General features: G+C 40.3%; 3 protein-coding genes across 8 annotated transcripts; all 3 read right to left on the bottom strand.

Moving 5' to 3' along the window:
- Nucleotides 1-303: 303 nt before the first annotated feature.
- afg3l1 (AFG3-like AAA ATPase 1) lies at nucleotides 304-16,218 on the bottom strand. The gene is made up of 16 exons (XM_087844160.1): nucleotides 15,959-16,218; nucleotides 13,692-13,776; nucleotides 12,023-12,102; nucleotides 11,601-11,750; nucleotides 8,914-8,985; nucleotides 8,127-8,251; nucleotides 6,790-7,057; nucleotides 5,881-6,018; nucleotides 5,647-5,800; nucleotides 5,457-5,564; nucleotides 5,055-5,180; nucleotides 2,472-2,582; nucleotides 2,253-2,368; nucleotides 1,942-2,142; nucleotides 1,652-1,846; nucleotides 304-1,520 (listed from the first exon to the last, which is right to left on the bottom strand). Exons 1-16 carry the CDS (start codon nucleotides 16,088-16,090, stop codon nucleotides 1,293-1,295), a joined length of 2,289 nt encoding a protein of 762 aa, XP_087700286.1. The 5' UTR covers nucleotides 16,091-16,218; the 3' UTR covers nucleotides 304-1,292.
- Nucleotides 16,219-18,291: 2,073 nt separating this feature from the next.
- Nucleotides 18,292-22,047, bottom strand: LOC102795234 (5-hydroxyisourate hydrolase-like). Of its 5 annotated transcripts, none has more exons than XM_035914151.2 (5): nucleotides 21,965-21,984; nucleotides 19,959-20,196; nucleotides 19,397-19,530; nucleotides 19,079-19,214; nucleotides 18,292-18,607 (listed from the first exon to the last, which is right to left on the bottom strand). In XM_035914151.2, the coding sequence occupies exons 3-5, from the start codon at nucleotides 19,522-19,524 to the stop codon at nucleotides 18,518-18,520; spliced, it is 354 nt and encodes a 117-aa protein (XP_035770044.1). In that variant the 5' UTR covers nucleotides 19,525-19,530; nucleotides 19,959-20,196; nucleotides 21,965-21,984; the 3' UTR covers nucleotides 18,292-18,517. The 5 variants fall into 5 exon arrangements, with proteins under 5 accessions (XP_035770044.1, XP_035770045.1, XP_035770043.1 ...); XM_035914152.2 differs by having other exon boundaries at nucleotides 19,397-19,527; XM_035914150.2 differs by lacking the exon at nucleotides 19,959-20,196 and having other exon boundaries at nucleotides 21,965-22,047.
- Nucleotides 22,048-27,415: 5,368 nt separating this feature from the next.
- LOC102794949 (RNA-binding protein Raly-like) lies at nucleotides 27,416-114,983 on the bottom strand. Of its 2 annotated transcripts, none has more exons than XM_087844563.1 (8): nucleotides 114,869-114,983; nucleotides 103,247-103,319; nucleotides 68,304-68,354; nucleotides 43,355-43,536; nucleotides 38,060-38,173; nucleotides 31,756-31,907; nucleotides 29,647-29,692; nucleotides 27,416-27,621 (listed from the first exon to the last, which is right to left on the bottom strand). In XM_087844563.1, the coding sequence occupies exons 1-7, from the start codon at nucleotides 114,903-114,905 to the stop codon at nucleotides 29,660-29,662; spliced, it is 642 nt and encodes a 213-aa protein (XP_087700689.1). In that variant the 5' UTR covers nucleotides 114,906-114,983; the 3' UTR covers nucleotides 27,416-27,621; nucleotides 29,647-29,659. The 2 variants fall into 2 exon arrangements, with proteins under 2 accessions (XP_087700689.1, XP_087700688.1); XM_087844562.1 differs by having other exon boundaries at nucleotides 27,416-27,572.
- Between the last annotated feature and the right edge of the window lie 6,913 nt (nucleotides 114,984-121,896).

The following is a 121,896-nucleotide window of genomic DNA, read 5'->3' as shown; positions in this document are numbered from 1 at the left end:
TGAAAAATCAGTTTACACAAATCAGGACATGAAGTATCTCCTGTGCTGGGAGACTTCCAGGAGGCGCTCGTCTCATTTGGATGCTAACAGGCTTCAAAGTATTCGTTAGCGAGATAAGTTTAATTAGTTTGAGTCCCTTCAGGGATGCTGCTGATGAAAATTTAAAACATAAAATAAGACGAGCCTTTAACTCTGAGGGGAACGGCTCGCGTTGGGGCTGAAATGCGACGCCTGCAGCCATCACTGACGGTCTGTTTCAGTGTTTTAGGGCGATTTTTACTTTAAATCAGCAGAACTTACTCGAAATGTTTCATTTTTTATTTTCTGTTAACATCACACAAAAATCAACATGATCAAAACGTTTGTACAAAAAGAAATCCGAAGCGACGGATGCTGCTGAGGTGTTTCCGTCCGACGACTCTGAAACTCTTCGTGTCAGGATGAAGAGTAACTGCTGTGCACGAAAAGAAGATTTAAAAACGATCCAGTGTTTTTAGTCTGGACACAGAAAATAATCTTCCTCATTATCAGCAAGGCATCAGTCAGGGAGGGGTCTCCCCTTTAGAAGAATAAATAAAGGAAGAGTCAGTCTGTATGCACCGTTTAAATGCGCATCGTGTACATTCGAGCCGCCTGTTCGAGTCTTAAAGGCATTCTGGAGCAAATTCCTGCCCAGATGTTGGAAAGAAGAAACCTCTGGACAAATTCTACAAGCAGCGACTGACCAGAGACTGGTGGATCTGAGGAGGAGGTATCTGAGGTGCTCCCAACATTGCCCGTCACTTTATTTTAGCATCTAATTAAAATCAAAGCCGCGTGGACGTGATGCCAGAGCAGAATATCAATGCAGTTATATATTAAAATACAATTTTTAATACGTAGTAGGAAATTATAACCACCAACCTTCATTTTTCTTCATTGCAGTTATACAGGTCACCAACTATTTACATTTTAAAGACAGAGCACTAACGAGCAGTGCAGCTGTCTCAGATTGTGCGTATAGATCCTCTGCAGGACGGACAAGTAAAGTTAAAGTTGACTGAATAAAAAGTATAATTTTATTGAAATCTGTGAGATCACCTGGTGAAATCTTTTTATGTTTAAGTTCATGAACGTGCACGTGTTAATTTCACCTTATCTTAAACGTGTTAAACTAGAAAGTTTCTTGAAGGTAGAACAAATCGGGGTGAATGGCCGCGTGCTCTTCCTAAACCCAGCACCTCCCCCAGACCTCCAGACTCTGTCAGACCTTTTTTTTTTGCAGCTGGTACGTGTCGGGTGTTTTTTGGACTCTACATGGCCTGCCGTTTGTCCTGAGTTGAATTTTTGTCCTCCGCCTCCCCTCCTCTCTCCTGGTTCCAGTCTCGGAGGCCCTGCGGCAGGCTCGTGTCCTCCTCGAAGCTGCCGGTCCCCTCCACAAACTCCTCATACGTCGACTTCTCCTCAAACGGCCGAGGGCCCAGCAGCTCCAGCATGTCAGCCTTGTTCAACACCTCCCTTTCTAACAGGCGCTTCCCCACCTGAGGATCACAGCAGAGGTGGAGCTGAACTGGTTTGTTTCAGACAGAGGATGAACTGAAGCCCAGATGTGGGGCTTCAGTTCATCCAGCGTTTATCCGAGGTTGTGTTTTTGCGTATTAGACCGTCTCACCAGCTCCACCAGGTCCTTCTTGTCCTGGATGAGCAGCAGGGTGCGCTCGTACGCTCGATTTACCAGCTCTCTGACCTCCTCGTCAATGATCTCCGCTGTCGCCTCACTGTACGGCTTCTCCATGACTACCTCGCCCTGTCGGGGGAGGTCAAACGACACCTGTCCCACCTTCTCGCTCATCCCAAACTGCACCACCTGCAAATCAGGGTGCAGAGCGATGCATCATAAAACAGCACTCTTCTGCTGGTGGGAATCAAACAGGAAGTGTGTTTTTAGTCACGTGTGCGTACCTGAGCGTAGGCAGACTGCGTGACCTTCTTCAGGTCGTCCTGAGCTCCGGTGGTGATCCGTCCGAAGAAAACCTGCTCAGCCACACGCCCCCCCAGCATCATGCACATCCTGTCGAACAGCTGCTCTTTGGTGTACAGGTACTGTTCTCTGGGCAGGTACTGAGCGTAACCCAGACCCTTCCCCCGCGGGATGATCGACACCTGGATACAAACCACGTGTGGTTAACCCACAGCTTCCATCTACACCTGTAACAGGTGGAGATGGAGTCATAACAGAAACGACACAGCCCGAGCACGGACAGAGCTCCTACCTTGAGCAGAGGGTCAGCGTGCTGCAGGAACCACCCGACGATGGCGTGACCGGCCTCGTGATAGGCGACGGTCTTCTTTTCCGTGGGCTGCAGGACTTGAGTCTTCTTCTCCAGACCTGAAAACAAACGTCAGATACAAACGGTCCTGTTTACCACACAAAGACCATCACAAGAAACAACCGTACACAGCCGTCACGTTCTAGGTGATGTCACGCTCACCTCCAATGACCCGGTCGATGGCTTGTTCAAAGTGTTTGCTGTTGACGGATGAGTTCAGGTGCCTGGCTGCGATCAGAGCTGCTTCGTTGCAGACATTAGCGATGTCAGCTCCTGATTCATTCAAACGGGAAAAAAGATTTTTTCATATCACAATGTTTTTTTTTCACTTCAGGCGATAACGATATATATCACAATATAAGCCAAATAACTATATTTGTAAGATTTAAATGTGCCTCACAAGTAAAATGTGAAATAATCAGCAGCTTGTTTTGATTTAAATATTTATTTCCCATAATAAGTTCAACAGGGTAGATGTACTTAACCCTTTAAGACCTACCATAGAACCAAGTCCACCAGAGCTTATATTATATGTTTACATGCTGTGGAGCCATTTTTGGGAGCATTTCAAGTTGCTATACATCAATACAACCATTACAGCCTAAATTTTAATAATATGTCTGCATTAAGTGCATAGTAATTACATAAATTGCAAAAAAGTGCAATAAACTACAAAAAAATTGAAAATCGTTTTTGTTTTTTTAAACATATATTTCTAGTTAGAGAAATTTAAGAGGCTTATCCCTCAAAACTGTAAATACAAAAAAGTTGCACAAAATAGTTTCCCACCACAGGAAATTTATTTTGAGTGTCTTCATAGTTTTATTTTTGAAATACACCAATTTTTATACACTGCAGGAAAAACGAAAATAAATATTATAATGCAAATTTGCAAAAAAGCAGCATATGCATCAAAATAAACTATTTCCAGCAGTGCAATATGAGTCCTAAGCATCCCAGAAACGACACAGAAAGTCATAAAGTCAAAGATAACTTTTAAAAACACCAGTATAGGCTCATGAGGTCCTGACGGTAAAAAACTACATTTCCCGCGAAAATGACGTCACTTCTGGTTTCGGGCAGGTCATGGCGGACATGCGATAGTTCGCGCTGACGTCTAATCCAACGTAGGAAGTGTTATGAACAGCTGATCGGATCGACAAAGCGTGTTTCTGGAATATTATGTTTTTGTTGCTGCAAGTGCTTTTTATGCAGTTTTTGCAAAGCTATATGTGGAAGGAAACTGTGACCGAGGACAAGCTGATGGCATAAGATGTAAGTACAACTCCTCCGGTTTCATATGCAAAAAAAATTTATTGTGCTAGCTTACGTGGTTGCAGATCTACCGGGATTTAAAAATAGTTACGCAAAACAGAGCGTGCTGCTCTGACCGGTTTTATAGGGTTAAGGAACATGAGACTTTTTCAGATAAATAAAGACAAATATTGCAAACTACACAAAAGGCAGCCGCTAAAGCGTTTAAGTTTCAAAATAGAACAAACAAAACAGACTAAATTGTCAATTCCACTTAGAAACAAAATATTAATTCTAAAAATAAATCTTAGTTTGTTTTACAGAAGAACAGACAAAATTGACTAACTTTTGTCAATATCAAATAAACTGAGAACTAAAGGGAAATTCTCAATCTCTCCTTGTTGTACAGCTCAGCTTTTCAAACAGTTTAACAGTTACTTTAGTCTGACAAAAGCCGAATGACGAATTAGCGCTTCCAGTTAGAGATTGAGCATGCACCGCTTTATTGTATTTCCAGACTTGCTTTCGGCACATTTACAGTGCGCGCTACTCTGTTTTTGTCAGACTTGAAATAGCCGAAATACCTTCACACTACAGAACTTCTCTGGCTCTTCCGTTCGACAATCTCTCCGGCATTGGAACCATCATCTGTTTTCTCTTCGGTAACCTTCGGTCACGCTCTCGGTTGATTTTTCTCTAGTCGGCACACTCATTTCCTCCATTACCCGGCGGCACGGCGGCTGGCTGCTTCCCAAACAAATACTGTAGGAGCCATAATTGAATGTATTGAATTTTTTGATGATCACTGGGTTTTCATTTGTATTGGTTGCTATGGTGATGTGTAATGGGAGTCACGTGGGTGCTAGCGGTGACATTAAGAGGGCGTTGTCAGTCTGTCATTCACTGGTTTTGATTTTGACAGAGAGGAGGGCTGGGTAGCCGTAGTTTTTGTCGACCGCTGCACAACATGTTTCGTCTTGTTATATTAGAGCCTGTGACGTTGTAAGAGTCCAAATCGCAGATGACATTACTCTGTAAACACTTTAATAAACAAGCAAACAAAGCAAACAATTCCACCTCTCGCATTATTGCTCTCACTTTTTTCTCACATATTTGCTATCACTCATTTCCTCCATTACACGGGCGGCACGGCGGCTGGCTGCTTCCCAAACAAATACACATGTGCGGCTTGGCACTTGTGCTGTACGTAACAAGTCACGTGACGCGACGCTGCGGCTGTGATTGGTTCGGCTCTGCGCTACTTCATTTGGATTGGCTGTTCTTCTTTTTTTTTTTTTTTTTTTTAAGAGGACAAGGGCGGTGAGGCCTACCGCAATAGTTTAACTTTTCTATCGAGAAAAAGTTATTTCGCAATACATATCGTTATCGTTCTATCGCCCAGCTCTACATCAAATATAATGATTCAAATTAAAAGAAAATTTTTGCTTTAGGGGCGTTACATTGTTGTTATTCGATCCAACTGTTACAAACCAGTGAATCCCGGTGTGGAAGCTGCCATCTTCCTTGAAAGACCGTCTTTGTCCAGATTGGGATCCAGTTTGATTGGTCGCAGGTGGACTTTAAAGATGGACGCCCTGCCTTTGATGTCCGGCGGACCTGACAGGAGACAGGAGAGAATTCTTCCTCTGCATTACAACGAAAACTTATTCTGCAGAGCTTCAACATGAGCATGATTTTACACGGCACAGCATGCGTCCTCCAGCAGGCACATTTCGCTGCCATGTTTACACTTAATCAGGTTTCTAAATGGCATTTAATAGCAAATCAACACCTCACACCAACTGGCAGCGCTGTGGTTAGCGGGAGAATGATTTGGGCACATTCCAACACTTTAAGATGTGGAGACTGCAGTAAGGCAGTAAAGACTCTTACCTATGTAGATCTGTCTGTCGAAGCGTCCTGGCCTCAGCAGCGCAGGATCCAGGATGTCCGGTCTGTTCGTTCCAGCCAGGACCACCACATTCGTGGCGGTGTTAAAACCTGTACACAAAGATGAAGACACTTAAATCTAATGGGGGGCTGGGGGATAGTATGTTCCACTGCAAAAATGCAGATTGCCTACCATCCATCTCCACCAGCAGCTGGTTCAGGGTGTTCTCCTGCTCACTCTGACCCCCAAAGTTCCCCCCTCCTCTCTTCCTCCCCACTGCGTCGATCTCATCAATGAAGAGGATGCAGGGGGCGTTCTTCCTCGCCATGGCAAACATGTCCCTCACCTTCATGAGGAGAGAGAACAGTCAGTGTCTGAACAGTCATCTCAGATGGTCCACGATCTGCTCCGGGTTCGTTCGCTTACTCGGGCCGGACCGACGCCCACAAACATCTCGAGGAACTCGGAGCCGTTGACAGTGATGAAGGGGACGTTGGCCTCTCCAGCTGTAGCTTTGGCCAGCAGAGTCTTTCCTGTACCAGGAGGTCCGGACAGCACGGCTCCCTGAGATAAAAGTGATTGAGAGCAGTTCACATCCAAGACAAACCGTCCCTCAAAAAACGTCTTTAGCCTGTATCTTTACGAATAACGACTGATTTCATTTCAGGTTTTGTTTTTGGATCCTACTACAGGATTAAAACTGTTAGAGTCCAGAATTTCCAACACACAGCTCAGTGTTTTTACACTAATAATGTGCTCAAATAAAAGGTACTTTATCTTCAGAATGGAACAAAACTCTGAAAAATGGATGGTTTTATTAATAAAATGTGCAGCAGGGACTCATCAATGTGAAATAAACTCTTCATAAGCATTTCTACACGTATCTGAGCAAAGCAATGCAGACACAAACAAGATTGTAAGCAAAGACATAAATAAAACAGATGATCAAATGCAGTCAAAGTTATTGGTATCGCAGAAACTAGGGGAGGAGATCTATTGCATATACTTGATGTATCGAGAGGTTAAAACGACTTTATTGTAACCATCAAATAAAGGCTGCCATGGAAATATTAAGTTGTACGTTGTTACGCTGCAAATGCATCATTAATCGCCCCTCCCAACCGGAAAATTTCCTACCCAGCACACTGCGCTGAGCATGCATGTTTATATATTACAAGATAGGGGAAAATATGGCAATAGTGGGAGTTTCACAGGGAGGATGTCAAACAAATATTTTCCAAAACATGCTGTAAAACTCGTGCTGCAAAAGGCAGCAGTACCACAAAATTATTCCACCAGATGAAAAGTCCTCGTCTGCAAAACTCGGATTTTTACCTTGGGGATCTTAGCTCCGAGGTCCTGGTACTGCTGCGGGTTCTTCAGGAAGTTCACAAACTCCATTATCTCCAGCTTGGCCTCCTCACAACCAGCCACATCCTTGAACTTCACCTCGATGTTGTCCTTCATCATCTTGGCTGTTGACTCGCTCATGCTAAATGGATTCCTGCCACCTCCGGCGCCTCCTCCCATTGGTCCCCGCCGCAGCGTGACGAGCAGGAAGCCAATCAGCAGCAGGGTCGGGATCATGCTCAACAGGAAAGAGCTGAAGGAAGAAAAAGCAGCATTAGCAAAGCTACTTTTTCACAAATGTTATTATAGAAACTGATGTTGTTAGGCCCTTTTTAATAAAGATTTTACCCCTGATTAACCCTTTAAGACCTACCATAGAACCAAGTCCGCCAGAGCTTATATTATATTTTTACATGCTGTGGAGCCATTTTTGGGAGCATTTCAAGTTGATATACATCAATACAACCATTACAGCCTAGATTTTAATAATATGTCTGCATTAAGTGCATAGTAATTACATAAATTGCAAAAAAGTGCAATAAACTACAAAAAAATTGAAAATCGTTTTTGTTTTTTAACATATATTTCTAGTTAGAGAAATTTAAGAGGCTTATCCCTCAAAACTGTAAATACAAAAAAGCTGCACAAAATAGTTTCCCACCACAGGAAATTTATTTTGAGTGTCTTCATAGTTTTATTTTTGAAATACACCAATTTTTATATACTGCAGGAAAAACGAAAATAAATATTATAGTGCAAATTTGCAAAAAAGCAGCATATGCATCAAAATAAACTATTTCCAGCAGTGCAATATGAGTCCTAAGCATCCCAGAAACGACACAGAAAGTCATAAAGTCAAACATAACTTTTAAAAACACCAGTATAGGCTCATGAGGCCCTGATGGTAAAAAAAACTACATTTCCGTGAAAATGACATCACTTCAGGTTTCGGGCAGGTCGTGGCGGACATGCGATAGTTCACGCTGATGGACGTAGGAAGTGTTACAAACAGCTGATCGGATTGGCAAAGCGTGTTTCTGGAATATTATGTTTTTGTTGCTGCAAGTGCTTTTTATGCAGTTTTTGCAAAGCTATATGTGGAAGGAAACTGTGACCGAGGACAAGCTGATGGCATAAGATGTAAGTACAACTCCTCCGGTTTCATATGCAAAAAAACACTATTGCACTAGCTCACGTGGTTGCAGAGCTACCGGGATTTAAAAATAGTTACACAAAACAGAGCGTGCCCGCTCCGACCGGCTTTAAAGGGTTAAAGCCTCTGGCTGACATAATGCATGCTGCGTTTGTGTGTCCAAACCCACCCATCACTCTCAGAGCTGTAGATGACGGCAGGTCGGTGCGTCGGCTCCATTCCGAGTTCCAGAACTGCCGTCTCGAGGTTTCTCTCAAATGAGTCGACGCTGCCGATGTTGAACCAGACGTAACTCTGAGGGGCAAAAAAAATCATGCATCATTCAACTAGAGAAAGGTAGCCTGAACTGTGCAACTTACCTGTTCCTAGACCATTTGTGTTTTTAATCTATGCAAAATAAAAATAGTCTTTGTGCAACTTTGAGTAAAAAACCTCAGGGAATGTCTGAGAGTAATTAATATAGACTTGAACTGTATGTAGCAGCACCTCACTGTGACACTTTAAGCTCAAATCATCAGCCTTTCCACTGTGCTGTCAGTTAGTGTGAGGCTTTTGTGTGAATATGCTGTTCAGTTTTCTCCAAATGTGCCAAACATCTCCACTTTAGTCTACACAGGACGGTCGGATGATGGGGTGAATTTGATGGTTGTTTTCACATGACTACTAGTGGTCAATGGTTACATTTGTTTTACTTTTTAAACTTCTCTAGCTGCCCAAACTCTGTCGGCTTTCTCTAAACATACATAACACCCAGATTGTGCCTTAAAAAAAAAAAATCCTTAAATAAAAAAAAACTTTCAGTTTTTTAATGTAAACATGGAAAGAAATTTAACTGAATTTGGTTAATTAAACAAATTAAATAACTGACCACAAGCAATACTTTGAAGAGCCACTAGGGGTTGTGACAGTTGGATCTATTTCAAAATCAGTTTGAGCATTGGTTTGCTTTGCCTTACCACATCAGTGTCGGCTCCCGGCACCAGAATGACTCTGACGTACTGCTTGTTGACGACCTCCAGTCGATCCACCTGGAAAGAGCATGAAACTGTTAACCTGCAGAAACAGTACAGGGCTCTAGAGTGCGACCAATTTGACCACATTTTTCAATGGTGCGACCAAAATAAGAACTCTGAAACTCTAAAAGTCTCCGTGGTCAACAACAGACACACATTATGCCCATATCGTGGTCTAAACCAATCAGAGATAGTCAGGGGCGGGAAATCTGATTGGCCGTGGTCCAGATATTACTGTGGTTCTTCGTGTGTACGTTTGAAAGTGCAGGCAGATAGAGGGAGGCGAGTAGCTTGAATAAAGCGATATCGATTCATTAAATCCTGAATCGACTTTTAAATATAAACTCAGGTTAAAGCTCACAAAACTATTTCAACAACTACCAAACAGTAAATGAGAGCAGGTAACGGACTCCACACAAAGACGTAAACGCAGAGCGGACCGACGCATCAGAATCAGCTTTCTTTTTCTCGGCTTTCTCACCCGACGGCCCGTAGACTGACACGCCGTCGTGGCTGAAAGCCGACAGCTCACCGATTCTGATGCGTCGAGTCCGCGCTTTGTGTTTACGTCTTTTTTGCGCTAGATTCGGAGCTGCAGGGTTTGTCTCTCTCCAACCAAAATTCACTGAACCAGCAGCAAAAGAAGATCAAAACTATGCTTCACATTTGATAAATGTCATCATTAATTCCCCTCTTACTTTGCTGTTTTTTTCCCACCATGATAAAAATCCCAATTCATGCACAGCTCTCTCTCTCTGTACTTCAAGAACAGTTTCCCGTCTCAAATCTCTGTTTTCTGCATTATTCACTTGCTTATTACCCACCAGTCTACCGTTGTTTACAGCGCTGTCGGCCAATGTCTTTCTTTCTTTTCTTTTTTACTTAAAGGACCTCTGACAAGAAAGCCTAATTTCTGCTGTTCAACACCAAGGTTATTATCGTTAACGAAAACTAACGAAATAACGAAAACTAGAAGTGAAAAAACATTTTCGTTAACGGAAATAAAAATAAAAACAAAAAAGGGAAAACTAACTAAAACTATAATGAGTGTTCACAAAACTAACTAAAATTAACTGAATTTATAGCAAAAATGTGTTTAGTTTTCATTGATGTGTGCGTGTCATACAATAGTCAAGGGTGAAAATGAAGTTTAGTTTCCAGATTTTTTTCTTGCTGTGTCTCATTATGCCAGCAGGTGGCAGCACGTTAGTCGAGTCGTCTGTGTTGCTGCTCCGTCCACGCGCAGAATCATGTCAGGAAAAGTCGGGAGCCAGAGTCCAATTTGGGATTACTTTGAATATGACTGTGTTTTGGATAAAGCAAGTGTCTTGTAGTGGAAACAGACAAATTATGAGGGACATTTCTAAAGGGAAAAAATCCCACAAACCTTAAAGTGCACTTGAAAAGCTCACACAAGAAGGCTAACCTAGCTTACCTTGAGAAGGTAAGGGAGCACACTCAACCTTCATCCCCAGAAAACAGAAGCTAACCCCAGGCAAGGCAGCGTGATGCATCCTGAGACAACAGGACGGGGATATCTACACAACTGTGTGAGTCAATTACCTTCAAAAAGTTTATCAATTCACTTGAACCAAAATTACGAACACCCGGTGCTGCGAGAGTTAATAGTCTCATTGGGGCCAAGATATACATTTTATAGTTGCCTGGTATCAATGGTTGTTCATCTGCCTTTATTTATTTATTTAAAGAACCCATAGGTGGGAATGTGAGTTGTCTGTCTCTGCGTGTTAGCCCTGCGACAGACAGGCGACCTGTCCAGGGTGCAGTATGGTAGCTGGAATAGCAACATACCCAAGGATGAGCAGAATGACTGATATGATGAAACTGGGATTTTGTTACACTTAATTATTGCAAACACAACTAAAACTATAACTGAAACTAATCTAAACTAAACTGAAACTAAGGATTTTCAAAAAAATAAAAACTAAACTAAACTAGCAAACAATTGGTAAAAACTAATTAAAACTGATATAAAATTGAAAATCGGAAGTCAAAACTAAATAAAAATAAAAACTAATGAAAATTGCAAAACTATTAAAACCCTGTTCAACACTAAAGAAATTTAAACTTTTTAAAATGATGCAGAATATTTTTAAGGTCATCTGCTATAAAAAGCCCAGCCAGGAAAATCTCCTTCATGTTTTTCTGTTTTATCCTCAGTTACTTTGTCACAAAGGCATCTGCTGTGATGCTCACACCTCTGATGAAGTCTCACAAGTGTCAGTACTGATAAATGATCAGAATTATAATATTTCTGATATTAAGCCACCTTTTCATTTCATCACACAGACAGAGGATTGGAGGCAATGTTTGAGTTTGAGCGCTGAGTCACCTTACAAAGATGCACTCTGATAATAGGGGTTCACCAAATTCAACTTGACTCTCAAACTTAACTTAAACTCTCTGCTTTGGATTGAACGGGCCAGTGTTTACTGAAATGTAATGTTGTCTGTGTGAACACTTGGTTAAAGGGACGCGAGTAAAAACAGCTTCCTTCATGTTGGTGGCTGGTTAGAGCCACTCTGTGACTGACTGATACCATGTCATCTGTCAGCAACCACTACAATCAGGACTAAATATCCCTGCAGTCTGGGAGCAAACATCCTCACCTTGCCTCTGCCCAGGTAGTGGTGGACAAAGTCCTTCCAGCTGATCTCTCTGCCGGTGTCTCTGAAGTAGAAATACAGCAGGGCCGAGCTCACTCCGGCCACCATGATCGCCACGTAACGGAAATCCTTCTCATCCCAGGGGATGTCGCCCTGCAGACCAACACAGGCACAGGAGGAAAGTTACCTGCAGGTTATTATCTGTTAATGCGATGGCACGCTAATGACACAGGAAAGGATGATGCTGATGTGAGGAAAAATTGGTCAGCTGCAAGAAATAAGAGATGAGTAAGAACAGCGTTGGGCTGCTCACCCCTTACATAAAATAAATATATTGAAAAACTGAGGCTGTATTCATAATTCTGTTACACTTATGTTGTAAAATAAAAACCGAATGGTTGTTTCAATGTTTACATACAACATACCTTCTGCATTCGCCTCCACCAGTCCTTTCCTCCTCCTCCTCTCTTCCCCCCTCCTCCTCCGGTTGGTCCGTTTTTTCCATCTGAAATTCAGAAATGTCATTTTAGCTACAGTTCCTTTTCTAGTTTCTCAGTTTTTATCCATGAAATATCAGGATATTATTATATTTCTAAACCGGATTACTTATTTCAGTTTGACATGCATTTGATCTGAAGCTACAGCCCCATCCCTGCTCCTGTGATCCCCGCTCACTGGCTCAAGTTGAGGACGCTACTCAGGTAAATTTTTAGGGTTTTTTCATATCAAAAACAAAAATTCTGATGACCACCAAACACATTTTGGCCTTGCAAAGAAGGATGACCAGCAGGGGGTACACCTGTACAGTAGGGGTGCAACAATACTCGTATTGATATTGAACCGTTCGATACAGTGCTTTCGGTTCGGTACGCATATGTATCGAACAATACAAAATTTTTAATTTATTTTATCAACTTTCCTTCTGACGGTGCTGTCTGTGTTGAGCGCTCAGTGGATCTGCGCTCGACAGTGCAGCCTAGGCGGAGTAGTCGAACACAGATTCACTGAGCGCAGGGGAAGCTAGCGAGACAGAAGCTAAGCTCTCGTTGCAACATGGCAAATTGAACCTCCCCCACCCTCATTCAGATCTGGCGTTTGGAACTATTTTGGTTTTCATGTGACGTATGACCCTGAAGGTAAGCGTGTTATGGACAAAAGTAAAACAGTATGTTGGATGTGCCACGAAATGCTCAATTACATTGGTGGGAACTAGTGCGTTAGCGCAGTTAGCTCGTTAATGTGTTGGCCGTCCAGCCCCACACACGGGGCGATCCGCCATAGCTCGTTAACGGAGATTTGCCGTGTTGTGGCGTTAACGTCATTTCAACGAGATTTACGCTGACAGCACTAGTGGGAACACAACGAATATGACTGCACATTTACTCCGACATCATCCTAGTGCAAAGACAAGTGGAAGCAGACAAAAACAACAAGCACGCATGCTACAAACTTTACCCGAGTCATTTAGACAGCCGTTAGCACATGATTCTCCTTATGGGGACCTGATATGTTTAATATGCTGCTGAGAATATAGCCCAGAAGAAGCTATAGTATAGCTTTTATTTAGGAAAGAGACATTTCTCTGTAATAAACTCTCTTTTCCAAAGATGAGGGATTTCTCCATCAGATAGATTTATTTTTTATTACTTTGTTGTTTCAGCAACATTAAATTTAAAAACTGTATTTTTGAGTTAAAATATATATTTATAATTTTAATAAATGACAAATTAAAAAGGCATGAACATTTTTTTGTATCGAAAAAATATCGAACCGTGACACCAAAGTATCGAACCGAACCGTGAATTTTGTGTATCATTGCACCCCTACTGTACAGGTCATCAACCTGTCACAGGGCTGACACAGGTTTGCGTGAGTCTCGAGAAGCTGATTCCTCATACTGAACATCAGCATTTGAAATGTCTAATTTAAAATGCGTTATACCACTAGTGAATTTAGCCATTTAGTTTAGTTTTTCACATTCTTGGTAAAAAACATTTGTGAATAACTATTCACAATAATATCAAATGAAACAAACTTTGTGATTTTTTTTAAATAGTTATTGATGTTTGAGAAAAACAGAAAAGCAAATCTCACCTTTGGGCTCTGTGGCGTAGAGTCGTCGCTGAGCTAACTGGAATCTGCGACAGGACAGGAAGTTAGCTGGAGTCCGAGTTATGTTCTGAAAAAGACCACACAGTCACCGCTGGTACACTGGACACCATCTACAAACAACAACCTGCTGAAGAATGGCTTTTAGCAACTATAAACTAGGGCTGCCACAAACGATTATTTTGATAGTCGACTAGACACCGATTATTTTTGCAATTAGTCGACTAATCAGATCATCATCCATTGGACATACAGCTTATTGCAACAGAAGCATCTGCTCTTATATAACTATCATTAGCTTACAGCTTTAAGTGTTTAAGGTATGTGCTAACTAAAAATAAAGACAAGATGATAGTTTATTAAATTTTAATGACATTTGCAGATTTTTCCGGTGAAGTTTAATAAACTCCTTGCTATCTAAAATATAACAGGACACCGGAGTATATTCTCGAGCATCTCACACTTCTGATAATCAGTTGTCTGCTTGACGTTTATTCAGCTGTGTAAAAACTATAACTTTAATCTCAGCCAAACCGATTTACTCAGGAACAAATAAAATACTAAAAAAAAAAAGCCAAACAATAATATTTTTAAGTTATCTAAGTGACTTATATATGTTTAACCTGAATAGCGAAAGACGGAGGTGGGTTTGAAAACGATTTGCCCGTGTCCGGTGTTCTCACGGCTCTAGTGAGCCTAGCCCCCGGCTAGCTGTCGAGCTAGTGGGTAACAGACGTCTCCGAAAACGGAGGAGGGCTTTTGAAAATACGTCGTGTCTTGATAAACTGAGCCGATATTTGAGGTTTACACAGCTACATTCTCGCCTGAAAATATATTAAACGTTTATTTTGTGACCCAGAAAGAATAATAGGAGTAATATTAAAACTAACTAGCTGCCGCCATTGTTGGAAACTGAGCTGGGCTGCGCTATGAATTCTGGGACACAGCTTCTTCTTCTTCGGGGTTTAACGGCAGCTGGCATCCTTGTACATGCAGTGCTGCCATCTTCTGTTTCAGTCCGTTATTACACTCTTAAATCCTACTACTTATTCCTGCGTCTTTTGTGATCTTACAAAGTTTCAAAAGACACGTTGACTATTAAATCAGTCGTCGACGATTTTGATAGTCGACGTAATCGTGACTAGTCGACTAATCGTGGCAGCCCTACTATAAACCTCTAATCAGTGGAGGTCACATTCATTCAGTGGGTCCATCCCTGACTCATTAGGGAATGAGTCAAGGACAAATACTATATATTTGTATTATATATCATAGCTAACTAATACATTCCTGGTTCTTGATGAGAAAATGTAACAGTAACTCAAATAACCACTCTTTACAACCAACATTCAGTATGCAGAAGGGTATCTCTGAACGCACAACATGTTGAAGCCGCAGCAACAGAAGACCACACCAGGTGCCACTCCTGTCATCTAACAATAGGAAACTAAGGCTGTAATTCGGGATTTACGGGGTAGGGCCAGAATCTAATTCAAACAACATGAAAACTTGGATCTATCCTCGCTTGTATCAATGACTCAGGCTGCTGGTGGAGTAACAGAGTGGAGAATATGTTGTTGGCAGACTTTGGGTACCAACTGATAACAACTTTGCCTGAGTATTGCTGCTGACCATATCATCGCTTTATGACCACCGTGTACTCATCTTCTCACGGCTGTTTCCAAGCACCACGTCACGAAACTCAAACCATCTCATGCTAATTTCTTAAGCTCACCCGGGAGGTCTAACCCAGTGGCAGCAAGATGTACCGAATGAAGTGCCTGTGAGCGAATAAAATGTTTAACTCATGAGGTTTTTCTTTTCTTTACTCTCTCCTGCATAGTAAGGCAATTGAGCTCACAAGCGCTGATTGTTGCCCCTCCACAGGCTTCCAGAAGTTGGCCAATTAGAAGACAGTGAGCTCATATGACGTTTAGCTGCTGAAATGGCTTTTCTCAGGGACTAACAAAAAATGTACAAGTATAAGATAAATATGACTTCACGATCAAAGCTTGAACTAATTTTCTTTTAAGCAAAAAAAGAAAAACTTTAAACAATCGTTTCAACTAAACTTGGCAGGCAGTCGTCCTCGCTAGTAGCTACTCATGTCTCGTGTTTATTTAGTTAATTAAATTTCTAAAACACACAGAAAGGAAACTTGCGTTGACTAAGTTTCTGGTGGATTTTTATATTTCTGTAAAAAAAAAATGATAATTTTAAAAACTCTTTCGCAGACACCTGCCGTCACTTACCGGGCCGGTGGAGTTTCTGTATCCGGCTCTGAAGAGCTGTCCTGCGGTCACAGCTGAGAGCCTGGCCCGGGCTCCTCCAGCACGGCAGAGAGGCAGAGCGGCCGCCGAGAGAAGCCTCAGTAGCTGAGACATCCCGGCTGTGCCGCGTCCCCAGATTTTCAGGCCACAAAACAAAACTTTTTTATTTAGTTCTGTCCCTAGGATCCTTCATGTAACGCCTGCAAGTTTTATTGAGTAACAGCGTGAGATGTCAACTGGAGGATGATGTAAAGGCCCTTGAGGCGTCCCATAAAATGCCTGTCAGAAATTGTTACGGAAGGAAATATATTTAGCAATAATGAAATAGTGATATTCCTCATTTTCAAATGTATTACAGCAATATTACTATTTTGAATTTATTCAACAAAATCACATTTATTTATGTTAAATATAAATTTATTACAATCAGGCATCATACAGGTCCTCAAAGCACAGCCTGTCACTTATTGGCTTAGAGAGAAAGCCTGGCTCGAGTGCTGTTACCAAAACATGCAATGACTTCGCTTCTTTCCTCATGACATTCATTAATACAGTCCCGATCAAAGGTTTAGGACCACATGCCTTTAAAAAGCCAAAATGTGGATTCATTTTGTGTCAGGTAGTCACACTGTCATGAGTCATGACTGATGGCAAAGGAGAAAGAAACGTTCCCTTTTTGAATGTGGTCGGCTTGTTGAACTGCATAAGCGGGGTCTTTTGCAGCGCGCTTTAGCTGCTGAGGTGGGACGCAGTAAGACAGTCATTCGCAATTTCTTAAATGATCCTGAGGGTTATGGAACAAAAAAAATCAAGTGGAAGACCCAAAATTTCACCAGCACTGAGCAAGGATCCAATTGGCTGTCCGTGAAGACAGTGGACGATCCTCGATCCAAATTAAGGCCGTTACTGATGCTGACTGCATCCCCATAACCATCAGACGGCATCTGAGACTGAAGGGCTTCAAAAGCAAAAACGTCTTCAAAGGTGTCGTCTCCTTGAACGCCACGTTTGGACTTTGCAAGAGAGCACCAAATATGGGACACTGAAAAGTGGAAGAAAGTTTTATTCACTGATAAGAAGAAATTTAACCTTGATGGTCCTGATGGCAGATGTTTTCTATGCGCAGCGGTGGAGGGGGCACCGTAGTGGTCTGGGGTGCTTTTACTTTCAGTGGAATAATGAAGCTTCAGGAGATGCAGGGGCGTCAAACGGCCGCTGGGTATGTCCAGATGTTGCAGAGACCATTCCTCATGACTGAGGGCCCTCGTCTGTGTGGTAACGATTTGGTTTTTTCTACTGGACAATGCGCAAGTACAAAATGCCCGCAGAACAAGGGACACTGCTAGGAGAATAACATCACTGTTTTGGACCATCCTGCTTGTTCCCCTGATCTAAATCCAGCTGAGAACATTTGGGGAAAGATGGCAAGGGAAGTTCACAAAGATGGACAACAGTTCCAGACAGTAGATGCCCTTCGTGTGGCCGTCATCACCACTTGGAAAAATGTTCCCAATCACCTCATGGAAATGCTTGCAACAAGCATGCCGCAATGAATTATTGAAGTGATCAACAACAACAGTGGCGCTACTTATTACTGAGTTCATGTTTGGAACCCGTTTACAGGGTTTTTTTGGTGGTGTGGTCCTAAACTTTTGATCAGCTATAAAACAGCCTGTTTCAGTTTAAGCATTGTTTTCAATAAATTGCAGGCTCAAAAAATGTTTTGTCTCTCTCCATTTCTTCTTATTGCATGTTGAAGCTCTACTTGGAACCTTGTTAAGAACCAGCCATGCAAAATAAGATTTATTTGCCATTTTCCAAGTTGTCTTAGACTTTTGATCGAGACTGTGTTAACAATATTCTGTTCAATTTAACATAAATTATATATATTTTAATTTTAAATCAATCTAAATAAAATGTTTGGTCACTTTAATCAAAAAGCTGTGCTTCTGTTAATTTGAAAAAAGTGTTAAGTTTCAGTTGCAACTAACTATTAATTGATCTTGTTATTCAAAGTGTTAATAAGTTACTGTTTGGTATATTAAATATTAGAATAAGGGAAACATATTGCTCTTTAGCCACTAATTTTAAGAAAAGCAGCAAATACAAAGAAAAAACTAAAACCAGCAAATGTTTTGTTTGCCTTCTTTTAAAATAATTTCAAATTATTGCCTTAACGAAATGGACTTTTCGCTATACTAAAGGAACACTTAAAGAATAATAATAAATAGAGCAAGTGTGTGTGTGTATTGCTTTAAACATTATTCATGGAGATATTAAAGATAAAGAAAAATTTAATTCATTCATGTCACACAATAAGAAGAAGCGGGACACCCGCAGAGAATCATCAGGTATTTGTACAGAGTGGCAAGGGACCTATAATGCAGACTGTAATGGAGGTTTTAATGTTGTTTTTGATTGGTGTAAATACACTCATGAAGTGAAACTCAACAAATAACAAATGTAGCACACAAAAACACCTGAGTAAAATATACATAAACCTAAGTCATGAATCTATAAAACAGCATCTCTCTGCAGCTTTCAGCTTCCTCTGTAAGTGCTGTAGGAGAAGCGACTCATCAGTAGAGGGATGTGAAACCTCTGCTCTGGCTCACTGATGGTGAACACAACCTGGAAACACACAAACGCACACACAAATGATTACAGCAAGATGAAAAATGCCTTTTAATGTTTGATACAAAAATGATTTCAACAAAAACGTTGTTTGTTGTAAACCCCACTGTCTTTGATGTCACAGTTTTTATTGGACATGAAGATGTGAATAATGCTGTGACATTATTACAAACACTTTGTTGAAGTAAGTATAAGTAAGTAAGAATGTTTTTAAAATTTCATTTAAATTTTCCTGTTGCTCATTTGTTGATAATGACATTTGTGTGTTTTAGGAGATTTGGCGACCCCTTGTGGTGAACAAACTAACTGCTACCAAACTGTTTCAGTTCCCAAATAAATGTGTTGTCTCTACATCTTGTCCTACCCGTGATACTTATAAGGATCTTTTCACATGTGTGGGTTACTATATACCTAAATCAGACCAGTTTATTTCGTTCAGATATAGGATAGTGACACCTCATGACTCACCTCCACATAGGGGTAGAAAGAGGGCTGACCAAGGCCCTCCCAGTATGAACCCGTCTCAAAGCGGAGCTTGTACATGCCAGGAGTGAACGTTTCTTGGTTGATGAGTCCTGGGCAGCGGCCATCTTGGTTTGTTGTCCTGAAAATTAATAATTAATAAATTATTAATTAGTTCTGAGTGCAGGTTTTCATCAGCTCACCCGAAAGAAAGGCCCCACATTTTTGGCCTTTTCAGTTTTTGATTTTATCAGGCTTCAGGCTTTGAATAATAAACACATTAACAGGGGATTAAGCTATGTGTACGAATGTATGAAAGCCTACCCGACACTCAGCATGGCCCAGATCATCAGCTTGGAGTCCAGTCGGTGCAGGCTGAGGGCCATCCTGGCTGCCGGGACGCCGTCGGTAGCGTTCAGCACGTGAGTGGTCAGAGGGCTGGACTCCGCCATGATCTGCTGGATGGCAGGGGAACAGGTCAGATTTAAATGTGGGACCTTTAGTTACAGTAATCGACGTCATGACACCACCGTATGGAAGAATGTTCAATCTGTGAGGCTGTTCTGAAGGCAAAAGGGGATTCAAGCCAGTACCCAGTAGCAAATTGTGACCAGTGAAGGTATAGAAACAATGATTTCCCTCTTAATACCAGTCTATGGTGGTCATCTGATGCTCATCTACTTCTAACACCTCCATGTAAAGCAATCACAGTCCTCTCGGCACCAAACAGGACAAAAAAAAAGAGCAATGCAACAATAACCTTAATATGGTCAATGATATTATGTCTGCTAACTAAAAAAAGAAAACTATCAGGAATCCTCCTCTGTCTAACAGAACTGTTTGTGTCTTTTGTTTTTTAGATTAATAAAAGTACAAGGATAAAAACCTTTTTGTCTCTTCAGAGGTGCTTTCATGATCGCTGCCCACCACTTATGCAATAGTTTGCAACTGGTCACAGAGTGAAAGAGCAGGATTGTTAGCAGTGAGTCTGCACTTAGTGATCTGTCCGAGAGGGATCTCTGTTCAGAGACAGGTTGGCTCCCACCAGGCAATGCGCACAATCGGCTTGCGATCAGAAGCAGCTACCTCGGTCAGCCTCTGCGTGTGCAGTGATTACCAAAATTCTTTTCAAAAAAGAAAAAAGAAACCAATCACCCAGCAATGCTCCCATCTTATTTTTATAGTGTGGCTGGAGCACAAAGCAGCGTTTTCTATACTGCAGCCAGACACCAAAGGGAGATGACGATGCTTCAGCTTCACTTTTGAGAAGCTGTGACATTCTCATCTTTATTTACAGTGATTCAGACTGAATTTACGCTTCAGCTATTCGAAATCAGAGTGTTTAATGTAGCAGTCCAACGTTTGAGTGTCACACCTACACTTTCTCAATATTTCCCATCTTAGCAAATGATCATAAGGACAGATTTGGCCATAGACTCTGGTCTGACACCTGCAGATTACAGCTCTGTGCTCCAAGTTTAATAAACTACTCAGAAGACAAGGATTATGATGTCATGACATTACCTGTCAGCAGTGTTGGGGAGTAACGGAATACATGTACCGCCGTTACATATTTAAAATACAAAATATGAGTAACTGTATTCCGTTACAGTTACCGTTTAAAAAGGTGGTATTTAGAATACAGTTACTTTGATGAAATAAATGGATTACACGGCGGTACTTCCCTGTTTCATATTGTGGCGGGTCAGGACTGTTTGGGTTTTGTTTGACAGCTACGTTCTGTTGTTCCAGGCGGCAACGTTACGGTTGCCATGGTTACAGGGTGACGCTCTCTCTCTGCGTGTTTCCTGGGTGAGAGAGCACCTGTTGTTATTGTGCTAAGCTAATAGGCAGAATGCTACAGGTATAGCTCTAAAGAATGTAGCATCATAGGCAGTGTAGTCCGTGCTGCAGGGAGAATGGACTGCCATACACGTTATGTGTCTGTGAGCGAGGGAGGGAGAAAAAGGAAAAGTACGAGCTGTCATCGAGCAGAAACGGGAGCTGGAAGCATGTAAATATAATAATAACCACTGCAGCCAAGAAGAGAGCCTGACGAGCCCAGTTGTAAGTAAGCTATTAAGACTCGACTGTACACCGTGTTCGTGTTTTCCTCCAAAAACAATAAGTTCTGTTGGAGCAGCCTTTCAACGCCTCTCTCTGTCTCTGCTAGCAAAGTTGACCCAGACAACAAAGTAAAGCTAGTTTTCGGCTACGAGCCGACACAGAACCCACCGTATTAGCCAGAGGTCCCTTTACTACGGTTCGGAGCCGCGGACCTTCAGTAACAGTAATAAATCACAGCAATAGTACATTCATGTAGTTGTAAACAGCATGATAATATATTAAGTAATCCAAAGTATTCAGAATACGTTACTCTCATTGAGTAACGTAACGGAATACGTTACAGAATACATTTTGGGGCATGTAATCTGTAATCTGTAATGGAATACATTTTAAAAGTAACTTTGCCAACACTGGCTGTCAGTCATGTGACCATGTACCTCGTGTTTATTTTCCTCAGCGATCACTTTAATGTAAACAAAAATGACTAATATATAAGTCCCTGAAGTTTCATGTGACACCTTCTGTGTGTTAAGACACTGAGTCCATATCAAGAGGTCTCAACACAAACAATTATTGGAAACTTTCTTGAGGAATTAACGATAAATATGCTTCAAAATAGGAATAAAGAAAATTATAAGCCTAAAGAGTTCACGTATGAAGCTTACATATCATTATAAGATGACCAGAGGACACATACCACTTCTAAGTGGAGACAAGAGCAGCACATACATGCACTGGTGACACTTTAAAACACTGAAGTGCATCAGTGTGAAACAGAAACACCTCAGGCCTCATTGCTGTAGTCTATAATAAGAGAAGCCTTACCTGTGTGAGAGCTCTACCCTCTGCTGCAGCCGGGTCATTCAGTATTCCAAACTCCTCCAACCAGCTGTGGTATCACTGCACACTCCTCCCTCATACACCTACCCAGCATGCACTTTAAACAGACCCAGTCTCAAAGGTTGTCCTGATTCTAATAAATCATTAAAACCAGCCAAGAGAGTGCAGCTTTCCTTCAGTCAACAACATGTGATTCATTTAATCACTGGGATTGTTTTGCATGATTAGGCTCATTGTAATGTCAGACATCCCCTACTGTGCACCTCTGACTACGTTTTCTTCTGATACCATTTGACTGGAAGAGACTGGAACAATCCCCACTGCCAGCTAGCATGTTAGTTCACAGGCAGAGATTAAATGCAGAAGCTTTAGTTGCTATTGTTACTGGCAGGTTAGGAATAACAGCTACTGGGTGAGGCATGGGTAAATTCACAAGTTTGAATACAGTGTTTACCCACATGCAACATAAAAGATGGATGTAAAGCAGGCTTTTGCAAGTGCTGTTCAATGCTGCTGGTTTTGGTATCGATCAAATGCTAATCACATACAGAGCAATATCGATGCCGATATCAATTCTTTTAGCCTATAAAGGAAAATCATGTTAGAGCAGAGCTTCCCAAAGTGTGGGGCCCGCCCCCTAGAGGGGGTTCAGAGCCATTGCAGGGGGAGCGCAGCATGAAAAGGGGGGGAAAAAACCAAAACGCTTGGACACTGCTAGCACGGGGTGCCCACACAAACGCAAAGCAGGAGATGAAGCATCGCTGAATATGTTTCCAAACAAACTTTATTCTAAGCCAAAGACTAGAAAATACGGTGAAGCAAATCTTCCCTTTGGCTTCACAAGTGCTGAGGTAGGTCTCCCCTGCAGAATTGGTTTTCCCTTCGTTGGGAGCAGCGCTGGACTCTCCAGATCACGGACACGAACATTTTTCTTGTAAAACAAAGGGGGGCCCAGCAAAAAAAGTTTGGGAACCACTGTGTTATTTCAATGATCAAAAAATCACTCTGAGATTTTTACTCTCCACAATCTTAAGTTAATACAACAAATCATAGCTTTCAACTTTCCGCGTGTTTTCAAACTGTCCTCTAAGTTCAGTACGAGCTACGATCGTCCAGGATATGCTCGCTAGCTAGCAACTTGTCAGACCCAGTTTCAATATGATATCGGTATTGTTCAATATGACCTCTAAGGTCATACTGAACTTAGAGGACAGAAACCGAGTATTGATCCTTTTGCACTAGTTTCAGCCCGATACCAATACCAGCATTGGTATTAATGCTATCGACATTTGGATCAATCCGCCCACCTCTAGCTTTTGCTTCTTTTGTTTTGAAACTGGATCTGACAAGTTGCTAGCTAGCGAGCATGTCACTACCCGATCCATACCGGAAACCCGATCGGTACCCCGCATACGCGAAAGGTGTCTACTTTCGGTCGAAGCGTTTTACAATAGTTACAGGTCAGAGTATCTGTTAAGATGTTAAGAATAATAAGTATCTCTTAAAATGTTTCCGATAATGAAACATTTAATATAATGTAGACAAAAACAAAAACAAAAAAAAAAAGATAATGACAGATCAGGACTCCCCGATCCGTACCGCGCATGTGCAGGGGTTTTCTTCTTCTTCTGTTGATTTAATGGCAGTTTACTGCCCAGTGTACGAGGATACTGCCACCTGCTGACTGAGCGAATGAACCCTATTGTAAACTGAATTAGCGTCATTACAAACGTGTGTTAAATTTGATTTAGTGATAGTCGAGTGTGTTTATGCTTGTCTGTGTGGAGAGGATTGACTGGAATAGTGATGATGATGTCCGCTATCACTGTCAATTGTCAGTAAACACTTAATCTGGCTGCTGAATCTTCACGTGACATATTACAAAGTCTGTATTATTAACTCTGTAATTAGGCGCCATTCTTCTGATTTTACGGCGCTGTTGTTCAATCGGGGAACGCTCTCTTGTTGAGGAGAAAAGCATGAATTTGTTTGTATACGGATTATCCATTGTTTAAATGTCCCGGTAGTTGAAAAGGAGGCAGAGCTGTTGAGAAATGCTAGGAGCTAACTGGGCGCTAACCGTATCATTGAATGTCGCAATGTTGGCAAAGAGAGGAAGTGACGTAAGATTCGTGCATGCGGGGTACCGATCGGGTTTCCGGTACGGATCGGGTAGCGACAGAGCATATCCTGCACAATCATAGCTCCTTTCACAACCACCAGAGTCTCCCCCTGCAGGACACGAAGAAGAATGCAGGTTTAAATTCCACTTCCATGATGGTTTTACCTTTCAGACCTGTCTTTGTGTCTAACATGGATGAAGGATTCATTTTTTACATTGCTGCAGTGACTCGTCCAATGATATATGGTATATCCTTTCATCCAACTCTGCCAAAGGTTTGGATTATTCCCTATGGATAAAATGTGGGAGGTGCTTACCTTTGATTCTTGTTGTTTTTATTTTAATGTCATTCAAAACGATTGTCTTTTCTTAAGAGTTCCTGTAGGTGGCGCTTAATGTTTCTGCCTCTACTTATGCAGTTACCCTCGTTTTTCTGAAAATTTTCCATGAAGCTCATTTTTCTCATGTTTATTAGCAGCATCAGATTCAGAGAGCAACTGGTTTTGTCCAGCTATGTTGAACTGTTTCTGATTTTAGCTGGCTAAATGGTAAAACTGATCTCCAAATGATTTGATATGTTGAATTACTACAGATAAAATTCATAAACTCATAAAAAAAAGAATCACACCAGGTCCAAACACACCTCGTTTATGAAAAATACCTTTATTACACTCACAGTTAAATAGGTTACATTCAGCACTGAACAAACACAAAAGCACTGACAGGAGAAGCTACAGCGACGTCAAATCAAGGATTTCCAAAATGAGTCTGCGTCCTAACTCGCTGGATTTCTTATTAAAACATTTAGTGTCACTTTGCTTTTAAAGTCTGAAATAAGGTTTCAGTATAAAGAGCTACTACTGTACACATGAATATGTTCAAGTGTCACTTTTTAAACTGACAAATATTTAGAGCGTATTTACACTGACGGTTGTTCCTTTTAAAAGGTTCAGCAACTGTTTGGTGTCTGTGCTCGCCATTAAACCAATGATAAACATTATTTCATAAAATGAAAGCCACAACAGAAACCAGCAACACTGTAGTGGGAACAACAGTAATGTGTTATATATTGAATATTTTATGTGTAACTGGTCTGTCTTATTTGGCAGTGGTGTATCAAATTGTAAAAATGGACCATCAAATGTTCAGTAGCATGTCTTTTCAGTAGGGTCATCTATTTTTTTCTATTACCAGTTGAGTCTTTTAAAAATTCTTATTAGCATCAAAAGTACAGTTTCTGTAGCTGTAGGTGTGTCTGCCACTTCTTAGGTTTCATGTATCAATCTGGTCCTTATCAGGTCTTAAAATGACTTAAACACACCAACATATGACATATTACACTGTGTCATTATTTACTGATAAAAATTGAAGCCAAACTGCAAAACCAGTGTGTGTACCCTACTAAGTTGCTTTTAGGACCTAATTTAGGAGCAAAATGTTGCAGCAATGGTTTTCTGGGCAACTCGTGTCTCACATCATTGTGGAGGAACTCGTCTTTACAGCGCTGCTGTTGTTCATTCATGCACAGCTCTCTTAAACCAACCACAGCGTTTGAGTTGAGTTGAGGTCTAGACTTTGGGCCACTGCAGTACCTTGATTTTATTTTGCTTCTTCAGCCAATCTGTTGGCAATTTGCTGCTGTGTGTGGGATCATCGTCCAGTTACATGACCCAGTTTGGGCAAAGCTTTAGCTGCGGGACACACGGCCGCATGTTTGACTCTAGAGCAGTTTGGTGTACAGAGGATTTCATGGTCGACTCAGTGACTGCAAGCTTCCCAAATCATGGTCCCTCCACCACCGTGCTGACAGTTGGTTTAAGGTGTTTGTGCTGATGTGCTGTTTGGTTTTCTCCAAATGTGCTGCTGCATATTATGACTAAACAAAGCAACTTAGAGGGAAGAAGTAGCCTCCTAGGAACCCTTCATAGTCGCACTTGTTCAGTCTTTTTTAATTGATCTGACTTTGGGGTAAATTTGCTGGAATATTTCCTCCTGAGAAGTCTGGCAGCTGTCTTGAATGTTTTCCACTTTCTCGCTGTGGAATGATGTTGTGCTTTCTTTTTACCAGGACTGTAAGTTAAACTTAACTTTTTCAATCAGCTAGATATCTTAGCAAACATGAACCCAACAGTTTTAGTTCACGTGAAGCATATTGTTACCCACACCTGCCAAACTAATCCATGAAATAAACTGAACTCGAACTGTTTGTCAGTTTATTTAACCCAAGCTAAACTGAAACAAGCACATGAAACCAACCATCACTCATGATCATAGAAAAAGTACATTTCCCTATTCGTATCTACTACATGGAGTTATTACTCAAAGCTAATGCTCATTTCAGGAAATTGTCTGGGCCGATATATAACTTTATAAGTGATTTCCTGAGTGGACTGAACAGTGAAATTTACCCAGAAAGTCATAAAGCCGTGCTCACTGAGCCTGTAGCGCAGAAGCATTATGTGGTCACACAGCTGGTTACACATAATGAAAACAGGCCTGATGAAAATAAACTGTGCGATAAGGAGCCGCCAGCTGGTGCCACACAGACTTTAATAACAGTGATGAGTCTGACATGAGAAGCAAGGTTAGGGTGATGAAACAGGCTCAAACGTTAAGGAAATAATCCAACAGGCTCATGAGTCTGCTCTTGCCTGTGTAGCCCACTAATGCTTTCTGGCGGTGCAGAGGTGTCGGCCCAGAGGCCAAAATAAAATAATCTGCTGTGAGGAGGTATTTAGCTGCAGAACCATCAGTATGTTTTATTAAACTTTTCTATGATGTTCAGATATTGTCTAATGTGTCAATGTTGATTTTACCGGCATTCTATGCTGGAAAACATAGGTGAGGGCAGTGCAACATACGGTGGCCCCGAGAGGTCAAACGGATTGCAACTTAAGAAAACACCATCAATTAGAAAAACGCTGCAAAAGCACACAAAACACAACGGAAATAGGAAAAAACAGATTTCCAAAAGCACAAGGGAAGTGTTTCTGGGGAGACAATAACACGTTGAAGGAACCAAAATATGCTAAGAATTGCACTGGGAGACACTTAAAAGAAGTTGAGGATCTATTGGTTTTATGATGAAAGAAAAGATGAGAGGTAAGTGTGTTAGCCTAACTATTAGCCTAAAAATCCAGCAAAAAAAGTGTGTTAGGTTATTGTCTCCCCAGAAACTTCCCTTGGCTTTTTTCCTATTTCTGTTTCCTTTTTCCTATTTATATTTTGTTTTTTCCTGTTTCCGTTGTGTTTTGTTTGCTTTTGCAGCGTTTTTCTTATTGCTGGTGTTTTCTTAAGTTGCAGTTCGTTTGGCCGCTCAGGGCCACCGCAGCAACATAATAAAAATGTCAAAGATATGTGAAAAACTCAAAAATCAGGGGTGGAGGAGAGTCAGTCCAAATGCAGGTCGTGTTGCCAGCGTCGTCTTGAAGCTTCGTCCATCCCAGCTGTTACAGATCTGAGCGTCTGCTTCTGGAAGGAAGTGAACATGAGAGGAATCTGAAGCAAGACTTCACAGGATCTTCAGGACACAAAGAGAGAGTAAAACATGCAAAAAAACTCATAAGTTGGCATGAAATACACTTTAAGGTCAATATCAGTGGAGCCTGATGATTTTAAAGATTTGGTTTAAACTACAATAAGGTTTATGTGTCCTTCTTATCCACCAAAATGACTAATCATGAAGTGACATAAATCTAAATGACCAGCAGGGGGCGACTCCTCTTGCTGCAAAAATATGGCTGTTCCATAGAAGTACAAGGAAATAGTGCAATCTGTTCCCAGGATTTGTACCTTGGTGAAACACTTTGCTGTTGAGTTTACAGTCGTAATATTTGATTTGAAGTCTTACTAAAAACAATATGATGTTAATTTTGGCCACCATTAATATTCTTGTTGCTATTTTTTGAGTGTTAACTGTCCCTCAATTTCTCAGCTCCACCCACCACCGTCTTGTTTCGAAAAATTAAGATGGTGAGAAAAGTCAGCACGAGGCTTCAAAAATAAGATTTGTCAAATTGATGGGTGAGATTACTGTGTCTACAATTATTTTATTATTTTTTATAGTCCATTAACTATGTGCTGTAGGTATTGGGCAGTAAAGGAAAGAGAAAGCAGATCTATCTTCATTATAGGGTTGGATACTTAATGCGCAAATGTCCAACTTCCCATTACTGCTGACCACTACCAAATGTGTTTCCATGTCATTGGCTTTAGTTTGTTTCACAGAGGATAAACTTACAAAGACTCAGAAACACACAGGAAACAGTCCGTTTTTTGCATTCTTTGAGCAAACACACGTTAACTGCAAAAATCAACTGATGTAAAAGCTAGTTGAAGTCTTCCACAGCAAAGTAAGTGCTACGTTACGGTAGAGGAAAGATCTGGAAATAGTTTAAATGATTCTAAAATAAAAGAATATTTAAAGTTATGTCATATCATATTATTATTACGTCATACTGCTCTTCCTTCTGAGCTCCATTTTTGTCCAAAACCTATTAAAGAGGACGTATTCTGTTCATTTCCAGCTCCATCTCACGCTCTAAAGATCTTAGTGTATTTATATTTGTACGTCCCCTATCGCCTCCTAAGCCAGTGAACAAATCTTGATAAAAACTTCTAGAAACATGGCTTAATGCACAGCGAGTGCAAACATCTGTATGTTTATATGCACATGTACACATGGCACTTATTCTTTATTGACCTAACATTAAAGTGTAGGTTTGCACATTTTTATTAATGGACTCTACCAGAGTAGCTCTGCATGATTTTTTTTTAACCCATCTTCCTTCAGATTGGCTGCTCCTTGGAAACAGAAGGTTTAAACTGTATGTAGGCGGGGCTTCTGTGCTCACAGCTAGAGCTGTGTGCCTGAGATGACCGATATTATGGATAATCTCTATCTTTGACATGATGCAGCTCAAAGAGTGGAAAAATGTCCAAAATTAAGTCTCATAAGGAATACTCGTACAAATGCTGGATCCTTTATTTGAAAGTTTGGCCCTGCTTAATAAAAAGACAATTGTTACAGAACACATTACTTTTGGACTGAGTGCATTAGCATTATTGAGCCTGAAGTGGTTAACAAGCTGTATTCATAAAGCCTGGTTCGAGCCTGGTTCTTCCGGAGGTTTCTTCCTGTTAAAAGGGAGTTTTTCCTTCCCGCTGTCGCCAAAGTGCTGCTCATAGGGGGTCATATGATTGTTGGGTTTTTCTCTGTATCTATGAAGCGCCTTGAGGCGACTTTTGTTGTGATTTGGCGCTATATAAATAAAACTGAATTGAATTGAATTGAATAAACTGTAAGGGTGTAATCCTTCACAGTTATTATTTCCTAAATAATTTCAATGAAGATGCTCAAAAATGCACAGACAGCTCAGTTATGTCTACAGCCATAAATTAAAGCACAACGCCCTCCAAACCCAAACCCAATTTTCAGTTTGTGTTTAATTTGAGCATCCACCATTAGATAGACACACCTGAAAGAAAACAAAGAAAAGCAAAACAGGTTCATTTCAAAGGAACAGGCAGCTTGCCACCTTCACACCTGAACTGCAGCATCACAGGTTCTCCTCCTGATCAGACGGCTTTATCTGAAAACAGAAAGAGAAAGTTACTCTTAACAGGACAGTGGGTTAATTAAAACACTGCTTTAGCCTCTATTTGCACATCGCCTCATGTTCACTGCAGCCGGAAGTCCTTTATCCTCGGAGTCCACGTAAATGCTCATTTCCTGTTCATAATAACACATTGTGTTTCACACAAACACACACACACACACAAAGAGAGAGGTAAATGGTAATTAGCCTGCTAAAACACTCTTTTATTCATGTACACTCGGCTTCTTCCTGTCAGAGGAACAATGCGACAGATTAAGGGCCGGTCTGTTCTCTGCCTTCTCTCAGATTAATGAGGCAGCTTCGCTCTGTCAGGCAGGTATAGGAAGCCTGCAGGCTAATTCTATGTCATTATGTTTCCCTGTAAAGAAACAGAAACACTGAAAGCATCGCTCCTCCGCTCGGCCGATCTGCTCCACTCCGGTGAGATCCTGAATCAAAAGACCTGCGAGGCGACTGGTAAACACATCTTCCACCAGGAATTATACAGATGGTCTCTCTGCAGTGTGGGTGAGTCACAGATTTACTGCTGGTAAGTCTATATGACTGAGAGATTTATGAAAACAGGTGAAGGGATGGACTGGGACAGATGAACTGTTTGTTTTTTCAAACTCTAACTGGATATATGGAAATCGTGGCGGGCATTATTTTTTACTTCTTACTTTCTCTTTGGCAAAAGAAATGTTTGACTGATTATTAAAATAATCTCCATAATAACTAGTGAAACACTGAAAAATAATTCTGAGAGTTTTGACAGTTTTGTTAACGCACCTGAGTCAAAGTTAGCCAATTCTCCACAAGGGGGCAGCATTGCATTATCTGCTATTGCAGAGCTGAGCACCCCAGAGGTTGTTGAGGTTACCCTGTGGGAGGTACATCATCTTGTTTGACTAGCTTAGTGTGTAATAGGGATACTTATGCATTCTGTGGGATAGTGATTGAGTATTAAAAGGGTTTAACTTGTTTGGGTAGTAGTAAAACATCTGTACTAGCAGTGATGGTAGCAGGCATGTAAAATTACACTATGGGTAGCTAAATTCATCCTATAAAGTAACTGATAGGGAAAAACATACTGTGTGTTTACCCTGTGAGGGTGTATTTAAAGAATATTCACAGAATTCACAGAATAGAGAGGGCAGCCATAACAACAGCTCCATAAATGATTAAGTTAGGAAGAGCATGAATGGAGTATCTGGAGGTCGGTTGCAAAGAGGCTTGCAGATTGGATTGAGACTCTCTAAACAAGTCACTATAAATCAATGAATGTCGACAGGTCTGTAGGAGATTGTTCCATTTGCCAGGATGATGGCTGAGCTTTATTTTGTGAACTGTCTGTACTGAAATGATGCTCCATTTACTCCATATTTACTCTGCAGTAGTGGCAACAGTGGGAGTGGTGGTATATTGAGTGAGTAGTATGTTTATCCAGTACCATGAAAAAAGGGTTTAATTTGGAATTTGTGACAAGGGAACATTCCCCAGCAGACTACAGGCAGAAGAAAAAGAAATAAAAATAAATAAAAAAAGTTGGAGAACCACTGAGCAAATGTATTACTGTAATTACTTTTTATTAGGCTTACCATCTGCTGTCTTATTTTCATTTACTTAGGCAATTAGATGAGTTCAGTGAATGCAACGTCACACCATTACTGCAAATATTAGCGCACTGGAGAATAATCGCTGTGTGTAAGCACAGCACGTCAGCTGTTGTACTGAAACCCGTTCAAGCTGGTTTTGTGAGACCACAGTGAAACGTCAGGAAAGTAACTGATGGAGTCCCTGCTGCCGTAACACCTGCGTAAACTGCTTCCTGCTGCTGTGTGATTCCCACAGCTGTTTAATATCATTAAAAGAAGAAAACAAACTCCTATTTGTTCAGCGTGAGACTGTGTCTGAAAGCTGGGAGCGATTTGAAGATCGGGAGGCAAAGCTAAAATTTGGCTGTATGTGAAATGGATACGAACATCTTCAGTACTATTGATTCTGTAAGTCAGTGGTAGCATGGGTGTAGCTGTGGGGAAGCAGGGGCGTATATTTACCCTGTGGGTGTAGCTGTAGGGGTAGTAGTGCTGGTAGTGCAGCGGCTCGTCCTCACTGGCCTCCCCTGGCTCCGGACTCTCTCGCTCCAGACTGCTGACTGAACCTCGGCGAGAGGAATCCGACACACTGGGCTCCCTGCTCTCAGGACACTCTTAGAGACACACACACACACACACACTTCTTCTTATGGTGTGTTTAGACTAAACCTTTTTGTAAAGAGCTTTAAACACCAAGTTCTGCAAAAAAAAATGACACAAAATTCAAAATTGTTCGTGTGTGAATACAGGAACATTTTGAGTGGAAACAATGATAACTATGATGGTCCTGATGTTTCTAAAGAAGGCAAGGATTAAAAAGAAAGTTTCCAGATGGATTTGATTCTCAGGAGAAGACATCTACCACTTTTGTGGTAGATGTCAGGATGTCAGTGTGGCTGTTTGAGCTCTTGTTGGCAGAGTTGGGACCACGTCTGGTTGGTGTGAAGAGCTGCGTTAAGAATATTTGAGTGTCCAAAATATTTGCACTAATTTCACTCGTCTGGTGTATAAAGGCCTTAATACTAAAACCAAGCATCAAGCCTCGAAAAGCAGTTTTCTCCTGTGCTGGTAGGGCCTTAAATGTTGCCTTGGTGCTGTTTGGAGCTTTTTAAATGAAACACAACACTGAGTGGACAAAAATATCATGCCCCCTAAATGCTACATCTATTCTTGGGTATTAATATGGAGTTGGTTCCCCTTTGCAGCTACAAAGCTCCTTTGAGAAGACTTTGAAGTGCGTGTGGGGACTTTTGCCCATTTTGAAGAACATTTGAAAAGACAAACACTGATTTTCGAGTTGATCCTAAAGGTGTGTCTTTGCGAGCCTCTGTTTTGCACTGGGGCAGAGTCAAAGGTGGTCCATCCCCGAATTGTTCACACACAGTTAGAAGCACAGAATTGTCCAAAAAGTTTCGGTAAGTGGAGGCATTACGATTTCCTTTCACTGAAACTAAGAGACCCAGGTCAACCCCAGAAGAACACCCCGCAGCGTTATCTCTCCTCCACCAAACTTTATAGTTGGCACAGTCTTTCCGGTAATGTTCTCCGTTCGCCTAACCCAGACTCGTCCATCAGATTTGTCACATCACAGAACACGTTTCAATAGCACACCTCATTTCTAGGGGTGCAATGATACTCGTATCGATATTGAACCGTTCGATACAGTGCTTTCGGTTCGGTACGCATATGTATCGAACAATACAGATTTTTTAATTTATTTGATCAACTTTTCTTCTGACGGTGCTGTCTGTGTTGAGCGCTCAGTGGATCTGCGCTCGACAGTGCAGCCCAGGCGGAGTAGTGGAACCAGTATTGCCAACTTAGCGACTTTGTCGCTATATTTAGCGAGTTTTCAGACCCCCTAGCGACTTTTTTTCTAAAAAAAGTCGCTAAAAAAAGATGTGAAAGACATTACAAAAAACAATAATTGCTAAAAGAAATTTAATTTGTAGTTCTAAATAAATTCTAAATGCATTTAGGACGTTTTTTGCTCACTTTATGTCTCGTCCACGATGTTATTTCTCTCTCCAGCAGCGTAGGTTACAATTACATTAGCATGACCAATTATGCAAATTAGGTGATGACGTCATTTAGCGACTTCTAGCGACTTTTAGGACAACCAATAGTGTTGCCTCAGTGTTGCCAACTGAGGAGTTGGCAACACTGAGTGGAACGCAGATTCACTGAGCGCAGGGCAAGCTAGCAAGACAGAAGCTAAGCTCGTTGCAACATGGCAAATTGAACCTCCCTCACCCTCATTCAGATCTGGCGTTTGGAACTATTTTGGTTTTCATGTGACGTATGTCCCTGAAGGTAAGCGCGTCATGGACTAAAGTAAAACAGTATGTTGGATGTGCCACGCAATGCTGAATTACATTGGTGGGAACTAGTGCGTTAGCGCAGTTAGCTCGTTAACGTGTTGGCCGTCCAGCCCCACACACGGGGCGATCTGCGGTAGCTCGTTAACGGAGATTTGCCGTGTTGTGGCGTTAACGTCATTTCAACGAGATTAACGCTGACAGCACTAGTGGGAACACAACGAATATGACTGCACATTTACTCCGACATCATCCTAGTGCAAAGACAAGTGGAAGCAGACAAAAACAACAAGCTCGCATGCTACAGACTTTACCCGAGTCATTTAGACAGCCGTTAGCACATGATTCTCCTTATGGGGACCTGATATGTGGAAGAGAGAGCATGTCACAGCATGTCTTTATCCTGTCTTCCTTCTCTCACCCCAACCGGTCGCAGCAGATGGCCCCGCCCCTCCCTGAGCCTGGTTCTGCCGGAGGTTTCTTCCTGTTAAAAGGGAGTTTTTCCTTCCCACTGTCGCCAAAGTGCTTGCTCATAGGGGGTCATATGATTGTTGGGTTTTTCTCTGTATCTATGAAGCGCCTTGAGGCGACTTTTGTTGTGATTTGGCGCTATATAAATAAAATTGAATTGAATTGAATATGTTTAATATGCTGCTGAGAATATAGCCCAGAAGAAGCGTATAGTATAGCTTTTATTTTGGAAAGAAACATTTCTCTGTAATAAACTCTCTTTTCCAAAGATGAGTGATTCCTCAATCAGATAGATTTATTTTTTATTACTTTGTTGTTTCAGCAACAATAAATTTAAAAACTGTACTTTTGAGTTAAAATATATATTTATAATTTTAATAAATGACAAATTAAAAAGGCATGAACATTTTTTTTTGTATCGAAAAAATATCAAACCGTGACACCAAAGTATCGAACCGAACCATGAATTTTGTGTATCGTTGCACCCCTACTCATTTCATATGATCGCTTTTGGTGGAGGATGTCAAAATGCTAACACTGATACTTCAAAGTCCAGAAACCAAATGCGGCGTTGTCGTGGCTACATCCATCTTTTAAATATAGTCCTTTTCTAACAATTTTTTTCTTTAAGCCTTTAATTTCTCCTCATTATATAGAGAGTAGTCACTGTGACGGTTCTCTGTCGATAAATAAGTGGACGTCCAACAGTGTAGAGACGTGGTTATGGATGATTTTAGGTCTCATTAAAGCAAAATCACAAGTCGTGTCACAACAAAACATTGTAATTTCAATTTTTATTTGAAACATTTTCAGATCTAATGCAAACCTCTAAAAATGTCAGTTTTGTAGTGAATCTGAACCCTCATAACTCGAATACCCGCAGTATTACCTCCCTCTTCGACGACTCACTGCATGTGTGCGAGAGAAGTTCTCATTTGAGTGTTGGAACACATTTCTAGGAAATAATCGCAAAAAACTGAAGACCGTCAACGTGTCACATCGGATAATTTCCTCATCTATTTATCAACCCGAGGAGATAAAACCCAAACACGCAAACACACACACACACATGCACGGGGACGACACGATAACTGAAGCGCTGAAGGGTAGCTTATGAAAGGTTATGAGGACCGTGTTTATCGCTGTTTACCTCACTGTCATAATCCACGCTCCACTGGTGGCAGTTTTGTCATTGAACCATTACTCACAGATGCAGTATGATAGCTGGCTCACATCTGATGGTAAACATAGCGACTCTCTCTGCATCACCGAACGCTCCGACGGATCATTTGCCGTAATAAACTCAAATTTAGAGTTCAGGAAGGATTAGACCTGGATCAGTCTGATGTTTGAGGTTGATATAGGCATTTAATAAAAACGGGATGCGTGTCAGTGTCGAACATCTCTAAAGTAATGACCGAGACTGAACACGTTAGATGTTTCTCATTCGTTTGTAAACAGAAATGTAGTCCTGAATATATTTCAAAGCCTGATTATACATATCTGCTAACAGCCCTTTTCATATTCTGGCAAAGCACCAAAGACAACAACTAGACTGTCATGGGCTTAGGAGATTGATTTCATTGATTTCAAACAGGCAGAAAAAGCCAGCCTGACTTCTTGAAGGTACGCTGTCTGACCTTGGGGTGAATTTTCTGGGACATCCAGTCCTGGGAAGATTGTGACATTACATCAACACCTGAATGCTGCAGACCAGCAAACTGCCAAAGACGTGTTCGCCCTTACTGATGTTTAGTTAATCAAGTACATTTGATTGGAAACACCTGACTGCTACTTATATACAGTCTATAGTTACTAGAGATGGACCGATCCGATATTAGGTATCGGTATCGGTCCGATACTGACATAAATTACTGGATCGGATATCGGAGAGAAATAAAAAATGTAATCCGATCCATTAAATATCAAAAAAGCACCTCACAAAACTTGTGACACACCATAACTCGCTTCATAACCGTAGCACGTCGGAGCAGTGTGCTCACGTGATAGAGCGCTGTGTGTATTTGTAGCAAACCAGCATTTCATCTCTGAAGTTATCTCAGAGAGAAGTAAAGCAAGTGTGTAAGTTCATCTCTGAATGTTTGTAAAGCATTCCAGCGTTAAGCTTAACATCCGATATACAGAGCGACTGCCTCTCTCTCTCTCTCTCTCTCCTGCTGCTACTTCAATCATGAAACTGATCAATGATCAGCTGATCGGCTTTTCTGTTGCGAGTCCGTCTCTCTTGTTTGTTTTTGGCCCACTTTGCACCAGAAAGAGGAAACCAGCAGCTGAACAACAGCAGCACGTTTAAGCTTGATAAGCTGTTGTTAGAATTTATTTAATATTACTTTCTACACCAGGATCTTTTTCTACAGCTGACGGCTGGTAACTGTGCAGGGGCGGATCTAGCAAAGTTTAGCCAGGAGGGCCGATAGGGCATGAACAGGGAAAAGGGGGCACAAAGACATATTTTCTTTCTTATTCTCATTTAAAATGTCGAGCTTTTAATAAATAATTATCTGAATCTTACACCCAAAGTTTTAATCTGATGTAAAATATATAGAAGTCCATTACTGTATATAGTAACTGTTAAGTCTAATATACCCTAGTAAGCTATAGTACTTTTTCCTTTGGGAAGATACCATCTGTGCAGTCTGCAATTCTGTTGAAGAAAGATGTTGAATCTATTTAATTATTCTTGAAAAATAATTTATTTCTGTGCATTTTTTCCCCTGCATCAAATTAAATTTGATTACGTCGATTAAGCATCATGAGGTGGAGGATGGTAGTTCCCCATTTTTTTTTTTGCTGGGAGTTTGCAACCCTATTAGTTAGGTTGCTTAATATTTCTGCTAAGTACTCTTTAAAATACCAGAATAGGGAGGATGAAGCAGGTTTAAGTTTATTAGATTGATCAGTTTTGCTGAACTATGAAATATTTTGGGTGCAGTGTATTTTTTACATACAGGTATAACAGAATAGCTTTAGTGTTGTTATTTATTTAAACTTGAGTATAAACTTATACAAAATGCAGCAAGATATTAAAAAAACGTTTTATTGATTAAAAAATACATTATATCGGATTCATATCGGTATCGGCAGATATCCAAATTTATGATATCGGTATCAGACATAAAAAAGTGGTATCGTGCCATCTCTAATAGTTACTGTAGATCAGTACTGACTGATCTATTGAATCCACTGTGCAGCCAGGGCCTCCTGTGTGGAGCTTGCATGTTCTCCCTGTGTCTGTGGGGGTTCTCTCCAGCTTCCTCCCGCAGACCAAAGACATGCACTTAGTAGTGCTAGGCTAACTGGTGAGTCTAAATCGACCATATGAATGTGGGTGTGAATGGTTGTCTGTGTCTCTGTCCAAGGTGTACCCCGCTTCTTGCCCTGTGGGAGCTGGGATAGGTTCCAGCACCATGGGGGGGATTGAAGAAAATAGATGGATAGATCTTACCACTACAGCACCTTGACAAATTTTATCTATGATGTGCGGTCTGGGGGTCAGTTGATGCATTTCAAAATGGAAGCAATACGTCTAGCAGTCAAGTGAAAAGTCAAGGTCTTCAGTAGCAGATGACTCATCCGGAAGACATGGAAGTAAGGGAAGGTTTGGGGTGAAGCTAATTATCCGTCCATCCATTCTCTTCTCCTTATCTTTATCAGGGTCGCAGAGGGGCTGGAGCCTATCTTAGGCTTAGGTCACCAATCTGGCATTCACAGTTATGTGCAATATAGAATCACCAATTAACCTAACCCCACTAACTGCATGTCTTTGGATTGTGAGTGGCAGTTGGAGTATCTAGACAGAACCCATGCAAACACAGGCTGCGTATACAAACTCCACACAGAAACATTGCTTCACACACAAACTAAATACAGCAGCTCTAATTTTGAAAATAATTGCAATTAATGCGTTAGGATTAAATTTTATTATTATTATTTTCAGCACAGTTCTTTGTCTCTACCTGAGCCGTCCTTCCTCTGTCTGTCCATCTTGTCTACGCAGTCCAGCAGGCCATCGATCTGAACCTTGATCACTGTCAGCTCCCTTTTGATGGAAAGAAGCTCTGCCATTCTCACTGCAGAAATGGGAGAGATGTAAGAAAGAGAGGGGGATTAATCTGGCTCATGATGCATGATGCATAAAATAAAATAAAGACTAACGCATGAGGCTATATAACGACTACTCAGGTTAAAAAGTATTCTATGTTATGCATGGCTAATGCATGGCTTTATTTACATGTTGTCAAGTGTTGAGAAGATGAAGCTTTACTAGGTTTACTAACAAGGTTCCTTTAGTTCAACAGGAAGCAGAATGACCTAAACGTAGAAGTTGTCTGCACCAACCACTCAGTGAAATGTAGAACCCTCCCTAAGCTAATGGGGTAAGAACATTAAACACGCAAATAAAGCTGTGAAAAAACAGACAACCAGAACATTCATGTCAAAAGCAGAGGAAGTAAATCCCCACAAAGAGGCAGGGATCGATCTGAGGAAGCCGAAGAGCTGCTTGGTCTGGGAGAGGGAAAGAGACCCTTTTCTCAGCCTCCTTTACAAAGAGGCAGGACAGTTTATCAATTACTCTGTTACACTGTGAGAGAGGAAAAAGGAAATAAGGAAACAAACACAAGAGGAGGGTGCACAACATAGAATACACACAGCTTTTTAGTATGCAAATGGATGCATGTAAAAACCTATAAGCAGTGTTGGGGAGTAACGGAATACATGTACCGCCATTACGTATTTAAAATACAAAATATGAGTAACTGTATTCCGTTACAGTTACCGTTTAAAAAGGTGGTATTTAGAATACAGTTACTTTGTTGAAATAAATGGATTACACGGCGGTACTTCCCTGTTTCATATTGTGGCGGCTCAGGACTGTTTGGGTTTTGTTTGACAGCTACGTTCTGTTGTTCCAGGCGGCAGCGTTACGGTTGCCATGGTTACAGGGTGACGCTCTCTCTCTGCGTGTTTCCTGGGTGAGAGAGCGCCTGTTGTTGTTGTTGTGCTAAGCTAACAGGCAGAATGCTACAGGTATAGCTCTAAAGAATGTAGCATCATAGGCAGTGTAGTCCGTGCTGCAGGGAGAATGGACTGCCATACACGTTATGTGTCTGTGAGCGAGGGAGGGAGAAAAAGGAAAAGTACGAGCTGTCATCGAGCAAAAACGGGAGCTGGAAGCATGTAAATATAATAATAACCACTGCAGCCAAGAAGAGAGCCTGACGAGCCCAGTTGTAAGTAAGCTATTAAGACTCGACTGTACACCGTGTTCGTGTTTTCCTCCAAAAACAATAAGTTCCTTTGGAGCAGCCTTTCAACGCCTCTCTCTGTCTCTGCTAGCAAAGTTGACCCAGACAACAAAGTAAAGCTAGTTTTCAGCTACGAGCCGACACAGAACCCACCGTATTAGCCAGAGGTCCCTTTACTACGGTTCGGAGCCGCGGACCTTCAGTAACAGTAATAAATCACAGCAATAGTACATTCATGTAGTTGTAAACAGCATGATAATATATTAAGTAATCCAAAGTATTCAGAATACGTTACTCTCATTGAGTAACGTAACGGAATACGTTACAGAATACATTTTGGGGCATGTAATCTGTAATCTGTAATGAAATACATTTTAAAAGTAACCTTCCCAACACTGAGTATAAGCAACAAATGTGCAGTTGTTTAGAACATAAAAACTAAATCTGGGTTTGAATCCTGGACCTGCAGTTTAATGTCAAACCTGCATTTGAAATGTATGTGGTGTACAGATAAGACATAACACGTGGACAGTGACACTAGTTATTAAAAACATGGGTTTAATTTAAATTATTTGATATCCTAGCGCTGACACACATGGAAAGTACAGCGAGGGCTTAGAGAAGGGGGTAAAAAGGGAAATTAAAGAAAAATAGATGGCACACCCCTTTGTCTTGCCATGTTTTAGGGCATCTTAGTGCCAGTCTAGACAAATCTGCAGCAGACAAAAACATTTTAGCCTGTTTCAATATCAGCGTGCATAAATCCAGCGACATAAAGAAATGTTTCTCTGCAGCTGGGTGTGGAAGAAAATCTCAAATCTCATCAGCAACAGCTTTAATGAACCTCTGTGATCCACATTCCCACAGAGAGAATCAACAACCGGTAGATGGTCTGAGCCCACAAATGACAGCAGAAACCAACATGTAATGTAAAACAACTCTGAGCAGTTCTGTCTTCTTCTTCTCTCTTTGCAGCGCTGATGTGTTTCAGGGTCATTTTCTGTTCATAAGTGGGCCGATGCAAACTCGAAAGTCAGCGCTGACCGCAGTAGGATTTTACAGCTCCATGCAGATTCGAGTGTCATTCAGTGACCCGTGCAGTCGTCAAGGCCGCGCTCCTGCACCATCAGTTACTCTTAGCGCTGCGCTGCCGCCTTCTTCAGCTGCGCGAGCCCTCGCCCTCGCTGTGCTCCATAATGGACTGACGCCGCTGCACACAGCTCTCCAAATGACCCTGAAAACTACTTCAATCCTGAAAGCTTTTCGACCTCTGAAGCTTGCAAAGGCAATCTAATTTCCTTGTGATGGGGCGCAGTAAAAACTATTAAGGCTTGTAATAAACTAGTATAAACAATTCTTATTTTCCACGCACTATTAACTCGGTCTAATTGTGAGAGCTGATAGGCTCGGCTGGGTTATAGCAGGAGAGGAGAGCCCTGCGGTACAGAAGCTTTTAATGAAGAGACCATCTGGAGCGCCCTCCCTCACCCGCCTTCTCTCCAGCACCCTGGGGCCTTACCACCGAGATGAGCTGTCACACAGGCGGGAGATAACACGAAACAGGGTTTTGGAGAGGAAATATCCTCAGAGTGCAGCAGGTTTCCACAGGTGCTGCAGATTTAAAGGGGGGAAAAAAACAGGCTGAACATCACAACTGTGTACAAATGCGAACATCAAGGCCGAGGCTCATGTGTGGGTCTGAAATTTAAAAGCCGTTAATTGGTGAGGGATGTGGCGTTAAACACCCCTGCGTATCGTCCTCTGACAGCAGCGGGGAGTTGGTGTCTCTGGCCTTTTTCGATAAAAGCCTTTTAACAGCCGAACTTCCTGAACTTCTCGTGCCACAGCATTTCCCTTCGTCCTTTACCCTCGGCAGAGTTACAGCCACGACTCTGGATTTAATGTTTGCTGATGTTTTCATTAGGTTTAACGGTCATGTAGCTCTCAGTGGATGGATAAAGTGCACGTCTCTCTGGGACATGAAAAACAGTTTACTGGAAAAGCGAGAGAAGAAGACTCGGAACAACTAGGCGCTGTGAAGGTAAAAGAATAAAACGTATATGTACAGTTAACAGGCAAGTGCTGAACACAGTATTATTTTACTTTATTTATTTATATATTTTATATATATATTATATATTTATATATATATATTTTTATATATATAAATTTTATATATATATTTTATATATTATATTATTATTATTATTATTATATATTATTATTATTTTATATTTATATTTTATATATATATATATATATATATATATATATATTTATATATATATTTATATATTTATAAGGGATTTCAAAAATCCACACGTTTGATGGAGACTTTCTGTCTTTGGTTAACAGAAACTGCCATGACGAGCTTACTGAGCTCACTCTCTGAAAGTGCAATATGAAGGACTCTCCACGTATAGATATGAGCGCCACGTGATAATTTCAGGAGTGTCTAAATGATACATCGAAAAGACCACGTTTTTACACAAAAATAGAGTTAAAGAATAAAGACAATTAAATCAAACAAGGATTCAACTTGATCATAGGAATCATAGGATCGTAGTAATTGGTCAAACATGCTGATTATAAGTTTCTGTATCTGAACATGGTGGGAAAGGGGGTTGATTGTTTGTTGTTTGGGTTTTCACTAGGGATGCACCGATACCGATACTGGTATCGGGTATCGGGGCCGATACTGTAAAATATGTGTGTACTCATACTCATAAAAGTTAACCGATACCATGAACCGATACCAACTTATTTCATTAATCAGAGGGTGGCTTGTCATTTCTGTTGTAGTTTTTAGATTGGCCACTAGGGGGACATCCCGCGCTAAACAGGCACAGGGTTAGACGAGTGAGACTGGCAGCTCCAGATAAAAAAGAGAAACTGGAGGCTGCTGTAGCTAGGCTAAACAAAATGTCAGCAGTGTGGAACAGCCAACTTTAATTCAGGTTTTGGAAAAGCGAAGAAAAATGTCAAGAGAAAATCCACGGGCAGTTAAAATAACAGAGGCTCTGACTCATTTTATCGCTCTGGATGACCAGCCAATGCCGGTCGTGGAAAACATAGGATTGAACCGTCTTCTCAGCATACTCGAGCTGCGATATGAAATTGGACACTCTGCAATAATTTAAAAGTTTATTTTATTCCAAACAGAAGTGTTTATTTATTATTCTGAAAGCTCGAGACAGTGCCAATAGTTCAGTGATCATCCCTAGTTTTCACTATATTATTCTCGGGTCTTTACTTTACAGGAAAAAGCACCTTGAGGGCACTGTTGTTGTGATTTGATGATATATAAATAAAATTGAATAAATTGAATTCACTCTTTCACTACCAGCAAACCGCCTCCTGCAACCATTCGCTGATCAGGGAATACTCATTTTTCCCTAGCGACTGATGGTTGCCAGGCAGTTGGCAGTAGGTGTGTGACTGGGGCCTTTTCTCAGCACCTTTCCTATTAACCATTTTTCCTTTCTGAATTTAAGCTGAATGAAGGTGAAAGATCACTGTGATCACTGCCACTCAACTACACATGTGCAGGCCTTCAACAGAGTTTAAAAATAGCCGGTGAAGAGGAAGCGATGCGCGGCCGCCCAAGGCTACAAACAAATGAAAAACTGGGTTTTTATGTTGCTAAACACAAACATAGAGGTTAAACACACATCTTCACCACTTCCAAGCAAATGGTGGACTTCAGTTGATGAGGTGACTAATTTTCTTTGTTTTTGCAGGATATGTAAATGTGCATAAATATCAAAATAGTGAAATAAATGAAATGTTACCACTTTAAATATAGAAAATGAAGCATGTCCACTGCCAGTATTGGAGTTAAGTTTTGTACCATTTACTTAGAGCTAATATCCACGGCTACATCACCCTATAACTGACCTATAATATAAATAATACCAGAAATATAAACCTTGTAATTTTGTATCTGAAATTGTTTAAACTTTAAAAGTTCAAAGTCATTTTTCTATCCGCACAGCATCCTCTTACATTTGCTGCTGGAGGCGGAGGTGTGTGCGTTGTTGCTCCTTCTGGACGGCCTGCTGCTCCTCATTCTCAGAGCCGCTGTGGACAATGAAGAGGAGGAGGAGGACGAAGACGAAGGGCGGGGCTGTTTTACAGGACTGGGATCCGCTGGGACCGAAGAGGGAACTCGCTGATAGTCAAACACGCTGAAAATAAACACACACACATGCAAGCTTTAAATACTCACACCCTCGCAGACAGAGTCCCATGATGCACCAGGGCCTGAGGCGGCAGCGTCATGCTGCTCGTTTCCATCTCAATAATGCTTTATTGTTACGATGAAATGAAGGCAAATTTACATCGTGAGCAGAGTTCGTCTTTATGAAGAGCAGCTTGTTTGAAGTCATTTTTATACACAAAAATCTTTGTTATTAAAGTTTTAAAAGCAGAAAGCGGAGAAGAAACAAATAATCTTTTTATTTTTAAAGGCTTTTATTTCTCTGAACTTTCCCTGCAATGCTTCTGGCTTGCAACTCCAAACACAAATCTTTAGAATGAACTTGTAAAATATATACCTTCATTTAAAAACAACAGTCAATAATTTCCTAATGCAGCTATTTTTCTTAATCTGGAGGAATCAGTGAATTTAAGTGGTGGATTAATCCACGTTTGATGCTTCAGTATTGCGTCAGTAAGACGTCTGAGTGACCGAGAGATTTCTGTTATGATCTGTAGAAAAAAAGACTCTTAATTTAAATATCTGACGACCAAAATCAAAGACAAACCAAAAACTCAACAGAACAAATAGGAGAATCATTTTGGAGTCGGTGACCCAGCCTACCATCTTTGCTCATTGGTGGTCGTCCAGGTAGACAGAGCTGGCCTCTTCTACACCTCTCGAAGCATTTGCGTGAACACCTCAGTGCTCTAAAAAATGTCCCTCTGCACAGCTGACTCTACGAGAAGATATGACTCTACTACTGTGCACCGTGCATCTGTAGAGTACCTGATGTGGTCTCTCCTTGATATATGCCCATGCACTCACATGAGGAAGCCTGTGCTCAAGTTTTGGTGAATCAAAGTCCAAGATTTTATTCTGTTTTTTAGCCCTAATTAGCAGCTATCTGTGTCTTTATGTTTGTCAGACTGCTTTCGAGTCTGCGAAAGCATTACTGTGCAGTTCCCCTGTTCTTACAGCACCTAACTTCATGTCCCCTTTCAAGTTTGAGGTTGACGCTAGTGCGTCTGGTGCAGGAGCTGTCCTTATGCAGGAAGACCATCGCGGCGTGGATCGCCCAATTTGTTATTTTTCAAAAAAGTTCAACAAACATCAGATTAACTACAGCACTTTTGAAAAGGAAGCCCTTGCCTTGTTGTTAGCCCTGCAGCATTTCGAGGTGTATATCGGATCCAGCTCTATCCCTGTTCAAGTATTCACTGACCACAATCCATTGGTGTTTCTCTCCCAGATGCAAAACTCGAATCAGAGACTTCTGCAATCTTTTGCAAGATTTTAACCTGCATATCAAACATAAGAAAGGGACGGAAAATGTCATCGCTGACGCCCTGTCGAGAGCAATTTCATAGTTTGGGAATTAAACAATGGGAGGGTTGTTTAATTCTTATGGAAGGGGGTGTTACGAACTTGCATGTTCATGTGTTTGTTTTGTGCAGGTGTTATGTCTTTTTATGTTAATTTAGCTGTGCCAGGGCCCTGCTCCGATTGGTGCGTGGATACACTGCACCGACGTGACTGGTTCCAGCTGGAGGACCCGCCCATTAAAAGGAGGCTGGAGCGCTACAGCGGGAGAGGTCTTCGTGTTTCTCCTCACGACCCAGCAGTATTCCTGTGGCAGCCGCTGGCTGCGGTGCGCTTGAAAGTTGTGGAAGTGGAGTGGGTAGGGGTGAGCTGCCGTTTCTTTTGATCACCCGTTTTTCTCCTGTTTTGAGTTAGTTAAGGAGGTTAGACTCTGTCTTTATTCTTGACTTTGTTTTGGTAAGGTCAGGGGTGCGGGATTTGTGTAGATTTGTTTTGTTTATTGTTTTGGCCTGAAGTGTTGACACTCCCGTTTTGGTTCCTTTTTTTCACATTGTAAATAAATCACATTGAAACTAAAGGATTTGTTTCTTGTGGCTGCTTGGGTCTTGGGGGGGGAAGCGAGTGCCTCACTCATGTTATTGCCTGGCCCTAGACGGGTCGTAACAATACAGACTGCGTCAGTAACCAACAAAGTCATCCTTTGTCCAGATTTGATAACTTCTGCCTCCAATAACCCAAAACGTTGGTGACCAAAGTGTTAATGTTGAGGCCATGTGGTCAACAACAAAGCTGCCTGTGTACCTATTTGTTGCAAATACGAAAGGCAAACATAAGGAAAACACGGGGAATACATGCAACAAGGGTGCATGGAAAGTAGATTGAATACATTTCCTGACTAAATATTTGCAGGCGGTCTGATGTTACCGTCACACTGCTCCCTCTATTCAGAGGTTGAATATGCCAATCAAACTAATAGAGGAAGAGGTTTAATATGAGGATGACATGCAACTCGTAGAGCATCACTGTGGATGTGAACCAATTACAGGCCTGAATACTAAAGAGCAGAGACAACAGGACAGTCTGCTCAAGTGGACAGGTCATGAGTCGTCCTTCAGCTCCTCTCGTTCATCTTCTCGCAAGAATGCTTCATTCCTGATATGAGAAACCAAACTATGAGGCACTAATGTGCTCTATTAATCTGCATTGAGAAGCTGAACCAATAACTTCTCCTCAAACTATTTGTATAGATTTTTTTATGATGCTTTAAGGATTTTGTGATCTTTGAGTTTAATTCCCAACTAAAAACCAAAACTTTTAATACTTTCAGATGCAAACGCGTATAGAAGGCTGAGGTTAGGTTGCATGAATAAAAAAGTATTTAAAGGTTAAGAGTCTTTTCAAATAAATCTCACACACCAACACTGAATGCATCCAAGTGAAACTGTTTGAGTACATTGCATTGCTTTATGCCAAAGAGCTGCATCATTACTCCAAACTACTAAAACCCCATTAATGAGGCATGTTCCATATTCCTTCGTCACCATAAACACTCACGCTGTATTTTATTTTAAAATGTTCCCGTCGTGCTTAACTCGCTGCTTTAGCAGGATATTAATTAGATTTTTGGAGAACCAAAGTTGAAGTAATATCCTGCTAAAAACATTACCTACACCTTCTCCTCCTGTTTGTTAAAAGCGACGCTGTCCAGCGGTTTGTAAAATACAAATCCATACAGGCTAAACTGTAAATATTTGGACGGGTACATGTTCTAAAAGTTGCATATTTTATGGTTTATTTTTCCTGCGTGCACTTATGCAGTTCTTTCTGAACTGTATGTGAAATACAGACTGAAGGAAAGCTGCCATTCTGTACAGGAAGCCCAGTTTTTTTTCTTTTCTGTTTTGTTTTTTTACTTTTTTATTATTTTAATGATTGATGATTGTAACAGGATTGATGAAGCTCAACAGTAAGACTGATGTTTGTAAAAACAAGCAGAGATATATAGCTTATTGGATAACGTGATGCGAACTTGACATTCATGTAAGAGTCATTTAATGCAAAGCATTCCTCGCGGTTGGTCTTCGTTTGCATCCAAATCAGCTGATGAGATTAGAACTTGTAGCTTTTTCCAGTTTGATTTGAAAGTTCCTGTTTATTAAAGTGCTCCCTGTTTAGCTCTTATGCTAGTTTTTGTGTCCATTTTGAGTTTTATCAACTAGTCCTTAATTACAGTTTCTGAGTTCATTCAGTCTTTCTAGTTTATTCTGCATTTCCCTTTTCTTCAAAAAGATTTGGCATGAGCCCCCGCATCCTCAGGACCTTCTATCGCTGTGCCATTGAGAGCATCCTTACTGGATGCATTACCACCTGGTACGGCAACAGCACCGCTTACAACCGCAAAGCTCTCCAGAGAGTAGTGCGGTGCTCTGAACGGATAATTGGAGGTGAGCTTCCCTCCCTCCAGGACATCTACAGGAAGCGGTGCCTGAGGAAAGCGGGGAGGATCATCAAGGACTCCAGTCACCCCAGCCATAAACTGTTCAGACTACTTCCATCAGGAAGGAGGTTCTGCAGCATCCGGTCCTGTACCAGCAGACTGAGAGAAGCTTTTTCCATCAGGCCATCAGACTGCTGAACACATCATAGACACCTCACCTTCACTACTGGAACTTCAACATTATGCACTACATACTGTATATAAATGCCACTTGTTTTGCACAACATCCAACTACCAACCTCTGTATATTTTATATATTTATTTTATTTTTACTCTATTTAATTTGTAAAATATGTGCACACACACACACACACACACACATACACACATGTAGACATACATATTTAGTATACACATTCAGAAACATGCATACACTCTTATATCGTACATATATTTATTCATATAATTCTCAGATTTAGCCATTCTTATATTTGCTTGTTCTTATGTTATTGTACTTTGCACACCTCTGCTGCTTGTGAAACTCGCACACAAGAATTTCACTCACATGTACTGTACCAGTGTACCTGCACATGTGATGTGACAATAAAAGTGATTTGATTTGATTTGATTTCTTGCTTCTTACGTCCTGCTTTTGGTAGTTATTTAGCTCCGGTGTCGCGTTTTTACTTTTCCCTTCTCTGTCTTGACTGTCCACAGCTGTGTCTTGTTATCCTCCTATTCCTCTTATACCTTCTCAAATAGGGAAAATAAACCAGAGTTCAAGTGCAGCTGCAAACACTCTTAAACTGACAGCAAGTATGCAGAACATACCAACCAGCATTTACAGGGTGTTTGGGAAAAATACATTTTCCCCCCAAAATGTCCAAACTAATTGTTGTGCATCACCCAGAGAACCAACGTTTTACTCATGACACAGCATAACCACTTCTGTTTCTAAAATGTTTTGCTTATGAGTTTCTAAATTTGGAAAATTCAAAACCGTGACTATTTTAGATGGTGCGCCATTATTTATTTTCAGTGTGTGTTAACAACCGTTACCTTGGAAACTATTAAGTAAAACAACCGTTACCTTGGAAACTATTAAGTAAAATATATAGTAATGCAACACCTATTTATCAAAGGGGACTCTTGGACTTTACCAGCATAGCTTTGCATGAATCAGACTTCAAAATCATACATATGCAGGTTGTCTTGTGGTGCTAACTTCCTTCTGATTGGCTGCCTCTTGCAAACCGTAGGTTAGGACAGCAGCTGTAATGACCATATAAGGGATAGCCCTTGCCTATGACTTCATGCAGAGCCAAGAGTAAAAAAGAAAGAAGAAAACAGTGAATTTGAGCGTTTAGAGTGATTGGCTCACACTTACTTGTACATATGCTGGCCTCGTTATTTAAAATATGAGACACATCTGTCATATTCCAGGATATATATGGTAGAAAATAAAGAAAAACTTCAATTCAAAGCTGTATTTTAAGACACAGCAGGATAACACAAGTGTTTAAAACCTCCCCCTGAAGGAAGTTTTCATACAGCCGAGTTTTTCTCCTTACTTGTAATGAAAGTATCAAATTGATTTATAAGGAAATTAATTGAGAATGAAAGCTGTGCCATTTGTATGTAGCTGCAGTTGAAAGTCAGCTGAAAGTGAATTTGGTCTTAAATCAGTTGCAGCTGCTCCCTCTGTCGGGCCGCGTTACCTGCTGGAGGTGAGATGAAACTTTCTAAAGGACAGAGTGATTTATCTTCTATAAGCGGATAACCAGCACTGATTTCATTTCATCAAATAATCCCAGATGCCCTCCTTTCAGCACTCGCTGCACCTTCTCCCTTTTGGTGTTATGTCGCCGCTCGCTGATGCCGTGTTTTTTCCCGCGGTTGTTGCGGTCTGATAGAGTGCGCCGTGCTGCGGGTGAGAGCTGACTGACAGCTCCAATTTGATGCAGGGAACGATAGAGGAGGCGACTGCGAGGATGAGGAGAAGCCTTTCCTCTCGCTGCCAACCTCTGCTGCCTATCACAGCAGCCATCTACAGCTGGAGGAGCAATGACTGCAGGGGGAACATGAATACACTTCATCTCTTTCACTGTCACACAAATAGAAATGCGTACGCACACACACACACATGCACACGCACGCACACACGCATATGTCTGCTCAGTACATTTTAAAAGGTTCTTCTGTGACATGGGAAAAAAAATCATTTACACTTTAAAGGCCGGGGAAAGAAGCTGTGTGCACCTACAAACATGCAGAGATATTCAGGTTCAGAATTTAACTCCATCTAGAGCCTGTTTTCTTCCAGTTTTGAGGATTTCATGCCAAATTAGGAAGCCATGAATGACTGAAGGCCACACACATCAGCACATTTAGTGTTTGTAACGTGTCAGAGGATGGTAGCGTATGTTGGGAATAATGGTTGCTGCTTTTTTTTTTTTTTTTTCATATTTTTATTGAGAGACAAGTGTACATTAGTTTACAATGACAATACAATCTGTTCCCCCTCATATATTTTTTAGTTTTTCTTACACGAACAGATACGATAATACACACACACACGCTTAAATAAAATTGAAAAAACAAACAAACAAAACAAAAACTAAGAAGAAACCCAAAACACACACAAAAAAAAAAAAAGGGGGGGGGGGGGGGGGGAGATATGTTTTTAAGAAAGAATTTAAGAAATGACATCACATCTCTAAACCAAAAACAAACTGAAGGTGGCTTTGAAGATTTCCAAAGGAGTAAGATGCAACGTCTAGCCAAAAGTGATGTAAAGGCTAATATTTTGAAGTGTGTAGGGTCGGTTAGACCAGTGTTGACTGGAAGCCCAAAAACAGCTAGAAAAGGGTCGTAGCTGATTTGGGTCCCAAGAGCCTTGGAAAGAATAACTGAATTGACTATGTGCACGTTAGCATATGCTACTTCCAGTGCGGAAACTCCTGTGGGGAGCTTTGTTTCCGGTGTCCTATTCGCGCCTGGTTTACGGTCCAAAACAAGTTGAGCAAATGTATGAATCAAGCGGCGATTTACGTTTCTATAGATGTCTTGGGCATTTACCCAATATATCTGTAAATAATGTTCATCAACTTGTTGATATTTTTCCCCGCGCCTCAGAGCAAAAGAGAAAATGGATTCAAATGTTATATTTCTCAGCTGTCCCTCGTTTATCGCGGGTATTATGTTCTAAAAATAACCAGTGATAGGTGAAATCAATTAGCCAATTTTATTTTCTGACGGTGCAAAACGTGTCGTGGACATACAGCACTTCAGAGTCACACTGCTAGCATCGATGCAGCGATTCTGTATTGTACAGGAGAGAAGTCACGGAGGAGATCGTCTGCAGCGATCAGGACGCAGGACAATGTGATGTAAAAAAATAAGCATGCAAACTTGCACGAAAAAATCTCACAGCCAGGTGAAAGGTGAACCGCGTTATTAGCGAGGGACCGCTGTAATTTTTAAGGTAAGTCACAACATACCCTTTGTAAATACTAATGTGTAGAAACCCTTACCAGCAATCATTCATTTTTTGTGTGGCTTTTTTTTCACGGTTTGTTAACATGCTGTGTAGGTGTGTACTTGACTAGCTGATATCAACATAATGGGGGAAACACCTGGTTTGACTATTGTTCACCTGTAGTGTGAATGCTGAACATTTGCCTGTTTAAATCATAAGACCAGTCACTATACAGAGATGTGCTTCTGAATGTGGACGATGTGTCTTCTGCTGCAGTGATGCAGTTCTGCTTGTGTTGAGTGATGTAAACAACTGATCGATCTAAACTCTTTAAAGGTCAAAATTGATCATTAGATTTTTTATGACACAACAGTGGTGAGTGTTCCCACCTTCTGCTCTTTGTGACTTAACGCGATCTTTCCGTTTTCGAGTTTTGGACATGATTTTGGAGGATATCTTTGCAGTAGCGATTGACCGCAAAGTAAAGCTACCGGAAATGTACAACCCCACATCCGGTCTCAAACCAGGAAGTTAGCATTTTCTCGTGCACAGGGTCAATACTGACTCCAGAAGCCGTGGAGTCTTGGGCACAGAAAGAACATATGGCCTAGGTCACATGGGGTGGCATGACATCTCTCACACTGATCCATTACTTGTGGGTAAATCTCAGACAGACGAGACTTTGAATAGTAAACACCTTGAACTGGATAAGTTGTAACCTGGCACAGGACGTACTATAAAGGACATTGGATACTGCTCTCTCCCATTGCTGATCTGAAAAAATTACTCCTAACTCCCGCTCCCAAGCCCCCCTAATCTTAGCAACTGAATGGACATTTAAATCCATAAGTTGTTTATATATTAAAGATAGGGTTGCTGCTTTTTAACAGTTAGTGAGGTGCCATTTCTTGACACCAATGCTGAAAATGTACGTCTGCTATGATGGCCAGAGCAGAAGTAGTGAAACTGATGCAAAGCTGCATGAAGCTACGGAATCCAATGACCACAAGCAGCGTGTACTGCTGCCGAATTTATACACATTCATAGCTTTGTACATTAAAATGGGAAAAATAAATGCACCCAAGAACCCAAGAAGAAAAAAAGCACCTGGAGGTGACTGTTGCTGTGATTTGGCGCTCTACTAATAAAGCTGAATTACTGAGTCAGCAGTGTGTTGGTGACTTTTAATCACTCTGGGTCTCAGTACTCGGCAACCCAACTTTATGTGGTCTGACGTTTCATGGCTGAGATGATGTGGTTCCTACGTACTTTCACTTTGCCATAATATATGACACAGCCGAAGGAGAAATAACTGTTGCAACAGTTGCATCTTATTACAGCACCACCCTCCAATTCACCAGCTCTTTACAACAACCCAAATATTTCACAAATGTTTCTAAGGGCAGAATGAATGGCTAGGTGCTTCCTTTTATATACCTGTAGCAAATGGACTGGAAACACTTGAATTCAAAGACTAAGAGGTGTGACCCAATACTTATGTCCATACCTGCCTCTTAAGCCAAGTCTTAAGTTGATGTCTTTAGCCGTTTCTAGGTCAAAACTCTTCAGTTCCCAAACTCAAAAATACTCTACAGCATGACTGAGAGTTAAAAACTGTCTGAATTCTCTCACGATTGCAACAACTGGGCGATTGTGGCTCAAGAGTTGGGAGTTCGCCTTGTAATCAGCAGGTTGCCGGTTCGAGCCCCGGCTCGGAGAGTCTCGGTCGTTGTGTCCTTGGGCGAGACACTTCACCTGTTGTTATGTTACTGCTTAGTTAATTTCATGTTTTGAATGTTAGTAAAATGTGCCACCCTGTGGCCCCTTTAAGTCGATGTTTTATGACAGTAGAAGAAGAGTTAAACAGGAAGTGGATGTTTTCTTGCTATGCTGTTTCAAGATGGCCGCGCCACATTCATGTTCTTCTTTTGGGTGTTTGTTAAAGCATTGTCTGTAAGTATTTAATGGTGAAAAGCAATGAGACACTCCAAGGACTGTCTTTATGTGTGATGGACCACAGTTAACAAGTTTTTCTATGTGCTATTCATATGTAAATGAGATCGCCAATTCATATGCTAATTAGCGGTGCTAATCGTCATGCTAGCTTCTCAAATGCAATGTTAGGTAATTGGTTTAAGGCACATGTTGTTGTTAACAGTACAGATGAGTAATGTACATTTCCACATTTGCTTTATTGTTACAGTTTCACAAAATGAAAGAACCAGTAAACTTCATAAGCTCTCATCTATTGTCTGGAGTTCCTGGGTTCATGTTTAGCTGTTTGGATAGCTAGTCAGACTTCTAGCGAGGCCATTTACACCCGTTGGCTACTGGTGTTGGCCAGAAGGGCCGATGGTGCGATATGGCAGCCTCGCTTCTGTCAGTCTGCCCCAGGGCAGCCGTGGCTACAACTGTAGCTTGCCTCCACCAGTGTGTGAATGGGTGGATGACTGGGTGTGTAAAGTGCTTTGGAGTCCCTAGGGGGGACTAGTAAAAGCGCTATACAAATACAGGCCATTTACCATATTTAATAAAATGATCAGTGTGGCTGCTCTACCAGATGTGACCATCAAGTTTAACATCCAGGCATCCATGAAAAACAGGACATAAAGTTAGCTCGCTAGTTTCCACCCAAAGATAATACACCGTGTTCTGAATTAGGGGTTTCTGAAAAATTTAAACCAACAGCTCTGCTATCACTTCGGACGTAAATGAAGACAAAAAACAAAACGACAGCAACAGTATGGTTACTGACGTTAGGATAGCTGGTATATAATTGTGTGCCACATGGTCAGCTACAAAGCTATGGTTACGGGAGAACCCTTGAGATGATCCATGCGCACCATCAGCTTCGTCATAATACACTGTCATTAATCTCCTGCTGCATGGTTGAGATTACTCACTATAATAAAATTCCTGGTTCTTGGCTTCATGTACCCATTCATATCTTTGTTAGCCTCAGAGTGATTCTTTTCTGACCCGTTCAAATATTTGGTGTCTTGTAATCTGTGAGGTAATGGGGTGTAGTTACATTGTAAGGTTTTAAAAACTAAGCTTTAAGATGTCCTGCAGACAACTAGTGGTAATAAAAACCCAGAGAGGCTGAATATTTTTTGGCAGGGCTTCAGATGAAATAAAACAACAAAGCATTAAAACACTACGCTAAAATGACAACAGCTTTAATGAACCAGGGTTTACATGTCATCACTTAACAACCAGATACTGTATTATTGTATTAACTTCAGTTTTATACTGACTGTTACATCGATAAGTACGCAAAAAAAGGTTAAAAAGCAATATAAGTGATGACTTATTTTGTGAATCTTGTGTTTAATGCTCATGTCTATGGAAACCGCCTGAGAGGGCACCTGATAGTTTTAATTTATTAGAATTCAACAGAGTTTAAGGTTGATGGGGAAGGTAAAAGAGAAGCTAAAAATATCAAGCAGCCCTCGTGCAAAGAGGGCTGGAACATCGTGTCGTTAAACAGAAACTTTACTGCCTGCGTCGCTGACGGTGCCTGACAGACCTGACATCTCCTCAAAGAGACTTTATTTTTATCTCCTAATAAAGTTCAGCATTTTGGTTTTTATTTTGTGTCACACAAACAGTTCAGTGCAGTGAAAGCAAAGTTCAGGCATACAGCAGATGTGTTAGGGCATTATCAGCACCCTTGATTTGTGGGTTTGTATGATCGGCACGCTCGCAGAAACACACTCAGACGTCCCGCTGTGTTTGTCCCTGCAGTCACAACACATCAGGTAACAGGTGAACGTGTTGTGTTTGTGTTGGTCGGGGGGCTACTGTACCACACTAAGCTGATAATCCGCAGCCCAGCAGATAAACGCCTATAAATATTTACAGGGCAGCAGTGTTGACACAGCTTTGCATCCTGCCTAGCTTCCTACAGAGTGAGACAGGGCGGACTAACATTGAAAAACTTCAGTAAATCTTCAGGAAGCTAAACAAATGAATACATACATGAATACATTACTTCTGATCATTGTGGGGGGATCTTCACAGAATGCAGCACGGGTCGTATTTTGTTCTTCAACTGACTGAAAGGTTCAAATATTCTAATGCTGGACAGTTTTGTACAAAATGACATCTGATCCATGGGTAAAGCATAAAAACAAGGTGCTCAGTCTTGGCAGGAAGACCACAGACTGTATATGAAAGATGTACACAGCGAATGTGAACTTGACTAGTACTGTAATCCTGGTCTGTTGAATATGAAGGCTCATGCTGAGTGCTATTACTGTTGCCAGGTTAGTGTTTTGAAACCAGGTGTGAGAAGCGAGGGAAATCTGTGAAATTGCACATTTTGTGATTGACAGGTTGTTAGCAAATGAGCAAATCCTGGAAAATCATCCTTATAAACTTTCCTGGATAAAACCTTCCCATTGGTAAACGATCTACTCTACCTCCACAGCCACAAAAACACAGAAACATTTTCTGCAACCAAAACTATCACCCCTACTGGCCATTATGAAAAAGGCAAATTTAAGGGGTTTCAGCTTTTCAGATCAGAAAGCTTTTATTATTTTATGGATTTGGAGCTTGATCCTTAATTTTTGGCTGCGCCTGTGTCGGATTTCTAGTGTCAGAAAAGGCTACAGCTGCTAAGGTACTCATTCTAGCCAGCTAGGTTAGCATAAACTGTATACGTGTAAAATAGATGCAGATCAAAGCTGCTTTTTGGATGGTCTGTTACTACAACTAAATCTACAGGAGGCCATATTATTTCTCAAAAGGCACCAACACAGTCCAGACATCCAGATAAGAGACTCCAACTAGCTGCAACAAAGCCTAACAGACAGTAAACAGCTACAGCCGCCTGTGTGACCCTCCATTAGGACATCAACCTTCAAGCCTCACGTTATTAAAATGTTTAAAAAAAGTATATCCACAAAAATTAAAACCATTTTTGTCGCAGTCTGTAAACACGGCTCTGTCTGCTATAAAGTTGGACATGGAAGTCTACACGGACTGACTCACTTTCGTAGACAGTCTCAAGTGGACATTAGAGGAACTGCAGGTTGGATTAATTTCTGTCCTTTTTTTTTAGCCTTAAAGTTGTCCTTTTTTCAGATCAGGTGTACTTTTTCACCTTGGACGGAGTGACTGGCTTTAGCTCTGCACAAACTGGGAACTATCAGAGTTCTTAACCCTTTAAAGCCTGTCGGAGCTGACACGCTCCATTTTGCGTAACTACTTTTAAATCCCTGTAGAACTGGAACCACGTAAGCTAGCGCAATATTTTTTTTTGCATATGAAACTGGAGGAGTTGTACTTACATCTTATGCCATCAGCTTGTGCTAGGTCACAGTTTCCTTCCACATATAGCTTTGCAAAAATTGCATAAAAAGCACTTAAAGCAACAAAAACATAATATTCCCAAAACACGCTTTACCGATCCGATCAGCTGTTTGTAACACTTCCTATGTCCATCAGCGTGAACTATCGCATGTCCGCCATGACCTGGCCGAAACTGGAAATGACGTCATTTTGCGGAAATGTAGTTTTTTTACCATCTGGGCCTCAATGAGCCTATACTGGTGTTTTTAAAAGTTATCTTTGACTTTATGACTTTCTGTGTGGTTTCTGGGATGCTGAGGACTCATATTGCACTGCTGGAAATAGTTTATTTTGATGCATATGCTGCTTTTTTGCAAATTTGCATTATAATATTTATTTTCATTTTTCCTGCAGTATATAAAAATTGGTGTATTTCAAAAATAAAACTATGAAGACACTCAAAATAAATTTCCTGTGGTGGGAAACTATTTTGTGCAACTTTTTTGTATTTACAGTTTTGAGGGTTAAGCCTCTTAATTTTCTCTAACTAGAAATATGTTAAAAAAATCAATTTTTTTTTAGTTTATTGCACTTTTTTGCAATTTATGTAATTACTATGCACTTAATGCATACATATTATTACAATTTGGGCTATAATGGTTGTATTGATGTATAGCAACTTGAAATGCTCCCATAAATGGCTCCACAGCATGTAAAAATATAATATAAGCTCTGGCGGACTTGGTTCTATGGTAGGTCTTAAAGGGTTAATTAGTCTTTATACCTCCTTTTCTGATCCTGAAATTGTAGCTAAAAAGACTCTGGCACAGGGCAAACCCCTGAGAGGCACAAGTGTACATAATTGCAATGCATGAAGCACAACCAGAGCTGCCCCACACAAACAAATCATGTGGAAATCGGGCCACGAGTGAGGAGACGTGCGAAGGAAAGACAAAAGGATGATGCAAACTAGTGAACAGAGATAGGATAAGGCTGAGGGAGGTAAACAGTAGATGAGAGAGAGCGTGTGGATGTAAAGTGAGTGGAGCGTTTATCTGCCGGCTGCCAACAGATTTGTTTTTAATGCCGTCAGCCTCTTTCTCTCTCCATCTCCTGTTCCTCCCTTTCATCTTCTTCCTCTTAGTCTACAGCCTCCATACAGTCATCCTCCTCCTCCTCCACCTGTCCTTGGCTGCCTGCAGTGATCTGTGTTTTCAGCCCATGGCGGTGAGGTCAGACGCTGTCAGTCCACTGCTGTTCAGGTTTTTTATTTTTTATTTTTTTTATTTTAGTCTTTATTTAACCTTTAACTGGGGAAAGTCAAGACAGGAAGTGCACAAATCAGGCTTTTAACGTCCTTAATGTAATTATTAAAGCTCCTAATGCACACTAACAGGTAATAAGTACCAAAAACCTTAAACCACTTTATTTTTTTTCAGCAAAAACTAAGCAAAAGCAGTCTGTGAAAGCCTAAGTACACCTTATGATTCAGTAACTTGAGGCAACGACTGCAGAACCTTAATTCTTTCATTTTTCAACCATTCGATTGTAGATTTGCTGCTGTGCTTTTCATCGGTGCTGCATTGCACGACTCAGTTTAGATTAAGCCTTAGCTGTTGCACAGATGAGCTCACATTTGACTCTAGAAAACTCTGGTACACAGAGGAGTTTGTGGTGTCGGCCTTGAAAGGCAAACACACATTCAAGGCAGCCTGAGGTCATTCACGCTTCGCTTTTGTTCACGTTGCATTTATGTCCTCGTTTGAACTATCTGTTTATTTGAAATCCGCTGTTTGACTCGCACTGCCTCTCAGTGTGTGATCTGGTTCATTTGCACCCTTGCTGTGAGTTGAGCTTTCCAAAGCCGGCAGCTCAGGTGAACTCATAGCAGGCGATGGAGGGAGGAAGGATAACTGACCGAGTGAGGGGAGATGATTTATACGCAGCCCGACTCCTGCTTTGCACTCAATTGTAGACTCTGTCACGCTGAATTGCCGTAGTTGCAATTTTTTCCAACAAACACGGGCGCAGTGTTTGTTAGTTTCCCTCTGTTGTCCAGAATTTGCTGTGCACACACAAATAAGTCACCTTCAGCAGTGTCAGGCTTTTACAGGCTGCAGATATCCTGTAAAAATGTATCTGGAGCAAAGCAAATTAACTTGTGCCACTCGCGTGTTTGCTGATTTGTGAGCTGCTGGTACTGAGAATAATACAATGAACCGTGGCCTAACCTGAGACTGACAAATGTGCAGATGAAAAGAAACACCTCAATAAAGAAAAGTACAACTCAAAATTACATCTTCAGGAGGCACAGCACCACTTGAGCTTGTCTGCTCTCCAGTTTTTACTGAATAAATAACGCAATTTATTTTTAAATTGAATTTGCTCGAGACATTCGGCAACAACAAGCACTGACACATTTCATTTGTTTTTAAAATCAATTCTATTCTTTGAAAACAAGTCAGTGAAGTAGAGCTGTGTCCAAGCAGATTTTCATTTAGCATTAAGGTCAGAGAAAAGGAATTGCTCTGTGTCTTTAACATCCATGTAAACTATTAGTTGCAGCCACAGTGTAAAAACCACAGGGCTACTCATGATCCTTTGGATCCTGTGTGAGTTTGGCTAACTTTAGCGCTGCTGTCTTCTCTAACACATCCACACCCTGGTGGGTGGTCACCAGTGTTGGTCAAGTTACTTGAAAAAAGTAATCAGTAACTAATTACTGATTACTTCCCCCAAAAAGTAATCCCGTTACTTTACTGATTACTTATTTTCAAAAGTAATTAATTACTTAGTTACTTAGTTACTTTTTAAAAACACGATTTACAACCTGAATAGGTGATAAAGTGATAGATCTTTCAGCCCAATTCTACTTTTTCTACATAATCATCATACAAAATGTAATCAAATGGAAAAGTCTCTTTTTAAAACTTATTTTATTAGTTTTAATCTTTTAACTTTATGCATCAAGCAAAAATTTAATTATATGCACCATTCTCTGACTGGAAGAAATTTGTTTAATATTTAAACCTATTTTCTGCACATTCCAGCACATAAAATAAAATATTTGTGTGTTTACACTCAGTCTTTCAAATAGATGCAAGTAAAACACAGCAGAAAATAAATAAAGTCACAGACTAGCGGTCCTGTTGCTCTATTTTCACCTGTAAAGCAGGAGTGGGGTAGGCGGAGGGTTACCCTGGTGCAGGTGTGCAGCGGTCAGTGGAAGAATCCGCGAGTTTCTCTGTGAGTTTCCCATTACGTCGTTGCACACTCGGTGCTTGTTTGGAAGTTTAGGAGTTTTTTTCGCTGTAAAAAGAAGTTTTCTTCCCACGCACAACGGACACTAATGTTTTTGTCACTTTTTATGGAATCAAACTCAAAGTAAGGTCAGTACTTCCACGCTTTAAACGCTGCACGCTCATACTCTCTCTGCACTCGATATATGATCCATTGTTGATCTGCACACAGCTGTTGTCACGACGCACTCGCTTACGTCACTGTCATGAGACATTCTCGCAAAAAATCACGGTTTTAGTAACGCAGTAACGCAGCGTTCCTATGGGAAAGTAGCGGTAATCTAATTACCGTTTTTGCAATAGTAATCCCTTACTTTACTCGTTACTTGAAAAAAGTAATCGGATTACAGTAACACGTTACTGCCCATCTCTGGTGGTCACACATCGCTTTGGTTACCTGGTTATATTTCACTTTAATCTGACAAAGTCGACATACAGATAGTATTTTTTAACATCAAAGCACAACAGCACTAGTTAGCACGGCTTTTGTCTGTTATCCTTTTCCTCCTTTTCCCTTTAAAGTTTTTCCATTAAAAACAAGAGCTTCTTTTTTTAAATCAGTCAATCACAGCATAGCCAGCCAGATCTAAAATCTCGATGTTATGGAAAAAATGAGAGATTGATTGAATTTAAATAAAAAAACAAGCAAAAATAAGTACAAATGAACTGAAGAAGAAACATGCACTTACAAGACGACACTTCTATTTTCCCATTTTCCACATCACTGCCATTTTAATTGAATGTAACTTCACGAGAAAGAAAACATTTGCTGTGAATTTAGTTCCTAAATCACAGCAAATGTGATCTCGTTTAATGAGGTTGCTTTTTTGTTTAAACTGATGCTTTTATTTTCAGTTTTCCTTCACACAGATCTTGTTCTTATTTTCCCATTTTAGAGACGATTAACCTGATTATTACAGAATAATAAAATACTAGCATCTTACTCAACAAAACTGTAGTGCAGTAGAACACGTCATATTAAACAAGTACTATAATATTAATATGTATTCATATACTTAAATTTCAGTATGATTTATGTCTTTAATATTTTGTGTGTATGTAGAGAGATGAAGACATCTGGGTATATCATTGTCCTTCCCAGAGGCACACGATGTTAAAGCCTATCCTCATCATTGGTAATTATGAGGATTTTCAAGTATAGAATAAAGTGGACTGATAATGTTATTAGACAGTGTGTAACTCACAGTCTATTTTATCATTTGTAAGATAATTTTAATAAGAGTGCTTAAGATACCGAATTCAGTTACCACTGGGTGAACCTTAGTACCCAGCAACTCTAGCGGCCTTTGCAGGCACACCTACTTTAATTCATCTATCATTGGGGGGTTGGGGGTGGAGCCTATGCCAGCCTATCCTACAGGGCTCCAGACTGAAATCCCTAAAGTTGAACTGAGTAAAACTTTTACGTTAGATGTCAGGAGATTGCAGTCAACTGAGCTCTGTTTTAATAACCTGCCCAGTTAAATAATAATAATCCTACTTACAGTGGTTTATCTCAGCTGTCAGTATGCAGAGGGAGAAGCATCCACATCTATTTACTCTGGAAGAGGCTGTAAAACTTTGTCTGATATGGGTCAGTGATTCAGAGTAGCACACTTCTGACCTATGAAGTTGATAATCAGGTGAGTTGTTGAAGATATGTTGAACTTTTCTGTCGTTAAGACCATTTTTGTTTGTTTGTTAGCTGCTGTTAGCGAAACTGTCTTTGAAGTGGATGTAACCTTGTTTTATTCTGACATTTAGTTAATGAATTCTCATATGATGTGAGAATACAAGCAACACTGTTTATCAGAGAAAAAGTGACATTTTTAGCACACACAAGGCTAACATTAGCTGGCATAATGTTTGTCTATAACCAGCTGTTGTTGCTGTCTCTAAGTAACAATATCAGAAATAAATGACACAAACAAAAAGAAGCATGTTTGTGCTTCATGTTGTGTGTTAGAGCCCTGACGTCAGTTCTGAGGTTGTTGTCTGAGGCAAAGAGGAAAAAGATAATATTTTATTAATGTAGCCGGATGGACTACTGGCCTTTCTATACCGCCCTCACTCTCTCCTGCGCTCGCTCTTGGCTACGCAACTCGGTTAATTATGAATCCACCTGCATATTGATTGCAGGGCAGCGTCGGTCTGTATAAAAGGAAGCCAGTTTTCTCTTGGTTCATTCCTCCCGTGTATTAGGTGAAAAGCAGTAGTAAATGCTGGTACGCTGCTATGCATCTCGCTCTTGCTTAACCTCCAATTCCCTCCGTGTACCGGAATTTGTAATAATATAGTTTTGCGGCCCTGTTGTAGCGCGGCTGTTTCTGTTTCACTCCAGCGTTGCGGAGAGAGGTGCTCGAGTTATCTCCGGTAGTGCAGGATAGCGCCTCCGGTCCTGAGGTAACCTGCTCAAACTACTTTTTTTAACATTCACAATTACAGGAGGCTAAGGTTACATTTATCCTTTGTTTAAGGGTTTGATTGCTGCCTTTACCTCTCCGTGGCAAACCGCCCGCCCTTAATTGGAAGAGTGAAACGCCTTCCCAGCCGCTGTTGTGAGAGCTGTCTTGTCTGGTGTCGTCTTTTATTTTCAAGGAACTGTTTTTATTAAGTGTCTTACCTTTTTTGGTTCGCCTGGTTTTATTCGATTTCATTCTGGCCTGCTGCTTGCTCCCACGCCTCTGTGATCGGGCTAGAGTGATCCTCTGCCCGAGTGTCGTGCTGAGAACTTTAAACCGCCTCAATCTGTGGGGAGCCAGACCGGCCTGTGATCGAGGCTTGGACAATTACAACCAGCACAAGCTGACTCGTGGGGTGTAAGCCTACCAGTTGGCGTGTGTCTGTGCGCGCACGTTTTTATTAGAGCTATTAAAGATTGAAGTTGGTTTTAGTTTTTATGATATGTAGTGAGCTTAACGCTCAGTGTCCTTTTATTCTTTTAACTCGCTGTTCTGTGTTTTTTATTCCAGTGAACAGAGGACGTGCCAGTGGCCCTGGGACCTTAGGTGGTGGGTCGTTTTCACACTTTCCTTTGTACAGCACTGGATGGATTGTAGATGCTTGGGCTAACATGTCTGCTGGCACTGTTGTTCGAGCTTTTGCAAAAGCCGGCATCATTTCCGAGGAGCCGCACGGCACGGAAAGTGACTCTGACGGTGAAGAAAGTGAACCTGGAATGTTTGGTGGAGATTTAGCGCAGCTGTTCAATTCAGACACAGAGGATGAGGACTTCGATGGGTTTGATTGATGACGATTACCGGTAATAAAAATGTGAGTACCAAACTCAGTTTTGCTCCCGCTTCATTTTTAAATACGCATACTTGTATGCGCCCTATAATCAGGTGCACTTTATGTGTTTGTTAAATACAGTAATGGCGCACATAACTGAGACTGCGCCTTTTAGTACGGTGCGTCTTATGGTCGTGAAAATACGGTACATACGTAAAACACGATTACTTCAGAACACAGATGGCTTCCACAAACCCGCTCCTATGTATCTTTTAATACATTAATTATAAGTGAGTGCATCAATCTGTTAGATGGCATTATTACACAGTATCTATGTATATTTATGATTATAGTATCCTGTTTTTAAGTGCTAACATCTGTGAACTGCAGATGTTAGCACTTAGTACTATAACAGTTTCCTGATGAGCAGTTTTCCTGACATTATCTATAACTTGCATGTCAGATCATAACGTAATGTTCACTTACATTTGAGACAAGTGAACAAAAACACATTTCTTTTTGAAGTTTTAAGACAGTTAATTTTTTAACTGTGGTCCATTTTTCAGCTCGATAGTGTAATCTGTCAAGTTGTAGAGAGAGGCAGCCATTTATCTTGTTTTTGATTGTCTCTTTTTATGAGTAATTTACTCATATTTCTGTTTTTTATATTTCTTTTCATTCTCTTCATTTTCTTGACTCTTGAAATGCATCAGTCTGAGCTTTCTGTCTCTTTTCCATCTCTATCTCATTCTTGCTTTTCTCTCTTTCAATAATCCTGCTTGATTTTAATCTTCCCAGCTTAGCTCTGTCATTTCCTCCTCTCTGTCTGTTTGGTGCCTGATATTTGGTTCTTTATGACTGTATTGTGTTGCTGAATGTGTGCCCCTTTCTGTTTTTATCATAGAGCAAAATATTCTGAGCTGGTTTGGTGGTTTGGTGGATGGGAGGCCAACAGCTGCACTCCTCTTCACAAAATCAAACTGGCTGAAGTCTGAGCACAACAAGGTCAAACTGAGATTTTTATCTTTTCCCAGAGCCACGAAACAGCTTTCTGAGACAAGCAAATCCTCTCCTAACCTCACAGTCTTGTGTTGGCTACCAACCAACAGGAAATCACTTTGCCACTTTGCAAGAGTCGAGACAATTCATGTTCTCAGAGGGTGACCAATTTTCACCTCTCAGCTGTAAATGTGCAGTCTGAGTCACTCTGAAAATAACCTTTAGAAGATGCTGAAAAGCTGCAAACCTGAGATTGGAGGTGGTTCAGTCCTGATGAGCAAATTGTTTGGGGGACATCAAAACAAAAATATCAGCTCAATTGTTGTGTGGAGCGTCATTTTCATTCTCAGGGTGTCAAATGCTGCCATTAGGTCAGAATCTGCCGGGCTGTCAGAGGAAACCTGTTACACCACATCAGCATTGGTGCAGTGGTGGTAGTTACACTCGCAGTAGCACGGAAACAGAGCAGGGGAAAAGAGAGAGAAAGAGAGCCAGGGACAACAACAAGAGACAACATCGTCACATTAGAAAGGTATAGTAATCATCCACAATTATTTTCAGTTGCAGGTGATAAAGGATTCAGAAAGTTTATTCATGCAGTGAATCCTATGTATGCAATTCCAAACAGAAATACACTCTAATATATATATATATATATATATATATATATATATATATATATATATATACACATATATGTATATATATATACACACACACATATATATATATATATATATATATATATATATATATATACACATATATATATATATATATATATATATATATATATATATATATGTATATATATATATATATATATATATACATATATATATGTGTACATATACATATATATACACATACATATACATATATATATATACATATATATTAGGGGTGCAACGATACTCGTATCGATATCGAACCGTTCGATACAGTGCTTTCGGTTCGGTACGCATATGTATCGAACAATACAAATTTTTCATTTATTTTATCAACAGCAAGCACGCATGCTACAAACTTTACCCAAGTCATTTAGACAGCTGTTGATTGATTCTAAGAGGGCAAAAAAAATCGACAGGGCAATTGCTACTTTTATTGCTGTCGACATGCGACCCTTTTCTGTTGTAGAAAACACCGGGTTTCAGGAAATGCTGAGAGCACTTGAGCCCCATTACAGTATTCCTTCACGAACCTATTTCGATGATACCGCCGTTGCTCTAAACACAGACGGCTGGACATCAAGAGCTACACAGAGCTACCTCACTGTCACCGCACATTACATTGATCCGGAATGGCAGATGAAAAACTGTTTTGGTCAAAAGTCACACCACTAACGACTTAGCCAAAGGTCTGTCTGAAGCTGGGAAAGACTGGAAGTTAGTGCAACCAAATGTGACAATACCTGTAACTACTGACAATGCTAAGAACATAGTTAATGCCGTCACAGCTGCTGGACTGGGGCCACAAATCAGATGTTTTGCGCATACTATTAATACAGCTGCTCAGAAAGGAATGGCAGTGCAGAAGGTTTCCCATCTCCTGGCAAAGATGGGAAGAATTGTCTCCTTCTTTCACAGAAGCACAACAGGATGCAATGTGTTTAAGAAAAAACAGCAACTGCTGCAGCTTAGTGAAAAAAAACTGATTCAAGATGTTCCAACTAGGTGGAACTCCTCTCACGATATGATGGAAAGATACCTTGAACAGCAAGCTGCAGTGTATGCTGCAGCTGTGTGTGGCCGACAACACTGTGAAGAAGAGTATGAAGTACATTCAGAATCTAACTCAGGAAGAACATGCACTGGCTGAGAATCTTGTTACAGTCATGAAAACCCTAAAAACTGTGACAGTCATGATGTGTGAAGCGTCATCTCCAACAGCATCCATGATCCTGCCAATTAAAATGAACATCCTGAACTCTACGGCACAGTCTGATGATGACAGCCCAGCAGTGAGAGATGTAAAACACAACATCAGGGAGGACCTGGAGCAGAGATACGCTGATTGTGCCCCAGGGTTTTAATAGTTTTGCAATTTTCATTAGTTTTTATTTTTATTTAGTTTTGACTTCAGATTTTCAATTTTATATCAGTTTTAATTAGTTTTTACCAATTGTTTGCTAGTTTAGTTTAGTTTTTATTTTTTTGAAAATCCTTAGTTTCAGTTTAGTTTAGATTAGTTTCAGTTATAGTTTTAGTTGTGTTTGCAATAATTAAGTGTAACAAAATCCCAGTTTCATCATATCAGTCATTCTGCTCATCCTTGGGTATGTTGCTATTCCAGCTACCATACTGCACCCTGGACAGGTCGCCTGTCTGTCGCAGGGCTAACATGCAGAGACAGACAACTCACATTCCCACCTATGGGTTCTTTAAATAAATAAATAAAGGCAGATGAACAACCATTGATACCAGGCAACTATAAAATGTATATCTTGGCCCCAATGACACTATTAACTCTTGCAGCACCGGGTGTTCGTAATTTTGGTTCAAGTGAATTGATAAACTTTTTGAAGGTAATTGACTCACACAGTTGTGTAGATATCCCCGTCCTGTTGTCTCGGGATGCATCACGCTGCCTTGCCTGGGGTTAGCTTCTGTTTTCTGGGGATGAGGGTTGAGTGTGCTCCCTTACCTTCTCAAGGTAAGCTAGGTTAGCCTTCTTGTGTGAGCTTTTCAAGTGCACTTTAAGGTTTGTGGGATTTTTTTTCCCTTTAGAAATGTCCCTCATAATTTTTGGTTTATTTTATGGGGACCTGATTTGTTTAAAATGCTGCTAAGAATATACCCCAGAAGAAGGGTATAGCATAGCTTTTATTTTGAAAAAGGACATTTCTCTGTAATAAACTCGTATCTTAATAAATTACAAATTAAAAAAGGCATGAACGCTGTTGTGCTTTGATGTTAAAAACGCTTTTTTGGCAGAAACGTAAACAATTGAGTTAAATCAACACAACTTTTTCATATGTAATAAACGTGCATTTTGTGTTCATAAAACACGATTGAAACATGTTTAGATGAAGTATATTGAGCTCTTGGAATATTTTAATCCTTCACAATTTTGTCATTTTATTTCAACACTATTCAATAACTTTTACCCCAATACTTCTTGGTCACTTAAATACTACATGTTGTCTTCATATTACATAATGTTCAACAAAGTCTAGAGTCTGGTTACCATAAAGATTGAATGGATCTACAATAGCTACCATCCTCCTAACCTTATTCTGGTGCAGGGGGGGCTGGGAAATAACCCTGAAGTGATAGGTTACAAGGCAGGACAACTTACAAGTCTATCACAAACCACCATTTGCACTTACATTCACAGGTAATTTAGAATCACCAATTAACCTAACTCAAACAACTGCTTGACTTTTAACTGTGGGAAGAAACCAGAATACCCAGAGAGAACCCAGTGCAAACTAGCCAGATTGTGGATTTGAACCCAGGACCTTCTTAACGTGAAGCAACAGCACTAACCACCATGCCACCAATGCAGACTTAACAAAAGCAGGAAAGCTATGATTTCAAGGCTTGATGCAGAATTCTTTTGTATGTTTCTGTCCTTGACAGGTTAAACCACAAATAAATAGCGATAGCATACACGTGGCGTGTGTGTAGTTGTCTGCCTCTTATAACTCCAGTGATTTTCCTGCAGTTTGAAATCTCGTGCGATCTTGTGAATTTCATGAGTTCAGCAACTAACCACTCTTACTAGATTGTATCATGTCATCTCAACAAGAACAAATTAAGTTGTTGAATTTCGTACAGATCCTTCATAATTTAATTACATTCATAGAAACATGAAATTATTGTGTTTAAATTACAAGTTAGACTTTTTTAATGCAACAACCACCCAATTTACTTAGAGGCGGCTGCTCGATTTGACTGAGATGGATGCCTTCCTGAAACCACGATCCAAAGCGTGCGAGACTGAAATCCCGTGTGGTGTCGCAGTAAGTTATTGACTTACTTCACTCGAACATGATATGAACAATTTAATCTAGCCTCTCTGCATATCATGTAGTTTTTACACTATATAGTTACACTTAACTTTAAAGCATGAGGCACGTATGTTAAATACACGCAAGATGCTTACGTAAATCCAAGAGTTGGCCAATCTCTTTTTTTCAGTGTGGTCATCCAGAAGTTGGACATGCAACAACCTTCACCTCTGAAGGGCAATCAGTGTCAACCACCATGTGACTGCACAGATTACCTGCTAAGAAGCAACCTGTCTCCAAACAGTTGCAGTCCCTCCCAGTCTGACACACAGAAAGATTGGCGAGTGTCTGCAGATAACTGCCGTCTTATTTATAAATGCAGACAAATTGTTTCTTTGAAGCAAACATTTCGAAAGCAACAAGGTCACAAGTTCATTGCATATGGTAATCATTTTTGGTCATGTCACAAGCTCCAGCTGCTGTCTTCCATAGTTGATTGTGATTGTTTGGGCTGAGTTTGGGGCATCAAAACTACTTGGACAGGTTTAGAAAAAGGTTCAGTTTTGAGTTAAAATTTGAAAATGCAGAGTTTTTTGTTTGAGTGGCAACAAACCAAACTGAACTTTACCAAAGTGCCAGAGCAACTGAACAACACACATTTAACTTTATGTAGATCATTGATCCTTTTTGGGGTCTCCCCCATTTAAAAAGCAGTTCTGTGAACCATTCATGGACTTACCGGTTATAGCAGTCATCCGGGTACTTGTCATACTCCATGTCATAATCAGATCTGAGGAGAGAGCAAGAATAAAGAGCTTAGAAATGATTGGAGGAGGATATTTGTCCAACCTGATGGTGGAAAACTATTTGTATTCATTACATAAAATGTTAAAGATTGGACACGTGCAGTCTTCTTGGGACAAACTGGGTCATTTGTTCATGTTTTAATTATTCCGAATCAAATAAAAGAGAATGTCAGGTTAATGTTAGAAGGTGGATGGATGGCTCAGCAGACTTTGAAACAGAAGAGCGTTTGTTTCCTGTTTCCAGTCACTAAAGGTTCTCCTTTAACCGTAACCAACAAAATGATACAGTTGCACTAAACATGTGATGCCAGGCTTTGTCAGCATTGTCACCAAATAGGTGTATTTTTGAATTGTGAGAGACAAATGAATCAGTCCTGCTCATTGGGATGTTCTAGATGTAGTGGGAAACAACTACACTACTTTTGAGATGCACACACTAGTTCGAGGTAACCGCTGATTCTGTTCAAATGTACACACGGTTTAAGGTAGTTTTATGTTCAGATCTGACACACAGTCCTTCTTCAGTCCGAGCTTCATGAAGCTGCTCAACAGGCTGAGCAGACCAGATGGCATCCAGACCTACTTATCCCAAAGAGCCTCTGGGCAGGGCTGCACTAGCTTCATTACATCAACAAAGCCACAGGCTGCTTGTACATGTTCTCATTTTCATACTTCTAGGCTGTGCTGGCCCAAATCCCCTAAAATAGTCCAAATGAAGCCGTGGCATGTGACACGAAGCAGCTCAGATTTGGGCAGAGCATTTTTGCAAACAAAGGGCAAATGTTCGGTCACCCCTGCCTCATCCTGACCACATCAGAGTTACATTAACTGACTATGATCCAGCACTGATGGAGTCTTTTCAACAGAGAAACCTCAACGCTGAACTGATTGTGGCTCTTAAATGCAGCACTGTGAAGAACAGTGTCAGTGTTGATGGTTTGCAGGGTTAATTTTGATTTAGCTTTAGTTAGAATGTGGGTATTATTTTAGTTGACTGAATATCACAAGATTATAGTAGATGAATGATACAGTTGACCAAAAAGTGTAAAGAATTTAGTGTGTTCCCTGGAGGGGCTCACAGAGTTTAAACAGCATCTGTATATGTATCCATGTGTCTACTGTTCTCTTCCTCCCAAGGATTGAAAAAGAAAACTGAAAACTGGCGAGCATGTACCCTGCCTCTCACCCTAAGACAGCTGGGATAGTGGAAGAGAACGGATGGATGTTTCAAATGTGATCAGCTGTAGGAATTTAACCTTACTGTACAAGGAAATCACTTCTGATTGGATCACTTCTAAAGTCAGATCTGAATATTTTATAGTTTTTATTCGTTGATGAAAGTAGCGATTTTTTCATAATTTTGCCTTTGTGCATCTGTTTTTATTTAATCACTTTAAAAAGGTTATTAATGAAAACTAGTTACTGTCACGATCCTGGGTCTTATGACCCAGCATTTTGAGTTTTAGTTCATTTTGATGTTTATAGTTTATGTTTAAGCTCATTAGATTTCTATGTTCATTTGCTTATTATATTCCCCTTGTGTTTTCAACCCTTGTGTTAAGTCTCCTTTATCCTTCATGTGTTTCATGTCTGTTTCTTATGTTGTCAAGTTCATGTAGTCATGTCAGTGTTTCATTGTTTCCTATTTTATTTTGAAAGGGGTCCTGTGCTTCGGTGCTCTGTTTTGCTCTTTCCCTGTGGGCGTCGTTATGTTCATGTTGTGTCTACTTTGCCTTTCTGTCCCATGTTTCAGCTCCCTATGTTCTGTCTCAGTTGCTGTTAAGTTTACATGTTTTGAGTTCAGTCAGTGTGTTTCCTGTTTTACTTTGAAGGTCCACGTCTCATGTGAGTGTTTCTAGTTTTGCTTCCCTTGTCTCGTCCAGCCTGATTACTCCCAGCTGTGCTCTCCTGTGTCTCATTCCCTCGTTATCCCTCTGTGTATTTAAGCCCTGTGTTTCTCTTTGTCAGTGTCGTAGTCTCCCTCATGGCTGTGTTTCCCTGTGTGTTAGTTATCCATGTCCCAGTTTAGTTTAGTTATATTTTTCGGTCCATTCTGCAATAAAGCAGCTTTTTGAGTTTAATTTTGTTGTCGTGAGTTTTGCGTTTGGGTCCTTCTCCTGCCTGTACACAGCCAAAACATGACAGTTATGTCATGTCACAGAGTGCTTGAGCCTTTGGATTCAGCTGTTATTTTGCAGCAGTAATATTTATCAGTATAACCCTGATTGGCAACAAAGATTATTTTTAGTTTTGATCCTTTACCTACAGTTTGTGAATAATACAGTTTTATGTATAGTATTATGTATAATAGTGTTTTATTGCTTCCTTCGCTAAAGGAATAAAAAAAAAATTTAAACAGCATTTTTTGGTAACATAGTAGCTATTTATTTAGTTATACAGTTAATAATATTTTACAATTATTCAGCCAGGAACGAGTGCAGAACGATGAAGAAATCCACACAGAGTGAAGCAAACTGCAGGAGGCTGTCAGCATATTTAAAAGAATAAAAGACAGGCGGCACAAAATGGCACGTTACCTTTCTGTAAAAGTCACTGCACGCCACTGCTTTCATAACATTAACCCTACACTGCTGAATCCTTCATCACAATCTTGGATCTTCTGCGATCACTACAGGGACAGAGGCGTAGGTGCTCCTGGGTGCAGAAGCAGCGCACACTACCAGATTATCTGTCAGTGAAGTGAGATGCTTCCAGGTTTAGCAAGCTCCTTTTGATCACAGTCTGAAATGACACCGGTAACTTCAGCACCCACTGCGGCAAAGAGGGGCGAGCCATCAGAATAAAATAAACAGGAAAAGTTATCTACCCGCAGAAATGCATAAAACAGAAAAATATATCACCTCTGCATCAACCTCCCTTGATGCATCTGATTATGCTCAAACACCGATTTAAGTCCATTTAGCTTTTATTTCACCTCTTTAAATGCACTGACTGCAATGTTTTAGAGCAGGGGTGTCAAACTCTAATACACAGTGGGCCAAAATTCAAAACTGGAACAAAGTCGCGGGCTAACGTTAATATTTATTGAAATATATTTATTCCTCCAGATATAAGAATGAATCTTTTCTTTTTTTTTAAATTGACATTTTAGAATCACTATACAATACCATCAACTTCAGCTATCTGTCAGTACATATATTTTTTTCTTTTTTTTCTATATTTAAACAACTAAAATATCCATACAATAAGAATGAAAGAAAAAGAAGAAAAGAAAAAGAAGCAAAACAGGAAACAACAAACAAAATAAATAAAAAATACATAAGGAAAAAGAAAAAGGAAAGAAAAATAAACAAATAAATGTAGGGAGTGTGTTTTTGTTTCCATTAATGTAACTAATATTTCCTCTAGTCTTCTAGTAGTTAACAAAGTCAAAATCTAAAGCAAAAGCAAAAACTGGCCTGCGTTTTTTAATGTCGTCCATCCATTTCTTCCATCGTGATACAAACAGGTCCCTCTTGTATGAATCTTTTCTTATGGACTCAAACACGTTTTGCTGAAAAACTGAATATGGAACAAGCAAAGCTTAATACTAAACAATATATATATTAGCTGTATAATACCAGTAGGCCAGCTCTGATAGTAATTTGGTATGGGGGCCAGAGTTTGACACCTATGTTTTAGAGGCTCTGTTTTAAATGCAGAAAAGCAAAAACTTCTGGTGGTTTTGACGCGACACCGTCTGTTTTTTTCTTTACTTTTCATCATAAATGTCTCACTGTCATAAAAATAGTAACATTTAAATAATTGTTAAAATGTCATTATGAATTATTTGTGGGACCAGTGTTGGGAAGGTTACTTTTAAAATGTATTCTGTAACGTATTCCGTTACGTTACTCAATGACAGTAACGTATTCTGAATACTCAAAGGCTCGTAGCCGAAAACTAGCTTTACTTTGTTGTCTGGGTCAACTTTGCTAGCAGAGAGAGAGAGGCGTTGAAAGGCTGCTCCAACAGAACTTATTGTTTCAGAGGAAAACACGAACACGGTGTACAGTCGAGTCTTAATAGCTTACTTACAACTGGGCTCGTCAGGCTCTCTTCTTGGCTGCAGTGGTTATTATTATATTTACATGCTTCCAGCTCCCGTTTCTGCTCGATGACAGCTCGTACTTTTCCTTTTTCTCCCTCCCTCGCTCACAGACACATAACGGGTATGGCAGTCCATTCTCCCTGCAGCACGGACTACACTGCCTATGATGCTACATTCTTTAGAGCTATACCTGTCAGTGTTGCCAACTTAGCGACTTTGTCACTATATTTAGCGAGTTTTCAAAAAAGACGTGAAAGCGCATATCGCTTTTACTCTCAACAAGCAGCGGGTGCTGTAACGCAGTCAGTTCTTCTTTTACTGTTATGCTGTTTTGTGGATCACAAGGTTTAAAACTACTTATAAACACACACACACAAAGTAACTCCACCAGAGTGCCTATTTCGGGTCACTTTTGCCGGTCCAAGCCCGGATTAAGGAGCAGGGTTGGAATTGTGACATTAAAAAAACAATAATTGCTAAAAGAAATTTAATTTGTAGTTCTAAATAAACTCTAAATGCATTTAGGACGTTTTTTACTCACTTTATGTCTCTTCCACGATGTTATTTCTCTCTCCAACAACATAGATTACAATTACATTAGCATGACCAATTATGCAAATTAGGCGATGACTTCATTTAGCGACTTCTAGCGACTTTTAGGACAGCCAATGGCGATTTTCCTTACTGAGGAGTTGGCAACACTGATACCAGTAGCATTCTGCCTATTAGCTTAGCACAACAACAACAAAAAGGCCTCTCTCGCCCAGGAAACACGCAGAGAGAGAGCGTCACCCTGTAACCATGGCAACCATAACGCTGCCACCTGGAACAACAGAACGTAGCTGTCAAACAAAACCCAAACAGTCCTGACCCGCCACAATATGAAACAGGGAAGTACCGCCGTGTAATCCATTTATTTCAACAAAGTAACTGTATTCTAAATACCACCTTTTTAAACGGTAACTGTAACGGAATACAGTTACTCATATTTTGTATTTTAAATACGTAACGGCGGTACATGTATTCCGTTACTCCCCAACACTGTGTGGGACACTGAGACGAGTCCAGTCATGCAAAAATCCCAAAAGGTAACAGACATGGAAACTCTGAAGTGATAACAGTCAGAGAGAATCATCGAGACAAAGGAGAGAAGAAACCTGTGTAATGTGTAAACTACTCTGAAAACAGGTGGCACAACTGGACCTGGTAACAACACAGAAGAAAAGTGCAGCCCGGACTTGTGGCACTATTCATCCATCCAGCTGTAAAATCAATAACCGTCTCACACAAACACAGCAGAGATGAACCTCTGTAACTGAGGACCGAGCTTAATAAAGATAGGACAGGAGGAGACGCAGCGAGGCGTCCAGAGAGCCGCACAGGGATGAACAGACAGAAAGGGGAAGGCTAATAGGAAAACAGGAGATTTGGAGCAAAATCCATGTCCTTCCACCATCACTCTGGCTGCTGCCATCATTCATCTTCATCAGCAGCTATGGGTATTAATCAGCATTTAACAGCGGTATCGATCAGGCGCCACCTTAGAGCTGCGGCTCAGTCGTGCATCTCCTATCGAGCTTTGTAAGAGCAAAGCTCTAAACGTGACTATTGATCTGTGGGGCAGCTCTGCTCCTCTGCGCCGGGATCACACTAAACAACTCTGTTACGGAGCACACTGCTGGTTTATCTGTGCAATTAGTTTTGATGTTACAGCCCACCGCAGAGGATGTGCGCCGCTTTGATCAGCACATAACAGGCCATATAACTAGCTACAAACTCCTCTTAATCCCTGTAAAAAGTATCCTTCAGGCTGTTCTGCATTTTATATGTGCGCTCAGGCCGACTGTGGCATGTTTAGAAAAATGATTTTTTTCTTCCTCGTGACTCCTGGAGGTGTCAGAGCACTTTTCACCTGACTGATTTCACAGCAGCTTCACGAGCATTTAAACGACTCCAGTAAAAGGAATGAAGTGAAGATGTTGTTTAACTCTGATCTAGTTTGAGTGGGCACATTTAAAGTTAATGTATTTCCAAAACCCAATTCTACAGGCACTTTAAGAAAAAATTATTATCATGGGGTTCACATGCTTTATGATTATCTGGTATATATTTATCATGTTCACCATCTATTCCCAACTGAGGTCATTCAAATTTTACCTTCATACTCTAAATATTTTTATAGAAGGAGGTTGTAACTTGGAGCCTTTTTATTTACCTCATTTTTTTTTTATAGAATATTGACCCGTTATAAAAATTCAGAAGTACAAAACACGCACGGAAAATTTCCAGAATGAAAAACACATTTGTGTAACAGTGTTGCAGCTGTTAGAGAGAACCTGCGGGGCCTGTGAGTGCTGGACTGCTCAATAGGACAGGAGAAGAGATGTGAAATTAAATGGACTGGAACTGAAGAGGACACAGTTTATCACTGCAACCGCTAGTTCGGATGCCTCTCTAACTAACTTGACACCCTTGGACTAAACTTCAGCCCGAAGCCCTGGAATAATGCACTTAAACCTATGTCTCACTATGTTATACTTGTTTTTTTTCTGGAGCACTATCTGTTAATCCTTGTTTTGTTTTTGTTTTTGGTTGGTTTTTTTTGCTTGTGTTTTTTTTTTTTTTTACTTTTTTTGGGGGGGAGGGGGGTTATTTTGTTTTGTTTTATTTATCTATAATTAATTAATATTAATTAATATTAATATAAATAATATAATTTATTTATCTATCTTTTTTTTGCTTGTTTTTTGCTTGTGTTTTTTTTTTTAAATTTTATTTTATTTTATTTATTTTTTTACTTTTTTTGGGGGGGGGTATTTTGTTTTGTTTTATTTATCTATAATTAATTAATATTAATTAATATTAATATAAATAATATAATTTATTTATCTATCTTTTTTTTGCTTGTGTTTTTATTTTATTTTATTTTATTTTTTTATTTTTTTTACTTTTTTTTTGGGGGGGGGGGGGGTATTTTGTTTTGTTTTGTTTTATTTATCTATATACATTTTTTTTCCTGTAATAATATCTGAATGATCTACATGGGAGAGTATGTATAACTATATCTATGTGTTCCCCTAACACTATTCATATATAATGTACATACATTACAATTATACACTCAAATTTTTTTTTTATTAATTTTCTCCTTTATTTAATTTGAACTCTCTCTTCCTGTTGCTTAAAATGTTGTTGGAAAAGCAATAAATAAATCTTTGAAATATTTCTTCATACATTTTTATATATTTCTATACTGTGTATTATGTATTTTGTTGTACAATTATTTAATTTTCAACTTTAATTTATATATTTTATCTTATTCTTTCCCAGTTAAATTTACCCTTCATTCTAATTTGTGTTGTACAGTTATCTCATTCTTAACTTAATTTTTATATTTTATTTTATTTTATTCCTTCCTGGTTAAATTTACCCTTTTTTATTTTCATATTTATTTCCTATCTTATTCATAGCCTTTTTTTTTTTTCCCTTTAGGTCACGAGCAGTTGTCTAAGCATTTCACTGCATATCGTACTGTGTATGACTGTGTATGTGACAAATAAAATTTGAATTTGAATTTGAAAAAAAAACCAAAAAAAAAAACCAACCACACATTTGAGCATTTCTACGACGTAAATGTTACTGAGATGATGGAAGCTGAGCGAGAACTTTCACATGCTCTGTCTTGGTTATCCACGGTGCCGGCGCTTGTTTCTCCTCCTCTGTCACAGACCGTGAGTCGCTGCAGTTTTGCTACTGAAACGATGATACCTAATGAAAAAAATAAGCTAAAAAAGGGCAGATTTCAGCCTTAGAACTTAAACAGTGCTATTTTTTAACTCACCCACATGTTCAAGGGCTGGACTTGGAAAATATTCATAGCATGAAGGTAAAATTTTGCATAACTGGCACAAAAACAAATCAACCAGCTGGAATAGAACATGACTTAAAAATGAAACCATATGCACAGTAAAGTGATGTCCTTGTAGATGACAGCGGGAGGAGGAAGAAAGTGTGTGTGCACTTCAGAAATAGTTCAGACTTTGACTAACCGGGTCACGAATTCTCTCCAGAAATGGCTGATGAGCTTTCAGATGTATTTCGTGGCAGTTTGAGTAAGTGCCATTTAGTTAAATTATATTCAAGAGAACATAGATGTCTACAGCTAGGTAATATATTCAATGCTGTGCAACACACACCAAAATATGGATAAACAGCACTGTGCACAGCACCTCTTCAAAAATAAATGTTCAGCACTCATATAGCACGTTCGAACTTTAGCGTTTCTGTAAGTACTTTGCAGTGTAAAACACACACACACATGCACAGCTAACAGGCAGCAGGACAGACGAGCTACAGTCACTACACAAACATGCAGGAACTTTGATCATCTGGACAAATGCTCTGAAAGCAGTCCAACACAGACTGTGCATGTGTTTTATTTCAATATTTCATTGGCTAATCAAGATCAGGAAGAATTTACAGATTGGAAATTTTGGTTCATTCAAGACTTTTTGCAGCTCATCACAGATTAACACAACCTCTGCAGCCGTTCCAGATTGGAGGAGGATTGGAAGTAATCCCATGACATACATCACAGCTGGCAGTGTTCCTGATGAAATTACTCAAATCCACCTAATCGGTCCACAGTATTTAAAGATAGAAAGCTTTTATTCAGCACTTTTAACACTTATATTGTGGAGTATCTTGGTCCTTTCAGGGGCATTTCACAACCTCTGCCACAGAGGTTAAGCTGCAGTCTCTCCGTCAGCAGCTTTCACTGAGGTTTAGCGGACAGGATCAGCCTCAGGCTGCGACAAGCTAATTAGATCAGGAATATCCAGATTTGAGTCCTGAGGGGGTAAAAGTGGGGTCAGGCGCTGAATTCAAATTAATTTAAAAGTGCCAAAACACTTTCCACAGCCCTCAGGGTGGATTCTAAAATATTAATTTGTCACTCTCTACAAAGAAAACACCTCATTTGAAGCACTAATTGCTTTATAAAAACAAAAAGTTCAGCAGTGTAACACACATGTGACGCCCTGAAATAATAAACGTAATTAATGAAATCAGGGGGATATGTTTAAAACAAGTTTTAAAGTAACCCTGAAGCCTATGAAGTCATGAAATTAACGGTGTTTCCAAAGGTCAGGGTGGCGTCTTCCTAGCCTGTGTGTGCCTACATGTGTGTACCACATCTTCACTGTCATGCTGAACGATGTTACAGGCAGCATAACGACTCCTCCAGACCCTTTCACGTCTGTCACGTGTGCTCGGGGTGAACCTGCTCCCATTTGGGAAAAGCACAGGGTGCCAGTGATGAGATGGAATTCTCATATTCTGTGGCAAATGCCAATCCATGGTGCTGCGCAGTGAGCACAGGGCTCACTACAGGATGTTGGGCCCTAAGGCCATCCTCATGAAGTCTGGTTCTGGTTGTTGGGTCACACTGGTGGCCTGCTGGAAGTGATTTTGTAGCTCTGGCAGTGCTCATCCCGTTGCTCCTTGCACAAAGCAGTTACTGGTCCTGCTGATGAGTTAATTGCGTTCTACTGCCCTGCCCAGTTCTCCTGGGATCGCCTCCATGCTCTTCAGACTGTGCTGGGAGACGCAGCAAACGCTCTGGCAGTGACACATATTAAATTCTATTGTGGAGCAGTTAGGCTGCCTGTGCAACCTCTGAAGGGTCTAGGTCAGGGTCGGCAACCTGCGGCTCCAGAGCCGCATGCGGCTCTTTAGTCCTTATACTGCGGCTCCGCATGGTTTGGGAAAATAAATTCGTATTTAGCTGAAGTGTATTTTATTTATGTTAGTTCTTTTTAACTTGTAGTTCTAAATTGGAAGATTATTGTATTATTGAAATATAAAAATAAAATTATATTCTATTATTTTTTTCATCGCTCAAAATAAGAGTCACACTCGCGGAAGCCGGTGTACCCGCCGAAACGCCGTGCATTTATCGAGACTTTCAACCCCAGGTAGGCCAGTTATGGATCTTCGGATCCACATTATGTCAGCAGCTGTTCTCCTCAGTGAACTATGTTAAAGACAAACATTAAAGAGGAAAGAAATGTCAGTAGCCTCCATCTGTACACTCAAAAAAATAACTCTTTGAATGAACATAAAAAAATCATGGAAAGAATTTCCACGTAATTAAATTGCTTTATTTTAGCATTATGCAATTCTGTTATTCCAACTTAATGTACTTGAGTTGGACTAACTTGATTAATTTATGATAAATCAACTGTTTTACTACAGTTGTGTCCAACTTAATTTAATTGATATGATCCATGCAAATTACATTAATGCAACAAAACATGCTTATTCGTAATAAGCAAGGTTATTATCGTTAACGAAAACTAACGAAATAACGAAAACTAGAAGTGAAAAAACATTTTTGTTAACGGAAATAAAAATAAAAACAAAAAAAGGAAAACTAACTAAAACTATAATGAGTGTTCACAAAACTAACTAAAATTAACTGAATTTATAGCAAAAATGTGTTTAGTTTTCATTGATGTGTGCGTGTCATACAATAGTCAAGGGTGAAAATGAAGTTTAGTTTCCAGATTTTTTTCTTGCTGTGTCTCATTATGCCAGCAGGTGGCAGCACGTTAGTCGAGTCGTCTGTGTTGCTGCTCCGTCCACGCGCAGAATCATGTCAGGAAAAGTCGGAAGAAAGCGCCGGAGTCCAATTTGGGATTACTTTGAATATGACTGTGTTTTGGATAAAGCAAGTGTCTTGTAGTGGAAACAGACAAATTATGAGGGACATTTCTAAAGGGAAAAAATCCCACAAACCTTAAAGTGCACTTGAAAAGCTCACACAAGAAGGCTAACCTAGCTTAGCTTGAGAAGGTAAGGGAGCACACTCAACCCTCATCCCCAGAAAACAGAAGCTAACCCCAGGCAAGGCAGCGTGATGCATCCCGAGACAACAGGACGGGGATATCTACACAACTGTGTGAGTCAATTACCTTCAAAAAGTTTATCAATTCACTTGAACCAAAATTACGAACACCCGGTGCTGCGAGAGTTAATAGTCTCATTGGGGCCAAGATATACATTTTATAGTTGCCTGGTATCAATGGTTGTTCATCTGCCTTTATTTATTTATTTAAAGAACCCATAGGTGGGAATGTGAGTTGTCTGTCTCTGCGTGTTAGCCCTGCGACAGACAGGCGACCTGTCCAGGGTGCAGTATGGTAGCTGGAATAGCAACATACCCAAGGATGAGCAGAATGACTGATATGATGAAACTGGGATTTTGTTACACTTAATTATTGCAAACACAACTAAAACTATAACTGAAACTAATCAAAACTAAACTGAAACTAAGGATTTTCAAAAAATAAAAACTAAACTAGCAAACAGTTGGTAAAAACTAATTAAAACTGATATAAAATTGAAAATTGAAGTCAAAACTAAATAAAAATAAAAACTAATGAAAATTGCAAAACTATTAAAACCCTGGTAACAGAAATCAATTTATTCATCCATTTATTTTACAACCGTTTGCCCTCATGTTCACAGATATTTTAGAAACACCAATTAACTTCACCCTATACTGCATGACTTTAACTGTGGCAGGACACCAGAGTACCCGAGAGAACCCACTGCAAACTTGGCCAGATTGCAGATTTGAACCCAAGACCTTCTTGCTGCGAGGCAACAGTGCTAATGTGCCACCGAGCTGTCAATCTAGACTTCAAAAAAATAGGGAAACTATGATTACAAGACTTTATATAGAATTTTAAAAACCACAATAAATAGCTGAGGCATATACGTAGTGTGTGTATGGTTGTCTGTCTCTTCTAACCTCAGTGATTTTTCCAGGCAACTAACCACTCTTACTAGATTGTATCCTGTCATCTCAACAAGAATAAATTAAGTTGCTGGATTTCATGCAGATCCTACACGATTTAATTACGTTCACCACAGAAACATGAAATTATTTTGTTCACATTACAAGTTTGAATTTTGTAAATTTAACAACCACCCAATTTCATTTTTTTGAGTGTAAAACTATTCCTGTTGTGGGAGCTGCATCATTTTTGCCCTTCATGTGCACAGATTTGCATTAAAAGTGCATCACGCAGAAGTGATTAACTCTTGATTTTAATTTAGGAGCTTTTAAGTTTGCTTTTATCAAACAGGACGAAATTAAACTTATTTGTGTCACATCTCCACAAATATCAAACTGTAACAAGAAAAAATATGATACATGATTTTGATTTTCTCAAGAAAATATCACAAAGTCATCTGGATCCAGGGACTTTTCCTTGGTGTCCATGTCATTTGGTATTAAATTAAATAATCTTAGTGTATTTATCAAAGACACTGAAAATGTTTACCTCAATATTAAGAATATTTCCAGATGAGCAGGAACAAGCATTTGTACTACTTGCTTCATCACAGACGTTACAATGATGAGACTATTTCCCGTGATATCGCTGCTCAAAGTTAATGTTAGAAAAAAAATGATCCTGAGGAGAAACATAATGGTGAGATGCAGATGCTTGGAGCTGGTGCATTGATGTTGTCGGAGTCTTTAACAGAGCTTACATTTGTTTTTCAGCCCTGAACATTTAATGTGTGTGTCTGCTGTACTTTTGCTGTACAGGTGAAGACGGAGCGCGGTGGAGCTGTGTGTCTATTACACTTTTCAGAGCAATACTGGATTGGGAAGCCGCTGTAAAATTCACACTGCAGCTCAACAGAACTATAAATGAAACAACTCATTGAAACAACACTTAAAACTATTGAAAACATTTATAAAAGAAATTTAAACTACTTGACAAAAAACCGACTTCCCACCACCACTGTCATGTGTTAAAAAAACATAAATTAGTGAACTTCAATAACTTAGTGAAACTTAAAAGAGTGTGTTTAATATATAAAGTCTTACACTCCCTTGCTCCACCACCACTAAAGCAGTTCATTAGGCATTAAGAAAGCTCAGACAGGACCACTCGAGCTACAATCCGAGGAGACTTGTTTATACCCCACAGACGGACAGCATTTGGGCAGAACGTCCTTTCTGGTGGCCATCTGTGGAACAGTCTACCCATTAGAGATGCTCTACACTCAGTTTGTTTAAGGCAAAGGTTAAAAACTGGTTATGGACAAATCAAGTGTGTGATCGTGTATGAGTTGTATAGTTTTAATGTTTTATTTGGGAACAGAAGGGTGTGTGTGTGTAAGTTTGGTGATGGAGTTTTTATTATGAATGAATGATTATTTTTTTTATGAATTATTATGTCTATTTTTTATGCTTAAGGACAACAGATGGAAATTAGCCCTTGGCTATAATCTGGTATGTTTACATTCATGTAATTTTTTTTTACATTTATGTTCATTAACATGCACTGTCCTAAATAAATAAATAAATAAAAATAAATTTTGATTCGAAGTTCGTTCATTAACTGAATTCTTCGACCACTTCATTAGTAAAACAAACCAATAACTGGCTCGGCCAACAGAGTGCTGCAGGAATGAGTCTGAAAACCCAGAAATGAGTTAGTATTTTTGGCTTTTTGGCTCCCTGGTCAGTGGGTTACGTGGATACGGAGCCCCGCAGGGGACATGGGAGAAAAAAGAATTAAGACGGACTTTTGTGAGATCTCGCAAAACTAACTCGGGATCTCGCAAAACTCTCGCAAAACTCGCAAAAGTTTTAGCCGCATTCTTCCCATTCTTCGAAGCTAACGGGAGGTCGAGACCTACTACAGCCGGGAGGAACACCGCTTTCCCGGCACATCGTGCCGGTCGGCTTTGAGCCAGCGTCCGAAGAATGCGGCTAAAATGTTTGCGAGATCCCGAGTTTGTTTTGCGAGATCCCGAGTTTGTTTTGTGAGATCCCGAGTTTGTTTTGCGAGATCCCGAGTTTGTTTTGTGAGATCCCGAGTTTGTTTTGCGAGATCCCGAGTTTGTTTTGCGAGATCCCGCAAAACTTTTGCGAGATCTCGCAAAAGTCTGTCTTAATTTTTTTTTCTCCCATGTCCCCTGCGGGGCTCCGTACGTGGATGGCTTTTTGGTTAGATGCCTGAAGTGTGTTTAAGATGAGCTTTAAACATAACACAGAGTTTATCTTCTGCATTAATCCAAAAGCTGTTGGAAAACCCCCACTCACAGGTTTGCCTGTTTTCCATGTCGCACTGACTGATTGCTGATGAATTCACTGACTAGCCCACTCCCATTTATCATTTCCCACCAGCTAAGAGGAGAAGTCTAAATTCAAGAGCTCAAATATTCTCAAATGTGATAATAATTAATGATGTGTTATTGTTATTTTACAAAGCTCTTCATTATTATTGTTTTTTTATTGTAATTTAATTTCTTTGTAAATGTTTCCTCAATAGTAGATCACTCCACGTGTTGGTGCTGTGGTATAAAATCCAAGACGCTATAAAAGTGTAGAACCGAGCTCCTAATCACACAGAAAAGCCGTTTCAGGTGTTAATAAGGGCTTTAATTTGCTCTGCACTGCACTGCTGTAGACCCTAATGGTGTTATTATCGAGCTCCGTGGCTTTTCTCCTGATGGGAATAATTACACAGCAGCGAGGAACGTCAATGAACATCGTGGACAAACACACTGAGAGAGAGCGTTTGTCGAGAGCGGGAGAAATCAATGATGTGTTCAAACATCCCTCCCCCTCTCCACAGAGGGGGACGAGGATCTGCTCGCCGTTTTGTGAAGAAAAACGTGGCGAGAGAACAAAAGCATTTGAGTGTTTACAAAGTGAGCAAACATGGCTGAACTAAAACGAACAATGGGAGGTGACACGGCGAGGAAACGGCGAAGAATTTGCATTTTACCAACCACCACTTAATGCTAACCCTCCTCCGACGCTAATGATAGCATTCAGCATCGGGAACCCCCCTCCGCTGCTTGCGCTCTCACGCGCTGAACATCAAATCAGTGCGTGCGTGCGCGCTCATCAATATTCATGTGCTGCTGAGTGAGTGTCAGACGGCAGGTGAGACCACGCTGTGCACTTCCAACGGTTCCATTTATTCTGATTTACCGCTCACCCTCAGCAGCCCGCCGCAGTGTCATAAATCAGGCGGCGTACCGTAGCTTGGCGAGGAGGAGGTTAATGGGCCATTCAGCCGTACTCGGTCCGAGCAGAAAGCCAGGGTAGGGGGGAGACGTGGCTCGGCTGGTGAGCGCTGTGAGCGTTGAGGTCACCGTGAGCTGGCTGCAGGAGCACTAATATTGTTTTACAAATACAGCTTATGTCAACATCTGAGAAAACCTACAGTTCAGCAAATACAACTTTTAAAAAGTGTCTCAAAAAGTAAAAGAAAGCAGTTTAATCTGTATAATTAAACCAGATTTAACAGGGCTATGAAATTTGGGTCCCCTATGGATCTGAAAGTACAAATCCATTCACTCATCCAAAGGAAAACTCACAGCTGAAGCACTTTGACTCTTCCAACTCTAACACATTGCTGTACATTCGGAAAAATCCCCCAGTACAGCACTCCAATCAAATTATTTGGATACATAATGAATGTTTCAAACCATCAAATTGAACAATTTCTATGAAACTTGAAAAATTCTGCTAATCTCCATGTTCTTCTTACTGGGCACTACCAGAGCAGCTTTGCAATAGTCACAGTTATAAATAATCCCTGTTTAGCCTAACCTGACCTTAACCCTTTAAGACCTACCATAGAACCAAGTCCGCCAGAGCTTATATTATATTTTTACATGCTGTGGAGCCATTTTTGGGAGCATTTCAAGTTGCTATACATCAATACAACCATTATAGTCCAAATTTTAATAATATGTCTGTATTAAGTGCATAGTAATTACATAAATTGCAAAAAAGTGCAATAAACTACAAAAAAATTGAAAATCGTTTTTGTTTTTTAACATATATTTCTAGTTAGAGAAATTTAAGAGGCTTATCCCTCAAAACTGTAAATACAAAAAAGTTGCACAAAATAGGAAATTTATTTTGAGTGTCTTCATAGTTTTATTTTTGAAATACACCAATTTTTATACACTGCAGGAAAAACGAAAATAAATATTATAATGCAAATTTGCAAAAAAGCAGCATATGCATCAAAATAAACTATTTCCAGCAGTGCAATATGAGTCCTAAGCATCCCAGAAACGACACAGAAAGTCATAAAGTCAAACATAACTTTTAAAAACACCAGTATAGGCTCATGAGGCCCTGATGGTAAAAAACTACATTTCCGCAAAATGACGTCACTTCCGGTTTCAGGCAGGTCATGGAGGACATGCGATAGTTCGCGCTGATGGACGTAGGAAGTGTTACAAACAGCTGATCGGATCGGCAAAGCGTGTTTCTGGAATATTATGTTTTTGTTGCTGCAAGTGCTTTTTATGCAGTTTTTGCAAAGCTTTATGTGGAAGGAAACTGTGACCGAGGACAAGCTGATGGCATAAGATGTAAGTACAACTCCTCTGGTTTCATATGCAAAAAAAATTATTGCGCTAGCTTACGTGGTTGCAGTGCTACCGAGATTTAAAAGTAGTTGCGCAAAACAGAGCGTGCCCGCTCTGACCGGCTTTAAAGGGTTAATATAGCCCCTCAGTACATCCTGTGCCAACTTTCTCCTCCGAAAAGATTGTGAGGCTTCTGTGCACACCACCAGTTATGTGCGTAATATGAGCATATTAGTGATATCCACTTTCCACAATATCCAAAACTGAGTGTTTAAAACTGTAGAACTGAGCTCATCAACAGTCTGTGGTTCAGTCCACAGCTATTTGGAGAATAACACACATTTGCTAATTTTCCGCTTCCCTCTGTATACCACAGTGCATTTTAAATCAGTGAAGACGTGACTCAAGTACACATTTCCAGCTTTAAGTCAGAGTATTTAACAAACGTTTTGCATTAACTGTTTAAGAATTAAAGCCGTTTTTACACACAGCTCTCCATTTTCATAGGCTCAAAATGTAGTGGACAATTCACAAATTTAGTAAATAAAAGATCACAATCACAAGATAACCGTTATGATTCCAAGTGTTTGACTGTTAGCTGTTCACTGGAACTGTGAGGTCCAGAGAAATGAGGATGCCAGTGATAGAGGCAGTCAGTGGGCTGGAACGTTCAGAAAGACAGCAAAAAGTGACAAAATCTGATTCACTGAACAGCTCAGCAACACCCAAAGGCCTGGAAGACCACGAAAGCAGAAGATTGCAGAATTATTTCCACAATTAAGACAAAGTCTTCCTCAATAACTCGCTCAGTGAAGAATACTCTCGAGGAGGTAGGTGTCTTCTTGTGAAGATCTACAATCAAAAGGCTCCTTTATGAATGGAAATAGACTCTTTTTAACAATGTGCAAACCACTGGTTAGATCAGATTAGCTCTTGAAAAAATCTAAAAGCACCTGCAGAGTCCAGGAAAAAAGATCTTTGGGCAGATGGAACCAAGGTGAGTGATGGGAAGAGAAAAGGATGGAGACGGTGAGAAACGTAACATTTACCCTGTAGCTCAAATGGCTCACACTCCATCACTCTTTACATCTTATTGCCTGAAAACTGACAAATGTGACTTTGATCTTGAGCACAACTTGACTGAAAACAGATGAGTTGATCAACATGTGTAAGATTGCCTTCCTCTCCCTGAGCCTGGTTCTACTGGAGGTTTCTTACTGTTAAAAGGGAGTTTTTATTTCCCACTGTCGCCAAAACGCTCACTCATAGAGGATCATCTGATTGTTGGGGTCTTCTCTGTTTTCTCTGTATTATTGTAGAGTCTTTACTCTAAATTTGGTACTTGGAGGCAATGCGATACTTTTGTTAAACTCTTTACAACACTGTGCACAAACCTGTGGCTCTAACTGTGACTGTAATTCTAAACTCACCCCCCACCCCAAATACTACTATGTATTACTAATACTATGTATTAGTAGTACACAGTGTTGGGGAGTAACGGAATACATGTACCGCCGTTACGTATTTAAAATACAAAATATGAGTAACTGTATTCCGTTACAGTTACAGTTTAAAAAGGTGGTATTTAGAATACAGTTACTTTGTTGAAATAAATGGATTACACGGCGGTACTTCCCTGTTTCATATTGTGGCGGGTCAGGACTGTTTGGGTTTTGTTTGACAGCTACGTTCTGTTGTTCCAGGCGGCAGCGTTACGGTTGCCATGGTTACAGGGTGACGCTCTCTCTCTCTCTGCGTGTTTCCTGGGTGAGAGAGGCCTTTTTGTTGTTGTTGTGCTAAGCTAACAGGCAGAATGCTACAGGTATAGCTCTAAAGAATGTAGCATCATGGGCAGTGTAGTCCGTGCTGCAGGGAGAATGGACTGCCATACCCGTTATGTGTCTGTGAGCGAGGGAGGGAGAAAAAGGAAAAGTACGAGCTGTCATCGAGCAGAAACGGGAGCTGGAAGCATGTAAATATAATAATAACCACTGCAGCCAAGAAGAGAGCCTGACGAGCCCAGTTGTAAGTAAGCTATTAAGACTCGACTGTACACCGTGTTCGTGTTTTCCTCCAAAAACAATAAGTTCTGTTGGAGCAGCCTTTCAACGCCTCTCTCTGTCTCTGCTAGCAAAGTTGACCCAGACAACAAAGTAAAGGTAGTTTTCGGCTACGAGCCCGACACAGAACCCACCGTATTAGTCAGAGGTCCCTTTACTACGGTTCGGAGCCGCGGACCTTCAGTAACAGTAATAAATCACAGCAATAATACATTCATGTAGTTGTAAACAACATGATAATATATTAAGTAATCCAAAGTATTCAGAATACGTTACTCTCATTGAGTAACGTAACGGAATACGTTACAGAATACATTTTGGGGCATGTATTCTGTAATCTGTAATGGAATACATTTTAAAAGTAACCTTCCCAACACTGGTAGTACATAAACTACTACAAGCAGCATTCAGAAATGTGTGGTAATAATTCCAAAGACAAGTTTCAGGCAGAATATATCCACGGCTCAAACTTCTAAAGCTATTTATTCTGACGCTATATATGCAGAGCACGCATGCAGATGAGAGGAAGGAAGGCTGTAGTTCAAGGAGAAAGACAAAGCACAATCGGAGGCGAGAACAGGACAATGTACGGCCTGTGCTTAAACCCAAAAGGTGTAGAAATCCCGGGAAGTATTCAAAGTGGGAATTCAGACTAATTATGAAATATGAATTACACATCCTGCATTGTGGTTTCTGCACTTTGCTAGATAAATGCTTTAATACAAAAGCACCAAAAACACATTTTAAAGTGAAAAATAATTTGTTTCACTGCATAATAAAGGCCGATGTGGGGATTAACATTTTGACAGATGTAAACAGTTTTAAATCTTTTCTCACTGTGAGCTCCAAACAGGACCTGCCGGCCAACCTGCATCCTCAGTCTTATCTTAATTATATTTAAACTGCGTGTTTTGTTTGCATGTAAACACACTCGGCCATTTCAGAGTCGATGAGGTGAAACCGGCAGCCGGCAGCACAGCTCCATCAAAGGCGACATTTAAATTTAAACAAGGAGGCTGTTTAGTTTCCTCTCTTTATCTTCCCTCCGAGTGTGTGTGTGTGTGTGTGTGTTAAATGGTTTTTGTTTTCTTGGGAGTTTTTTGTGCCGCCTCTTTATCGAGCTGTTATTTTTCTCCTCAAAAGAAACGCTGATTCATCTCTTTACGCTAAGCGCTCATCTCAGCAGGGCGATCGAGGGACAAGAAGACATAATTACAGAGTTCTGCTCGGTGCCCTCGCTCCGTGTCTCTCCCATCATCGCTATCTCTCTCTCCATCTCACCCTCGTCCTCTGTCTCTCCTTTGATTTCTTTTTTTTTTTGCCCCCGCTTAGTTGATGTGAAGTTAATCAGGAGGTAGGAAAACACACTTTGCAGTCTGAAGGTCTGCCTCCAACAAAAGCGCAGATCAATGTGAGGACTGTACAACCCCAGAGCTGCTGGGAACCTGAGAGGCCTCCCATCGGTTAATTAAATGCTGATTCACATGGATTCAGGAGGCACCGACCTGCAGGCAGGCCTGCACGTGGAAGGAGGAGGCAAAAGTTCTAAGATTTTTGCAGCTGATAGGAAAAAAAAGAAACAAAATAACGTCTCAATAAGAAAATGAGACAGACAGCTATGGAGCTTTGCATCATTCACAGTTCTACACATTCATATGTCTCATCCACGTTACGCCACGAACCATTTTAACGTGAGGAGCAGCAGAAAATCTGTAGCTTCTTGTGAAAGTGTTTTTATTTAACTTTATTTAACTCCCAGGTATGGCACGAAAACATCGAGGGAATGTGTCCTGTCATCAGTCCTAAAGAGACCAACTGCCTGCCTGCAGAAGAAGAACGCTGGAATTTGATGTTTTATGTGTAATTTAATGGTCACTGGTAGCAATGTACATGCTCGAGTCTACCTTGTGGACTCACACACACACACACCACTCATTTCATACAATAAAACTGTGCATTCATTTAAATATTGCGCATATTTTAATTGGGTTGTATTGATATATGTGTGTGTTGTATATATATGTATATGTATCCATATTGATTGCACTTTGGTCTTTGTTTGACTCGTTTACATTTCAGTGACAATAAATTGAATCTAATCTAAATTTCTTTCTCTCTAAGGAAAAACTAGAGAATTAAAGTGACCCTTTATTTAACTACAGAGATACAGTCCTGTGAAAAATGAAGTACGCCCTGAGATTCAGTCGCTTGTAGAACCTCCTTTAGCAGCAATAACTTGAAGTAATGGTTTTCTACTTGACTTTATCGCCCTCTCACATTACATCACATTTTGGCTCACTCTTTACAGAGCTGCTTCAGTTCACTGAGGTTTGCAGGATTCATTAACAGCTCTCTGAAGGTCCCACCACAGTTTCGGTCAGTTTGAGGTATGGATTCGTTGGCTTTACATTATTGTCCAGTTGGTTTGGTCTGAGCTTTAGCTGTCCGACATATGTCCTCAGATCTGACTCTGATATACAGAGGAGTTAATGGTCAACTCAGTGACCTCCAGGTGCCCAAATCATCAGCGCTCCATCATTGTGCTGACAGTTGGTTTGAGGTTGGGTTTGTTTTTGGTATTTCTCTAATGTCCGACTGTTTATTCTGGACAAATGTCTCCACTTTCGGTCTCATCTGTACAAAGGACATTGTTGTGGTGGGTTTTTCAGATACAGCTTGCAAACCTAAGTCGTGCAGCCTTTCTGGAGAGAAACAAGCAACACTCGTTCAGTGTTTTACGAATTTCACTGTCAAGAACATTTAAACTGCCGTCCGAAGCCTGTAGAGGCTGAGATGGAGCTCTTGGGTTTTTTGCAGTTTTTCTGCTTGGATGAAGATTGTGGCACAACTGAATGCTCCAGACCAGCAAACTGCCAAAACCTCTGTTTTTCTAAAGGTGCTTACTCTTACTGGTCATCAGTTAATCAAGTGCATTTGAGTAGCAGCACCTGACTACTACTTAACATCTTAATTCTCATGTAAGCAATGAGGGTGTACTTAATTTTTCACACGACTATATATCTGTGTAGCACCCTCAAGGATTGACTTAAGCACAATGTAGTTATAAAACAGGGTTTATTCTGGTCTTGGCAACCCGTGAGAACTGCTCACGGACAAAACAATAAAACAAAAACATCACATCAAAATGCGTCTTGTACGTAGTGTCAATCAATCAAAAACCCTTAATTACAGAAAATAAAACATTTAAAATACACAAACCTTGTGAGCTGACATCCAGGAGGTGCTAAATAGTCCTTTATGGCCTTATTGCCTTATCTTCCATCTTCCTTGTCAATTATTTCCACTCTTTAAATGATAGTTTCTCCATGTGTGGAGCTAACTGTGAGCTGCAGCATGCAGACACCATGTGCGCTAGCAAAAAACAAGTGGCTGGGTGGAGACCCAAACAGCAAAGCTGTACCCTACATAGTTCACCACCAGAGGGCGCAAAGGAACAAAATCCAGACATACAGCTTAACAAATATCAAATGCAAAAGACCGTTACAATCTGTGTCAGGGCAAGGGGCTGAACATGAGCCGAAAATGTTTGTCTAATATTTTTCACCCCAATTTGCGACATTATATTACAAAATACAAATGACAAATATTCTTGATTTCCTGTGACCCTCCTCCCGTCAGCAGACAGGTTAAAAAGAAAATCATGGAAACAGCGCTGTGCCAAACTGGCACATCGCACGAGTGTGGGTCTGTCATTGTGTGCTTGGATCCTGAGCAGAGGACTGGCTGCAGAGACTAAAGCGTTGAGCCCGGATCAGTTTGGAAACACCATCTGTCTGTACATCAGTAACCACATTCCTCCAGCATTAGAAATTACAACCATAACATTGATGATGCTTTTGGAAAGTGACGCCTTTTTTTGGAGACCTAAAACTTTTCAGGAGACTTGATTTTAGAAGAAGAGCACAATTAGTTTTAGGTTGGTGATTAGCCATTAGGATTTAGCGAAAGTGCTAAACAGGCCGAAGTGCAGGACATCGACAGAACACAAAGAGAAGAGAAAAGTTACCATTTTAGGAAGAATATTAGCTCATTTTGACTAAATAAAGTAAATAAATGGGTTTGTGAGATTTGCAAATCATTGTGTTCTGTTTTTATTTACATCTTACAGCCTGTCCCCACTTTTTAAGAGGTGGAGTTATGAAGAACAGCACTGAGAACACACTCAGCATTAAGGATAATTAACACATATCGTTTGGCACAAGAGTCGCACGAAAAAGCTAACAACCATGATCCATCCATTCTCTTCCACTTATCCAATCTTAAAAACCGTAAAACACTCAAGCAGTCAGCAACAAATTCAGTCTGAATTGGTTTTTTTTCTCTTCCAACACCAAAGTGAATGTTATTGACTGGACTGCACAAAGCCTGACTTGAATCCCATTGAAAATGTGAGGGGTGAACTGAAGCCAGACGACCATCAAATCTGGAGAAGCTCAAGAAATTTTCCAAAGAAGAATCCGCTGGGACTGCAGGCTGTTATCCATTCAATTCAGCTTTATTAATATAGTGCCAAAATTACAACAACAGTTGCCTCCAGGTGCTTTATATTTTAAGGTAAAGGCCCTAAAATAATATACAGAAAACACCATAAGAGTCACCTGGTGACAATAGGATGGAAAAACTCCAATTTAACGGGAAGAACCAAGCTCAGGGAGGAGTGGCCAACTTCCGTGTCTGGTGGCTTTTTTTATCCCACAAAAAGGATACAAAAAGGTTAAGTACTGACATCAGAGGATATAACCGTTTTACCCTGGTGGTTCTTGTTTTTTGTGAAAAGTAAAATAATGCAAGCTTTCAAAATAAAACTAGGATGTTTGGAATAGACATCAGGTTTTTGATATTCCACTTAGTAGTTTTGTGCTTACTGGAAAAAAGTCACAATAGGAAGAAGTGACCAAAAAAATTCAGGGTCCAGTACAAACGTATTTGTGTGTCTGCATGAGTCCCAAACACAGAGGATGCAGCCATCGATCATATCTGAGAGATTCAGTAAAGCTTCTGTGAGAGGCGGCGTGATCGCACAACAGTCCCTGTGTGTGTGTGTGTGTGTGTGTGTGTGTGTGACTGAAGTCATCATGTCATGTAAGCCAGCAGCTGCTGGACTTTGTCACACGGCTCATCCAGCATGACGACAAACACCCTCGCCTCACACTGACATGCACTCAAAATAAACAAAGATTTGGAGCGAGAATAAAAAACTAGAGCAATTACAGTTCATTTGGGTTTTCCACAGCTGTGGAAGTTTCCACAGCTACTTTTAGAACTATTAACACAGAATTAACGCATCAAAAAATGTGGCAGTCCAATAGAAACAGACTTAGTACAAAGCAGCAAGAAGAAGGTGAATGAAAAACCCAAATGGCATCACTTCTCCACCTGTTTTCTAATCATATCAGCTTTTATTTGAGTTACATTCAAGCAGAAACCTCCTTATGGGAACGATGATGTCAATGCAGTTCCTCTAATGTCCACTAGAGGCTCCAGCAGTAAGTCAGACTTCAATGTTACAGCACAAATAACCAGTGTTGGTCAAGTTGCTTGAAAAAATTACTGATTACTTCCCCAAAAAAGTAATCCCATTACTTTACTTATTACTTCTTTTCAAAAGTAATTAATTACTTAGTTACTTAGTTAGTTACTTTTTAAAAACAGGATTTACAACCTGAATAGGTGATAAAGTGATAGATCTTTCAGCCCAATTCTACTTTTTCTACATCATCATACAAAATGTAATCAAATGGAAAAGTCTCTTTTTAAAACTTGTTTTATTAGTTTTAATCTTTTAACTTTATGCATCAAGCAAAAAATTTAATTATATGCAACATTCACTGACTGGAAGAAATTAGTTTAATATTTAAACCTATTTTCTGCACATTCCAGCACATAAAATAAAATATTTTGTGTGTTTACACTCAGTCTTTAAAATAGATGCAAGTAAAACACAGCAGAAAATAAATAAAGTCAAAGACTAGCGGTCCTGTTGCTCTATTTTCACCTGTAAAGCAGGAGTGGGGTAGGCGGAGGTTTACCCTGGTGCAGGTGTGCCGCGGTCAGTGGAAGAATCCGCGAGTTTCTCTGTGAGTTTCCCATTACGTCGTAGCTACTTGGTGCTTGTTTGGAAGTTTAGGGTTTTTTTCACTGTAAAAAGAAGTTTTCTTCCCACGCACAGCGGACACTAATGTTTTTGTCACTTTTTATGGAATCAAACTCAAAGTAAGGTCAGTACTTCCACGCTTTAAACGCTGCACGCTCATACTCTCTCTGCACTCGATATATGATCCATTGTTGATCTGCACACAGCTGTTGTCGCGAACGTCGCACTCGCTTACGTCACTGTCATGAGACATTCTCGCAAAAAAATCACGGTTTTAGTAACGCAGTAACGCAGCGTTCCTACGGGAAAGTAACAGTAATCTAATTACCGTTTTTGCAATAGTAATCCCTTACTTTACTCGTTACTTGAAAAAAGTAATCGCATTACAAGTAACGCGTTACTGCCCATCTCTGCAAATAACCATGTTTACAGCCTTCTGCAAAAAACAAAATAGATTTTTATAGATAATGTTGCAGTTTTACACATTTATCTCTTGCATTTAAACTGCGTGAGGTAAATAAAAGTTCCAGTAGGTGGACTCACTTACAATCACACTGAATTAGGGACTCACTTTCCTAACCCAGCTAATCAGCTCCGGTGCTAGAATTAGCTGATGACTCTCTAGCTGAGCCCACCAGTCCCACATCATTCCTCACCCTGTCATCCTCTCAGCTCCCAACAATCAGCCGTGCTTTCCACCCCTATCACCAGCCAGTCCTCTCAATACTTTCCAGTCATTTACCCACATCGGCCAACTTGCACCGTCCACAAGCCTTGATCCCTACAGAAGCACCATAACCCGTGCTGTGCGATGCTTCTTCCAGTTCTTTGCAGTAATAACAGGTGACACGTGGTATTTTTGGTATTATTTTTGCCAGCACCTCCCTTATAACAACACAAACAGCGTGTTAGGCTATCATAATAATGTTAACAACAACCACTTGGCAAAATCAGGATGTCCTATAGGTTACAGTGAGCTTTCTGATGCAGATCAAAGAGTAACTGGATTTGAATCAATCCTGTATTACTGATATAAGAGTAAACTGTGCACTACACTGTGTGGAGGCATCTGAGCAGTTAATCGTGCCCTTTGATTAACGATCATCAAACAATTAAAAAACACAATGCCACCTGCGGTCGTGCTCAGCTGTCAGCATCCCAGAGAGAGCCATGTTTTTTTCTCTGCACTGTTTAACATCACCGGTGCAGTGAAGTATTGATAATGTATAAGTCACGCCACACAGCCCTGCTTCCTTCACCTCAGACTGGAGCTCAGAGCCTTCCCCCAGAGTCTCGGTCTCTGAAGCTTAGAGATGCATACGCTGCTTTTAAAAAGTCTTTCTTGCTAACATGAAAGGACGTCTGCAGCGAGGAAAGAGATTTAAAATGCAGGATGGAGCAACCAGAACTTCTCACAGGGCTTCAAACTGTGAGACAGACCTTTAGAGGATGAGGGACAGAGCTGAGAATCAGAGCGTGAATAATTATTCAGACGATCACACATTTATCACCTAAGCATCGCAGTTAGGAAGTTTATTTTTCTAATGTTCTTTATGTTATCTTGCAAGAAAACTGTCATAATATTTCAATTTTTCAAAAAGAAAACCCAAAAGTAACAAAATTATAAATTTTGAAACTAGGATAATGATAGATTGAGCTACGGAGAAGCAACGTGTGGCATCATTCAGTTTCCAGTTAGCCAAAAACCTCAGACACAAGTTTACCTCGTATCCAGGGCAACAGAGCTGGAAGCTAAAACAAGAAAAAACATGCTAAAGCACGGCGTGTTGTTAATTAACCTGAAAATACTTTCACTATGGGCAACATTTAAAACAGTTTAAGTATGATGATTAATCTACGTGTAGCTTTTGATTAGTGTTAAATCAAAGTGCCTTTAGAGAAAACTCAAATATTCTTAGTCACCCTGTCATCATATTGTAATGACGTTTCTTTTCTCGGGATGCTTCCTGCACTGGTGCGCTGATGCGCTCCAAAATTGGCTGCTGCGAGATGACGCTGCCATTTCAGAGATGTGCAAAGCGACAGTGTAATTTGGAGGGTTAACAGCCTGGAAAACATTGTTTGCCTTCCATTGAGACATTTGTGTTTTGCGCTTTGCTTGGATTTTTACTTTCAGCTCGAATGCTGCATTTTTATTTCATTTGACTCAACTTTGTACTTTGAAACGTGCAGTACCTGCAGTACTTTTGTCTCGCAAAACTTGAGTGTAAAGAATTTGAAGTCCACTTTGCGGGTTTTTCTTGACTCTGAACTCTCCTATCTGTGCTAACAGTGTGATTACAATAGAGGTTTGGAAAAAAATATTGTCTGGTCTGATTAGTCTCAATTACTTATCCATAATGTTGGGAAGGTTACTTTAAAAATGTATTCCATTACAGAATACAGAATACATGCCCCAAAATGTATTCTGTAACGTATTCCGTTACGTTACTCAATGAGAGTAACGTATTCTGAATGCTTTGGATTACTTAATATATTATCATGCTGTTTACAACTACATGAATGTACTATTGCTGTGATTTATTACTGTTACTGAAGGTCCGCGGCTCCGAACCGTAGTAAAGGGACCTCTGGCTAATACGGTGGGTTCTGTGTCGGCTCGTAGCCGAAAACTAGCTTTACTTTGTTGTCTGGGTCAACTTTGCTAGCAGAGACAGAGAGAGGCGTTGAAAGGCTGCTCCAACAGAACTTATTGTTTTTGGAGGAAAACACGAACACGGTGTACAGTCGAGTCTTAATAGCTTACTTACAACTGGGCTCGTCAGGCTCTCTTCTTGGCTGCAGTGGTTATTATTATATTTACATGCTTCCAGCTCCCGTTTTTGCTCGATGACAGCTCGTACTTTTCCTTTTTCTCCCTCCCTCGCTCACAGACACATAACGTGTATGGCAGTCCATTCTCCCTGCAGCACGGACTACACTGCCCATGATGCTACATTCTTTAGAGCTATACCTGTAGCATTCTGCCTATTAGCTTAGCACAACAACAACAGGCGCTCTCTCACCCAGGAAACACGCAGAGAGAGAGCGTCACCCTGTAACCATGGCAACCGTAATGCTGCCTGGAACAACAGAACGTAGCTGTCAAACAAAACCCAAACAGTCCTGACCCGCCACAATATGAAACAGGGAAGTACCGCCGTGTAATCCATTTATTTCAACAAAGTAACTGTATTCTAAATACCACCTTTTTAAACGGTAACTGTAACGGAATACAGTTACTCATATTTTGTATTTTAAATACGTAACGGCGGTACATGTATTCCGTTACTCCCCAACACTGCTTATCCAACACTGAGATGGTAGGCTCAGACTTTTTATGTAAACATCATGACACCATGGATCTGTCCTGCTTTGTATCAGTGGTTCAGGTGCTGCTGGCTGTGTATTGGTGGTGAGGATATTTTCAGCCTACCTGAGGATTGTTACTGTGTCCATCGTAACACAACACAGTACAATCAAGGTGTACCTAATAAAGTGCCCAGTGAGTGTAAATCTTCTTTTAAAAAAAATTATTCATTCATTTCAAGTAGTCTCTGAAATTTCAAGCAAAATGTGAGACGTGTGACAGTCGACTCCTGCTCTGCCCTATATACTTATGCAAATGGGAATACTGTTTTTAGGCACTGCAAGCTAATGAGACAGTTGTGCACATGGTTCCCATTAAGACTCCTTGTAAAACCCCTCCAAGACCCCCTGAAATTACACCCCGTTTTTGATTACAGAAATGCTTCTCAGGAAGTTTGGGGCTTCCGCAGCAGCTGTGACAGACTCGCCAAACTACTATTTTCCTCTGATGAGTAAACATTGCTGAACTTGGGTCGACACGCTGCCGGTTTTTGCATCATCACGTGAACTTTCTTGGCTTGCTACCTGTGAATACTTCTGTCAGTGATAAATGTTGTAGCTACAATGAGCTGCTGTGTGTTTGTACCTCAGGCGAGAGCTCTGCTGCTCAAAGCAGGTTTGGTGTCGTTAGTTTTGATTAGGACACGGAGAAGGAGGCCGAACCCATCTGGAAGACAAGCTGGGGTGTTCAGACGGAAAAATGCGGCAGAAAACACGCACTGATGAATAAAAGTCTGTGTACCTGCTCTCCATGTGGCAAAAAGGCTGACATTTTTTTAAAAAAGAATTAGCACATTTGAAAGAAAAATCAAACGTAATTTGGTGGGAGATTTCTCGAGGTCAAATTATATAAAAAAAGGCAAAGTGGGGACAAGCTTTGTCCATTTTTCTGTGTTTGTGGACGTATTGTTAATTCTAGCATCCGCAAACATTCTCTGGATGTTTGGGCTGAGCTCTGACTCTCCACCTTAGTCTCTCATGCTGGTAGAGGTTTAAGAAGTAAAGCTTATTTAAGCCTGCCGCCTTTTGCAGGCTGTGGTAAGTGAATTATGTGAAATCCTGAGCAACGAGGGTTCACGCACAGTGAACCTTTCCCACTGGCTCCCTCCACAGATCCTCACAGCCTCTCTGGGGGTTGGCCGTGCGGCTGCCTGGCTGTAAATCCCAACTCTGGCCGTCGCTGAGTCGTGTTCGTCCCGGCTTTAATCCGTCCAGCGGCGTGCGGCGGTGGGATTTGGAGGACAGTTTGGCTTTAGCTTCCATGTAAGCAGAGAATGAGGTTAAAGCTGGGGACAGCTGGACCGTCATTCACTTTCAGCCTCAAACAAAATGCCAACTGCAGCACTGACAACCACAGAAAACCAGCATTGATAGAGCTGCTGTTCTGGTGGTGCTACCATAAAAACACAAGTTTAACATGTAATGTTAGCAAAATTACTCCAAAGAAATTAATTTAATTCTGTATCGCAGAGGAATGCTGTCTCTGTGAACCGCTCATGGATGTCTCCTAATGTAAATGGATTTACTGACTTGTTTTTTGGATAATTTGGATAATGGCATAATTCCCTGTAATTAAATGGAATTTTAATTTAATTAAGTTTAAATTACAATTATATTTACCTACAAATACTTAAAGGTTGGTTCACTAGAATAAGGGGGTAGGGAGTCACGTTTTTACAGGAAACAAAGAAATATTTATACTCTAAATACATTTATGTAGTGTGTAACTTCAGATATTTTACAGGAAAGCAGACAGAAATTATTCTGTACATAATTTTAACTGCAGCGTAAATGAATTAAAGTCGGTAATTTCATGGTAATTTTGCAGAAAAACAATGTTTGACCTCATAGGTCTGCTGTAGCTTTTGGTCAGGGGCCATATCATGAACTAGACAAATGTTTGTTTATTTATTTTAACTTTAACCAAACTTCATTAACTAAATTATCAATAAACTGTTTCAAATCACTGCTAAACAATTACTAAAAAGTGAGGGAAATTAAATAATAGAACATCATGTACATAAACATAATGATATGAAATGAAAATATAGAGACAACACTCAGTAATACGGACCTCGCTCTTCCTATTGTTTGTTTTTCCACAAAATTCCTATTAAATTGTGCACTACCTAAAGGTATGCATTGCTTTAATTAGTGTAGTGTTTATCTATATCCATACTATGAAGTAATAGCCTTAAATAACATTAAGCATTAAATACATTTAATTTGATAATAATTCTTTCTTTGATTCCTGTAAAAATCAGACTTGTTAGCCCCTCATTCTAGTGCACCTACCTTTAAGTATTTGTAGGTAAATGTAATTACATTGTAATTCAAAATAAAACACCTTTATAATTATAAATGAAATGCAGGGGAGTCACATGTCGTATTGTAAAGTTTTAACAGTTTATGTGTCAAAGCTATTTTGATAGAATGATACAAGGCTGAAAAACGGGGCCTCAGCAAAGGCTCATCAACACAACACAAAACACTATTACTGGCCTTCTTCCTTCCCTGGATTACACTTCTAAACACAGGGAAGTTTGGTCTGAATTTCCTGAATTACAAAACACAAGTTTGCACTTGTATGGAGACACTGGGAACAGCACATTTTCTTAGATACAGATTTTCATCCAAATAGACTTTTCAGGTGTCATATGCTGAGGTGGGAATTACCATACATCCCACGTTACGATATTATTGCAATTTTTTTAAATATTTTGTGATATTCAGATTCTGTACATAAAGGTAAACTTTATCAATCATCATTTTCTCTAATATCAAAGTCTCACACTCAGTCTTTCTCTCATTTCAGTTTTATTGTTGACAAACTGAACGGTTTGTATTACAGTCTAGTCCAACTTAACTGAATCAACCATCTGGTACAATTATAGCTATTCTGAACTATGCAGTTTATGAAAACTATGCAGCCCCTTCAGCAACTGAAGAATTTGAAAGTAAATTAAAACAAAATATAATTTTACATTATGTAAAAAAGTTTTAAACTTAATTAAAATAAAACATGTCTTAAATTAAAATAAGTAAACTGTCATGTTTATTGCTGCCATAAAAAAAGTTAAACACATTTGGACAGTGAAGGAATGTCAGGATTCTTGCTCAGAAAAAGGATCAACATGCTCTGAAGTCAGAGCACAAAAACCTTTTTGTAACAAAATATCGATTTCTGCTGTCCCTGTATCCATACATTATTAGCAAACAAAATATCACCATGCTACACAGTATTGATTTTTCCCCCACCCCTAATATTTAAACAGTCAGGTAGGTTGTGTGTATAAGCATCACCTTGATTTGTTATGCTGTCTACTCAATAAACGTGTCTGACAGATATTAATGTTTCTATGTGTAATAAAGGTTCAATATCCTTCAGATAACTGCAGTGAAGGAAATTAAGTAAGTAAGCAAAATGTATCTACATATAAGTTTCTTTTAGTTTTCATTCTAGAACAAAGAACCATTGAAAGGTTTTAGTTGGATGACCTCAATGACCTGCATGATATATATTAATGCAGGAGTTCACTAATGTCAGCAGATGTGACTATGCAGAGCTCTCAAAGTAATCACCACTTTGGACCATTTATAAGTGACTTACTGAGACTAGTTTACAGTGAATTACGATTGGACACCATTCAACTGAGGCACAAAACATGGACAAAGTAGAATGACAAAGACTATTAACATGGTTATCAAAGCTAAGAGCCAATGATGGCCAAGATTGTCGATCACAGTGGCAACAAAGCTGTCAAGAGCACAAACAAGAACTTATAATGATAACTGATAATTATTTTTGCAACATTCTGTGAAGAAATAAAATGTATAACTGGATATCATGTCATATGTAAGATATGTGACACCTTTAAAAATGCCCAAGTCTCTCCAAATGCTAATAAATACAGTGCAAACACAGCAGGTCCCAAAACAGAACCTTGAGCCACACGACAGGACAAGATAACAGATGAGAACCCAAAGTGTTCATCAATGATCAATGTGAGGATTTGGATGATGCTGTTAAATCAAAAATGTTCATCTTTCCTCATCAAAATTTCATTAGAGTGACGATGATAAAATCAAGAACTGCATATATCTTTGTTGTTGTTTTTAAGGCAGTGGCGTCTGATTCACATTTGGTTACTAAACAGCTGTGAATGAAGCAATAAAACACTTTTAAGTCAGTTACATGTGTCTGCATGTAAACTGTCTGATTTCTTTCATGGCGAACTTCACATGTCTTTATTGTCACACTCATCAACTGATGTTATTATTATAAACCTGTGATGGACGCTAATGATGCTTTAATTAATTAACTCAGAAGGATGAGAAAGAAGGAGATTTGATTGTTAACTTACTGTTAAGGAGCAGCATTTTTGACATTAATACTAATTTCTCGATGGAAAAATATGAGACAGCTTCTGAACACAAGCTTTCTTTTCTGGAAAGTCTAAGGAGGACATCTAGATGATGTTTAAGATTGATAAATAATCAATCAACTATCAAGCTCAACTATCAAGCTCAAGCTATCAAGAAAGGCTGCTGGCTTGTTTGTTTGGATATTCTTTATCTTTAGTTGTTTTTTTAACATTTCCACATTACTTCTTTTGAGTTCTTTAAGATTTATTGGTATTTTTAATAATAAACGTATTAAATTATGCACACTTTTCAGTAACCGGTGCAAGATAATCAGTGTTGGGAAGGTTACTTTTAAAATGTATTCCATTACAGATTACATGCCCCAAAATGTATTCTGTAACGTATTCCGTTACGTTACACAATGAGAGTAACGTATTCTGAATACTTTGGATTACTTAATATATTATCATGCTGTTTACAACTACATGAATGTACTATTGCTGTGATTTATTACTGTTACTGAAGGTCCGCGGCTCCGAACCGTAGTAAAGGGACCTCTGGCTAATACGGTGGGTTCTGTGTCGGCTCGTAGCCGAAAACTAGCTTTACTTTGTTGTCTGGGTCAACTTTGCTACCAGAGACAGAGAGAGGCGTTGAAAGGCTGCTCCAACAGAACTTATTGTTTCAGAGGAAAACACGAACACGGTGTACAGTCGAGTCTTAATAGCTTACTTACAACTGGGCTCGTCAGGCTCTCTTCTTGGCTGCAGTGGTTATTATTATATTTACATGCTTCCAGCTCCCGTTTTTGCTCGATGACAGCTCGTACTTTTCCTTTTTCTCCCTCCCTCGCTCACAGACACATAACGTGTATGACAGTCCATTCTCCCTGCAGCACGGACTACACTGCCTATGATGCTACATTCTTTAGAGCTATACCTGCAGTGTTGCCAACTTAGCGACTTTGTCGCTATATTTAGCGAGTTTTCAGACCCCCTTAGCGACTTTTTTTCTAAAAAGCGACTAGCGACAAATCTGGCGACTTTTTCTGGTGTTATTGGAGACTTATTTATGACGACTTTTTGACATGAAAGAGCGTGTTGCTCTTACTCTCAACAAGCAGCGGTGCTGCCGTGGGCACCTCACCCGTGCTAAAGCGCTCACGGGCGGAGGATAGTCCTCCCCCAGCTGCAGGAGACGTTCACACATATGCTTCCAAACTGCAAATGAACCGCGCATGAGCGAAGCCGCTGCTCCCGCACTGACTGTAACACAGTCAGTTCTTCTTTTACTGTTATGCTGTTTTGTGGATCACAAGGTTTAAAACTACTTATAAACACACACACACACACAAAGTAACTCCACCAGAGTGCCTATTTCGGGTCACTTTTGCCGGTCGAAGCCCGGGTAAAGGAGCAGGGTTGGAATTGTGACATTAAAAAACAATAATTGCTAAAAGAAATTTAATTCGTAGTTCTAAATAAATTCTAAATGCATTTAGGACGTTTTTTGCTCACTTTATGTCTCTTCCACGATGTTATTTCTCTCTCCAACAGCGTAGGTTACAATTATATTAGCATGACCAATTATGCAAATTAGGTGATGACGTCATTTAGCGACTTCTAGCGACTTTTAGGACAGCCAATAGCGATTTTCCTTACTGAGGAGTTGGCAACACTGTATACCTGTAGCATTCTGCCTATTAGCTTAGCACAACAACAACAACAGGCGCTCTCTCACCCAGGAAACACGCAGAGAGAGAGCGTCACCCTGTAACCATGGCAACCGTAACGCTGCCGCCTGGAACAACAGAACGTAGCTGTCTAACAAAACCCAAACAGTCCTGACCCGCCACAATATGAAACAGGGAAGTACCGCCGTGTAATCCATTTATTTCAACAAAGTAACTGTATTCTAAATACCACCTTTTTAAACGGTAACTGTAACGGAATACAGTTACTCATATTTTGTATTTTAAATACGTAACGGCGGTACATGTATTCCGTTACTCCCCAACACTGAAGATAATGTACAAACGTGCAAACTTTCTACTCCAAAGCAATCAAAGTGTCTTCCTAAAACCGCCTTTTCTCTACCTTGATGATGTACCACTTCCACCAGATGCTACTGCTTCTCTTCATCTTATCATGTCTCTAAGGCAGATCTCTAAATTATCAACAGTGCATAGTGACAACTGCAAAACCCATTTCCAAGCAATCCCTAAACTTCATGCTGGAAGTTTCCTCCAAGTTTTCCCTCCAAATGTGTTTAAATGTCAACAGAACCACCATAAAACAATTTCCAGCTGAGGATAGTGAGTAGAATTCCTCTTTAGGACACTCTTTAGTCAAACTTTAATTATTTTTAAGCTTATTTGATAGTGTTGTGAGGGTGCAAGTCATGATCTTTTTCATTATTTTTAAATTGAAGTTTATAAATGTCACCACAGAAGCAATATCTGTAACAGGTGGAGTTGTAGATATTCAGACGCACCTGTCAATGGCGCTGCTTCCTCTCTTGGCTGTCGTGGTACGACCGGCTCTCAGTTCACCGTTCATCCTGGCGTCTGGAAAACAAACCGTCAAATTAAGTTAGACACTGAGGCCTGGTGTCTCAGCACCTGACGCGAGGAAGACGGTAATGGAGTTAGACATAAAACACTGCCTGAACCCACAGCTGACACACACACACACACCTGTATTACTGACAGTACACTATCCATCACGTTACGTGGCATTACACTGACATACTTTCCTAGAGACTCACTCTTACTTTGACCTTAAAGCAAGTCTACAAACACTAACTAAAGCCATAAAACGCACACAGCTCTCACACAGCACTTGCACGACTCCCAAAAGTAAATTAATAAAGAAAAACTGTACCACAAACAAAGTGCACAGCTACACACCCTCCCTGTACACAAACACACACACACAGCCCCAGCGGGCTCAGCCGGCAGCCCTAACGAGTGGCCAGAGCGACTAATTGGCTTCCATCTGTCAGACTGGAGTTAATTTTCTCTCACATTCATGCTGCTTTCCTCCTATCAACAACAAGCATGTCTGTCAGCCAAAGAGAGCACAAAAATGGGGTATGCCCTAACAAAAGGGAAGCAGAAAATTTGATTTCAGAAACTATTATAAACTCTTGTGCTGGGCTGTTACATCACGCTGCCGTGATAAATCTCTGAGGTTGTGTCTGGAAGTTACAGTAAAGAGAACGGGCTCCAGGAAAAAATTTATACCTTATCCTGGGGCAAAGTCCTCCAATTTGTTAAGTGTTTTTTTAATGGATTTGTTTCTTCATACACACAGGACACGCACAGTTTTTGTGTCGCTCTGACCACAGAAGTTGATACTGAGGCTCTGTCTTCATCCATTTAGATGGGAGCTCCCCAAACAACTGCCCAGACTTATTACCAAGATGGCCAGTACGACTTTGAGTTAAAAAGTTGCAATCTCTGGGGTCACTGAAGGTTTCACTTCCATCTTAACACTTACTACGATACTTGGGTTGCTGCCTTCTTATATATGTTCCCTGCTTGTAATGAAACATGCTGGTCGGTATTCTCTTCGTCCGCATGGTTACTTGTTGTTTTCTGTTCCATTTGCCCGAACTGAACTTGGTAAAAGAGCTTTTGTCCATTTAGCACCCTCGGCTTGGAACAAACTGCAGAAGGAAAATGACTGAATTCATTTCATTAAGTGCTTTTAAATCTAAACTACGAATCCTTGAGGCCAAGTCCATAACATGCAACTGTTTCAATTAGATTGATTGTCATTTTAACTGATTTTTTTATTTTTATTTGAATTTTATTGAATTTTATTTTATTTTTTATTTGTATTCTTTCACTTATTGTTGCATGTGTGTTGTTGCTGCCTGTGTTTGAGTAATTTCTGTAACTGTGAGACACCTGCTGCTGCCTATCTTGGCCAGGTCTCCCTTGAAAAAGAGGTTTTTAATCTCAATGGGATCTTCCTGGTTAAATAAATGTTAATAATAATAATAATAATAATAATAAAGTTGCAGATGCAGCATTGTCATCATCTAGACCAGGGGTGGGGAACTCCAGGCCTCGAGGGCCGGTGCAGGTTTTAGATCTCACCCTGGGTCAAAACACCTGAATCAAATGATTAGTTCATTACCAGGCCTCTGGAGAGCATCAAGACAAGTTGAGGAGGTAATCAGCTGTGCTGAGAACAATTTAAACTCCAATCCTCGTCAGCTGAAACCCATTTCACATCTGAATGCTAAGCTAACTCAGAAACCACAAGTTTATAATGCATCAGAACAAGCAAGCTAATGTACGACAAGTTCACCATAACGAAATTTACATGTATACACCTAAATGGTTCAAACTCCATATATTATATGCATTTTGTGGCCATATATATTTATTACCACACAATGCATTCACATAGTAACTCAGTTATTGAGCTTATGCTCTTTGCATAAATGCCTTTTTTTTTTCTGCAAACGTGCTACAGTCAGCTGGCTTTTTGTTCATGTGTTGTGAGGTGATTTACAACTTAGAGATGTAGACTTTTATTTATTTATTGCATGACAGGACACTAACGAGAAGCTAAATTGTAGAAACAGCTGCAAAGCACACAAAGCTAGTTGTGAAGAACCCAGAGTGGTGTATGCAGTCTCCAGCCCAGGAGCCAGAGCCTGATTTTCAGTAGGTAACAAAGCAGTGATGAGCAGCCTTATTTCTACAGTAGAATCAGTGTGGTGATCACAGTGGAGTGCTCTTTGGATTAATATTAGAATGAGCAGTATAATAAATAATGTTTTGTCTAAGGCAGTACATGACCCTAATCCTATGTTTGTGAGAAAGGCACAACTGGCATTTTGAAACAAATGTGAAGTTTTTGATGTGTCACTTGGGTTTTTTTTTTAATTATATTTTTATTGAAGAAAAAAAAAGGGACTTGTTACAATAAAGTGCATTGACATTATTTAGTCAAAAGAAAAAAAAACAAAAAAACAAAAAAAACTTTTTCTTAGTCCTTTTGTTTTACGTTCTGATAGCAAAAAAAATAAGATTAACTCATTGGCTTGACAGTGTGTTACATAATGCAGCATGTTTAACTTGTTTACAAAGACTACATTAGGTACATATTATGAAGTTGAGGGTCAACCTGACATTGTACGATACATGGGAAATACACCAATTCAGGGCTGGTCTTACCTAAATTCAGGGCGGATGGGGGACACAAAGCGAATCCATTTATTCCATATTTTGTAGAATTTGTCTTTTCGAATTTTTAAAAAGAATGTCAATTTTTCCATTTTAAATATTTCGAAAACCACATTAAACCAATCCTCAAGTGTTGGCGGAGTTGGATTTAACCACTTTCTGATTATTGATTTTTTGCTGGTCGCTAATAGCGCTTGTAAGAGTTTTGTGTCCCCTCCCCGGACCGAGCCAGATGTGTTGTGTCACTTGGAATTAATATTTTTTTCATTCCCCCCAAGTTCAGATTTGGTCTTGGCATTTATGATGAGGTGGTGACCATCTGGCAATCACTGATCAGGAGAGAAAAATGTGTGTTCCCCAGCCAGTTGGCAGCTAACATGAAATTAAGTGCTAAAGCCATTTTTACTGTATATACTTATTTAGGCCTAGACAATGTTCAGTGACCCCCTGAAAACCACCAGTCTAGGGGAAAATGTATATTCTAAGACTGGTTGGTGATTGGTTGCAAGAGGTTGCTGGCAGTCGATAGCGTGATATCGGTTGCAAAGAAGTTAAGTTTGCTACACTGAACGCCTCCTTGCACTTGCATTGGTCGCTAGCAGATAGCCATGGTGTCCTATAGTTTGCATGGAAGACAGACTTTCTTTGAAAGCCACTGCAGGCATCAGTCTGTCAAATCCTATTCAGAATGTAAATATTCTGCTAGACGAGGCAATGGCTCATGTAGTTTGGCATTAAAATCTAGGAGAAGCTAGCTGTTTTATATGAACAAAGACAGTAGCATGGAGGCAGCTTGGCTCATGCTAAGTGCTAACTGAAGCTTATCTTTCCATGATTAGTTGCTGTTGTCATGACAATTAACTAAAGACACCTAAGTGTGAATCTAGTGTAAGTTGTTAGATGCAAGATATTAATTGTTGAGATTTTTCAAACTAAACTGAAGAGGTGGTCAGCTCGACCAACATTAGCATACGTGGAGCTACGCCATTGTTTCTACGCCATTGTCAAGCTAATATCTGTTGCTGTATTTTTGTAAAGTATCTTCTTTCCAAAGTATTCCTCTGGGTTTCTTTCTGTCCTCTTTCCTTCAGATTTGAACCATTCAGGCACCATTTGGGTTTTGTAATTGAAAGCTGAGAGCAGACTGTCTCTCACGACCTCCATCAGCGCTCCATATTCGGCTCCGAGGACCCCCCGCATGTCAAACCATGTTTGGTGGGACAGCAGGTGGCCCGTCGCCTCCCTTCATCCCTCTCTCCCTGCTCGTATCGCTGACAGTCTGCAGCAGGGTTGTTTATTGCTGGCACGCCGGATGCAGCTTGTAGGACATTAGTCTTTTAGTGCGAGGTTTATGAGTGCCGTCACTCACCATCTGTTAACTGCCGGGGTGCCTTTAATCGTCCCCGCCACCAGAGATCGATAAGGCTGCCAGGTCGCCACAGTGCCTGCAGCGCGCTGAACGGGTGACTGAGTGATTACAGCTGTTTCATTGCTTATATTGCATTGCATTGTTTGGCACATAAGCTTTATAGGGTGGAGACAGAGAAGAAGAGGAGAAATGCGAGACGAGGGATAGAAGAGAGCGATGACAAGATAATTTCACACCCTCCTGGTTATTGGTTTTAAGGGACGAGCTTTTCAGAGTTTGGCAGGAAATCCAGAGCAGAGCAGAGGGCGGGTGCTGGCGTTTGGATGAGGCCAATAAGGCTACTTCTCTCTGTCTAAGTTTTTAAAGAACTGTCAGAGAGCGTCCGTTCGCTCTGCAGTGATGATGATGGTCTGTCCGCCTCCATCAGATTCATGAAAAACACAACATTTATCAAAATAGCAACAGCAAAAAGGGCTGTGAAAAATGTATACTAGGCTAACTAACGCCGACATTTTCTGTGGGATGTGGACGACTGCTTCAGCAGTTCAATCAGTTTATGACCCTTTATCAGCAGAATACCTGTATCTGCATTTTGCACTGATGAATCAACTGGCCACTTGTATTGCACTCAACATTAATCAGAAGCTTGAGTGTTGCTTTTAAAACAGTCTGAGGCAAAAAAACAACTTAATACTTTTTATAAAAAGCTTCAAACTAATAAAAGGTTTTAATATAATTCTAAGAGAAAAAAAATGAGGATTACAGACGTGATTTTTGGTGAGGAAAAGCACATAAAATTACTTTTTAAATCTTTATCTTTAAATCGTTGAACTCTTGGGATCAATAGCCACTTTTATTATTATTATTATTATTTTACTCATTTTCACTCACTTTGTGTTTATACATCTCTCTACATTTAATCATTATTTATTCTTAATCTCTGGTTCTCTTCCACAGCAGAGAGCTGCAGCTGGTTGGGGGCAAGGGAAGCCAGATGTTTCTTCCTGTTAAAAGGCAGTTCTTCCCTTCCACTGTTGCCAAAGTGTTTGCTCATAGAGGGTCATCTGATTGTTGGGTTTTTCTCTACTTTTTTTCTTGTGTTTATGATGTAAATGTAACAAATTTCCCACATATGGGACTAATAAACGTTAACTTATCTTAACCTCCTAAGACCCGAACTCCTCCACGGCATGCATTTTTAATTTCTCTTTGATATTTGGGCTGATTGGGACCTGATGAATGTAAAAACAAAGAATTAGCAGATTTTTTTTTTTTTTTACCTGATTTTTGTTTTTAAGAAAAATGAGAGCCACATATGAGGATATTCATTTAAAATTTCGATAGAACAGTAGCAGCATAATGTCCTCATAAGTGGATATCAGGCCCTTGTGGAGCAAAATTGAATATTTTGGTCTAAATAACCCAAAATGTGATGTCCACATATGTGGACGCCAGGTCCTAGGACAGGGGTGGGCAATCCCAGTCCACGAGGGTCGGTGTCCCTGCAGGTTTTAGATCTCACCTTGGGTCAACACACCTGAATCACATGATTAGTTCGTTACCAGGCCTCTGGAGAACTTCAGGACACGTTGAGGAGCTAATTTAGCCATTTAAATCAGCTGTGTTGGTTCGAGGACACATCTAAAACCTGCAGGGACACCGGCCCTCGTGGACTGAGATTGCCCACCCCTGTCCTAGGAGGATAAAGCACCTTGAGGCAACTGTTGTTGTGATTTGGTTTTATATAAATAAAATTGGAACTGTTTCTGCCTTAAAACTTTACTCATCAGGTCGAATCAAGTCTTTAAAGGGGACCTATTGCTTCTGGTTATTTCCTGTCATATAGCTCATGTTCCAGCGCTGTTCTCTTCTTTGTCTTTCAATTGCTGCCTTTAGTGGTTGCCAGAGCCAATTCATCTGTCTCTGTCTCATCCTATCCCTAGCATCCTCCTCTGCCTCACCACCCTCTACACGTCCTCCTTCACTACATCCATAAATCTTCTCTGTGGTCTTCCTCATCCATTGTCCAACACTTCCGCTGTCCCTCCTCTCCAACTTTGTCTCGAAACCGCTCAACCTCAGCTGTGCCTCTGATGTACTCATTTTTAATCTTGTCCATCCTGATCATCCCAGTGAAGATCTTAACATCTCCAGCTTGAGCCATATATCCTTGTAGATCTCACTGCCATCTTGTAAAACTACAAGTTGGCTGTTCATATTAAATATGACCAAAGAGGTCAGTGTATGTAGAGTGATCTCTCTTAGTCAAAAGCTCGGGCTGCAGACTGGTATTTTATTTAACTGACTCTGGGATGTCACAAAAAGGGGAAGTACCTAATATGGTCATCTCAGGAGCAGAGCTTTGGCTCCGAGCAGAGAGACCCCACCCACTAAATGTCCAAGCCTTTAATCTGCAAGGGTCAGCCAATCAAAAGATTAAAGAGAGGATGGTACCCCAGGATGCAATGTTTCTGAGATACTTCTTCACTTTAAATCACACCAAGAGCATTTCTAAAGTGCTGTGTTTAGTCTGCACGGGGTCTTTTATTTTGTTTTATTTTGTGACTTGATGAAGCTTCTGTTCATATTTTTAGTGACTGGAAGTGAAGAGCCTCTTCTGCCTGCACCAAGGCCCAGCATAAAGACAACTCGTATTTTAGGACAAAAAACGGAGCTGGTTTTTGGTTTTAGTTGACCTCATCTGTGGACAGTGTTGGGAAGGTTACTTTTAAAATGTATTCCATTACAGATTACAGATTACATGTCCCAAAATGTATTCTGTAACGTATTCCGTTACGTTACTCAATGAGAGTAACGTATTCTGAATACTTTGGATTAGTTAATATATTATCATGCTGTTTACAACTACATGAATGTACTATTGCTGTGATTTATTACTGTTACTGAAGGTCCGCGGCTCCGAACCGTAGTAAAGGGACCTCTGGCTAATACGGTGGGTTCTGTGTCGGCTCGTAGCTGAAAACTAGCTTTACTTTGTTGTCTGGGTCAACTTTGCTACCAGAGACAGAGAGAGGCGTTGAAAGGCTGCTCCAACGGAACTTATTGTTTCGGAGGAAAACACGAACACGGTGTACAGTCGAGTCTTAATAGCTTACTTACAACTGGGCTCGTCAGGCTCTCTTCTTGGCTGCAGTGGTTATTATTATATTTACATGCTTCCAGCTCCCGTTTTTGCTCGATGACAGCTCGTACTTTTCCTTTTTCTCCCTCCCTCGCTCACAGACACATAACGTGTATGGCAGTCCATTCTCCCTGCAGCACGGACTACACTGCCCATGATGCTACATTCTTTAGAGCTATACCTGTAGCATTCTGCCTGTTAGCTTAGCACAACAACAAAAAGGCCGTCACCCTGTAACCATGGCAACTGTAACGCTGCCGCCTGGAACAACAGAACGTAGCTGTCAAACAAAACCCAAACAGTCCTGACCCGCCACAATATGAAACAGGGAAGTACCGCCGTGTAATCCATTTATTTCAACAAAGTAACTGTATTCTAAATACCACCTTTTTAAACGGTAACTGTAACGGAATACAGTTACTCATATTTTGTATTTTAAATACGTAACGGCGGTACATGTATTCCGTTACTCCCCAACACTGTCTGTGGATGCACCCACTGCAAACATTTATAACTCAGGGTAACTCCTTGAAATATATCAAACTTTAGATAGTTTCATATTTTCAGTGTATTTAGTTTTTCACACCTTTCAAGCCACTGGAAGAAGATGAACTGATTTCGAATAGAAGTAAATCAATTTACGTAACTGTTATCCATCATAAAGATGTCAGTTTATGAGAGATTAGGAAAATATGGTGGGAATGGCTGACACATACCAAGCTGACTTTGATGTTTAGTGTAATCTGTGTGATCATATACAGTGTTGAATTGCTGACTATTCTGCAGTATATTGCTATCATACTGCCACATGAATTACCTTAAAGTGACAATATGCGTACATTACTGTCTACATACATTAGAAAAACATCCTCATTCTATACGTGACAGACAAACGCAGCCATCAGCGCCCATCTGTCAGCTCCTTAATGTCTTCCAGGAGGAAATAAAACAGGAGCTTCTCATCCACAGCGTCAGTCTGGATGATCGGTGTGCCGATTACAGATCCATTCAGTTTCCTGTTGCAGCGATCTCCTCATCTCCTCTGCATCCTGCTTTCATTAGTTTGTGACTTTATGTCTCTGATGTTCATCCTGCTGCACTAAAAATTCAGTGTCACAGCTCAGGCTTTCAGAGGATGGTTGACGTCTTCAAGTCATTTATCAAAACCGAAAAAGTCACATTGTCGTCATGTTCTCCACCCCGTGTTAAACTTAAACTTCATATAACCTGACTTCTGCTTTATTTTGGGATTTCTTTTTTATTTAATGCCTTCAGCATCTGTTTAAAAGTGTTACTGAGTCCCAAATATTTTAGAGATGATCACAGCCTCTTCAGCCATGTTCACACCACTTTTACAAACCGTGACTCTGATCTGTCAGTGAGAATGTTACATGTTTTTCAAGGATGCATAAACACAACCATGAGCTTAACTCTCATTAATTAGTTTTGAGTCCCAAGAGGAGACAACATGATTGGATCTGTTATGATTAGATGAGTGTTTAACAGTGTTGGTCAAGTTACTTGAAAAAAGTAATCAGTAACTAATTACTGATTACTTCCCCCAAAAGTAATCCCGTTACTTTACTGATTACTTATTTTCAAAAGTAATTAATTACTTAGTTACTTAGTTACTTTTTAAAAACACGATCTACAACCTGAATAGGTGATAAAGTGATAGATCTTTCAGCCCAATTCTACTTTTTCTGCATAATCCATCATACAAAATGTAATCAAATGGAAAAGTTTTTTTTTTAACTTATTTTATTAGTTTTAATCTTTTAACTTTATGCATCAAGCAAAAATTTAATTATATGCACCATTCTCTGACTGGAAGAAATTTGTTTAATATTTAAACCTATTTTCTGCACATTCCAGCACATAAAATAATTTTTTTTTTGTGTTTACACTCAGTCTTTCAAATAGATGCAAGTAAAACACAGCAGAAAATAAATAAAGTCAAAGACTAGCGGTCCTGTTGCTCTATTTTCACCTGTAAAGCAGGAGTGGGGTAGGCGGAGGTTTACCCTGGTGCAGGTGTGCCGCGGTCAGTGGAAGAATCCGCGAGTTTCTCTGTGAGTTTCCCATTACGTCGTAGCTACTCGGTGCTTGCTCAGAAGTTTAGGGTTTTTTCGCTGTAAAAAGAAGTTTTCTTCCCACGCACAACGGACACTAATGTTTTTGTCACTTTTTATGGAATCAAACTCAAAGTAAGGTCAGTACTTCCACGCTTTAAACGCTGCACACTCATACTCTCTCCCGCACTCGATATATGATCCATTGTTGATCTGCACACAGCTGTTGTCACGAACGTCGCACTCGCTTACGTCACTGTCATGAGACATTCTCGCAAAAAAATCACGGTTTTAGTAACGCAGCGTTCCTACGGGAAAGTAACGGTAATCTAATTACCGTTTTAACAATAGTAATCCCTTACTTTACTCGTTACTAGAAAAAAGTAATCGGATTACAGTAACGCGTTACAAGTAACGCGTTACTGCCCATCTCTGGTGTCTAACAAAGAAAAGGACCTCAGAGTCACTGTCCCTGTGCTGCTGTAGTTAGAGCTTTGTTCTTATTGCTGGAAAGAAGTCAGAAAAACAAAGACTCAAAGGGGACCCAGAAGGACCAGACAGAGGTGCAGCTCAGGGGCGTAATTTCCAGGGGGATTAGGGGGTTTATGACCCCCCCAATAATCAGACCCAACCAATATAACCCCCCAATAAAATTATGAATTATCTTGCATAAATAGGCTGTTGATTTTCTTTACTCGTTTCAGGTATTACCTGCAAAATAGTTGCACGTTTAATCATCTGGGAATTTACTCAGATTTATTTATTTATTTAGACAGACAACTTGACCCCACCCCCCAATGTTCAGCACAAAGTTACGCCGATGGTGCAGCTCCACCAGAGTGAACTGTTGTTTTAGCCCACTCTCACTCTCAGGGCGTCACAACACTTTGCTTATGTCAAAACTGCTGGAATCTCCAATTAAAGCATCAGGCATCTATTTATGCCTGACACACCAACATGCATGGTTAATGCTGAGAAGGAGAACATTTTAACCCAAACAGTGACCATTTCCTGAATCTAACCAAGTAGTTTTCAGGTCTTAAACCTAGCCAAAAGTCAGATTATAAACAAGAAAGTTTAATTTAAACCCTCTTAATATAAATGAACCTGTTATCTCTGGGTGGGTGTGTCAAAGCAGAAACACCAAAGGACGCCTTACCTGTGAGTCAGAGACACCAGAGACATCTGAGGTCCTGAGATCAGAACATGTCGGTCATTTTCATGTCTTTTTGTGTCTCTTCTAAGGTGAATGTTAATAGTATTTGATATATTTTAGACTCACACAAACGCTTCGAGTACCATCAGGAGGTATTTGAGTTTGTTTTCTTTGACATGTGGACAAGAAGAGGCTCAGACAAGCTGAGATTCGTCACTGTTGTGCCGCCTTTAGTCATACCAATCCTTAAAGATTATGATGCTTACATAAATTTTTTTTATTTTTAACATGTTCACGTTATTTTAACAGTAACCTAGTTTCTGTCTGTGCTGTGTCAAAAACATTCTGCACCAACAAAGCAAATGTTCGGAAGCAGAAATTAGCAGCAGACCATTTCCACGATACTTCTTGAATAAGTTCACATGGGCACAAAAACACATCCTGGCTTAAAAAAGCTGTAAATGACTGATTCTTGATTTTGAGACACAGCACTGTTTCTGAATGCTGTCTAACACCTGCACAGACACCGATTCAGACAAGTGATGTGACAGCATCTCACTTTAGAGCGATGAAGAGGCACAATTTAGTCTTTCAGTGAAGAATGAGATCAAACACACGTATTTCGTGTCCATCAACACACTCACACGCTGAGACCACTGTTCCTCATGGTTTTTACATGCCACTTTTCTACTCGAGCCCTCAAAGCACTTTTATACAACATGTCACATTCACTGCTTCACACACATTTATTCAAGCATTTTTTTCCATGTCTTAGTGCTTTATTTCTATCTATCATTCACACACATTCACACTCCAATGAACACATCAGAAGCAACTCAGGTTTCAGTATCTTACCCACGGATACTTTAACATGCAGACCGAAGCAGACAGGAATCAAACCTTCAACCTTCTGATCAGTAGATGATCTGCTAAACCTCCTGAGCCACAGCTAAAGCTCTTTCAGCCCACTCCTCACATCAGTGTAAAGGGCAAAGCATCTAGTTTCAGCCCAGCTTTTGCTCCATGAGTTGTTTCCATCACATGAACACTTGGTCACACCTGAGATGCACACCTGCACATCGCTGCACTCCCAGTGAACCCTAACCACATCGTTCTTCACTCTCTCAAAAGCACACTCGTGTAACTCTGTGTCTGCGTGCGTCTGTTACTCACATCGGTCTTGGTGGCAGCCGCTCGTCAAATGGGTCATAGCAAGAGGAGAAGGAGAGGAGGAGAGAAATAAAACCAGAGTGTGAATCCTCCTCCTCCGAGAGAGAGGCTGACTGCTGAGTATGGCAGTGGGCTGTACCACCTAACGGCAGAGGGATGGAGGAGGCAGGACCAAATTATTTGTCTGCGGGAAAGCGGGGAGGAAGAGTGAGTGTGCATGCAAAAGAGAAAGATGTGAAATCACCGCTTCAAGTGTTGTAGCGAAGGACACGCAGAATCAGGAATGAAATATTATTCACACATGTCACTTAACTTGTACTTTAAGTTTCAGATGTATTTCCATTTGTTGTGTATCTTTAGCTGTAACAGCAGACAGGTGAGCCTCAGTGTTTGGCTGATGGAGATGTCACGCCACCTAGTGGATGAAAGCAAGGTTGTTGAAGGCCAGCAGAAATTGAAGTGCATGTTTTTCTGCCTGTTAAAGCAAAACCCACTGTTCTGCAACACTACTGCATTCTGGGAGGAGGTGATTGCAAACCAAAAGGGAGAATTGTTCTTTGAGTTTTGTAATTATTCCCCCACATATATAGAGAATTCATTTTCTAGACAGAACAAATGTGATTATCCTGAGTCAGAGTGCAGCTGGAGAGCTGTATTAATTACAGTTTGATAGTAAACTGAAAGATATTCAATTCAATTTATTTATACAGCACCAAATCACAGCATAAGTCACCTCAAGGCAAGAAAAACCCAACAATCAAATGACCCCCTATGAGCAAGCACTTTGGCGACAGTGGGAAGGAAAAACTCCCTTTTAACAGGAAGAAACCTCCGGCAGAACCAGGCTCAGGGAGGGGCGGGGCCATCTGCTGTGATTGGTTGGGGCAGGAAGAGGAAGACAGGATAAAAGACATGCAGTAGAAGAGAGCCGGAGATTAATAACAAGTATGATTCAATGCAGAGAGGTCTGTTAACACATAGTGGGTGAAAATAAATACTCAGTGCATTATGGGAATCCCCCAGCAGCCTACACCTATTGCAGCATAACGAAGGGAGGATTCAGGGACTAATAAATGTAACATCACCCATTTTTCAACATCAGCGTTTTGGCTGACATCATGTTTTGTGTTTGGAAACCAGAAGTCACTATTTTAACCTCCAGATGATATCCACATAAAAAGATGTTCCAGGGGCTCCAATTAGCTGAGGTGAAGCCTTGCAGTTAGCAGCTGGGTCACCATCCACCTGTCAATCAAAGAGGCCACACCCCTAATAATGCAAACTAAGCTGTTTTTTGTAGCCAGGTTAAAGATGGTTAATGGGAGTCTAGGGGAACAACCCACTGCTGGAGCTTCAAGTGGAAATATGGGGAACTGCAGTTTTTGCTTCTTCCAATGTTCTTCTGAATTAATGTTTCAAGCCATAATTCAGAGTTCAGTGTCTTTAAATTCCTAACAGGATGATATTTATCCAAGAAAAGAATAAATAGGAGAGTTAACTCTAATGTGTTGATGAAATCAAAGCCTGCTTCTGTTTCAGCGGCCCTGCTGGCCCAACCCAGCAGTCGCCATCTAACTCGTCTTTAATTACAAAATACATTAAATGGTTTCATTTTAATTAAAACTGTCCTTTCCAATTAAGATATGATGATGAGGAGAGCAGGGCTGTCTCCTGGGCTGCTTTATTTATCTTGGAGTCAGCCTCATGTCAGCAGCTGGCTAACGGCCTCCCCACATGCATTTCAATGAGCAATTACCCATCAGACCACAAGAGGTGTGGGATAACACACAAGAAAGGCTAATTTTATGGACTAATTTTAAAAATTAAATGTGTTTGTCTTTAGAGAAGCTGTAGATTTTTTAAATAATCTGTTGGTTTGACGCTCAGCTGGAGCAGTTTTCTTCATTTTGTAGCTGTGATTCTTGGCCTTGGATGAAGCCACTATAGGCTAGAGATGAGTTGCTGTCCCGAGTGGAGGAGTTCAAGTAGCTCAAGGTCGAAGGTTGGCGGAGTAAAAACTCTTTCTACCTTCCTACACTCAGCTTTAGACAGAAACTCTGGGCAGTGAATGAAGGAACGAGACACTTTCAGAAACAAGCAGCGGAAATGAGCTCGCTCTGAAGGGTGGCCAGGCTCGGGGTGAGGAGCTCAGTCAATGAAGAGGACCTCTGAGTGGAGGTCAGGCCAGGTGAGGTGTTTCAGGTATGTTTAAATGGAAGTGAATCAGGGGCAGAACCAGGCAGATGATGTCTCTCAGCTGGCTTTGGAAAACCTCAGTGCTCTGCCAGAAGAGCCGGAGGAGGCAGCCGGGAAAGCTAGAGCTGGGCATTTCAAACTGTTGCTCCTTTGGATAAGCAGCAGAAAATGGATGCATGGATAGATGTGTAAAATTTTCCATCCATCCATCCATTGAGACTGGTGCGCCCAGGATGGATGGATGGATGGATGGATGGATGGATGGATGAAAGGATGAATGGATGGATGGATGGATGGATGGATGAAAGGATGAAAGGATGAATGGATGGATGAATGGATGAATGAATGGATGGATGGATGGATGAAAGGATGAATGGATGGATGGATGGATGGATGAAAGGATGGATGGATGGATGGATGGATGGATGGATGGATGGATGGATGAATGGATGGATGGATGGATGAAAGGATGAAAGGATGAATGGATGGATGAATGGATGAATGGATGGATGGATGGATGAAAGGATGAATGAATGGATGGATGGATGGATGAAAGGATGAATGGATGGATGGATGGATGGTTGGATGGATGGATGGATGGATGGATGAAAGGATGAATGGATGGATGAATGGATGAATGGATGGATGGATGGATGAAAGGATGAATGAATGGATGGATGGATGGATGAAAGGATGAATGGATGGATGGATGGATGAAAGGATGGATGGATGGTTGGATGGTTGGATGGATGGATGGATGGATGGATGAATGGATGGATGGATGGATGGATGAAAGGATGAAAGGATAAATGGATGGATGAATGGATGAATGAATGGATGGATGGATGGATGAAAGGATGAATGAATGGATGGATGGATGAAAGGATGAATGGATGGATGGATGGATGGATGGTTGGATGGATGGATGGATGGATGGATGGATGGATGGTTGGATGGATGGATGGATGGATGGGCAAGCCAAAAGATATAATCTTTCCAGCATTTCTGGAACTGCCTCATGGTCTTCCTTCCAGTAGGAAATACCTGGAACACTTTAATTTAAGTTTTTGTTTTCATTTCATTTAAAGTTTCATTTAATATTTTGCTGTCTAATAACGGCATTTATTGCAGTTAATAGCATGAACACAACAACCTCAACACAGGAGTTAAACCACCAGCACTGCTGCAGTGACAATTCAAGTAACTGCTCTGTAATGAAGGTCTAATTAATATTTATTTTTTTACTCGAGCCAGAGATGCAGTCCATTTTAATCCACCTGTCACTCTACCTGCTGCTAATCTCTCTGCTGAGTGGAGCCAAATAGAAAATATGCAAAATCACACCTGCAAACTCTCTCTCTCTCTCACACACACACACTGTCAGCATGCAGGAGGGAATCTGCAACAGAAGATAAAGTATCCAAAAAAAAACCTAAATCCATAAATTATTTGATTCTACTTACAGGGTTTAGAAATGTTTATAGAAATCTGAAATGTTACAGAAATAAACCAAAATGTACAGAGAGATCATAACATGTTTTCATCTGTGAAGGGTTACACTTCACAGGTATCAATGATGGGATAGTGTTCGTTTTATTAAAATTAACACAAATTATTGTAAGAAATTCCACCGTAAGCCATTAACATCTCTCGAATCATTAGCAACCCATCTATTTAAGGTTTGTTTTGCTTGTTTGGAGCCCCCGTAATGGAAAAACTATAATCTTAATTGAATCAATGAAAAGTCATTTGCGAGCTAATATTATCCAGTTTTTGAAAACGTACCTATTTAGGCTTGTGGCAAACAAAAGCCATTACCAACCTCTGGTAGATTGATGGGGACCTGGTAGATGTCCAACAAACTAACTCCACCATTCATGTAAAAATTTAAAAAGAAATGTTGCTGGGGCTGGTTTGTTTCTTTTCATGGCACAATGTTTTATGAGTTGGCATTTAACTACAAAAATGGCAAAAAGAAACTATGTGTTTGGATTCCTTGATTAGTGTATGTATTCTGGGCTGCATTCCCCACTGATTTATCTGAAGGCCACTGTGACAGTCATCGTGTGGGTCAACACTTCTGGAGTTTAATCACCACTTTGGCACTGGTGGGTGAACCGTATCTTATGTCTTGAAACTTAAATAAGGAGCCGTGAAGCTGAATTTTAATTTACAGTCCCAACTTTAGGGGGTAAAAACAGAACTGAGCAAGAGTTGGTTTTCAGGGTTTTTATCGTTAACTTGGTTGCCCTGGGTCTTTTCCCGTGTTGTAGTTGTGTGTCTTACTTTGAAAGAAATATTTACGCGTTACTATAGTGACCAGAGAGCATTAAGGGGCAGAGAGGAGGATGTTACTCTCAATATCGTTGGCGCATTTCAGGTGGATGCTGCTAATAAAGTTGCACAATTACACAGTGAATTCATGTTTATTGTTGTACTTACAAAATACTACAGTTTTTGTCTTGGTTGTATCATTTTATTTTGTTGCATTTATCCACGACACCTTAAAGGCCGGTCCGTGGAAATATTGTCTGACATTAAACCGATCCGTGGAGCAACAAAGTTGGGGACCGCTGGCCTAATCCCATCAATTTCTTTTGACCTTTCTGAGGAGGAACTTCCAAAATCCCAGTGCACTTCAGACCCAGCAACAACTCAGACAAAAACCCAAGGATGAAACATCCAAACACAAGCTGAACAATGTAGTGCAGTAAGTAGTACTAAGACTTTTGCAAAGGAGAAACCAAACAACCACTCCACAAGCACGTGGCACAACACAGGAGATCCACCTCAGCAGGATAAGACCCAGCTCCGCATCTGCACCTATCCTGACCCATGTGACCTCAACAGTGTTGGTCAAGTTACTTGAAAAAAGTAATCAGCAACTAATTACTGATTACTTCCCCCAAAAAGTAATCCTGTTACTTTACTGATTACTTATTTTCAAAAGTAATTAATTACTTAGTTACTTTTTAAAAACACGATTTACAACCTGAATAGGTGATAAAGTGATAGATCTTTCAGCCCAATTCTACTTTTTCTGCATAATCATCATACAAAATGTAATCAAATGGAAAAGTCTCTTTTTAAAACTTGTTTTATTAGTTTTAATCTTTTAACTTTATGCATCAAGCAAAAATTAAATTATATGCACCATTCACTGACTGGAAGAAATTAGTTTAACATTTAAACCTATTTTCTGCACATTCCAGCACATAAAATAAATATTTTGTGTGTTTACACTCAGTCTTTCAAATAGATGCAAGTAAAACACAGCAGAAAATAAATAAAGTCTAAGACTAGCGGTCCTGTTGCTCTATTTTCACCTGTAAAGCAGGAGTGGGGTAGGCGGAGGGTTACCCTGGTGCAGGTGTGCCGCAGCGGTCAGTGGAAGAATCCGCGAGTTTCTCTGGAAATTTCTCATTACGTCGTTGCTACTCGGTGCTTGTTTAGGGTTTTTTCGCTGTAAAAAGAAGTTTTCTTCCCACGCACAACGGACACTAATGTTTTTGTCACTTTTTATGGAATCAAACTCAAAGTAAGGTCAGTACTTCCACGCTTTAAACGCTGCACGCTCATACTCTCTCTGCACTCGATATATGATCCATTGTTGATCTGCACACAGCTGTTGTCACGAACGTCGCACTCGCTTACGTCACTGTCATGAGACATTCTCGCAAAAAATCACGGTTTTAGTAACGCAGTAACGCAGCGTTCCTACGGGAAAGTAACTAATCTAATTACCGTTTTTGCAATAGTAATCCCTTACTTTACTCGTTACTTGAAAAAAAGTAATCAGATTACAGTGACGCGTTACCCATCTCTGGTCCTCAATAACTCACATGATGTCAGGGTAAAGAGATGTCTCACAAATATTTAACGTCTTGGCTCATGATGTGACCCTTAAAGACTCACATCATTACAGTGTGGATCAAGACCCTCAGGACCACCTCCAAAGGCACAGCCCAGCTTAGACGTTTTTAAAATGGAACAAGATTCAGGTCTAGGTACCAGGTAGCTTCAAACACATAAAAACAATCTGTAGCCTCAAATCAAAAACAATTCTCAATTGCATTCCCTCATTTGACGTGTTTTTGTATCTTACTCTTTTAGTCATCCACATCTGTAAACTCATTACGTGTGAATTTCTGTTCATATAATTCACCACTGTTTCCTGTCTTTGGCAGGACACACTTGGAAAGCAGATGTCATAACTCATATAATCCTGGTTAAACACAATTTATTTCCACTGAGTCCCTGCAAGCTGTATTAAAAAATTACAGGCCAGAAACGGACTGATTGCAAAATGTATCCCGAAACAATAAGAAAACAACAGCAAAAACCTCAAACAAACATCAGAAACACAGAAAACCATCCGTCAGTTTGCTTCTGCCTGAAAAGACAAACGTACGTAAATCATCTTTGTTTTCAGAACTCTCAGTTCTCATGTGGTTTGGATCAAAGCTTCAAACTATAATCAGCAACTTCTCCAAAGTAAATTATCATTTTCCAAAGTGCGGTGGTGCCACATGTTTGTGAAGAGACCTGAATTCTTTGGTTTTCTGAAAAGACTCAAGCTCCACCTGGTGGACACCGACCAACATCCATAATTTGTCAAGCCTCTTGTTTTAGCTGTTCCAGTTAAGGATTACCACATTGGATCATCTGCCTCCATCTCACTCCATCTGTACCATCATCCTCTGTCACACCAACCCTCTGCATATCCTCCATCAAAACATGCATCAATCTTCTCTGTGGTCTTCTTCTCTTCCTTCTGCACGGCAGATCGTCCTCCACCAGCCTCAGACTTCTCTGCCACTCCCGACTTCCTGATG

This window comes from Neolamprologus brichardi, chromosome 7 (genome assembly GCF_056152115.1).
Source record: "Neolamprologus brichardi isolate AB-2024 chromosome 7, ASM5615211v1, whole genome shotgun sequence".
NCBI classification, from domain to species: domain Eukaryota; kingdom Metazoa; phylum Chordata; class Actinopteri; order Cichliformes; family Cichlidae; genus Neolamprologus; species Neolamprologus brichardi.
This window is presented reverse-complemented; position numbering and strand designations above follow the sequence as displayed.

What these genes read in the sequence shown, in the direction of transcription:
- afg3l1 (XM_087844160.1), bottom strand. Translation starts at nt 16,090, where the DNA reads ATGTCTCAGCTACTGAGGCTTCTCTCGGCGGCCGCTCTGCCTCTCTGC. An exon ending in TCGGAGCTAAGATCCCCAAG is followed by an intron (nt 6,019 to 6,789) that starts GTAAAAATCCGA and finishes CTTTTATCTCAG; the next exon opens with GGAGCCGTGCTGTCCGGACC. An exon ending in GCTGCTGGTGGAGATGGATG is followed by an intron (nt 5,565 to 5,646) that starts GTAGGCAATCTG and finishes CTTTGTGTACAG; the next exon opens with GTTTTAACACCGCCACGAAT.
- LOC102795234 (XM_035914150.2), bottom strand. Translation starts at nt 19,524, where the DNA reads ATGGCGGAGTCCAGCCCTCTGACCACTCACGTGCTGAACGCTACCGAC. An exon ending in TGGGCCATGCTGAGTGTCGG is followed by an intron (nt 19,215 to 19,396) that starts GTAGGCTTTCAT and finishes ATTAATTTTCAG; the next exon opens with GACAACAAACCAAGATGGCC. An exon ending in CTTTCTACCCCTATGTGGAG is followed by an intron (nt 18,608 to 19,078) that starts GTGAGTCATGAG and finishes GTGTGTTTCCAG; the next exon opens with GTTGTGTTCACCATCAGTGA.
- LOC102794949 (XM_087844563.1), bottom strand. Translation starts at nt 114,905, where the DNA reads ATGACCCATTTGACGAGCGGCTGCCACCAAGACCGAT. An exon ending in GGAAGCAGCGCCATTGACAG is followed by an intron (nt 68,355 to 103,246) that starts GTGCGTCTGAAT and finishes CTCTCTCCTCAG; the next exon opens with ATCTGATTATGACATGGAGT. An exon ending in ACAGAGGAAGGACGGCTCAG is followed by an intron (nt 31,908 to 38,059) that starts GTAGAGACAAAG and finishes TGTGTCTCTAAG; the next exon opens with AGTGTCCTGAGAGCAGGGAG.